The sequence below is a fragment of the Xenia sp. Carnegie-2017 genome, unplaced genomic scaffold, assembly GCF_021976095.1.
Source record: "Xenia sp. Carnegie-2017 unplaced genomic scaffold, XeniaSp_v1 HiC_scaffold_6, whole genome shotgun sequence".
NCBI classification, from domain to species: domain Eukaryota; kingdom Metazoa; phylum Cnidaria; class Anthozoa; order Malacalcyonacea; family Xeniidae; genus Xenia; species Xenia sp. Carnegie-2017.
The window spans coordinates 15,013,847-15,130,558 of NW_025813526.1; the positions used below are offsets into that span (position 1 = coordinate 15,013,847).

General features: G+C 33.3%; 3 protein-coding genes, 1 long non-coding RNA gene and 24 other non-coding genes across 28 annotated transcripts in view; 2 read left to right on the plus strand and 26 right to left on the minus strand.

Moving 5' to 3' along the window:
* Positions 1 to 8,351: 8,351 nt before the first annotated feature.
* LOC124458244 (methyltransferase-like protein 27) lies at positions 8,352 to 14,114 on the minus strand. Its single transcript, XM_047008299.1, has 3 exons — positions 13,921 to 14,114; positions 9,246 to 9,466; positions 8,352 to 8,765 (listed from the first exon to the last, which is right to left on the minus strand). Exons 1-3 carry the CDS (start codon positions 14,029 to 14,031, stop codon positions 8,438 to 8,440), a joined length of 660 nt encoding a protein of 219 aa, XP_046864255.1. The 5' UTR covers positions 14,032 to 14,114; the 3' UTR covers positions 8,352 to 8,437.
* Positions 14,115 to 51,814: 37,700 nt separating this feature from the next.
* Positions 51,815 to 51,887, minus strand: Trnat-ugu. Its single transcript has one exon. It is a non-coding gene; the product is annotated as a tRNA-Thr (tRNA).
* A 662-nt stretch (positions 51,888 to 52,549) lies between these two features.
* Trnat-agu lies at positions 52,550 to 52,622 on the minus strand. Its single transcript has one exon. It is a non-coding gene; the product is annotated as a tRNA-Thr (tRNA).
* Positions 52,623 to 52,896: 274 nt separating this feature from the next.
* On the minus strand, positions 52,897 to 52,969 carry Trnat-agu. Its single transcript has one exon. It is a non-coding gene; the product is annotated as a tRNA-Thr (tRNA).
* A 274-nt stretch (positions 52,970 to 53,243) lies between these two features.
* Trnat-ugu lies at positions 53,244 to 53,316 on the minus strand. The gene has a single exon. It is a non-coding gene; the product is annotated as a tRNA-Thr (tRNA).
* A 1,124-nt stretch (positions 53,317 to 54,440) lies between these two features.
* Positions 54,441 to 54,513, minus strand: Trnat-agu. The gene has a single exon. It is a non-coding gene; the product is annotated as a tRNA-Thr (tRNA).
* A 275-nt stretch (positions 54,514 to 54,788) lies between these two features.
* Positions 54,789 to 54,861, minus strand: Trnat-ugu. Its single transcript has one exon. It is a non-coding gene; the product is annotated as a tRNA-Thr (tRNA).
* Positions 54,862 to 55,522: 661 nt separating this feature from the next.
* Trnat-agu lies at positions 55,523 to 55,595 on the minus strand. Its single transcript has one exon. It is a non-coding gene; the product is annotated as a tRNA-Thr (tRNA).
* Positions 55,596 to 55,870: 275 nt separating this feature from the next.
* On the minus strand, positions 55,871 to 55,943 carry Trnat-ugu. Its single transcript has one exon. It is a non-coding gene; the product is annotated as a tRNA-Thr (tRNA).
* A 659-nt stretch (positions 55,944 to 56,602) lies between these two features.
* On the minus strand, positions 56,603 to 56,675 carry Trnat-agu. Its single transcript has one exon. It is a non-coding gene; the product is annotated as a tRNA-Thr (tRNA).
* Positions 56,676 to 56,948: 273 nt separating this feature from the next.
* Trnat-ugu lies at positions 56,949 to 57,021 on the minus strand. Its single transcript has one exon. It is a non-coding gene; the product is annotated as a tRNA-Thr (tRNA).
* A 661-nt stretch (positions 57,022 to 57,682) lies between these two features.
* Positions 57,683 to 57,755, minus strand: Trnat-ugu. The gene has a single exon. It is a non-coding gene; the product is annotated as a tRNA-Thr (tRNA).
* A 661-nt stretch (positions 57,756 to 58,416) lies between these two features.
* Positions 58,417 to 58,489, minus strand: Trnat-agu. Its single transcript has one exon. It is a non-coding gene; the product is annotated as a tRNA-Thr (tRNA).
* Positions 58,490 to 58,762: 273 nt separating this feature from the next.
* Trnat-ugu lies at positions 58,763 to 58,835 on the minus strand. The gene has a single exon. It is a non-coding gene; the product is annotated as a tRNA-Thr (tRNA).
* A 662-nt stretch (positions 58,836 to 59,497) lies between these two features.
* Trnat-ugu lies at positions 59,498 to 59,570 on the minus strand. Its single transcript has one exon. It is a non-coding gene; the product is annotated as a tRNA-Thr (tRNA).
* Positions 59,571 to 60,232: 662 nt separating this feature from the next.
* Trnat-agu lies at positions 60,233 to 60,305 on the minus strand. The gene has a single exon. It is a non-coding gene; the product is annotated as a tRNA-Thr (tRNA).
* Positions 60,306 to 60,576: 271 nt separating this feature from the next.
* Trnat-ugu lies at positions 60,577 to 60,648 on the minus strand. The gene has a single exon. It is a non-coding gene; the product is annotated as a tRNA-Thr (tRNA).
* A 654-nt stretch (positions 60,649 to 61,302) lies between these two features.
* On the minus strand, positions 61,303 to 61,375 carry Trnat-agu. The gene has a single exon. It is a non-coding gene; the product is annotated as a tRNA-Thr (tRNA).
* Positions 61,376 to 62,383: 1,008 nt separating this feature from the next.
* On the minus strand, positions 62,384 to 62,456 carry Trnat-ugu. The gene has a single exon. It is a non-coding gene; the product is annotated as a tRNA-Thr (tRNA).
* A 664-nt stretch (positions 62,457 to 63,120) lies between these two features.
* Trnat-ugu lies at positions 63,121 to 63,193 on the minus strand. The gene has a single exon. It is a non-coding gene; the product is annotated as a tRNA-Thr (tRNA).
* Positions 63,194 to 63,849: 656 nt separating this feature from the next.
* Positions 63,850 to 63,921, minus strand: Trnat-agu. Its single transcript has one exon. It is a non-coding gene; the product is annotated as a tRNA-Thr (tRNA).
* Positions 63,922 to 64,193: 272 nt separating this feature from the next.
* Positions 64,194 to 64,266, minus strand: Trnat-ugu. Its single transcript has one exon. It is a non-coding gene; the product is annotated as a tRNA-Thr (tRNA).
* Positions 64,267 to 66,010: 1,744 nt separating this feature from the next.
* On the minus strand, positions 66,011 to 66,083 carry Trnat-agu. Its single transcript has one exon. It is a non-coding gene; the product is annotated as a tRNA-Thr (tRNA).
* Positions 66,084 to 70,796: 4,713 nt separating this feature from the next.
* Positions 70,797 to 70,869, minus strand: Trnat-cgu. Its single transcript has one exon. It is a non-coding gene; the product is annotated as a tRNA-Thr (tRNA).
* Positions 70,870 to 72,053: 1,184 nt separating this feature from the next.
* Trnat-cgu lies at positions 72,054 to 72,126 on the minus strand. Its single transcript has one exon. It is a non-coding gene; the product is annotated as a tRNA-Thr (tRNA).
* Positions 72,127 to 84,513: 12,387 nt separating this feature from the next.
* Positions 84,514 to 96,954, plus strand: LOC124457647 (methyltransferase-like protein 27). Its single transcript, XM_047007866.1, has 3 exons — positions 84,514 to 84,683; positions 92,081 to 92,301; positions 96,430 to 96,954. Exons 1-3 carry the CDS (start codon positions 84,573 to 84,575, stop codon positions 96,467 to 96,469), a joined length of 372 nt encoding a protein of 123 aa, XP_046863822.1. The 5' UTR covers positions 84,514 to 84,572; the 3' UTR covers positions 96,470 to 96,954.
* Positions 96,955 to 99,680: 2,726 nt separating this feature from the next.
* On the minus strand, positions 99,681 to 103,665 carry LOC124457648. Its single transcript, XR_006952707.1, has 2 exons — positions 103,623 to 103,665; positions 99,681 to 100,334 (listed from the first exon to the last, which is right to left on the minus strand). It is a non-coding gene; the product is annotated as an uncharacterized LOC124457648 (long non-coding RNA).
* A 10,035-nt stretch (positions 103,666 to 113,700) lies between these two features.
* The window catches only part of LOC124457646 (methyltransferase-like protein 27), a 4,673-nt gene continuing 1,661 nt past the window's right edge, over positions 113,701 to 116,712 (plus strand). Inside the window, exons 1-2 of the mRNA XM_047007865.1 lie at positions 113,701 to 113,957; positions 114,833 to 115,053. Of these exons, the coding sequence (XP_046863821.1) occupies positions 113,847 to 113,957; positions 114,833 to 115,053 (332 nt within the window). The 5' untranslated portion in view covers positions 113,701 to 113,846. The remainder of the gene's footprint in view (positions 113,958 to 114,832; positions 115,054 to 116,712) is intronic.

Genomic DNA, 116,712 nt, shown 5'->3' on the forward strand with positions numbered 1-116,712 from the left:
GATAAGCATTATTTACAAAAAGTTCTAACTTAATTTCCATAACGGAAACTGAACCCGCGCCTTGTGGTGAATACCATAAATCCTATAACACTAGACCATATGGAAGCGGTGATACAGCTAAAAGTTCTATCAAATTTGTTACATAAAAATTATTTGAACAGTTTTACCTTCAGAATGAACGATGAAATTATTTGTTAATTACTAAATCATCTTTAAATCTGATCGATAATATATTTTATCACAAATAATTTTACATTTTAAGGTTTTACATTTTTGTCGCTTTAATATTAAAAGCAAATTGTTTTGTGGGAAAAATTTACTGTAGCTTAAAAGAGGTCTATGAACTCATGGTAGAACAATTTGGTGTAAATGCAAAATATATGTAGCAACTCAAAAAGACAATGCTCTAAGATGATATGGAGTTACCTTAATCGTTTTAGTTTTCATTCGCATGTGGAAAGCAGTGAAATGAATGACCACATCTTCAAATCAAAGTTTGACAGTTAATAGCCTTTTCTAAACAATTACCTAGAATCAAATGGGCGAGCTGGGCTGAAAATTTATATATCTAACTAAAAGTTGCAGTATACATAATGATAATTCGTTATAAATTAATCACACTTGAACAACAAACAATCAAAGGGCAAAACAAGTAAAGCAAAATAATATTTTTGTTGGACTAGATAAGCCAAGCACCTGACGTGGGATTTGAATCCATGACCCTGAGATAAAGAGTCTCACGCTCTACCATAGTTATGTTTAATAAGCTAGATAGCGCATTGCAATACACCGCCCAAACAAAAGTTGATGCCATAGTAATCAGGTGCCTCTATTGTTAACACGCAATTACTTGGTTCCACTCGAGGAGAAAAAACAAACTTTAGTAAACGACAGAGCTTAATGACGACGTATTTTTGTTATTTTGGAACTTAAAGCCATGCCTACACATAGCAGATAAAAAACAACTTTTTGCAGTATAATTACTGCTTGAACAAGCTTATTGCTGTAAAAACACCTTTTTCTGCAAGATGACGAGAAAATTGAGAGCTTTACTAAAAGATATGTATTTAGTAATGATATTACTTTGAACAACAAAAAATATTTCTTCTATTTAGACCAGGTACTCAGCCTTATGTGACAGAAATTAAACCTCTTGACCTCTGGGTTACAAGACCAATGCTCCATCCTCCAAGTGTTATAGGCGGCATTAAATGCATGTAAATAGTTTTGACACACGCGGTAATAAATTTCTTTTAAATCCTTTTTTACACGTTAAATGTTTTCTAGGTATTTTAAAGGTATTTTTATGGAGTCAAAAATTTAGCCATACTAAAGAATTTAACTCTGGATTCTTGTTATTTTAAGTGTTTATGAAACGGAATTTCACCTATAGATATTTTGATATAGATATAGATTTGTACATAACTAAGAAGCCAAACGAATAAATTTACAGTTGTTGTTGCACACTGATTGTCTTTTCTAACTTGTCATGCAAATGCATTCCAAAATCATGGCAACTTAATTATATCAGCTCTAATAGTTATCATGATTTTCATAATTTTAAAGAACGAGGACTTGTAGTATTTAACTAAGTCATAAGGCAGAAAGAACTAGCTATTGTTGGCAAGTGTATAATGAGCAGAGCTGTAACAAAATACTTCTCGAACATATGAAAATGACATTTCAGTTAAATTTCCATCAAATTAGTACATAAAAATTTTTCGAGATCATTAACTTGATATTGAATGATCAAATTATGACTCGATCGTTAAGTGGGGTTAGTTTAAACGATATAGTCTTATCTAGCATGTAGAAGGAAGTGGCGTCAATAACTCCATTCTCTATTCTCAATTAGCCAAATAAAGCCTTTGTAAAAAGAATTACATATATTGACGAGCTAGGATAGCAGAATGTTTAAATTTTTTTTTTTACGAAATAATCAACTTAAACAACGAAATATCGGAAAGCAAAAGAAATAAAGCCAAAATATTATTGCTAGACTAGTAAAACCAAACATCTGACGTGAGATAATCACCCACGATCTTGAGATTAGGAGTCTCTTGCTCTACCAACTAAGCTAGCCATACTCGCAAAACGGTGCCGGAAAAGATTTGGTTAAAAATATTACAGTCTAAAGGAAACAAAAATGATTGCTAAACACATAAAAATCAACTATTTGCATTATACTTATCACGAAAACAAGGTTTTTGCTGTAAAAACAAGGTAGGTATGTGTTTTATTTTTTTTTCACCCTGTAGTTTAAGCAAATGTAAATGATTTCAAAGTAAACCTGCCATGTAAATGGCTTTTGCAATGTACAATACGTTGCATATTAATGTATATATTACATTGTCATTTGTTATTGTAAATTTTATCAACAAAGTTGTACTCTGCATATCTCATAATTACCATATCTCATACTTAAGATAGCGAATGAAAGACTTTAGATATCTATGTTAAAATAATTACGCTTTAGGACTTCCGAAGTGTAAATTTTCACATCACATAAAAAGGAAACATTTTTGCAATTTGATTATTAGAAATTTGTCTAAAGCAATTAGTATATGCATCAAAAATTCTAAATTAGGTTGAAAATGTAAGGATAGAGTGAATTTGACTGAAAAGTACCTGGAGATTATCTTATTTTATAACACATGCAGAAGAGCTTATATGTTGTTTTTGTTGTTGTTGTTCGTCCATCGCAAGCGATGATGACCTTCAAAAGTTAGCTCAAGTGCTAGAAGAAGGGTACGGTGAGTTCTGAGGTGGTTAATAAGCCAAATCTTGGCACGGAATGATCTCAAACACGAAGGGTAAACCAGAGATGCATCTGATGTTGAAGCACTGGCTGCTCTTGATTTCCGCAGATCACGTTTCTGTTTGGCTTAAAAAGTCCACCTTTCTTCTGATGGTTGACAGCCCTTGACGATGAGATCACTCCAGGTTGATCGTTTCTCTGCAAGTTTGTTCCATGTTGCGGTGTTGATATTGAAGGACCTCAGTGAGGTCTTTAACGTGTCCTTGAACCGCTTCTTCTGGCCTCTGACTGATCTTTTGCCGTTGAAGAGCTCACCATAAAGCAGTTGCTTAGGTATCCGCTTATCTGGCATGCGAGCATTGTGGCCTGCCCATCAGATCTTTGCTCTCATCAGCAAGGTGTAGATGGATGGCTGATTGCATCGAGAGAGGACATCTGTGTCTGGCACCTTGTCTTGCCACTTGATTCTCAATATCCGATGGAGACAGGTTGTGCGGAATTGATTCAGCTGTCTCGCATGCCTCTGGTAGACAGTCCAGGATTCACATGCAAACAGGAGAGTTGGTAATACTATGGCAGAGTAGACCTTCAGTTTCGTTGCAGTGGTAATCGCTCTACGCTACCAAACGTTTGTGCGCAACCTGCCAACTGCGGAGCTGGCTTTGGCGATCCGGTTGTCCATCTCTGTATCAATAGTCACAGCTCTGGAAAGAGTTCTCCCTAAATATGTGAATTTGTCAACTGTCTGCAGACGCTGTCCATTCACCAGTAAGGTAGGCTCAGTGTAGTGTGTAAGAGGAGAAGGCTGATGCATTCCAATCCTTCTGGACTGAAGGATTGGAAGCGGTCAGTGAGCTTCTGGATAAATGTGGGACCACCAACTTTATATATCTCGGATGGAAGAGCATCTGCACCAGGGGCTTTGCAACTACAGAGCTTGCTTATTGCCTCTCTGACTTCTGATTCAATAGGTGGAACATCCATGGTCGTGTTAACGTTGACATGGGGCAATCTGTCTATTGCGTCATCATTGATGGAAGAAGGACGGTGGAGGAGAGCTTCAAAATGTTCAGCCCACCTATGCAAGATCTTTTTCCTCTCGGTAATGAGTGTAGTCCCATCTGTGCTCAAGAGAGGGGAATTTCCTGACGATCGAGGTCCATATATGGTGTTGAGACTTTCATAAATCCGCTTTGTATCATTTCTTTCGGCATAGGCTTGAATTTTATTAGCCTTAGCACTGAGCCAGGAATCTCTAATCACCCGCAGCTTACTCTAAACTGTTCTCCGTGAACTGACAAAGGCATTCTTCTTGTAGACTGAAGTTGGATCATCTTGGTAAGCACGATGAAGTCTTTGCTTTTCATCAAGTAAGGCCTGAATCTCCTCATCATTCTCATCAAACAAATCATGCTGATATCGGGTATGGTAGCCCAACACTTGCACTGCAGTTGAGTGAACTGTGCCCCAAAAGTATTCCCAGTCTTCTTCGACGTTACCTCTAGGATTGAAGTTGGCATTTTGGGATTCTAGGTCTGTTGATAGAGCTGCACTTGTTTGACGGTTTTTCAGTTTGGCAACATTTATCCTCTTTTTTGTCATGCATCCCTGTGGACGTCTCTTTGGTATGCTGCAGATATTCATTTTGGAGATGATGAGTCTGTGGTCGGTCCAGCACTCTGCACAACACATGACCTTGGTAATTCTGACATCCTGTCTGTATTTCTTCCTGACAATGAGGTAGTCGATGAGATGCCATTGTTTCGATCGGGGATGCATCCATGATGTTTTGTTCCTGTTGGGCAGCCGGAATATTGTGTTGGTTATAAGGGGACCATACGATGAGCATAACTCCAGCAGGCGCAGGCCATTGCTGTTGCACTTGCCTACCCTACACTTTCCAATGACTCCATCCCAGGCGGCAGAATCACGGCCTACCCTTGAGTTGAAATCCCCAAGTAGGATCAACTTATCAATACTGCACACGGATGAAAGCATAGTATCCAGATCTACGTAGAATGACAAATCCTGAAGATGACTTTCACATCTTCAGGATTTGTCATTGTAGGTGCACAGGCACAGATGGGTGCGGCCCGTTTACCATCATGTAGATGAATCTGCATTGACATGAGACGATCGTTTGTACCTTTAGGGAGATTGGCAAGCTTTTGGACAAGATGGTTCCTGATGGCAAAACCTACCCCAGACTCCCGGCGCTCATCGGCAGAACGGCCACTCCAGAAGAATTTGTAGCCACCTCCATATTCAGTCAGTTGCCTCTCATTACCGAAATGAGTCTCACTCAGTGCTGCAATTTCGATGTTATATCTTGCAAGTTATTTGGCAATTAGGGCAGTTTTCCTCTCTGGTCTTCCTATGCCTAAGGTTATCGGTGTCACCTTAATTTTTTTCTTTCCTTTATTTCGACCGCAGGTGTGGGATTCCCGCCAACCACGGCTTGATGGCCAGGATGTAGGTTGAAGCAGGCTTTTTTAGGAGACCTTTTCTAGTCCCTTCCTCATGTGAGGTGAGCAGTGTATCCCTAAAGAGGGCTGCTCAGACACACAGGTAGACGTCGAGCTCACTGCTGCTTCAGTCTGTACGAAAGCGACCATTAGACCTGGGCCGCCTGTGTGCAGGTTTGCAACTACAGCTCCCAGTGTATCCATACCTGCTGTTTCGTCGCTCGCCAATTAAAACAGGGCTTAAAGCTTAGCTTTTAGGTTAGGTGGTGTTGTCAAGACGTATGCAAGAATTTATTATAGTAAGGAAAAGCTGGCAGACATCAACCTCACTCTTCTCTGAAATCACATGGATCCAGTGGCAAGACAGTGTCGAGACGACTGGTGGTGACCTCAGATGCAGGGAGTATTCGGTTACTGCTAGATGTTATGCAGTTCATCAACGGAGTTTTTTACTTATGAGTTTCAATTAGTAAAGAGCCAGAATTAGAATTCTTAACTTGATTATATAAGATTATATCAAGCCCTTTTGAATCATCCAATTTTCTCCGTGTTTTTTAATATTCCCATTTTGTGCACTCTCCTTTTTACTCTTTTTTATTTTTGTGAACTCCCAATTTTGCATTTGTTTAATATAATTTAAAAATTCGTAATATGAAATGTTTTTCTGCTTTGTAGTTTTTTACTTATAGGCCTTTGTTTGCAAAAAGAATTTTTGACTTAAATGATATAAGATTATAATACGCATTTCAGAGCAATCTATAATTGTCAATGATTTTCTACTACTTACATTTTTATGTGCAATTGCTAGATTTTGAATAAATTTTGGACAATATAATTATGTGTAATGTGAAGAAAATTAAAAAAATCTACCGAGTTGTTTTTTACTTGTCGGATTTTGTTTTCAAAATACATGGATATAGGAAATTAATTATATATATAATATTTTTTCGCATTTTTGAGTCACCCAAGATTCTCTCAATGATTTTCTGCCATTTGTTTCTTTGTGGACAATACGGATTTTAAACATATATTAAACAAGATAAATATGTGTCTTCAGTAGAAGTTTACAATGTCGTTAGAATTATACGGATTTATACAGTGTAGTTCAAGATAAACTAGCAGTTTTTTACTTATAAGCCTTGGTTAGCTAAAGAATCAGAATTCTTAATTATATCACGCATTTCTGAGGCGACCAACTTTGTCGATGATTTTCTATTATTTTTGGGGCACTCTCAAGATTTTGGAAATGTTTTAGACAATACAAATATCTATAATGTGACTAAATTTAAGAAATCGAACCGTGTAATTTTTAAATTCATAGCTGAATAAGATAAATGAAAAGCACAATAAAAATTAAAGCTTAAAGTATTCTTAATTTCGTGACCACTACAATTTTTGTGATGCTTCTCGACAGTAACAAAGTCATAAACAGTTATTTGTGAAATAATGTTTAAAAATATAACATAAACAAATTATTTTTTTGTTGTATTTGATTTTAAACGTGTTTTATAGAGGATTATTTACTTTATAATTTTGAATGATAAATTTTAGCCGAATGTCGTGATGAGTGCTGTGATGAATGTTGTGCTGAGTTTGTGATGACTGGTGTCCTCAGCAGTGGCGTGCGGTCATGCAAGCGTAGGCAAGCGCCGCTTGCCTAAACATTTTACCGAACAAAAATTTTTTGGATCAATCTCTGAGCAAAATCAGTTTAAATTTTCTGTTCTAAACAATGTCAATGTAATCTTTTGTCTAAATTGTCTTTACATTTGAAATGCTTGCTATTTATACGCGATTTACTGTCGTGGTTTTCGGTTTCACTTTGCTACACTTGTAAGATGAGTCAAGTGGATTAAATACACGTTAAAAATTTCTTATTTATTAACCAAGGCAAGCGCGCTTGCCTTCGGAGCTCAATTTGAACATTTGCGCATGCGTTAATCTAGATTTGGAGGCTTCTTATTCGAGGAATATCGAGAAAAGGCAAGCGGCGCTTCTAAGGGCGCCGCTTGATAGCGATTGGTCAAAACACATATCAGCGCACGAATAATATTCGTATATACAACACATTGGACATCCGAATTATTCACGCCATTAATGTTATCGTTTATTAAAAGATGACTGAGAGCGAAAGGTAATGTTCTGATTTCTAATTCAAAGTAGTAGGTGCTTTACTGGTTATTTTATTATTTTCTGCGCACAATGTGCGTAAACAAGCAGGGGCCGCAGTCTGCAGAGATATCGAAATGCACGCAAACGTGTGTTGTGGTAAAGTATGACTAGCATTATGACCAAAACATTATGCTCTTGTCAGTCTTGTGTCGTTGAATTCGTAAATTAATGACTAAAAATAAAAGGTACAAGATACTAAATAATAAACACGACTCTCCGATATTCTGAAACGTACGAGTCAGTGCCAGACACATTTTGAAGAACGGGAGAACACGTTGCCATGACGTCATTATACCAAAATATAAACATTAAACAACGCCATGGCCTCAGTTTGTAACACACCGTGCCAATTTTGTTCGCGAAGCTGGCTGTTCTTAATTGTTATAATCACGACTGCTACAATACATTTCGCGCCTATTGTCTTGCAATTTATTTATGTAGAAGATATTATCTGTAGCATGTAATACAAGATTATGATATTGACAAGAGCTTCCTTTTGCGTAGTAGTTTTGATATTTGTATCCGGTAGATATCATGTAACTGATGTAAGGTATAAATAAGATTGATGTTCCTATAAAATATATAGCATAGGAATTTTCATCCTTTTATGTTCTACTTCTACATTCGGTATTTCCGCGAACCTCACCCCCAGCGCTTGCCTATTAAATTCGGTCACCGCACGCCACTGGTCCTCAGTATGTTTCGCAGTATGGTACCAAATATACAGTAGTGAAATGACTATCCCTTAAAGCTATGACAGCATACAAAATTTCAAATTTAATGCAGAGTTTAAAGCATTGTTGTGTTATGTGACACAATGGTAATCCGTCTCTGAAGGCTCAATTGTGCAATGAATATTAAGACGCCTCGTACCGGAGAACTTAAATATCAAGGAATATTTTATTAATGGGTTGCATTTAAAAGTTTTACGTAATGAAATGATTGAAAACATGAAAAAAATTTCTAAGCTTTATGTAATAGGATAATGTTGTCGTTTGATCAATAAATGAATACATATATTGTTAAAAAGCTAAAGTAAATTTCATTGTTTTTGAAAAATAAAATAAAATGCCCCTTTGTCATTTGCATATCTTGGCTCAAAATATTTAGAAATAGGTTTCCACTTTCCTTGTTTTGTTAGCTCGTCTAGCTTCCGATGAAATCCATAGCCAGGGTCGTCGAGTACAAATTCATTAATTGTAAAGAATATTAGGCCTCCTTGTTTTACAGAATGAATAAAATCATCCATTCCTTTCCCTTTTACATGACCAGGACCAAAAACACCAACACATATAACTGCATCGTACTGGCCAGCGGTAACTCCCAGCTCAACTGATCCATTGGTTCCCATGACTCCCTTTTTTAGCGATCTGTACTTTGAGAAAGTATAAATTATTAAAGAGTGAAATGGATAAATATCTTTAATGATAATCACAAGAATTCGTTAAATATAAAAAACTGACTGATTTTTTATAATTTTTCAAAACTTTGGCATTAAAATAAAGGATCAACTCTAATTTTGGCTTTTGTTGTTAATTGTAGGATCATAGAAGAAAACACAATATCGTTATGCTTACGATTGAAATGAAAGGCATGTAAATTTTATTGAATATTTTTTATAATAAAAACTTAGCGATTAATAATTACTTCATTTTTCCATGCTTGTACTAAAAATTATATAATATTTTATGTGATTCAACCAAACATCCTTTTCATTGATAAATCGCGTATTTTCTTATTTAGCTACCTTATAAAAACTATCAATTATGAACATTTCATGTTAAATGTCGATTTGAATGCTGTTTCTACAAAAAGCCAAAATTCAAGTAATACTTAGATTAAGTTTCAACCTGTAAACTCCTTTTGCTTCAGAAAGCTTCAACATTTCTTCACTAATATCAATACCATCTACATTTTTATATCCCAGCTTGTAAAGATGTTCACCAACGAGTCCTGTGCCACAACCAAGATCCAGAATTTTAATGCCCTGATTGTAGTTGTGTTTAATCAGTGTCTCGTGAAGCTGTTCTGCTGCAACTACTGGTCCTTGATAACTAATATCATCAGCAACCTGAAATAGTATTGTGACTATTTAATCTAGTTTTATTTTTCCAATTATATGCTAAGGTAGTTGCCCATTCTTTACTTTTAAACTGAAAGTTCGTTTTGTTTTATTATTTCATTTCAAATAATAAAAACAGCAATTTCTTGTGATGAACGGTTGTTTAACCTCATTGCAGGAGTTTGCATGCTAAACAAATTTCAACATTCATCATGTCATAGCTGCAGCCAGAGTTTCCTGCAAAAGACTGATCTCTATATAAATCTTTGATAAATGTCGTTTACCAAATTCTTACAAACTTTAATGATTTGAAAGTGAGTAATGCATTTTAAAGTTTACACTATTTTCTTTCTGAAGTACTTATGCTGCTGTTTATCCAAAAAGTAGATACGGAAACCATACATGTGTGTATCCTTTAAAGTACATGATCATCAAATAAAGTAGACAAATAAAAATATTTAAGATAGCATTAAGCATTTAATAAATTTAAATGACAGTTGTTGACATCAGGAAAATGTACTTAGTGCTCCCTATTCAGTCAAAAAAACCTGTACGCTGTGCATAATTTTATTTTTTGCCTAACTTTCAATTTTTGACATGCACCATGCGCTAGCTTACTGTCACTTTATGATCGTGCTACACATTCTATGTAAGAATACGGTAAACCTTTTAGCACAAAGCACGAATAAGCAATGAAAAAGCTAAATATGACCAAAATACAACAGTTTGAATAATTAGACGACTATCAATTTTGATGCAAAGCATTTACTTGTGTTTAAACTAATCATAACCAAAACTTCAGCTTGTTTTTGCCTTCTTCAACTGTTTTGTCTAAATAGTGGTTTATTTTTATTAAAAACCATTTGATATGTTAAAATTATTCTTTTTCTTTGTCTTCTTCGTCTTCTTTGCCTCTAATAACGTCTTGTTTGAGCACTTTTCATCACATAATTTTTTCATCTTTTATATATACCCTCCTGTACTCTTTACAAGAGTTCTAACTTTGCATTTTAAAATCTTTTTCTTTTTTTCTTTTGTCTGCAAAAACCTATTCTTACCTCACCCTTTTGCCTTATTCACTTTTCTAAATTCTCTTTCATTCTTCTAATTTTTAAACTGTCGGCCTTATGTCCAGAAATGACTGTTAAAAGAGCTTTATTCTGTTTTCAGTTATTTTCAACTTTAAACGTTTCTGTCCCTCAGATACCAATCTGTTTTTATTAAGTTAGTCATTGCCATAATTTTCTCAAATTTTTGAAATTTGAAATCGTCTTTTCATTCACTACCGAGAAATAATATGATTTCAGTAGTTTACCCAGAAAATCACATAAATCAATTAAATTAGGGCTAGATCAGACATTTTGCTGCAACAAAAAGTGTAACAAGTTGTTCTGATTGCAATAAAAATAATTTTTATGATAAAGTATTTCGCGCAACTTGAGCATTACCATGAAATTAAAAAAAAATTTGTGAAAAAAGGCATACGCAGCTTATCGAAACATTAATGAATTTCATTGTCTTATATGTTACCTTTGATCTAAATTATATTTTGCGTAGTTTGATTGTTTACGATCAGATTTCTTTGATTTTTGATGTAGTTTCATTGTTTACGATCACGCCAAGATTATACTTTTAGCCACCTTTTATTCTACAATATATAGACGACTATTTTTTGTGTTAACTAGCAAGGACAAATCTAGGGTATGTCAAAAGTGTAATGGGACTCACGTATGTTTTACTGAAAAAATTGTTAGTTCATTATGAATACTAAGGTTAACCAAATAATTAGTAATTACCTATTTTCTTTTTTGCAAAGTGCAAATCTCTGTTGTGCTTTTATCCAAAGTTATAATTTCAAAGCCATTTTGACTTACGGAGGCAACAGTTAAACGCACAAGGGTCGCACCATCTGGTGACTATATCCATTTATTTGATTCGCTAAGGCGTAAGCGTAAAGCTATATCAATATATTTCACTGGCTGAAAAGGTATGTTGAGTGAGTCGTAGAGTTAGTCGAACAACCAGCATTCGAACTTGTTATATAACAAGATAATAAGAGTAGGGATTTGTATAAATGTATCAAAAAAAAGAAAATGCTCAATCCGATGCTACCTCTATTAGTTGCATTATGCCGGAATGTTTCTGTCACTCTATGCATTTACTATAGAAAGCTTAAAAAATTCGATTGCAAACCAAAGCATGCATCTTTTAATAAATTTGATGCCCTTTATAGAGAAAATTTTTAAGATTTATCTTGAGATCTATAATCTGATTATAAAAGTTTTTCGATCTTAAAACAATTATATTTTCCCTCCCTTAAATGATCAGAACAAAATAGCTTTTAATCATGCGTAATTTATGCTTTTTATTCACGTTGTTATTACCCTTTAGAGGTTAGTACATTTTCAGATTATTTGAATATATCTTAAGTTGAAGACGAAACGTAATTATTGAAAAACCTTTTATTTTTTTTTGTTTTATTATTGTGATAGCCTTCTTAAAAGTCGTATGTTGGGCTATTATGTTCATATTGAAAAAACCATGCTATTACTTGTGCAAACTGGTAGCTACTTGCTGCAATGTTTCCGATGAGTAAAAAATGAACGATTTCGTTAATTTTTAAAATTTTACGGTTGATATATTTCATTTCAAAATATGTATTCAATAGTAAGCATCATAATTGACCGAATAAATATCAAACCATCAACTTAAAAGCCAAAATACTTTGCTACGTTTATTGACTTTATCTTTTAAACATAATCAAAAAACACTTTGGTGAAAAAGTGTTTTATCAACAAATCTCGAGTAACGTGTAGCTTCGCACGTGGGATACACGTAGTTTGACCTCCAGACACACGAGATCTTTCAAAAATTATTTAACTTTTTAATACAGGTAGTTGGCCATCTATATAGTTCAGTGACAGAGCCTCGAACACTTTGCTTGCCGAACACTTTACTGTGCAAATGATCTCGTAATATATATGTTTAAATATGCCTTGCTCACAAAAGAATTCGAAGGATAAACGATGGAGTTTTAACTTTGAAGAAATAAATTTGCATTATATGAAATTGAATTTAAAAAAAGAAATTAGTAAAGGAAACAAGCTCTGTCAAAAGGCCGTATTATCTTTTAAACTGAAACCAAATAAGATAAAATCAAAAATTTTTCACTTTTAAAATGTTTACATCAGTTGAACATCTGCTAAAAGAGCTGAGCTGCTGTAGATGCATCAGACGCCCCTATTTTGGCGTCTTAAGCGTGAATATCATAGGATTGACATCATTTCCGCAAGGCAACTTAAAGATCATCATACTAGTATTGAAATTCATGCGCAACAAAACAGTGAAATAAATATGTGCCTAAATTTCCGAGCATCTGATTGTACATACGGCATAGTTTCTTTCTTTAAAGAAAGAACAAAGATATCATTTTATCTTAATAATAGAACAATTTTGCTGTGTTTTTTTTTTGTTTTTATTCATACTCGGACCTGTTGAAAAGGACTGGCGATAGCTAAGTTTATTTGATTTTGAAAATAAACGTCGAAAAAATGCATTTTTGCTGCCATGAGAAATTTTTCCATCGAAAAAACTCATTTTTCTATAGTTTATAGTTAATGACGTCAACAACCCTCGTTTTTATATTGGTTATATTTGTTTTACAGGTAAAGTTAATGCTTTGTACAAAGTTTTAGTCTTTCTAGAAGTAATTTAACTCATAAATGGCTGATAATGATAAATTTTGAGGTCTACAATCGCCAGCTAAAATTAATGCATTGTTCACCTCAAAACCTTCATGGCGGCGATCATAAGTGGCTTCAAAGATGGCTACCAAGTTATCGTTCCAGTGTGTCATTGTGATAACAATTCACTTGTGTTATTAAATTTTTTATGCAAATAAAATGATTGTTTTGAGGCATTTGAATAAAACGCTTCATAACGAATTTCTTTTTAGATAGTAAACAGATTACTTCATACTTAATTCGTTTGTACTTTGTAGGATCTTTATTCCGAATTGGTTTAGAAAGATCGAAAACAAGTCACTCGCTTCCCTCACTGGTTTGTTTTCAATCCTTCTTGTGCATAAGAGATGTGTGCACACACTAAACACACCAATTCCGTCTTCTCTTTTAGGCACTGTTGATAAAAGAAGCGCTTTACACTGATAAATTTTAAGCAGAGCACAATCTCAAACTCTCTGTACAAAAATACGTTATAACATTTGCTATTGGTTTATTTTCATTGATATTCTTATCATAGTATTTCATTCAACCTAAAATTTCTTTTTGTTTTCATAGTACTCGATGAGTCAGCCAAGTAGCTACGATAGTCGTTTTTTGATGGAACGCTACACCAAAGCATTAAAAGTATAGTTTCATAAGTCTAATTTATGCAAGCTTAGCTTTGTACGTAACCATTAAAATACTTTTTTTATATATTTTGCAAAACATTCCAGGCATTACCTTTTCATAAGTGGCAGCCCATTTTGAGTAAAGATTAACCACATCTTGTTGGGGTGTGTTTGAAGTAAATTGTTTCAGACGTGTGTAGCATTCATCTTCATTTGGATCCATTAAAATACGGTTATTAACAATTTCTGCAAATGTGTAGGAGTGCTACGAGTGTAGTTTATGTAATATGCTATATGTCAACACTTCCTTACGAATACATGAACAATGCGACCTTTTTGTACCTGCAAGCACGTGTACAGGGCAATCGTGTGAATAAATTCAAAACACAAAATAATTATGTTTCTATTGCAATTTAATTAATGTTTTCATTTGCATGCATGACAATTGTTGCAATGTATTAAATTAAAATTGCAGCTGCGTTGTCATTTATTAAATCACAAAGGGTTCCAGAAAGAGTTAGCGGTGCTGCTTACTGTCGTCATGAGGCAGTATTTTTGCCATGAGTACGAGGCATTGTTTTTCTCGCAAGACCTTTTTTCTAAGACTTTGCCATCCGTTCGCCTACTAATAAAAAATAATCCAAAAAAATATATTACCAGTTGCGCTATAGAACGTTAAAGTATTCAGAATAACGAATCATATGACACAAAGGTTGCAAAATATTGAGTAATTATGTTGAAGCAATAAATAAAAATTTGAAGCAATAACCGCATATGTGATGTGGCTTCATATGATTGAGCTACTTGTAATGTTTTGGAACTGTCCAATCGTGCGTTAATTGCATATTAATTTGTGCTCTCATTGCCTGAAAATCGTTAATCTGTTATATTGTCACCAAAATTTCCTTAGTCCAAATAAATTTCAATTCATTTATAGCGGACAAATTGTTTTAACTTATCTTCCATGCTTGAAAACTTCAAACATGAAAATATATTGAACTTGTTTACTTTTGAAACAAATTTCTTCTGACAACTAGGGTCGAAGCTAGAATGCTTATTGTGGGTGGAGGGGTGTATATTCATATATTCCGCTTGACCAACTAAATTCGTGTCAAATTAATATCGCTTTAAAAAGAAATCAGTCAGGCAATGCTGAATATATGAATAATCACCCCTCCAACTAGCGTTCTAGCTTCGCCCCTGCTGAAAACACAGCATATTTCAACTTATGTTGACGTTTTGTAATCAAAAACTTATCCTTACTAGATAATTGAAAAGATACAACTGGACAACTTAGTCAGGATGTATATTGTCCAACAATATTTTTCATTACAAAAAATAAATGGAAGCTAGAACGTCGTTCAACGTCAAATTGAATTGTATAAATTGCCACCCAGCTTCGTCATACACTATGCTCATCCGATAAACGGAATTGGTTTAATCTCAGTTTAACAGCCTAATTTTATTGAACTAAACAGAATAAACACGTAATTATATTTAGGGCTCCAGTCACAATGAATAACATGTTGCCATAAGGACCAGCTATATTTAAGAAAAATCCATAATATTTTGAATTGTTCTTGTAGATGGTTTTTCTTATCTGCGCTCCTAGAAACAGCTAAATTAATTAAAGAAATTTGTAAGAGAGTATAAAGTTAGAAACACAGAACAATAATGTGTAAAAAATTCTTGTGCCTTATATACCAAAACGACGATTTATTATTTCATTAAAATACCTGATATCTCTGTCTTCTATAGCTATAAAGGGCACAGTGATCATCTCCTTCAATTTTTGTAAGCATTGCTTTGGCTGTATCGAGTTGCATACTTAGTTTTTGATGTTTTATGGCTTACACTGGCAAATTATAGCTTTACGGAATAAAGTGATCATAAACCAGGACAAGCAGACAATTTCAAGTAATACAAAATAAAATAAATACCGAAAAGGGACATCTCGTCTTATGATGTCTTTGGAATAAAGACGAAATATTACACCAACTTATGTTTCAAACTCTTGTATTATCTTGAATATATAGAAAACGAGATGTCCCTTGTCTGAATTTTTTTTATTTTGTACTAAGTGATCAGAATGTCAAAGAATTCCATAATTTGTGCAATTTGTTTTGAGTAAATGTGTCATGCATCATAGCGATAAAAACCACATGCAGCCTTGACATCATTAAAGTTATGAAAACTTTTATATTTTTTTGACTACGTCTATAAAATATTGTGTGACTCTGAACAGATGAACACAAAAAAATATTTTTTGATTGTGAATACATGTGTCAACCTTTTTTCAGTTTGTCAGTTTGCATAAGATCACACGGACGGATCTAGTGTATGTCAAAAAAATCATGCGACTTAGGTATAGTTTCCTAAAAAAATAATTATTCTATTTTAAACAATGAGGTCACCAAAATAGTAAGTAATTACGTATTTTCTTTTTTACAAAGTGCGAGTTGCAGTGTAGTTTTTATTTAAAGTAATAATTTGAATAGCATTTTTTACAAATGCGGCACTCATGGGCGTAGGAGGATCGATCATGGGGGGGCTCATTTTCATATGCTCATGACATAATGACTTCAGTTCTTTCAAAATTTGTTGTTTTCAAAAGATTATAACATGAATATATGAATATGAGCCCCCCTCCCCAATTATCAATCTTCCTACGCCTTTGCCAGCACTTAAGTGCTCAAATTTCGCACCATCTTGTGACTATTGAGCAATTATTGGATGAGGTTGAGCATGATATCAAGAATTATTCAGACCGATGTCAACGTTATCTGCAGAAGCGAAGCTGAGAGGGTTCGTCCAATTGAGGCCAGTTTCAAACGTCAAACTTTAAATGCACCGAACGCAATAAAGACAAAAGAAAACAAATAGAGCTTCCTCATTATCTTTTATTTTAAATGCGTTTGGTTCATGTAAACTTCGATATTTAAACTAGGCCTAAGGGCCTCTTCATATGAGCCAAGTAGCCGAGATTCAGCGAAGCGTTTAATCATTTTAGACAATGGAAAAGATTAATTCCTTCACAACAAAAAAGTTATTTAAGCTATTTCGCTACGTTCTAAACTTGCAAATTCACAAAACCTTTAAAATGAAAACAAATAATTTGGCCAGATTTGAAAATTACAACTAAAATGACTCATGACTTATAAGAAAGATTGTAAGTTTTGCGTTTAAAGTTTTTACTGCTTTCAATATCTCAAAATCACTTCACGCCTCGCTGAATCCCGGTTAGCTGGGCTCATGTGAACAGGCCCTAAGAGTCATTCTGTTACATGATAGCAACTACCATCATGTAGTATCATTTATAAAGTATTATTACATCATACTATAATTTTATATTTTTATATTTTAACTTTAATATCCATTTTGAAATTTCATTACTAATTAGGAAATAATCTAGAAGCTGGCCTGCATGCGCTAGAAGCTTGCTTACAGGCGTAAACACATATTTTGGAACCACAACAACAATTGTTGTTATGGCGGTTAACTAAATCTTGCTGTAACCTACTGTATTACGCATGCGATGTAGGTCGCTAAACCACAATACTTAACACTATATATTATATACATATATATGAGTACTTTACACAATTGAGCACAACCTACGAGCACATCCTACGAAGAGACAAACCTAGGAGGCATAGCGTAACGAGGTTGGTTCCAATCTATAATCTACTCAACGACTATCTTGGCTTTTGTGCCATTACTATCTTTGGCTTCTATGCCTTTAATTTATTTGGAAAACTATTGTCGTGAGTCATTGTTGGACTCACGAACGCTCAACAATAAAGATTCGCGGTTGTACTCGGACATAGTAATAATAAAAGTTTTATTCATACTTGTTAATATTATAATTAACATACTTATCTACTTTAATAATTAATCGTTGATAAATAAATTGTTTTAGAAATATAACTGGTTCACACTATCTTTGTTTCGTGTGGAAATAGAACCAAAATTAACAGTTGTTCTTTCAAGACCACGCACGTAACACATACATATTGTATTTTATTAGAAAATATTTGTTTGGGGTTCAGTGGACTATAATTTTGTACAACAGTCGCACTGTTCTACAAATGATATTCTTGAAAGCATTAAAAGGGAAATTTTGGAATGAAAACAGAGTTATACTGCGAATATTAAAATCGTCTTTGCGTAAATGGTATATTCAGTGAGTCGTTAAGTTAGTCAAATGAGAACGTTGTCGATTCTTTGTTATATAACCAGAAAAACATTAAGTAAAGATTTGTCTGCTGATGTATAAATACCCTTGAATGATTAACAAGCTTTAGCAAAGACTAAGAGTCAGTGAAAGACAGTCGTGATTGAATTTTTGCTGGAGATTTTTCGAATGTGTGTAACTGATTTAATGTACTTGCTCATTAGATCTTTCGGGGAATCACCCTAATAGCTCTCTGTCACTAATATACAATGTTGATAACTGTCTGCTAAACATACTGAAATACTGGAGCGGCTAACTTCTTTAGAGTTATTTGAAACTGTTCAACTGTTCGTAAAAACCATATTGAAAATTTAAATCACAGTGTTTTTAATCTTTGTCTAAATCCATATTAAAGGAGTGCTTATATTCAGGTTTCACTAGATAGAAATAGTAATAGTTTCAAGACAAGAAGTAGTAATAATTTCTTGGAATTTTAGGTTTGTCTTCTGCCATTAAAAGATAAATTCACTCATGCTATCTTAACCAGGAGAAGCTCAGATTATAATGCATTCTTTGAGCCCCTTAATCTACCCAAAAACGCACTGATCATGTGCGCATCTTATACAGTTATAAAGGATACACCTAAAAGAAGTCTAACATTTCAACATAACCATTTTTCATCTCTAATTGTTTTGTTATTAGCGTAAGAGAAAATATTCAAATTGTAGAATCTTACCTCACACATTTCTCTCAGACAAAAAATTTCAAATGAGTTAGGTACTATTCACAATATTTTTTGAAGGAAGAAACAAAGGTTATGACTTCTACAAAAGCAGCATCCAGAGTCTAGAGAGGTAAATACGCTTGAATAAAGCATTCTGATTTGCTATAAAGCTGTAGTTCTCGTGCTGTTGGACTTAAGTATATTTGAGGAATTTGCAGTACACTACGTTGAGCATTTCATTGCATGGCACAGTGCTTAAGCTGCCTTTTAGCATCAAGAGACTAGTCAGCACAGAGACCGCAGATCATCTGTAACTGCGGGCGGCTTCATATATGTATAACATGCTGTGTCAGGCTCCTTTGAAATTCATTGTTTTCACAAATTGTAGCATGCATTTATGATTATGAGCTCCCCATCCAAATTGTCATTCTTCGCAGTCTCTGAAGCATCCCACTCACACGAAAGTATTTAAAGACTTTTGACTTTCGACATACATTATAATAGTAACGTTTGAAGAGGCGTTATTTTTTAAAAAGTTGTTAACTAATAACAATAATAAAACTCTGTTGAAAAATTGATAAAAAATATACCTAATTTTCAACACTCTTGGAAAAGCGTTTACTTCTGCACAGCATGAATATCATAAGTGACAAACGTTGCAAAGTGAATAAAAACATACAAGTTGTTACACTTTTATCTTCTCATAAAACAATTTCACGAATGAACAAATACTTTAAATTGAAGAAATGTAGAATTACTGAAAAAAAATCTAATTCTTTATTTTTATTATAAAAAAGGCTATTGAAAAAAGTATTTGTACTTATATACGCATTTTAAACGTGGAAATTCACTGGTATGAATCAACTAAATTACTAAACTAATTTCTATCTTTAGCTAATCATATTGTTGTTGCTTTTAGATTGTATGAAGCACCGTCTACTGCATGGAATTAAAAAAAAAAGCTTTACTGCACTTTTCATCGTTTTTGAAAAATATAGTATTAAGCACTTCTCTTTTTGAGTATTTTGGCTAAAATATTTCCAAATGAGCTTCCACTTTTTTATGTTAATTCTTCTAATTTTTCATGAAAATTATAGTTAGGATCATCAGGTGCAACTTCATTTAGAGTAAACAATATCATGCTTCCTTGCTTGACTACATGAATAAAATCATCCATTATTTTCCCATTTAGATGAAGGGGGAAAAAATCCCCAACACATATCACTGCATCGTAATAGCCAGCGGTAGCTCCTAGCTCAGCAGATACATCTGATCCCATGATTCCCTTTTTATGTGGTTAAAGTCAGGTTGAAATAGAAATAATAATAATAAGGAATATATAGAAAGAAAAGCTTTTTTAAGTGATAATAAATATCCTTAGTGTAGAAATCATTGATTATTGAAAACATTCGGAGAAACGATTGATTAAGATTTTGGCTTTTTATATATTGTAACACATAAAAACACAAAAAAATGCTGTCATCATCAAAATTGCCTCATACCAATACTGGCATTTGGGTGGTACCTATCAAGTTTCAGTAATAAGCTCCCTAAATAAATTGATTGCCCCTCAATGAAAAATTTTAGCTCCCCACACACTTTTCATGTTAAAATATTCATTAAATATTCAATATTTATCAAAGTTAAACAAAGCTTTGATCATCAATGTTTATAAAAACAACGAGAGATTTTTCTTGGAATAACTGTTTCTTCTGGTAATGACTTTTTATCATGGCGTGTTTTTTATACATTTTGTTATGTTTCGTGTTTCGACACACTTTAGTCACATGCAAAATCCCTCACTTTTTTAAAGACTTACTGATCAAATAGCAATAAATTACTAAAATGTTCGAGTTTAAATGGTTTAAAAGAAAGAAGCCGAATTACTAATAGATTCTATTGAACATGTGTCATAAGACATTTTGTCTCTTGATTACAACTTTGAAATTTAATTACAGCATTATGAAGTGGAAAATAATATTAAAAAACACAACAGTTGATGAATGCCTTTTTCCCTAAACGACGATTTAAAATTTACGAGAAAACAATATGAGACAGTGTCGTAGGAAGATGTTAAATGTCATTGGGGCCTCAACAATGATTGTTAAAGTGTCAAGTCTTTGAAAATTAACTCTACATTACTTTTTGTAATTCTTAGTATGATTAGCTCTTTGATTTACACTATCTTACAAATCTTTTTATTGTTAATTCGTACTTTGTGAGTTGACATCTTTATTTCAAACACTTCATTAGATCGAGAATCATTATTTTATGAATCTTGATCCGATTATTTACACGCACATGATAAACATGTAACTTGAGCGAAATTCAACCTCGCACCTTCGGAAAGTAGTACACCGTTCTAACTGTTTAGCCACTAAGCCCACGGGGACCGGGGAGAGTTAAATCTATTTTCAACTGCGTACGGACAAGAATATTTTAAATTTGGTTAGCAGTCTTTATTAAAAAAAAACGTCAATAGCTTGATTGTGTTCCCGATGTATGAAAATATTGCCATTAAACAAGGCGGAATTGCTTCATACTTTTGCACATTTAGCATGATTTAAATAGTTTTATTATTAGTTTTACTTGGAATTAGGACGAAAATAGCGGCTCTACCGTCGCCTCAGGCATGTTGGGAGAACTCTTAACATTTATGTCTCTGTGTAAGGTGTATTTGTGATTACAGCGCATGCAATTAAAGACTCTTCTGTTAATTTTTTGGGTGCCTCATTTCTCAGCTTTTAAAAGTTATAGAGGCTCGAGCCCTCCTGCCCCGTGTTTCTTACGCTTATGTGATATAAGATGCAATTTGAAGAGATATGCAATAATTACTCAAATATGCGTGTAACTCAAACTGTTATTTGGCTATTTGAACGTAAAACTCCGAATATTGTTATTGGACAACAAGGAGAATCGAAATATTCCGTTTTAATGTAGAAATGTATTCCGATGTGTATGTATCATATATGCCACCTGGGAGGTCCGTACGGAAAAAATGATTCTCACGAGGTGTCAAAAGCAGCCCTGGGCCGTACGCCAAGAAGTCGAAGTCAGGTTTGACAGCAAGAAAATAATGTCTAGCAGTGCCATAATAACATTAAAATTTGTACAAAATTCTTAAAATGTTCTAACCAGATTGACGGGAAAAACAGCAATATCTTCAAGGAAAATGTGTGACCAAGGCCTGTTTCAAAATTGACGTAAAATCGAATTAACGAGAATGAAGGTATAAAGATCTTCAAAGTAGTTTACTTCTTTATTCAAAACAAAGGCTCAAAATCAAAAGCCACATATTTCCATCATATGTCTATAGGGATCATTTGGCAATCCCTATAATGAGGGGAAATTATCATTATTTTTCAATTTATATTTTTAGTATTTTAGCTCCTTTATGAAACGACTTTCCTCTTCACTCAGTTCTCCGCGTAATTTTTTTATGACAACCTTCCTGTCTTCGTTACTAAAAACATAATTCGCGTGAAATAAAATCTAGCAAAAGTTTCACCAGCCAGATGTAGAAGATTATTGATATCTTGCCATTTAAATGTAGGTAAATCATGCGCGAGTTTTCTCTTCTTTACAAGATTAAAAGTAGGTTCTTTGAAGCTTTTTGAAATACCCGACATGGTGTTTATTTTCAAAAATTGCCAAAGAATTCTAAAGATATTGATAAAAAGTATCAACATATCTTTCTTTATAACATAACGACATGAAGTATATATTAGTCGCACGCTATTTTATCTGCATAATGCATATATTATGCACTGTACGTCTACGACATATTGAGTTTCTTGTTCTTTATTTTTCCTATAGGCATGCAAATATTATATATTTTTTAATCACTAACTACTTCCAGCAACAAAATATTTGTGTGCATTAAGTGGAAATTATAGTCATTATATCCGATTTCAAACTTTAACCTCTCTAAAATTTCAGTTACGCATTTAAACGAACAAAAACCCAATCATCACATTCGTATTTAACATAGCAATATAAAATATAATCAAATAAAAAGAAATACTTTATTTTGGCTTTAAAAATAAGACTATAATTGAATTTTATATCAAGCAAAAAACAACTGATCTATACTAGTATAGACCAGTAAAAGCAGACATTCTTAATGTATGTTATTTTCTAAATTGCAAATGAAAACCGTTTTGTTTTAGATAAGAGATGTTTCCCCGATAAAATAATGAAAGCGAATAAAAGATTGTTGTTGAACTGCAACCAATTCTTTAGGTCATTTTGTGAGGTCATTTTGTCCCTTCTGGTTTAGGCTACGCTTTACTAGCAACCTCCTCAACGTCTTCAGGACAACTAACGTCTACTGAACTGGTGTCACAATGCTCAAAATGACAATGACCAACCACTAGCCATACCTAACATGTTACCACCACAAATCATTCTTGGGTACATGAAGGTTTTAGGAACTTTAAACAAGGATTGTGTTGAACTGAGACCTAAAAAGCAACAAATATGGATAGATGACGTAGTGGAGAACAAGAAGAGAGGTTATAGAAGACACACTACGTATGGCCATTGGTGTTTCACAGGGGTATTCATTGCAGGATAACTATGGATCCCACTAGTCTAAACAACTAGATACATTTAAGCAATCCATCTTTCCGATGGTAAACACACGTGTCAAAAAAACGTCACCAAATTACAAAATTCGTGAAATCAAATAGTCGGACATAGTATTGTATTTGTAGAAGAGAGCCAATAAAATAAAAAGATTCTCTTGGGGCATTTGTAAATATTATTTTAGAAATACAGATCTACTAATTGTAGAGGCAGAAGGTGTAAGAGTGAATAAAAACCATTGTCCGTCAAATCTAAGGAAAGCTTGGATATGATATTCAATACGCAGGCAGAAAGTTATAGAGAAAAATGAAAAACATTTTTAACGTTGTCACGGATATTACGAGTGCCGTAACAAAGTGTTGATGAGTTTCATATGCATTTGTCAGAACAAGCTTAAGAAGACAAAGAGCATGCCAAAAATATATGATTGAAAACTTGCTCAGCGCATCTACAAGCACCAACTTCAGAGCTCGCTCTGTCACAAATTAATTGGGAATCTGAGCATGCGTTGTCTACTCCACAAACTCTCCAAGCTACCTGGAGATTATCTTATTTTATAACACATGCAGAAGAGCTTATATGTTGTTTTTGTTGTTGTTGTTCGTCCATCGCAAGCGATGATGACCTTGAAAAGTTAGCTCAAGTACTAGAAGAAGGGTACGGTGAGTTCTGAGGTGGTTAATAAGCCCAATCTTGGCACGGAATGTTCTTGAACACGAAGAGCAAACCAGAGATGCATCTGATGTTGAAGCACTCTGTCTTCTTGGTACTGATGGTTAGACCAAAGTTGTCACAGGCTGCGGAAAACTTATTCATGCTGATCTGCAACTCCGATTCTGAAGACGCGTTGAGGGCGCAGTCATCAGCAAACAGGAAGTCACGAATGATGCTCGCCTTAACCTTGGTGATAGCTTGCAGTCTACGTAGGTTGAATACGCTCCCATCCATTCTATATTTGATGCTGATACCATCTACACCATCGTGATAAGCATGAGTTAGCATGGCAGTGAAAACCATGCTGAACAATGTTGGAGACAATAGGCAGCCCTGTTTGACACCATTTGTGACAGGAAAGGGTTCGGAGTATTCACCATCAGCTAGTACTCTGGCCAACATGCCAACGTGAAATTGACGAACCATCAAGATGAATTTCATCTTGATGGTTCATCTTGAAGCTCATGGTAACGACCAACTGTATGTACTAGTACCGATTTTGGAGTAATTAGCTTGCTTAGTCACAAGTTTTAAGACAAATCATCAGCGCATGCGTAGTCTGATTGAGCATGTGCAGTCAACTTTACCAGCTACCCAAGTTCATGGTGATGGCAACGACCAACTACATCTACTAGCACCAATTTTGAAGTAAATAGCATGCTTAACAATTTAATAGAGAAATCGTCTGCGCATGCGCGAGCATGCGCAGTCCACTCGAGTAATTGTTCATAGTCATGACAACGACCAACTATATGTACTTGCACTACATTTGTGTCAATTAACTCACTTAGTAGCAAATTATCAAAGAAATCAACTGGGCATGCGAAGTAACGATAACAATCATCCCACAACTTTTGTACGCCTTTATATTTTTGTATATATATATAAAGCTAAAACTTCATATAGTAAATGTCAACTAGAAGTGGAAGCTGTGTGCGATATAGTATGCAGTGGCTTAGGGGCCCACACTTCGGTGGCGATCGCACTCTTCCTGCGTACTCTGAGCAAAGCCTATCGCAGGTGATCTCAAGGTCTGATGGGCGGAAATCTCCTCCCGAAACGTTAACATGCGGCGTTCTAGTGCCTTACATATAAGAAGGTATCGGGAAACATGGCCCGATATAAAAACATAGTTTATCCATAAAATTATAGCAAAGTTACGATGGACAGATGAGAGTTATTAAAGCTATGAAACTTAAATTCAATATATCGTATAAAGTAACTCAAATCTCGAGGATTTCTCGTATGGAAAGTATTCTAAAGTAAAGAGGAAAATTAAAATGAGAAATTTTGAAGAAATGAAACTAGAGAATTTTTCAACAAAAAGAGTGTTGAAAATACCTGTGCTTCCAAAAGATTTTCAATGTCTATACTCTAAAATAATAGTCATAAAAACGACAATTTCACAAAACATAAAAGAACCAAGTATTTGAAACATTGGTGAAACATACAGGATGAACATGAAACCTTCTCAGAAGACGATGGAACGAGACCATAACCATTTGATGTGAACTTCTTGCTAACAGCGTTTGCGTAATCCGTTAGCATACCATGAAAACTAACTTCTGGTTTAGGCGACGCTTTACTAGCAACCTCCTTAACGTCTTCAGGACAATAAACGTCTACTGAACTGGTGTCACAAGGCTTAAATGACGATGACCAACCATTAGCCAAACCTAACATGTTACCACCAGTTATCATTCTTGGATAGATCAAGGTTTTAGGAACTTCAAAGAAGGGTTGTGTTGAGCTGAGACCTAAAAAGCAACAAATATGGATCGATGATGTAGTGGAGAACAAGAAGAGAGGTTATAGAAGACACACTACGTATGGTCATTGGTGTTTCACAGGGGTATTCATTGCAGGATAACTATGGATCCCACTAGTCTAAACAACTAAGTACATTTAAGCAATCCATCTTTCCGATGGTAAACACACGTGTCAAAAAAACGTCATCAAATTACAAAATTCGTGAAATCAAATAGTCGGACATAGTATTGTATTTGTAGAAGAGAGCCAATAAAATAAAAAGATTCTCTTGGGGCATTTGTAAATATTATTTTAGAAATACAGATCGACTAATTATAAAGGCAGAAGGTGTAAGAGTGAATAAAAACCATTGTCCGTCAAATCAAAGGAAAGCTTGGATATGATAATGTTTTAAGTATACTATATGGACGTCCAAAAATTCACAAACCAACCGTTCCCTTACGACCCATTCTGTCTTCTATAAATCACTACTCATATAAACTAGCTAAATTTTCATTCCGCTGTTCACACCCATCTCCACAAACACTTTCATGATAAACGACTCATTCTCCTTTGTACAAGAAATACTTAACACCAACATCAACTCTAACAAAGTTGTTATGGCTAGTTTTGACGTAACTTCTCTTTTCTCCAACATTCCCCTACATGAAACAAACAATATCAACTGTGAACTTCTTTTTACTAACCATAAACAATTTCATGGACTCACCTCACAGAATTCAGTAATCTACTAACGCTATCTGTTAAAAATTGCCATTTTATGTTTAACGACCGCTTATACCACTAAATTGATTGTGTTGCTATGGCTAGTCCGCTTGGCCCCTTTTTGCCAACATATTCATGTCTTTCCACAAAACTGGCTGAAAAACTGTCCCCAGAAATTCAAACCTGTTCTCTATAGACGTTATGACGATGATTGCTTCTTCCTTTTTAAATCACTTGATCATGTTCCTCTCTTTTTAGCTACATTAACCATCAACACCCCAACATCACATTTACCTCTGAGACGGAAAATAATGGACGACTACCGTTTTTAGACATTGGCATTTACCGCTCAAACGACAAACTCACCACCTCTGTATATCATAAACCCATATTCACCGGTCTTTTTGCAAACTTTCACAGTTTCATCCCACTTTCTTACAAACGCAACTTAATCTCTGGCCTATTACACCGCTTTTTCAAACTCTGCTCTAGTTATGAGACTTTTCATGCCCAAATTGAAACCACCAGAAAACTACTCAAACTCAATTGCTATCCAACTAATATGTTCGATCGCATTGTCCGTCGTTTTCTTGACACAAAATTCGAACAGAAACCACCTGTCCTTAGTGTCCCAAAGAGAATAGTGTACTTCTGTCTCCCATTCACCGGCTGTCACTCCTTACAAATCCGCACACAAATCAATCGTCTCTACAACGCTGCTTTCCCTCATCTCAATGTCAGATTCGTCTTCCTTATCCTCACACGAATCTCTTCCTTTTTTCCCGTTAAGGACAAAATTCCCAAGTCTCTGAGATCTGGTGTTGTTTATTTATACACGTGTCAATGCTGTTCCGCGTCGTATGGTGGTCAAACCACACGCAACTAACACACTGGACTCTCAGAGCACTGGAGATCTCTCCTTTGACCGGAAAACGCTATACGAACCATTAATATCAAGTATTCTTTCTCATAGTAACTCCTCCAACCACCCTGCTTCGCCAGACGATTTTAAATTCATCTCATCCTGCTCCGACCTATTTGACCTCATGATCCACGAAAGCCTCCTCATCTCCAAACTAAAGCCTTCACTTAACACCCAAGGCAGCTCCATTCTTAAGCTTTTCTAGTCTCAACACCTCACCCTAACAATACATCGCACCTACATCACCCTAACATCACACTTACATCACACTTACATCACAAAATACATCACATCACACCTACACATTCACAGTAACCTGATACCTCAAACTATTTAAATAGCTCTCTATATATCTATATTCTTGTTAACCTCCTAACTAGTCTCAAGATGTCTTGAGTGAAGACGAAACGTCACTCTTTCAATAAATTTCATAAAACCAAATTGTTTATGACTATGTTTAAAATTATTTGTTGGGCTCTAATATTTATATTGAGAGCAAGATATCATTTGAACAATAAATGGCGGATCTAAGATGTTAAAGTGTCTGCTATATACATAATATACAAATTAAAGCTACAAGCATCAGAATAGTTAACTATTATGATACTTTTAAAACAAATCACGTGTAAGCCTCTTTTATGAGGGAAAAGTCATGTTTAAAGACTTGTGAAACATGGCTATTTCTTGTTCCTTTATAGCAAAGTAATAAACAGCTGTTCCGACACTGAAAAATATCTAATATATTATAAGCATGAGAATAACCATGGATACAAATTGTTTATGCTAACCTTAAGGACAAAGGTAGAGTATCTGGCTATTATATCTATCATCCAATGGTTGAACAAAAAAGTAAAGGCAACGATTCAATAATGGACCGATTTCTTTGTCGATGAAATTTAATCTGTGGACACAAAAAGTTCCATTTTTTATGCAACCTATACAGAGTTTTGTATTTGAAATAACAGCACAATCATTATTAACTAAATATTAAATATTGTTAACTAAATGATCGCCATTACACCAGTTATTTTTATCATTTTGATAGATTTTCTTTATGTAAGCAGTCAAATTGTGTTTTATTTGTTGTCCAGCAATAGTTGAATTTGTTGAAAAAATGGCAGAAAATAAGAAAAATGTCACGAACTTTTAATCCCAGAAAAAATTTTTATAAACTAGAATCCATACAAAAATATAACAAATTCCAAAAATACAAATCTCGTTTTCTAGACAGTCAAAATTAGATAATTAAAAATCGTTTGACCAATTACAACGGAACAAGTATTATTCTCTAATTATTAGAGAGCAAAAATAGCATCGTGTCTCTAACGGATCATTAAATATAAATTGAGTTACCTTGTACCTGAAGTAGCATATTTTAATTGTGACGTAAGCTGTGAACATTTTAAAGATTTACTGGTTTTTTATTGTGATTTTTCAATCGCTCAAGTGGATTGCACGCTTAAATGTTTAAGCAATACAGTCATCGCTTTCATGACAGTTATAGTATTTAAAGAAGTCTTCAAAAGTGAAACTTAATTTTTCATTTGAAAAATATATTTGAGTGAGAAAAAATGATCTTAACGAGGACATTGTTTTATGTATTGTTGTTTCACACACATTCGACTTTTTGTCAATCTTTTTTACCAGAAGAAACTTTGGTTAGCAAAAGAAACGATGTTTTTGTTCAAAAGATGACAACGGTAGCCAACAAAATTTGGGATAAGATTGGGGAAGTAGGAAAGCCACAAGTTGGTTTCCTCTATTTTCATCGCTATATACGTAGTATAGAGCCCGATTTCAGAAACAAAACCTTTGGCAACCTTTCTGCTCAGGAGCTTCGTAAAAAGGTTTTAGATCAGACACCAACGGAACTTGGAGCTCCATGTTATCCGCCTGACCCTGAAAGTACAAATCTATTGGTCGCTTTGCCTAGATATTCGGAAGATAATAAAAAAAATAATTTTGGAGATAGCGAGTACAAACTTCTTCAAAAAATTTATTCCCTCTTAAATGGCTTTAAAGATCATTATAAAACATGTCCGGAAGCTATAATTCTTGGTACTTATTATGATCCGTGTTTATGGAGTACAGCAAGACCGCACAGTTGTGCTGAAGATTATATACAAGCAAGGGAAAGATTGGTTAATCCGAGTGGAGGATGTCCAAATGCAAAGTTCTTTGTATACATTGCTAGAAAACCAATATTTCATGGTACAAACATCCACGTTTTATTTGGCTGCGAAAATTAAAAATAATAAAATACAGTGAGCCATTTGACATTGAACTAATATTTTTGTTGATAAAAATAAAACTAAGTTGAGAAAATTTTCCCGTGTTAAAATAACCTGTTGTGTCTCAGAGTTGAAATAACTAAACAGTCATATGAAATAGATCTTTATATGACTTAGCCAGTCATAAGGTTTCATTAAATGTTACAATAAATATATCATGCATATTTGTGTCTATATTGTAATAAGACAAATCAGTTCTCCAGGAGTTATATTGATCTACTAAATTGCACCATTGTGTTGGAATATGTAGAATAACAATTTTTACGTTCCTTAAATTTTTTATGCAGAGAACTTTCTCATTTTACAGTGTAATCTCTTTTGATCGCTCATTATCACCATCTTGTGTAAGAATTGGACGGCTATGCAACATAGAATCAGTTTTTTTAACACCTTATTATAGCTACTAGTGTTGTGCTGATACAACAAACTGCTAAAATGTGGTCCATTCATGCAAGAGAAATTTCTCCAAAAAGTGTTTTGTTTTATTGATAACATTTTCAAATAAAGAACCCATCGTTATATTAGTTGTATTAATTGTTTCAAATAATTTTTTTCTTGTAAAGCAGTAAACATGAATTTTATTCGTCGTTTGACAATAGTTGATTTCATGAATGAGAAGGATCACACAAATGTCTGAGAATTGAAATTCATCCAAACGGACATTTATTCAAAATAAAACGAATTTCAAAATGCACATGTCGATCGTTTTTCTTGAATCTCAAAACAATATTTATCAAAAATCGTCCGATCAATTACATTTAAAGCAATGATTATTTTCTAACTCTTAGAATTCAAAAATAGAATTCCATTTGTATCGGACTATTAAATGTGAATTGATGAGAGTTAACTGGTACCTGAAGTGGCTATTTTTAATTTTGATGTAAATTGTCAACATTTTTAATATTTGCGGGTTTTTTTTATCGTAATTCTTGAAACGCTCAAATGGTTTGTACGCTCGGATGATTATGATAAAATCAAGCATCATCCGCAGTTCAAATACCTTTTTACTAATATACACAATAGCAAAAAGAATTTTGGAAACTTTATTTACGAAATAGCACAAATATACGAAGGAAAGGTTTCGTTATCAGAATTGAGGAAGTTTGAAAAGCTTCAAACTAAACAAAGGAAAGCAGAATTAGATATTACGTTTCTCAAAGATTGCCTTTCACTCGGCGCTTATCCAAAGTTTCTCTGCTTTCCACTACCAAATGTCAAAACCAAGATAGCTTTGCGATACGCAAACAATTATTACGCAGTGCAATCAAAAAGCGAACAAAGAAAGTATGGAAGTTGTCGAATGAAGTAACGAAAATATCAGAAAGTTTAAAGAATAATCTATCCTCTTTCGACTGGAATATTTTAAACAAATCTCTGGAAAAAACATAACAAAATATCTACAAAAGACAATTACCACACATTTAAAAAAACTAAGTAATCTCACGAGGAACAGAATTCTACCATTCACACACAATTAGACGATAACCAACCTATCATCACACCAATTAAAAGACGAAGAACTAGAACTCCTGAAAAATTGCCTTGGGTTCTGAATTAAACAACTATGACTCAACTCAATCGACATTCTGGCAACATTCGAAAAAATCCACCAAATTAAAAAACACAACATTCGCAATCAAGAAGACTACACGCATCTCAAAACAGAGCAGGCAGACATCGCTCACTCGAACATCTCATCTTATCACCCGACACCAGCTGACTTCAAAAAACATCATATCCTTAAAAACATTCGCATCAATCCAAACATTATCATTCTCAAACCGGACAAAAGCAACGGCGTTGTAATAACGGATCGTCAAATATATCGTAAATCCTGCCTTAAAATCATTAACAATACAGCAAAGTTTACCCAACTCAAAGAAGACGTCACACTATTATGTGAAAACGTACTGCAACGACTGTTAAGGAAACTTTTAAAGAAAGACTCGATTAACAACAAAGTTTTTAATGAAATCTTCCCTAGAAGCTCTCAACCCTCACGCTTCTATGGCTTACCGAAACTCCACAAGAAACGAGAACCAGAACAATCGCCTCCACTGCGACCGATAGTTTCATCAATTAACTCGTACAATTATAATTTAGCTAAGTATCTCTGCTAACACCACTCATACCAGATGACCACTCCACTAAATATTCTTTTACTTTCCTCGACGACTTCTCATCTTTCAATTCATCAACTTTTTGTCACAAATTCTTCATCTCCTACGACGTTGAAAGCCTATTAACACTAACATACCACTTACTGAAACCATCAACCTAGCACTTTACCTATTATTCACTCACAACCCCAGGTTCAGCATAAATATAACAACCTCACACAACTGTTTTCCATAGCAACAGCACAGACGCATTTTTTATTTAATGGAAATATTTATGACCAGACGGACGGTGTTGCGATGAGCTCTCCTTTAGCATCATACTTGCTAACATTTTCATGGGCTCACAAAAACGAAACTGGCAAGACAACTACAAAGACACTAAGCCACTATTTTACCGCAGATACGTTGACGAGATTTTTTGTGTATTTACTAACGAAACCTAGGCCATGAAGTTTTATAATTTTATTAACACACAGCACGCAAACATTAGATTTTTATTTAAAACTGAACAACAAGATCAACTGCCATTTCTTGACATTTTACTAACAAAATCCCATGACAGTTTTAAAACATCTACATATCACAAACCAACATACGCAGGACTTCTGATGAGCTATTTTAGTTTCACACCACTTTCATACAAAACTGGACATATACGCACATTAATCGACAGAGCATACAAACATAGCAATACCAACAATGGCTTTCGACGAGACAAAAAAACGTCACATCCACTCTTTTACGAAACTCTTTCCTACTACACTTTATCAACAGAACCGCAAAACGATATATCGACAACAAACAAAACAACAACATCAAACTAGACACCGAAACTCCTGAAACGATGATCACGACTAACACAAATGAAAATTCTAAAATAGCTCTATACGTCAAACTCCCATAAATCGAACATAACTCACGACACACACAACGCAGACTTACAAACGACTTGTTTCTCATCTTAAAAAAGAGATTATCTATGTATTTTCTTGGCCCATCTATTAGGTATGCAGATGTTACATTTTACCAAAAATGTAATTGACATTTTAAAAAAAATGACTTTGAGATGCAGAAGGAAGTAGAAATGCACCTTTTCCATTTTTATGAGTCATTCGACATCTTTTGATTTTTTCTAAACCCTTTACTAGCTCCTCAACAAAAAAGCGTTATTGACATAACAAAAAAGACTTTAAGAAGTGGATTCTAAAAATGATGAAACGTTTTCCATCTTTTGTTTCCATCAGTTAATTTTCGACTTGAAATCTTATAAATTTTTCTACACCTTTTAGAACAGCCTTAAATCTTTGGATGGTTTCAAAATCACGTTTATCTAAAAAAAGACATCTACTGGCCGAAAATGTTAGTCAGCTCAATGTATTCAAATCCACTGTACTAACATAACTTATAATAGAATAGCTACTGATGTCTTTGTCTGCAATTAGTAACGTCATAATAGCACGTTCATGATTTTAAAAAATTTAGGTTGGACATAAAAACGACTCATCCTTATCATAAATCTTTTATTACAATTCTCTTTGCATAACATGAGCTCTGGTTTGTGCACTCCTTTAAGTATTTGACCTCAGAAAAATGTATATTTGAAGCGTTATTACAAATGCTTGTATCTTTAACACCCAATAAGCGTCTATCCTTAACAGCCGTCGTTTCCAGAAAAATATAATTGAATTATTGCTTGCGTTAAGCGAGATGTTTGTTGAGTACTAAGAATGGAGAACTGTGTACATGAATGAGCTTTTTATTTGAATAAAATATAAGCAAAGAACAAGCCTAGGAAAATAAAAAAGATAAAAACTATAACCAACAAAGGCACAAGGTCTTGCTGATTTTGACTCTTGAATAAAACGTGTTTCCCTCCTTTTTGTAATGTGCCATTGTGACTCTTTCTGCAAACTGCTGTAAAACCTTTTCGAACAGCAATGAATATCCTAATGTATGATAGAGTATTGAGGATAACACTAACGCACATAACAAAAATCATTCCAAAGTAACATGCAATCGTTGATATTGTTGCTATAGGAACGCCAGGGTAAAGCACAATGGTAGAAACAGCCATGTAAATAAGAATTTTGATCTTTGTAAGACGGTTTTGACGTGCTACTGGATGTAAAACAGCAATATATCTTTCAAACGTCTGGGTACAAAGAGGCGCTAGAGATAAACCACCAGTAATCAATCCAGTTGAACTAAGTATAAATATCTCAGTATAACTAACTTGGCCAACCACTTCAGCGTAAAACAGATATGTGAATAAGGGTATCCATATTGTAACTACACATAATTCAAACAACGATTGAAGCATAATCAAAAAGAAGCAAAATTTTCTTTTCAAGAATGAACTCTTACAAATTGTAACAATGCACACAACGTGTAAAAGGATTCCTGTAAAAATCAAAGCGCAGTTTACGAGACATACCACAAATTGATTAGAAACGTATTTCTGTGATGGAAACTGCGTTACGATGAACGATGGACTGTCAAATGTTGAACAAGGTTTGAAGCTGAGCGACTTGAGTTAATAATCAAGTTAAAGAAAAAGCGGAGGCATTTGTTCAAATATTTTATTTTTTTGTCCTGATTGAAATCTGAGTGTATAAATAACATACGTCTTTTGCGAAGAGTTGGTGTTAATTATAACTAGAAAGTCGACTGATGAAAAATTAGTAATCACAAATATATTTTAGTAATCTACACAATAGCAAATAAAAAAATGTTTAAGAGCGTCTGTAATTTTCAACTTTTTTGCGTTATTCTTGTCATGTATAATCGAGTTTCCTTACTTCGTGTTACGAAATTGAATGATTCGCTAACCTATTCTGCTGTTTATCAAATGTACATGAAATATGTAAAACAAATGACAGACAGTTTGTATTTTATTGTACTCATTTCATTGTCATTATATATACATTTCAAGTCACTATTGACATGTAAAGAAATGCTTTTTTGATGTAATTTTTTGGCAACTCAAATACAACAAGTTTTTTTATGTAATTTGTAAAGATTTTAAGGAATTCGGAGAACATTTTGGCGATAAGAAACTTACAGTACTTCTTGGACTCTTACATTAAACTTTTATCTATTCCAAATTCAAATTTTTTATTCGACATTCAACTTTTCCCATTTCGCGATATCTGGCCTAATCCAACATTGAAGTTGCAGCGCAAGCGTATGTACGAAGGAGTTTGTCTTTTACCCAAAGGAGGCAATTGTCCAATACAATTCTTGCTTGCAATAAAACGATGTTTAACTCTATCGTGAATAGTGCAAACTCTTTAGTGCTGTATCAAATTCGATTGATGCTGTCATAATGTACTTCTTGAAGCATTATGTAAACCTTTCCAATCAGTTTAATAATGGTATCAACCATGTCCAAACTAACTATCATTCTTTATGTCAAATTCCAAAATTTTTGATGTTGATCAGATGAGATCGTTTTCACATAAATTTAAATTTCAAATATATTATATCTTATAGGCGATTTCATTGGTAAAACTGCATTCTTCAGAAATTCCGAACCAATAATGTTGTTCTAAAGGTATTTTGAGTGTAACATCGAAGAGATGTATAACTTATTTTAACAAGCGCTTGATACGTTGCTGCTAGAAGCCTCAGAATTTTCATAAATGTGAAAATCAAAGGATTTATGTAATGCACACTATTGACATTTATGAAACTGAATGATTAACTTATAAATATCATAAAGCAAGATATCATTTGAGCAATAAACGGCGGATCTAAGATGTTAAAGTGTCTGATGTATACCTAATATACAAATTATAGCTACAAGCATCAGATTAGTTAACTATTATGGATACTTTTTAAAACAAATCGCGTTTAAGCCTCTTTTATAAGGGCAAAATCATGTTTAAAGACTTGTGAGAACATGGCAATTTCTTGCTCCTTTATATCAAGGTAATAAACAGCTGTTCCAACATGGAAAAATATCTAATATATTATAAGCATGAGAATAACCATGGATACAAATTGTTAAAGCTAACCTTAAGGACAAAGGCAGAGTATCTGGCCATTATATCTATCATCCATTGGTTGAATAAAAAAGTAAAGGCAACGATTCAATAATGGACCGATTTCTTTGTCGGTGAAATTTAATCTGTGGACACAAAAAGTTCCATTTTATAAACAACCTATACAGAGTTTTGGAGTTGAAATAACAGCACAATCATTATTAACTGAATATCATATATTGTTAACTAAATGACCGCCATTACACCAGTTATTTTTATCATTTTGATAGATTTTCTTTATGTGAGCAGTCAAAATGAGTTTTATTTGTCGTCCGACAATAGTTGAATTTGTTGAAAAAATGGCAGAAAATATTAAAAAAACGTTACGGACTTTTAATCCCAAAAAAATTATCCAAACTAAAATCCATACAAAAACATAACAAATTCCAAAAATACAAATCTCGTTTTCTGGATAGTCAAAATTAGATAATTGAAAATCGTTTGACAAATTACATTGAAACAAATATTATTCTCTAATTATTAGAGAGCAAAAATAGCATCGTGTCTCAAACGGATCATTAAATATAAATTGAGTTACCTTGTACCTGAAGTAGCTTTTTTTAATTGTGACGTAAACTGTAAACATTTTAAAGATTTACTGGTTTTTTATTGTGATTTTTCAATCGCTCAAGTGGATTGCACGCTTAAATGTTTAAGCAATGCAGTCATCGCTTTCATGACAGTTATAGTATTTAAAGAAGTCTGCAAAAGTGAAACTTAATTTTTCATTTGAAAATATATTTGAGTGAGAAAAAAATGATCTTAACAAGGACATTGTTTTATGTTTTGTTGTTTCACACACATTCGACTTTTTGTCAATCTTTTTTACCAGAAGAAACTTTGGTTAGCAAAAGAAACGATGTTTTTGTTCAAAACATGAATACGGTAGCCAAAAAATTTGGAAAAAGATTAAGGATGTAAGAAATAATAAAGCTGATGTTGGTTTCCTCTATTTTCATCGTTATATAAATAGTAAAGAGCCCGTTTTCAGAAACCAAGACCTTGACCGCATCCTTAACAGGAAGTTTGGTGCTCAGCAACTTCGTTATATGATTTTAAATCAGACACAAACGGAACCTGGAGCTCCATGTTATCCGCCTTACCCTGAAAGTACGAATCTATTAGTCGCGTTGCCTAGATATTCGAGGGAATATGAAAATAATAGTTTTGGACATCCCGAGCACAAACTTCTTCAAAAAATTGATTCCCTCTTAAATGGCTTTACAGATCTTTATAAAACATGTCCGGAAGCTATAATTCTTGGTACTTATAATCATCCGTGTTTATGGAGTACAAGAAGACCATACAGTTGTGCTAACGAATATATACAAACAAAGGAACGATTGGTTAATCCGAGTGGAGAATGTCCAAATGCAAAGTTCTTTGTCTACATTGCTAAAAACCAATATTTCAAGATACACCAATCCGCGTTTTATTTGGCAACCAAAATTAAAAATAATAAAATACAGTGAACCATTTGACATTGAACAAATATTTTTGTTGATGAAATAAAACTTAGTAGAGAAAAATTTTCCCGTGTTAAAATAACCTGTTGTGTCTCAGAGTTGAAATAACTAAACAGTCATATGAAATAGATCTTTATATGACTTAGCCAGTCACAAGGTTTCATTAAATGTTACAATAAATATATCATGCATATTTGTGTCTATATTGTAATAAGACAAATCAGTTCGCCAGGAGATATATTGATCTACTAAATTGCACCATAGTGTTGGAATATGTAGAATAACAATTTTCTACGTTCCTTAAAATTTTTATGCAGAGAACTTTCTCATTTTACAGTGTAATCTCTTTTGATCGCTCATTATCACCATCTTGTGTAAGAATTGGACGGCTATGCAACATAGAATCAGTTTTTTTAACACCTTATTATAGCTACTAGTGTTGTGTCGATATAACAAACTGCTAAAATGTGGTCCATTTATGCAACAGAAAATTCTCCAAAAAGTGTTTTGTTTTGTTGATAAAATTGTCAAATAAATAACCCATCATTATACTAGTTGTATTAATTGTTTCAAATAATTTTCTTCTTGTAAAGCAGTAAACATGAATTTTATTCGTCGTTTGCCAATAGTTGATTTCAGGAATGAGAAAGATCACACAAATATCTGAGAATTGAAATTCATCCAAACGGACATTTATTCAAAATGAAACGAATTTCAAAATGCACATCTCGATCGTTTTTCTTGAATCTCAAAACTATATTTATCAAAAATCGTCCGATCAATTACATTTAAAGCAATTGTTATTTTCTAACTCTTAGATGTCAAAAAGAGAATTCCATTTGTATCGGACTATTAAATGTGAATTGATAAGAGTTACCTGGCACCTGAAGTGGCTATTTTTAATTTTGATGTAAATTGTCAACAATTTTGATATTTGCGGGCCTTTTTTATCGTAATTCTTGAAACGCTCAAATGGTTTGTACGCTTGGATGATTATGATAAAATCAAACATCATTTGCGTTTTCAAATACCTTTTTACTAATATACACAATAGCAAAAAAATTTGGAAACAATATTTACGACATAGCACAAGAATACGAAGGAAAGGTTTCATTATCAGAATTGCGGAAGTTTGAAAAGCTTCAAACCAAACAAAGGAAAGCAGAACTAGATGTTACGTTTCTCAAAGATTGCCTTTCCCTGGGCGCTTATCCAAAGTTTCTCTGCTTTCCACTGCCAAATGTCAAAAACCAAGATAGCTTTATGATACGCAAATGATTATTACGCAGTGCAATCAAAAAGCGAACAAAGGAAGAACGGAAGTTGTCGAATTAAGTAACGACAATATCAGAAATTTTAAAGATTAATCTATCCTCTCTCGACTGGAATATTTTAAACAAATTTCTAGAAAAAACATAACCAAATACCTACAATATATAATTACCACACATTTAAAAAAACTAAGTAATCTCACGAGGAGCAGAATTCTACTATTCACACACAATGAGACGATAACCAGCCTATCGTCACACCAATTAAAAGACGAAAAATTAGAACTTCTGAAAAATTGCCTTGGGTTCTAAACCACCTTGACTCAACTCAATCGACATTCTGGCAACATTCGAAAAAATCCACCAAATTATAAAACACAACATTCGCAATCAAGAAGACTACACACATCTCAAAACAAAGCTGGCACATATCGCTCAATCGTACATCTCATCTTATCACCCGACAACAACTGACTTCAAAAAACATCACATCCTTAAAAACATTCGCAACAATCCAAACGCTATCATTCTCAAACCGGACAAAGGCAACGGCGTTGTAATCATGGATCGTCAAATGTACCGTAACTCCTGCCTTTAAATCATTAACAATATAGCAAAGTTTACCCCACTCATAGAAGACGTCACACTACCAAGTGAAGCCAAACTACAACGACTGATAAGGAAGCTTCTAAAGAAAGACCCCATTAACAACAAAGTTTATAATGATATCTTCCCAAGAGGTTCTCAACCTTCACGCTTCTATGGCTTACCGAAACTCCACAAGAAACGAGAACCAGAATAATCGCCTCCACAACGACCGATAGTTTCATCAATTAACTCGTACAATTATAATTTAGCTAAGTATCTTAGTTCTCTACTAACACCACTCATACCAGATGACCACTCCACTAAAATTCTTTTACTTTCCTCGACGACTTCTTATCTTTCAACCCATCAACTTCTTGTCAGAAATTCTTCATCTCCTACGACGTTGAAAGCCTATTTACTAACATACCACTTACTGAAACCATCAACCCAGCACTTTACCTATTATTCACTCACAACCCCAAGTTCAGCATAAATATAACAGACCTCACACAACTGTTTTCCATAGCAACAGCACAGACGCATTTTTTATTTAATGGAAAATTTTATGACCAGACAGACGGTGTTACGATGAGCTCTCCTTTAGCATCATACTTGCTAACATTTTCATGGGCTCGCATAAACGAAACTGGCAAGACAACTACAAAGACACTAAGCCACTATTTTACAGCAGATACGTGGACGATATTTTTTGTGTATTTACTAACGAAACCTAGGCCATGAAGTTTTATAATTTTATTAACTCACAGCACGCAAAATTACATTTTTATTTAAAACTGAACAACAAGATTAACTGCCATTTCTTAACATTTTACTAACAAAATCCCATGACAGCTTTACAACATCTACATATCACAAACCAACATACACAGGACTTCTGATGAACTATTTTAGTTTCGCAACACTTTCATAAAAAACCTGACTTATGCGCACATTAATCGACAGAGCATACAAACTTAACAATGCGAACAATGGCTTTCAACGAGACATAAAAAACGTCACATCCACTCTTTTACGAAACTCTTTCCCACTACACTTTATTAACAGAACAGTAAAACGATATCGCGACAACAAACAAAGCAACAACCTCAAACTAGACACCGAAACTCTTGACATGACGATCACGACCAACACAAATGAAAATTCTAAAATAACAACCCTATACTTCAAACTACCATACATCGAACATTACTCACGACAAACACAACGCAGACTTACAACATTATGAAACGCTTCTGTACAGATATCGGCATTCGACTAGTTTTCACATCATTCAAAATCAAAAACCTTTTCTCATTCAAAGACCAATTCCTGATTCAATTAAATCTATGGTGGTATATGAATTCAATTCGGCGGGATGTAATTTCCGATACATTGGCAAAACTTCTCACCATTTATCCACCAGAATCAGGGAACATATCACAACAGACAAAAACTTTCCTATCTAAAGACACCTTCTTAAAGCTCACTCATTTAAAACCAACTATCCACACTCTTGCTTCAAAATCATTGACTCTGCCGACACCTTATTCTCCCTTAAAATCAAAGAAGCACTCCACATTAACAAAACTAACCCTGACCTCAATATTCCAGTTTTTAAATTCAATACAATATTTTGTTTATAATACGCTCGGACGCTCCCCATTAATTTATCTTATTTTCTGATTATTGTTGTAATTTATGTATCATATTACTTTTATATAAACTTTGTGTCATTTATTATTTTACTTACACTGAAGATGGCATCATGAGATGTCGAAACATGTCTATTTTAAAAAAACTTGTCGTGTAATATACGAAATTATAAAAAAAAATTAATAAAAAATATCTAAAAACGTATGTATATTCTAACTTTTTTGAGTTTATCTAATCCTGTATACTCAAGCTTTTCTTACTTCTTCGTGCGAGTATGAATAATTAGCTAACCTGTTCTGCTGTTTATCAAATTTATATCAAATATAGAAAAAAAGTACAGGCAGTTTGTATTTTATTGTACAAATTTTATACATCCTGTGCTGAAAGACTTTTTCTTTTTGTGCTGGGCTAATTAATTTTTTCTAACAAATCCAATCAGGGACAGATTTATAGGATTTTTCAAACATCAGTCATGGAAAGCAAGAGAAATTCCCCTCGAAAGGTGTCCGAGGGCATGCTCCCTTAAAATTTAGAGTTTTGATTCCTCGAAAATGCAATTTTGTAGGCAACGCTTTTTGCGTAAAAACAACTCACTTAGCTGACAGTTTTTTCTAAACTCTAAATGTTAAGATTTTTTACCATGTTAAGTACAGCTATAAGATATGTCACGTTTTAAACAGTAATAGTGTTAAGTGTCATCTTCCTTTGTTGATAAATGGATACACTATCTTGCTATGCACCATGTGTTCGCGATATCTTTCTATGAACCATATATAACTATATAACAACCAGAAGAATTTGAGCAATTTCATTGGTCGAGAACTATGATCTATAAGAGGACAGACGCAGTAAAATAATACGCAGTTTTAGATGCTTATTGTCCACGCGACCTCACGTCGGTTGTTATTTCAACTTGTTGATTCTAATCATCAAAATTAAATCACTTCAATTTTTAATAATGAATTCAAAAATATTTTCTCCTAAGAAATAGCTTTGGATAGTTGAATGTTGGGAACAAGTCAAAACACTAATCAACTTGGTGGAATAATGGCGTCCGCTATGGGTGTCACGACATGCGCAAGGACAAAAACATCAAAGTTTCCGACACGAGTGATCATTCTGTATATTCTTATTCTGTGCCTATGTAATCCAATAGTTTTTCAACTTCGTTATTTTGCGCGCAAGCGATTTCAAAAGCCCATCTATATAACATAATTCTCCCTTGAAAAATGCTTATTATTTGCGAAAATGATTCAGTTGGATGAAGCAATGGAGTCCAACTACGTATAAATCGACAAAGTGAGATGTATCAAACTTAATTACTAAACCTCATTCTGTACTAATTGACATAGTTTGTTAAGCAGTTTGATTTCATGATACAGTGACGTAAAAAATGATATTGGAGTACACGTTAGTTACATGCTAAAATGCGTTGTGTCGTTTACTTCTCAAACAATTTTAGAATAACCCAAATTATATTATTATTATTAACCACACAACATTCTTTTTATGGTAACATTTACATTGTCTCGAAGCACTGCAATGTCTCTGTTACGAAAAAACTACAGTCAATGGCAAACCCAGCTCGCCATTTAGGAGGCATAGTAATCATTATAAGCATGTTGCTTACAATCCATAAAAAACGCCTGCTTTTAAGCAAAATGAAAAATTACATGAAATCGTATGGTTTTTGCTTTCCTAGCTATGCCTTAGAAATTTTGTACAATATTTTTCTCTTTAAGATACGATGGAAGGAGTTTTTTGTATAAATGTTTCAGTAATTTCGTAAAAGCACTATTGCTAACGTGCATTTAATGCAAACAACGAGTTTTTTAAAAATAGATATATTTTCATTAAATGCGAAATTTTTAACTGTAGAAAAGCTTAGTGTTTTAAAGTAAATTTGAAGCTACATACAAATGAGCAAATTAATTATGATATTTAAAAATTTGATTATGTGTTTATCGTATTCTTTTTTTGTAACAACCAATACGAAATTTTTTTTTTAAAAAGTTTGATAGCCAACGTCATCTATAATCATCTATAAGAACCAGAAATATAGAGAGTAAACATTTTTTATGCCGAAATACAAAACAGCTGACTTCAAGAAAGCATATTTATAACTAAATTTTTATCTTTTTAGCTTTTACGCCTTTTTAGTTGTTATCGTCCTTTTGATCAATTTTGGCCTTGGTGTGATGTCAGGTATGTGTAGATTATGTGTTGTTACAACAGTTACAAAAGAGAAGTTTCATGCAGCTTATTTACTTTTTTGCAATATCCATCTAAAACTTAGATGTGCAATATTACTTAGATACATTGTCATTTTAACCAGTAGGCAAGCTGGCCTATTTAACGAAGAGCTCAAATAGAGATAATGAAAATGCAGATTAAGAGCACCTTAGTTTTGATTATAAGTATCATTTATACGACAAGATTTTCGTCAAAATCAAAAAATACATAACTTCAAACTATATTTACAAATACTTAAAAAAGTCTGTTTGATGGATTTTAGAAGTTTTTAATTTGTTTCTTATTCATTGACAGAGATATGTAAACCCAAATTATTAATCTGTCGTGTAGCAAATGTTATTAAAAAGTTTTTTCTTTCCTCGTTTTACTTTTTTAGGGCCATTTTTGTGTACTACAGTCGACATTTATAAATATTAAATCTTAATATGTTATGACCCAAAAACTGCTTGATTCTTCTTTATACTGTATGTTCAATTTTCTTGGGATTGTTGCTTCTAGTCAACTTTACGTACTAAAAGGTCTTTTTGAATTGATTTCATTCAATTAATTATCTTGAGGACTTTTTTAGATACATTACTTAATTTTTACTCTATTTTTCCTGGCCTTTGTTAACATCACTTGCATCTAACTACGTGGTTAGTAACTTTTATCAAAGCATTGTTGCTTGTTGACCTTTTTTCTCTGTCACTTACCATCTTTAAAGTGCTCAAAAGGTCAAAAAATTTTTCGCGAAGTGTGATTAAGGCATAATTTCTAGTATTTTTGCGAAAACAGAAATTAATTTGGTCAAATCGCCCAGCTTTTATCGCTTTTTATATTTAGTATTTTGTGACCTACGGACGTCATATTTTGTAACGGCAAATAGACTGGCTCCAGTTTGTTTTGACGTCAAGCAAGGGAGCCGGTTGGTCAATGTTTTAAGGTTATTTGCGGTAGACGAAGTGTGATTAAATTTGACGGCTGATTCGTAATTTTTTTAGATGTTCTAAGAGAATTTTGTGGTAGTTCTATTCCTTATAAGTAATACAAAGTTATTGCAAAGTTCTAAGAGCGATGACTCAAACATTAACTTCATTTCGGAAAATGATTTAACAGGCTGAAGACAACCACTACAGACAATGGCAACAAAAACAATGGTCTAGCAGCATATGCGAGATGGAGCTTTCGCTAATAAAACTTGTTAGCAGGCTACAACTCTAACACGCGTTAAAAATGATATAAATTCGACGAATTGGTGCGGTGAACGTACGCAAGTGCTTGTAGTAATGTCCGTCAAACAACAAGGGCATCTGAATACAGAGGCGTAGCTAGAGGGGGCGACGGGGTACATATATCCCCGGGCGCGAAGGTACAGGGGCGCCAAAGTACAGGGGCGCCAAAATGAGGCTTACAAAATTTTTGCAACAAGGGTAAAAAACCGGTCAAAAGCAAGATCACAGCAGCGGCTGTGGCAGACGCAACGAACTCAACATTTATATAACTGGAACGATAACTGAAGCCAAAAAAATACTTGTCATCATCATTCGTCATCACACGTCAGGCTCTAGTCTCTCGCGTGCTCATTTTAATTTTTTTAAGTCATTTGTCCCTTGGTAATGGTAGAGTTCGGATCTTGATCAGAGCGTAAAAAAAACGAAATTTTTGGAATGAAAAGGTTCACGGAAAGTGAATCAAAGTGATAAATCGAGAAGCAAGGTGATGTGAACTTGGTCGATCTGCTCTTACGCTTTGATTTTTCTTTAATACATATCAAAGTCTTTAAGGATATTCAATTATTGATATCGAGATGACAACCACTTAGTGTTTCAAACACTATCAAAATCGATGAAAAACACGATTGCTCTGTAAAAAGTAAAAATGCGAGTTATAGACTCAATATTTTTGATGAAACTGGATATTTAAGTTTCTTTTTTTTTCTGAAAAACAGACTTTTAAATTCACTGAAATGACAAAAAAAGATAAACACTGTCTGACACCGTTTGAAAATTTACCTTGCGATGTAAGAAAAATTTTTGCTTGAATATTTCTCGTCATATTTTCTTATTGTATTGCCTTTTTAGCATACAGTGTAATTTTCAGCTGGCTTTTCCTCGTTACAAGTTTTAAGTTGCAACCAACTCCCTGTACTAAAATTTCAGCTGTAAAAAATAACCTTTTGTGAAGAGTTGGCCTCGTGTGTTGTTTGTCGTGATGTTGTTTATATGTTTATGCTTTTGCAATTTCTATTCAAATTTATATTGGCCGTGTATATTTAGCACACAGGGGAATAAAACTGACGTACAAACCGCGTGAATATTCGACTTTGAAGGACTGGAATTGACGTACAAACCACGCAAGAGACTAGGACTTTGGCTTCAATTTCATATCTATAACATGTATTGTCGTTATCATTCCAGACATATATATATATGTATATATATGGAGTTCACTGGGCAGACGTCATCTGATACGCTTGCCCAATGAGTACTATAGATATAAACACATACATAAACAGAGTGGGGTACATTTCTATAGTTATATGTCTTGTACTTTCATTTGGTCAAGTTCTACCAATGGTATAACATTAGAAAGTTGTATTTCACTGCACTCAGTGATGTATTAAAATATTTTTTTTTATTTTTTTAGTCATGTCAGCAAGAAAAAGAAGTGGAGCTGAAGGTCGCAAAAGAAGAAAGGAAGCCGAAATAGCATCCAAAAAAGCCAAGAAACCTGTTTCAGAGCATGTCGATGCTAATGATGAAAACATTTATGACTTGGAGAAAAAAACGATTCAACCAGATATTACTACAAGCACTGGAAAAAAACCGAAAATACTGAAGACCAAGAGGTCTAGCATAATGACGAGCTTCTTGATAGTAACGTCGAAGATGAGGCAGAACAATTTTGTGATAGAGAATTGCAAATACAAATACCCAATATGATGTGGTTTCTGCTGTACTAAAATTTCATGACGTTGGTTACTTAGAACTTGACGAAATGACAAAGCTTCCGCGAGTATCACAAAATTTCTTCACAATAAAAATAATTACTCTCGGATCCTTACATTTTTGGCATACAGACAATTTATCATCAGTATAAGGAAAACGTTCCATTACATCAGCATTGTTTAAACGTCAACTGATGAATGAAGAGGAAGTAAATGGGCAATGGCTGTTATATTCACCAACCAATAAAGCTGCCTACAGTTTCTGTTGTCTACTATTTCCATCATCGACTTCAAATTCGCGAGCTGCGTTTGAGTTAAAAAACGGTTTCAACAAGTGGAGTAAGCCAGAAAAACTAAAATGGCATGAAAACAATCCTAGTCATCGCATGGCTTTTACTAAATGGAAGGAAGCTGAACGACAGCTAGTTGGTGGTACAGGAATTATCGCGGTCGTTCAAGCGCAGACTCATTTGGAAAAACAAAGCTGGTGGGATATATTATAAAGAATACTTAGCTGTATTAAATTTCTGGTTTCACAAAATTTGGCACTACGTGGTCATGACGTAAACTTGAATGCCCAAAATAATAAAAATATTGGAAGCTTTCTCGCGCGGATCAAAGTCATTGCTCAGTATGACCCACTATTGGCAAAACACGTCCAACACGCAGAACAAAATCCGGATCAGTTTCCTATTTGCCATTCGAAATTCAGAATGAATTTATTCATATACTTGCATCAACTGTAAAGAGCAAATTGTTATGTGATATCAGGAAAAACAAATACTACGCAATCTTACTTGACTCAACTCCTGATTTAGGACATCGTGAGCAACTTTCTCTATTCATAAGATTTGTGGATGAGGATTTTCAAACTAAAAAAGTAACTATCAAAGAGTCGTTTTTCGGATATATGACGATACATTCAAAAGACGCAGCAAGCCTAGAGAAAGTCGTGGTCGAGAGATTGAAATCTGATGAGATACCTCTAGCCGACTGTTGAGAACAATGTTACGACAATGCAGCTGTGATGACTGGGCATATATCTGGCCTTCAACAACGAATATATGACAGAAAATACAGAGCACTGCTTGTGAACTGTGATAACCACAGCTTAAACATAGCAAGAATACACTCAGCTAAGCAAGTTCCAGTTGTCGTCTCATTTTTGCGACACTTATAGTATATATTCATTCTTCTCTCATTCAACAATTCGTTGGGAAGAGTTAAAAAGAGCTTTTCCGATAACAGTAAAACGAGAGTCTGAAACACGCTGGAGTGCACGATCACAAGCTGTTAAAGCTATCTACGAAGGACTGGATGAACTAGTAAGATTGCTAAAAAAATTATGGGAGGTCTCTACTACGACCCCTGAAACTAGAAGTGGTGCACAGCAGTTACATGCCCGCGTATTGAATTTTAGTTCCATAGTTTTATTACAATTCTGGAATGCAGTTTTTAGAAAAATTGATCGAGTACAGAAGCGCCTACAGGATCCTACAATGAATTTCAAGGAAGCTGCATTTGATATTGAATCTTCGGAGCAAGAATTTGCCACGCTTGGTGATGGTTTGAGCCAAGCTGCTGTAGAAAACGCCAAAGCAAGATGCTCGACCTGGGGGACTGAGGTGGACAGAAGAATCAAGCATGTAATGAGAATGCCTGGAGAACTGGCAAGAGATGCAGAACTTTCATCAGAAGAAGAAATTGTGCGCGTTATGAATAATGTATTTGATTGGCTTCAACATGAGATGTCAACACGTTTTTCACGAATAAAAGACCTGAACAATAAATTTGAATTTTTGCAGAACGTTAAGACTCTTCTATCTGGCACAGATGAGGATGCAATTCGTCAAAATTGTGCAGATTTTGCAAATTTCTACAACACGGACGTCAATGGCTACTAACTTTTCATTGAAATTGGTGATTGCAGAATGCTGCTCCATAACCAAACTGAAGCTCTACCAGAAACTCCCTTGGATCTTCTTGGTTTTATTGCGTTTTATGGAGATGGAGTATTTCCGAATTTGGGAATTTCACAACAAATTTTGCTAAAAATAGCAGTTTCAATTGCAAGTTGTGAGCGGTCGTTTAGCAAATTGAAACTGAATTTGTCGTATCTGCGTGCATTAATGGGACAGGATCGTCTCATTGATCTTGCTCTTCTTAGCGTTGAAAGAGAAATATTGGAAAAACAGATTTCAATAACGTGATTGGCCAGGTTGCGATAGTGAAATCAGGAAAAATAAATGTATTGTAGACTATGTGAATTATCTTTGACAATGTCTGGGTGAGTCATATGCAATAAATTGTATAATATTGCTTCTTCTTTAAAAACAATTGTCCATTGAAATGTGAACTGTTTTTCCGTATACAGTAAGGAATACAATGTTATTGTAAGAAAAATGCGATTAAACACGCAGGAAGGGGTGCCAATTATATAGTTTGCCCCCGAGTGCAAAATACCTTGGCTACGCCTCTGTCTGAATAATAAACAATGTCGCATTTTCTCTAAGTATTTTGATAGAGTGACGTTAACGATCCCTTTATTTTAAACAGCCTGCATACGATTTACTTTCTTTTCATCAGGCAACATTGAAAAACGGTGCTTGTAATGTTTAGCTTTTCAAATGGTTAAAAGACGCGTTTTTTTGCCTTTATATCATATTCAACTGATATTTCTCGTCGTCTCTTTGCCTTGTCGTTTAGGCACTCCATTTAGCAGCTACACAACTATTTGTGCACATTGCTTCATGGCCTGTAAAATGTTTTTTCTCATGTTACCATCGTTTTCCATATTCTTCGTCAGTTAAATTCAGAGAATAAACTTTAGATTTCAAATGGCATATAGGTACATGTGCAAAAATTTTTAATGTGAAACAAACAAAATATGTAGTTACAACAACCTGTAAACACTATAAAAACTTGTTTACAATTATAAATACCTTTCAACTGTAGACAACGCAAATCGTTTTGAATTTTTGTATTTGCGTTACCCCCAGCCAATAAACAAGCCATTAGAAAAGACTTTATATGCAACCAATCAGCTGTGAACTTGTTTGGTCTCATCTTATCATTATTATTTTAAGACTGGCAAGGTAATGGCATCATACTAACACATTTAAGGTATATTTTCATAAACTTTTTACAACAAAAATCTATCCATGGCATGAAAATGGGCTTTGTATAATTTATAGAGTAAGTGCCAAAGTGGAAAATTATAATTATAATTATAGATAATTATATTGATATAATATATATTAATCCTAACACGGTTTTAATATGCACATGAAAAACATGTGACTTAAAAACGGCGGACTAGTATCCCGAAAGTGCGAGTTCAAATCTCGTCCAAGTCACATGTTTTTCATGTGCATACTTTCTATGTGCATTCTCTGTGGACCTGTAGCTAAAAAATTAGAACGATGAAATAGAATCTTGAAGTTGTGAGTTCAAATCTCGTCCAAGTCTCATGTTTTTCATGTGCATATTTTCCATGTGCATTCTCTGTGGACCTGTAGCTCAAAAGTTAGAACGGTGGAGTAGAATCTTGAAGGTGTGAGTTCAAATCTCGTCCAAGTCTCATGTTTTTTGATGTTCGTATTACAGCCGTGTTAGGATTAATATATTATATATATTCTCTGATGATTACCTAGCCCCATCTTTAATATTCATTTTATGCCACCCTAAGCTTTCGTTTACTAAAATTATCAGAATAATGATTTAAACCATTGTGAGCAACCAACTTTATAAAAAAATGAAAATCTTTATTACAACTCAAGCATGTTGCTTCTTTATTTCAATAAGAGTTCACTAGATGAGAAACAAATTCTTACTTTTTTAATAGAATAGTTATGGCTCTTTTTTATACTATTTGAGATTGATGAGATGGTATGTTTTAAATTTGTTTGCTTTTTCCGAGATTAAGATTACGACTCCACAAAACAGACAAATACTGACGCCAACTTAAAACTCGCATGATTAGTTTAAAATAGGTAATGTACAATTATACCTGTACATTTCATTATACGTGTTTGTGTTTCATAGTTCATGCCTTAAATTTTGCATGAAGCTTCGAGTGGCTTGTTTTCATCTGTTTTATATGCCAGCATCAAATAAGATAATTAGATGCAGCTAAAAAAAAGAAAACCACTGTTTTATATTAAAAGCATATTGCTCAATAAGATAAATAGAAATTCTTAATTATGTTTACAAATATTGAAATTTCAGATTTTTGCCACACATGAAGCTGCGTAAGTTTGCAAAACAATGCTATAATTTGATTCCCAAACATGATTCAAAAAATGTCGTCAGAAAAATGACTTATTTTTAAATTTCTGAATATCTTAATAAACTAAAACAATAATCATTAAAACACGTTAATTATTATGAGATTGTGTTTTATATAAGCCTATTCTCTAAGAAAAGAGTTTAAGGTCGGGCAAAACAAGTTGAAACAATTATTGGTCACTAAGTTTTATTCTAAAAGTGCTTATAATACGAATTTTAGCCCCCTTTTTTATGAGCTTAGTTGAAATTTTGGATTATTTGAAGAACTGTGAAATGTCGTCGGACTTAAACAGATAAATATAAGTTCCTTAATTTTGCCTCCAAAGTCGGGTACTATTTGCGAATTTTTTACGACGCCATATTGATACATGTGACGTAGATAGTTGAACACTTCTGTTTCCGTCAATATAATATTATATTATAGGAGGTGATTTTGTTGTCGTTTTTCTTGTCTTAAAAACAAATGATGATAGTATTTTCAATAAAATATTAAGAAACAAGTTTTCCGGAAAGTATGGCCTCAAATCAGTGCTCAGATAATTCAAATTCGATGTCTGAATGCGTATCTGATTCGAGCTCGGAATCCGTGGGTTATGTTGAGCATTTAAACGACTTCGCATATGACGATGAACCCCTCGCAGGAGATGGTGATGAAACACATACTCCAGATGATCCCGATGGAATTCTCCCTGCGATATTAGAACAACGAAGTGATGGCGTAATTCCACTCGGTATATGGTAAGTTGCTGTTTTCTCCTGTTTGTAATATATATAAAGTTACTTTATAAACCACAATGCTCCCACGTTTCAGATGTAATTGTCAATGCTGTCATAACGATTTGTTAGAAGTCAAATTAGAGTTCAGATGCTGAAAGGAAATAGGACCAGCTTTGCAGAAAATGACATTCGGTGGCAGCATTGAGAAAATATCGTACATAACACAGCAATACGTTTATTAACATACCAGATATCATTAAAGTGCTTTGTTTCTTTTTTTCGTTTCGGATCAACTTTGCAATCCCTTTGTGCCTGTCACTGATAAAAACATCCATGGTAACCGCAGATTTCTCAAGAGACTGAAAAGATCTTTTTGCTCCCTCCAGTTCCATGTCATTACTGCTACCAACTTCACTGGCCTGCTTAAAAATCAAAATGCTTCCATCATTGAAAGTAAAAACACTACAAACAATGATTTCTATCATTCGATAATACCTGAAGCAATTCAAAATGAACCAGCTTTGATGTTGTGTTGCTCTGAATTGTGTACACTCCATATTTCACACTGTGCACAAATGTAGTTAAAAAACCATACAAATGCAATTTTTAGGTATTCAATCAAATGTTGAAAATACATTTCTTGTGATGATAAAAAGCACACTGTATAATAATTTCCAGAAATTTATTAACTTTTATTAATAACGTTATGTAATTTAAAAAATGGACTTTAAAAATTAATCCAAACTTTGTAGTTATAATACTATAAATTTAAAAATATGTTGAAATAGTTAGACCAGCCCTATCAGAGAATTGAACACTGGACCCCTGGTTTACAAGACCAGTGCTCTAACCACTGAGCTAATATGACTCTTACAAAACTGCACAAATATTACAGTGTTTAACTATAACTCTCTAGATAAATGTATTTAAAAAAACAATCAAATGGAATTGTTAACCATGCAACCAGATTTTAAAGATTTATTTTTCGTTGTGATGAATAAAAGAAAATACTGGATAGTTTAGAGGAGAACGTTTTTGACATTTATGAATAACGTTATCTAATTTTTAAGTTTAACTTTAAAATTCAATCCTAATTTGGTGGTTGTAATGCTTTAACTTCGGAAAATTGTTTATCCTTGGTAGACTAGACTTGTCAATGAATCGAAGTCTGTATCCCTTATTATAAGGCGAGTGCTCATTTATCTAAGCTAATTAGGCTGTTAAAGCCTGTAAAATTCCTTCTTCTTTAGTCATAACTCTTCAAAAAATTTAGTTATTTAACAATTCAAAGCAACTTTTAAGCATGCCACCATATATTAAAATTATTTATATTGTGTTAATTCATAACCTAAGAATACCGTCATGAAATCCGTTATAAAATCTTAAAAGAAGTCGAGAATAGTTTATACAAGATAATTTTGGTCTTCTTTTTTAACGTTAAGTAATATGAATGATTCCCTTTAAAGCATAAACTTAATTTGGTAGTTTAATGGTCTTACATGTGAGAAAAATTTTCAAGCTTGCTACACTAGCCTTATCAGAGAATTGAACTCTGTACCCCTGGTTTACTTGACCAGTGCTCTAACCGCTGAGCTAATAAGGCTACTACATAATGCATTAGATTAAGTTTGTTTATATACAACTGACTGGAAAAATGTAGTTAAAAAAGAATAAAAATGCAAATTTTAAGCATGCAATCAAATGTCGAAAATACATTTCTTGTGATGAGAAAAAGAAGCACACTGTATAATAATTTCCAGAAATTTATAAACTTTTATTAATAACGTTATGTAATTTAAAAAATAGACTTTAAAAATTAATCCAAACTTTGTAGTTATAATACTATAAATTTCAAAATATGTTGAAATAGTTAGACCAGCCCTATCAGAGAATTGAACTCTGTACCCCTGGTTTACTAGACCAGTGCTCTAATCGCTGAGCTAATAAGGCTGTTACGTAAAGCACAATTTTTAGCTTCTTCATATACAATTCTCTGGAAAAATGTAGTTAACAAACCATACAAATGCAACTTTTAGGCATGCAATCAAATGTTGAAAATACATTTCTTGTGATGATAAAAAGAAGCACACTGTATTATAATTTCCTGAAATTTATTAACTTTTATTAATAAAGTTATGTAATTTAAAAAATGGACTTTAAAAATTAATCCAAACTTTGTAGTTATAATAATATAAATTTCAAAATATGTTGAAATAGTTACATTAGCCCTATCAGAGAATTTCACTCTGGACCCCTGGTTTACAAGACCAGTGCTCCAACCACTGAGCTAACAAGGCTCTTACAAAACTGCACAAATATTACAGTGTTTAATTATAACTCTCTAGCTAAATGTATTTAAAAAATCAATCAAATGCAATTGTTATTCATGCAACCAGATTTTTAAGCTTTATTTTTCGTTGTGATGAATAAAAGAAAATACTGGATAGATTAGAGGAGAAAGTTTTTGACATTTATGAATAACGTTATCTAATTTTAAAGTTTAACATTTAAATTCAATCCTAATTTGGTAGTTGTAATACTTTAACTTGGACAAAATTGTTTATCCTTGGTAGACCAGACTTATCAATGGATCGAAGTCTGTATCCCTTATTATAAGGCCAGTGCTTAGTTATCTAAGCTAATTAGGCTGTTGAAACCTATTAAATTCCTTCTTCTTTAGTCATAACTCTTCAAAAAATTCAGTTATTTAACAATTCAAAGCAACGTTTAAGGATGCAACCAGATATTAAAATTATTTATATTGTGTTGATTCATAACCTAAGAATACCGTCATGAAATCCGTTATAAAATCTTAAGAGAAGTCGAGAATAGTTTATATAAGATAATTTTTGGTCTCCTTTTTTAACGTTAAGTAATATGAATGATTCACTTTAAAGCATAAACCTAATTTGGTAGTTTAACTGTCTTAAATTGGAGAAAAATTTTTAAGCTTGCTAAACTAGCCTTATCAGCGAATTGAACTCTGGACACCGGGTTTACAAACCAGTTCTGTAACCACTGAGCTAATAGGGCTACTATGTAATGCATTAATTTTAGTTTTTTTATAAGCAACTCTCCAAAGAAATGTAGTTAAAAACCATGCAAATGCAATTTTTAGGTATACAATCCAATGTTGAAAACACATTTATTGTGATGATAAAAAGAAGCACACTGTATAATAATTTCCAGAAATTTATTAACTTTTATTAATAACGTTATAAAATTTATAATATTATAACCTAAGAATACCGTCATGAAATCTGTTATAAAATCTTAAGATAAGTCGAGAATAGTTTATACAAGGTAATTTTGGTCTTCTTTTTTGACGTTATGTATTATGAATGATTCACTTCAAAACATAAATTTAATTTCGCAGATTAATTGTCTTAAGTTTGAGTAAAATTTTTAAGCATGTTAGACCAGCCTTATCAGAGAATTGAACTCTGGACCCCTGGTTTACTAGACCAGTGCTGTTACCACTGAGCTAATAAGGCTATTACGTAATTCATTAGATTTAGTTTGTTTATATACAACTGTCTGGAAAAAGGTAGTTAAAAAACAATACAAATGCAAATTTTAGGTATGCAATCCAATGTTGAAAACACATTTCTTGTGATGATAAAAAGAAGCACACTGTATAATAATTTCCAGAAATTTATTAACTTTTATTAATAACGTTATGTAATTTAAAAAATGGACTTTAAAAATTAATCCAAACTTTGTGGTTATAATACTATAAATTTCAAAAATATGCTGATCTAGTTAGACCAGCCTTATCAGAGAATTGAACTCTGGACCCCTGGTTTACAAGACCAGTGCTCTAACCGCTGAGCTAATAAGGCTGTTATAAAACTGCATAAATATTACATTGTTTAACTATAACTCTCTAGCTAAATGTATTTAAGAAATCAATCAAATAAAATTGTTAACCTTGCAACCAGATTTTAAAGCTTTATTTTTAGAGGTTATGAATAAACGAAGATACTGGATAGTTTAGAGGAGAAAGTTTTTGTCATTTATGAATAAGGTTATCTAATTTTAAAGTTTAACTTTAAAATTCAATCCTAATTTGGTAGTTGTAATACTTTAACTTTGAAAAAGTTGTTTATCCTTGGTAGACCAGACTTGTCAAAGAGTCGAAACTGTATATCTTATTATAAGGCCAGTGCTCAGTTATCTTAGCTCATTAGGCTGTTAAAACCTGTAAAATTCCTTCTTCTTTAGTCATAACTCTTCAAAAAATTTAGTTATTTAACAATTCAAAGCAACTTTTAAGCATGCAACCAGATATTAAAATTATTTGTATTATGTTAATTCATAACCTAAGAATACCGTCATGAAATCTGTTATAAAATATTAAGAGAAATCGAGAATAGTTTATACAAGATAATTTGGTCTTCTTTTTTAACGTTAAGTATTATGAATGATTCACTTCAAAGCATAAATTTAATTTGGCAGTTTAATTGTCTTAAGTTTGAGTAAAATTTTTAAGCTTGTTAGACCAGCCTTATCAGAGAATTGAACTCTGGACCCCTGGTTTACTAGACCAGTGCTCTTACCACTGAGCTAATAAGGCTATTACGTAAAGAATAAGATTTAGTTTGTTTATACACAACTCTCTGAAAAAATGTAGTTAACAAACCATACAAATGCAGTTTTTAGGTATGCAATCGAATGTTGAAAACACATTTCTTGTGATGATAAAAAGAAGCACACTGTATAATAATTTCCAGAAATTTATTAACTTTTATTAATAACGTTATGTAATTTAAAAAATGGACTTTAAAAATTAATTCACACTTTGTGGTTATAATACTATAAATTTCAAAAATATGCTGATCTAGTTAGACCAGCCTTACCAGAGAATTGAACTCTGGACCCCTGGTTTACAAGACCAGTGCTCTAACCGCTGTGCTAATAAGGCTGTTATAAAACTGCATAAATATTACATTGTTTAACTATAACTCTCTAGCTAAATGTATTTAAAAATCAATCAAATAAAATTGTTAACCATGCAACCAGATTTTAAAGGTTTATTTTTAGAGATTATGAATAAACGAAGATACTGGATAGTTTAGAGGAGAAAGTTTTGACATTTATGAATAAGGTTATCTAATTTTAAAGTTTAACTTTAAAGTTCAATCCTAATTTGGTAGTTGTAATACTTTAACTTTGAAAAAGTTGTTTATCCTTGGTGGACCAGACTTGTCAAAGAATCGAAACTGTATACCTTATTATAAGGCCAGTGCTCAGTTATCTTAGCTCATTAGGCTGTTAAAACCTGTAAAATTCCTTCTTCTTTAGTCATAACTCTTCAAAAAATTTAGTTATTTAACAATTCAAAGCAACTTTTAAGCATGCAACCAGATATTAAAATTATTTGTATTATGTTAATTCATAACCTAAGAATACCGTCATGAAATCTGTTATAAAATATTAAGAGAAATCGAGAATAGTTTATACAAGATAATTTGGTCTTCTTTTTTAACGTTAAGTATTATGAATGATTCACTTCAAAGCATAAATTTAATTTGGCAGTTTAATTGTCTTAAGTTTGAGTAAAATTTTTAAGCTTGTTAGACCAGCCTTATCAGAGAATTGAACTCTGGACCCCTGGTTTACTAGACCAGTGCTCTTACCACTGAGCTAATAAGGCTATTACGTAATGCATTAGATTTAGTTTGTTTATAGACAACTCTCTGGAAAATGTAGTTAACAAACCATACAAATGCAACTTTTAGGTATGCAATCCAATGTTGAAAACACATTTCTTGTGATGATAAAAGAAGCACACTGTATAATAATTTCCAGAAATTTATTAACTTTTATTAATAACGTTATGTAATTTAAAAAATGGACTTTAAAAATTAATCCAAACTTTGTGGTTATAATACTATAAATTTCAAAAATATGCTGATCTAGTTAGATCAGCCTTATCAGAGAATTAAACTCTGGACCACTGGTTTACAAGACCAGTGCTCTAACCACTGAGCTAATAACGCTGTTATAACACTGCATAAATATTACATTGTTTAACTATAACTCTCTAGCTAAATGTATTTAAGAAATCAATCAAATAAAATTGTTAACCATGCAACCAGATTTTATAGGTTTATTTTTAGAGATTATGAATAATAGAAAATACTGGATAGATTAGAGGAGAAAGTTTTTGACATTTATGAATAACGTTATCTAATTTTAAAGTTTAACATTAAAATTCAATCCTAATTTGATAGTTGTAATACTTTAACTTTGAAAAAGTTGTTTATCCTTGGTAGACCAGACTTGTCAAAGAATCGAAACCGTATACCTTATTATAAGGCCAGTGCTCAGTTATCTTAGCTCATTAGGCTGTTAAAACCTATAAAATTCCTTCTTCTTTAGTCATAACTCTTCAAAAAATTTAGTTATTTAACAATTCAAAGCAACTTTTAAGCATGCAACCAGATATTAAAATTATTTGTATTATGTTAATTCATAACCTAAGAATACCGTCATGAAATCTGTTATAAAATATTAAGAGAAATCGAGAATAGTTTATACAAGATAATTTGGTCTTCTTTTTTAACGTTAAGTATTATGAATGATTCACTTCAAAGCATAAATTTAATTTGGCAGTTTAATTGTCTTAAGTTTGAGTGAAATTTATAAGCTTGTTAGACTAGCCTTATCAGAGAATTGAACTCTGGACCCCTGGTTTACAAGACCAGTGCTCTAACCGCTGAGCTAATAAGGCTGTTACAAACCTGAATAAATAGTACATTGTTTAACTATAACTCTCTAGCTAAAAGTACTTAAAAAATCAATCAAATAAAATTGTTAACCATGCAACCAGATTTTAAAGGTTTATTTTTCGTGGTTATGAATAAAAGACGATACTGGATAGTTTAGAGGAGAAAGATTTGACATTTATGAATAAGGTTATATAATTTTAAAGTTTAACTTTAAAATTCAATCCTAATTTGGTAGTTGTAATATTTTAACTTTGAAAAAGTTGTTTATCCTTGGTGGACCAGACTTGTCAAAGAATCGAAATCTGTATACCTTATTATAAGGCCAGTGCTCAGTTATCTTAGCTCATTAGGCTGTTAAAATCTGTAAAATTCCTTCTTCTTTAGTCATAACTCTTCAATAAATTTAGTTATTTAACAATTCAAAGCAACTTTTAAGCATGCAAACAGATATTAAAATTATTTGTATCATGTTAATTCATAACCTAAGGATACTGTCATGAAATCTGTTATAAAATCTTAAGAGAAGTCGAGAATAGTTTATACAAGATAATTTGGTCTTCTTTTTTAACGTTAAGTATTATGAATGATTCACTTCAAAGCATAAATTTAATTTGGCAGTTTAATTGTCTTAAGTTTGAGTAAAATTTTTAAGCTTGTTAGACCAGCCTTATCAGAGAATTGAAATCTGGACCCCTGGTTTACTAGACCAGTGCTCTTACCACTGATCTAATAAGGCTACTATGTAATGCATTAATTTTAGTTTTTTTATAAGAAACTCTCCAGAGAAATGTAGTTAAAAAACCATACAAATGCAACTTTTAGGTACGCAATCCAATGTTGAAAACACATTTCTTGTGATGATAAAAAAAGCACACTGTATAATAATTTCCAGAAATTTATTAACTTTTATTAATAACATTATGTAATTTAAAAAATGGACTTTAAAAATTAATCCAAACTTTTCAGTTATTATACTATAAACTTCAAAATATGTTGAAATAGTTAGACCAGCCCAATCAGAGAATTGAACTCTAGACCTCTGGTTTACAAGACCAGTGGTCTAACCACTGAGCTAACAAGGCTCTTACAAAACTGCACAAATATTACAGTGTTTAACTATAACTCTCTATCTAAAAGTACTTAAAAAATCAATCAAATAAAATTGTTAACCATGCAACCAGATTTTAAAGGTTTATTTTTCGTGGTTATGAATAAAAGAAGATACTGAATAGTTTAGAGGAGAAAGTTTTTGACACTTATGAATAAGGTTATATAATTTTAAAGTTTAACTTTAAAATTCAATCCTAATTTGGTAGTTGTAGTATTTTAACTTTGAAAAAGTTGTTTATCCTTGGTGGACCAGACTTGTCAAAGAATCGAAATCTGTATACCTTATTATAAGGCCAGTGCTCAGTTATCTTAGCTCATTAGGCTGTTAAAATCTGTAAAATTCCTTCTTCTTTAGTCATAACTCTTCAAAAAATTTAGTTATTTAACAATTCAAAGCAACTTTTAAGCATGCAACCAGATATTAAAATTATTTGTATTATGTTAATTCATAACCTAAGAATACCGTCATGAAATCTGTTATAAAATATTAAGAGAAATCGAGAATAGTTTATACAAGATAATTTGGTCTTCTTTTTTAACGTTAAGTATTATGAATGATTCACTTCAAAGCATAAATTTAATTTGGCAGTTTAATTGTCTTAAGTTTGAGTAAAATTTTTAAGCATGTTAGACTAGCCTTATCAGAGAATTGAACTCTGGACCCCTGGTTTACAAGACCAGTGCTCTAACCGCTGAGCTAATAAGGCTGTTACAAACCTGAATAAATAGTACATTGTTTAACTATAACTCTCTAGCTAAAAGTACTTAAAAAATCAATCAAATAAAATTGTTAACCATGCAACCAGATTTTAAAGGTTTATTTTTCGTGGTTATGAATAAAAGAAGATACTGAATAGTTTAGAGGAGAAAGTTTTTGACACTTATGAATAAGGTTATATAATTTTAAAGTTTAACTTTAAAATTCAATCCTAATTTGGTAGTTGTAATACTTTAACTTTGAAAAAGTTGTTTATCCTTGGTAGACCAGACTTGTCATAGAATCGAAATCTGTATACCTTATTATAAGGCCAGTGCTCAGTTATCTTAGCTCATTAGGCTGTTAAAATCTGTAAAATTCCTTCTTCTTTAGTCATAACTCTTCAAAAAATTTAGTTATTTAACAATTCAAAGCAACTTTTAAGCATGCAACCAGATATTAAAATTATTTGTATTATGTTAATTCATAACCTAAGGATACCGTCATGAAATCTGTTATAAAATCTTAAGAGAAGTCGAGAATAGTTTATACAAGATAATTTGGTCTTCTTTTTTAACGTTAAGTATTATGAATGATTCACTTCAAAGCATAAATTTAATTTGGCAGTTTAATTGTCTTAAGTTTGAGTAAAATTTTTAAGCTTGTTAGACCAGCCTTATCAGAGAATTGAACTCTGGACCCCTGGTTTACTAGACCAGTGCTCTTACCACTGAGCTAATAAGGCTATTACGTAATGCATTAGATTTAGTTTGTTTATATACAACTCTCTGAAAAATGTAGTTAACAAACCATACAAATGCAACTTTTAGGCATGCAATCAAATGTTGAAAATACATTTCTTGTGATGATGAAAAGAAGCACACTGTATAATAATTTCCAGAAATTTATTAACTTTTATTAATAACGTTATGTAATTTAAAAATGGACTTTAAAATTAATCCAAACTTTGTAGTTATAATACTATAAATTTCAAAATATGTTGAACTAGTTAGACCAGCCTTATCAGAGAATTGAACTCTGGACCCTGGTTTACAAGACCAGTGCTCTAACCGCTGAGCTAATAAGGCTGTTACAAAACTGCATAAATATTACATTGTTTAACTATAACTCTCTAGCTAAATGTATTTAAAAATCAATCAAATAAAATTGTTAACCATGCAACCAGATTTTAAAGGTTTATTTTTGGTTATGAATAAAGAAAATACTGGATAGATTAGAGGAGAAAGTTTTGACATTTATGAATAAGGTTATCTAATTTTAAAGTTTAACTTTAAAATTCAATCCTAATTTGGTAGTTGTAATACTTTAACTTTGAAAAGTTGTTTATCCTTGATAGACCAGCCTTGTCAAAGAATCGAAATCTGTATACCTTATTATAAGGCCAGTGCTCAGTTATCTTAGCTCATTAGGCTGTTAAAACCTGTAAAATTCCTTCTTCTTTAGTCATAACTCTTCAAAAATTTAGTTATTTAACAATTCAAAGCAACTTTTAAGCATGCAACCAGATATTAAAATTATTTGTATTATGTTAATTCATAACCTAAGGATACCGTCATGAAATCTGTTATAAAATCTTAAGAGAAGTCGAGAATAGTTTATACAAGATAATTTGGTCTTCTTTTTTAACGTTAAGTATTATGAATGATTCACTTCAAAGCATAAATTTAATTTGGCAGTTTAATTGTCTTAAGTTTGAGTAAAATTTTTAAGCTTGTTAGACCAGCCTTATCAGAGAATTGAACTCTGGACCCCTGGTTTACTAGACCAGTGCTCTTACCACTGAGCTAATAAGGCTATTACGTAATGCATTAGATTTAGTTTGTTTATATACAACTCTCTGGAAAAATGTAGTTAACAAACCATACAAATGCAACTTTTAGGCATGCAATCAAATGTTGAAAATACATTTATTGTGATGATGAAAAGAAGCACACTGTATAATAATTTCCAGAAATTTATTAACTTTTATTAATAACGTTATGTAATTTAAAAAATGGACTTTAAAAATTAATCCAAACTTTGTAGTTATTATACTATAAAGTTCAAAATATGTTGAACTAGTTAGACCAGCCTTATCAGAGCATTAAACTCTGGACCGCTGGTTACCAGACCTGTGCTCTAACCACTGAGCTAACAAGTCTCTTACAAAACTGCACAAATATTACAGTGTTTAACTATAACTCTCTATCAAAAAGTACTTAAAAAATCAATCAAATAAAATTGTTAACCATGCAACCAGATTTTAAAGGTTTATTTTTCTTGGTTATGAATAAAAGAAAATACTGGATAGATTAGAGGAGAAAGTTTTTGACATTTATGAATAACGTTATCTAATTTTAAAGTTTAACATTAAAATTCAATCCTAATTTGATAGTTGTATATACTTTAACTTGGAAAAAATTGTTTATCCTTGGTACACCTGACTTGTCAATGAATCGAAATCTGTATCCCTTATTATAAGGCCAGTGCTTAGTTATCTAAGCTAATTAGGCTGTTAAAACCTATTAAATTCTTCTTCTTTAGTCATAACTCTTCAAAAAATTCAGTTATTTAACAATTCAAAGCATCCTTTAAGCATGCAAACAGATATTAAAATTATTTATATTGTGTTAGTTCATAACCTAGGAATACCGTCTTGCAATCCGTTATAAAATCTTAAGAGAAGTCGACAATAGTTTATACAAGATAATTCTGGTCTTCGTTTTAACGTTAAGTAATATGAATTATTCACTTGAAAGCATAAACTTAATTTGGTAGTTTAATTGTCTTAAATTGGAGAAAAACTTTTAAGCTTGCTAGACTAGCCTTATCAGAGAATTGAACTCTGGACCCCTGGTTTACAAGACCAGTGCTCTAACCGCTGAGCTAATAAGGCTGTTACAAACATGAATAAATAGTATATTGTTTAACTATAACTCTCTAGCTAAAAGTACTTAAAAAATCAATCAAATAAAATTGTTAACCATGCAACCAGATTTTAAAGGTTTATTTTTAGAGATTATGAATAAACGAAGATACTGGATAGTTTAGAGGAGAAAGTTTTTTTAACATTTATGAATAAGGTTATCTAATTTTAAAGTTTAACTTTAAAGTTCAATCCTAATTTGGTAGTTGTAATACTTTAACTTTGAAAAAGTTGTTTATCCTTGGTAGACCAGACTTGTCATAGAGTCGAAATCTGTATACCTTATTATAAGGCCAGTGCTCAGTTATCTTAGCTCATTAGGCTGTTAAAATCTGTAAAATTCCTTCTTCTTTAGTCATAACTCTTCAAAAAATTCAGTTATTTAACAATTCAATGCAACTTTTAAGCATGCAACCAGATAAAAAAATTATTTGTATTATGTTAATTCATAACCTAAGAATACCGTCATGAAATCTGTTATAAAATCTTAAGAGAAGTCGAGAATAGTTTATACAAGATAATTTGGTCTTCTTTTTTAACGTTAAGTAATATGAATGATTCACTTTAAAGCATAAACTTAATTTGGCAGTTTAATTGTCCTAAGTTTGAGTAAAATTTTTAAGCATGTTAGACTAGCCTTATCAGAGAATTGAACTCTGGACCCCTGGTTTACAAGACCAGTGCTCTAACCGCTGAGCTAATAAGGCTGTTAAAAAACTGAATAAATAGTACATTGTTTAACTATAACTCTCTAGCTAAAAGTACTTGAAAAATCAATCAAATAAAATTGTTAACCATGCAACCAGATTTTAAAGGTTTATTTTTCTTGGTTATGAATAAAAGAAAATACTGGATAGATTAGAGGAGAAAGTTTTGACATTTATGAATAACGTTATCTAATTTTAAAGTTTAACTTTAAAATTCAATCCTAATTTGGTAGTTGTAATACTTTAACTTTGAAAAATTGTTTATCCTTGGTAGACCAGACTTGTCAATGAATCGAAATCTGTATCCTTATTATAAGGCCAGTGCTTAGTTATCTAAGCTAATTAGGCTGTTAAACCTATTAAATTCTTTCTTCTTTAGTCATAACTCTTCAAAAAATTCAGTTAGTTAACAATTCACAGCAACTTTTAAGCATGCAACCAGATATTAAAATTATTTGTATTATGTTAATTCATAACCTAAGGATACCGTCATGAAATCTGTTATAAAATCTTAAGAGAAGTCGAGAATAGTTTATACAATATAATTTGGTCTTCTTTTTTAACGTTAAGTATTATGAATGATTCACTTCAAAGCATAAATTTAATTTGGCAGTTTAATTGTCTTAAGTTTGAGAAAATTTTAAGCTTGTTAGACCAGCCTTATCAGAGAATTGAACTCTGGACCCTGGTTTACTAGACCAGTGCTCTAACCACTGAGCTAATAAGGCTACTACAATGCATTAGATTTAGTTTGTTTATAGACAACTCTCTGGAAAAATGTAGTTAAAAACCATACAAATGCAATTTTTAGGTATGCAATCCAATGTTGAAAACACATTTCTTGTGATGATAAAAAGAAGCACACTGTATAATAATTTCCAGAAATTTATTAACTTTTATTAATAACGTTATGTAATTTAAAAAATGGACTTTAAAAATTAATCCAAACTTTGTGGTTATAATACTATAAATTTCAAAAATATGTTGATCTAGTTAGACCAGCCTTATCAGAGAATTGAACTCTGGACCCCTGGTTTACAAGACCAGTGCTCTAACCGCTGAGCTAATAAGGCTGTTACAAAACTGAATAAATAGTACATTGTTTAACTATAACTCTCTAGCTAAAAGTACTTAAAAAATCAATCAAATAAAATTGTTAACCATGCAACCAGATTTTAAAGGTTTATTTTTCTTGGTTATGAATAAAAGAAAATACTGGATAGATTAGAGGAGAAAGTTTTTGACATTTATGAATAAGGTTATATAATTTTAAAGTTTAACTTTAAAATTCAATCCTAATTTGGTAGTTGTAATACTTTAACTTTGAAATAGTTGTTTATCCTTGGTAGACCAGACTTGTCAAAGAATCGAAATCTGTATACCTTATTATAAGGCCAGTGCTCAGTTATCTTTGCTCATTAGGCTGTTAAAACCTGTAAAATTCCTTCTTCTTTAGTCATAACTCTTCAAAAAATTTAGTTATTTAATAATTCAAAGCAACTTTTAAGCATGCAACCAGATATTAAATTTATTTGTATTATGTTAATTCATAACCTAAGAATACTGTCATGAAATCTGTTATAAAATCTTAAGAGAAGTCGAGAATAGTTTATACAAGATAATTTGGTCTTCTTTTTTAACGTTAAGTATTATGAATGATTCACTTCAAAGCATAAATTTAATTTGGCAGTTTAATTGTCTTAAGTTTGAGTAAAATTTTTAAGCTTGTTAGACCAGCCTTATCAGAGAATTTAACTCTGGACCCCTGGTTTACTAGATTAGTGCTCTTACCACTGAGCTAGTAAGGCTATTACGTAATGCATTAGATTTAGTTTGTTTATAGACAACTCTCTGGAAAAATGTAGTTAACAAACCATACAAATGCAACTTTTAGGCATGCAATCAAATGTTGAAAATACATTTCTTGTGATGATGAAAAGAAGCACACTGTATAATAATTTCCAGAAATTTATTAACTTTTATTAATAACGTTATGTAATTTAAAAAATGGACTTTAAAAATTAATCCAAAATTTGTAGTTATAATACTATAAATTTCAAAAATATGTTGAACTAGTTAGACCAGCCTTATCAGAGCATTGAACTCTGGACCGCTGGTTACCAGACCAGTGCTCTAACCGCTGAGCTAATAAAGCTGTTACAAAACTGAATAAATAGTACATTGTTTAACTATAACTTTCTAGCTAAATGTATTTAAAAAATCAATCAAATAAAATTGTTAACCATTAAACCAGATTTTAAAGGTTTATTTTCCGTGGTTATGAATAAAAGAAAATACTGGATAGATTAGAGGAGAAAGTTTTTGACATTTATGAATAAGGTTATATAATTTTAAAGTTTAACTTTAAAATTCAATCCTAATTTGGTAGTTGTAATACTTTAACTTTGAAATAGTTGTTTATCCTTGGTAGACCAGACTTGTCATAGAATCGAAATCTGTATACCTTATTATAAGGCCAGTGCTCAGTTATCTTAGCTCATTAGGCTGTTAAAACCTGTAAAATTCCTTCTTCTTTAGTCATAACTCTTCAAAAAATTTAGTTATTTAACAATTCAAAGCAACTTTTAAGCATGCAACCAGATATAAAAATTATTTGTATTATGTTAATTCATAACCTAAGAATACTGTCATGAAATCTGTTATAAAATCTTAAGAGAAGTCGAGAATAGTTTATACAAGATAATTTGGTCTTCTTTTTTAACGTTAAGTATAATGAATGATTCACTTCAAAGCATAAATTTAATTTGGCAGTTTAATTGTCTTAAGTTTGAGTAAAATTTTTAAGCATGTTAGACTAGCCTTATCAGAGAATTGAACTCTGGACCCCTGGTTTACTAGACCAGTGCTCTTACCACTGAGCTAATAAGGCTATTACGTAATGCATTAGATTTAGTTTGTTTATATACAACTCTCTGGAAAAATGTAGTTAACAAACCATACAAATGCAACTTTTAGGCATGCAATCAAATGTTGAAAATACATTTATTGTGATGATGAAAAGAAGCACACTGTATAATAATTTCCAGAAATTTATTAACTTTTATTAATAACGTTATGTAATTTAAAAAATGGACTTTAAAAATTAATCCAAATTTTGTAGTTATAATATTATAAATTAAAAAATATGTTGAACTAGTTAGACCAACCTTATCAGAGAATTGAACTCTGGACCCCTGTTTTACCAGTTCTCTAACCACCAAATTGCAAAGGTATTACATTGTTTTACTATAACTCTCTAGATAAATGTATTTAAAAAACCAATCAAATGCAATTGTTTACCATGCAACCAGATTTTAAAGATTTATTTTCCGTGGTGATGAATAAAAGAAAAACTGGAGAGTTTAGAGGAGAAAATTTTTGATATTTATAAATAACGTTATCTGATTTTAAAGTTTACTTTAAAGTTCACTCCTAATTTACTAATTGTAATACTTTAACTTAAAAAATTGTTTATCCTTGGTAGAGCAGACTTGTCAATGAATCGAAATCTGTATCTCTTGTTATATAACCAGTACTCTGTTATCCAAGGTAATAAGGGTACCTTACCATCATGCAATCAAATGTTGAAAATAAATTTCTTGTGATGATAAAAAGAAGCACACTGTATAATAAATTCTAAGAATTTATTAAATTTTATCAATAACGTTATGTAATTTAAAAAAAGGACTTTAAATATTAATCTAAAATTTGTAGTTATAATACTATAAATTTCAAAAATATTGTAATGGTAAATCTCGTCAAACTGAGAGTTTAGGTCTTGTGCAAAGTCTTGCTGTTGGGAACGGGGATATTCCTGGTGGGACATGGATAGTCAACTCAGGGGCTACCAGTCACATGTGCAATAACAACCATCTATTAGAAGACTTTCAAAGTATAGAAGATCATGTGCATGTAATGATTGGAAATGGAAAAGTCCTAAGTGGAATCGGAATTGTTACTGTAACCTTAAACACAAATCTTCAAAATGGAAAGGTACAAGAATGTAAATTGCATAATGTACTGTATGTACCACAACTCACCTACAACTTGATAAGTGTTGAAAAAGTCACTGATGCGGGAAATGCTATCAATTTTGATCATACGACATGTACAATTTTTTGCAAAGATGGAACAATGATTGGTATTGCAAAGAAGCAGGATGTTTGTTTGTATTGGATTGCAAGTGCAAGTTTGAACACGTAAAAGTCATGAAAGAAGAAATTGGAACATTGAATAAGATGCTGTGGCATCGACGTCTTGCTCATCTTGGAGGTCACAGATTGAGACAAATGGTGAATGAAAATTTACTGAAAGGACTAAATTTTGACATCAAGAAGAATCTAGAATTCTGTGATGAATATGCAAAAGGAAAGCTTCATCGTAATTCATTTTCTCGAGGTAAAGCAAACAGATCACTACAGAAATTAAATATAAAATCCTATGGCGGTGCAGAATATTTCTTGACGTTTACTGATGATAAAACTCGATGTGTTTGGATTTATCCTTTGAAATAGAAAAGTGAAGTATTCAGCAAGTTTCAGGAATGGAACGCTTCTGTCGAAAAAGCAAGTGGGTTTAAACTTAAAACCTTAAAAAGCGACAACGGCGGCGAATTCACGTCGAATGAATTCAAGAGCTACCTAAAATCAGAAGGAATCAAGCAAGAGCTCACCATACCAAAAACTCCAGAGCAAAATGGTGTAGCTGAACGTCATAACCGAACGCTGATGGAGTCTGTTCGTACCATGTTGATACAAGCAAAGCTGCCGCAAAGATTTTTCGTTGAAGCACTTACTACAGCCGTGTATCTAAATAATAGAAGCCCCACGAAAAGTCTATTGAAGATGACACCATTTTAAGCTTGGGCTGGTGTGAAACCAGACGTCAGTCATTTAAGAACATTTGGTTGTGTTGCCTATGTACATGTACAGAAGGACGAGAGAAGAAAGCTGGATTCAAAAGCTAAGACGTGTGTTCTGCTGGGATATGGTGCAGAAACTAAAGGTTATCGTTTGTTTGATCCAGATTGTTCTAGAGTCATTTTTAGTCGTGACGTCAAATTTAATGAAAAGCAGTATGGATTTGAGAAGAAGACAGAAACAAACGAGAGTGTACCTCGACGTATGATCTTACAGCTTTCTGATGATGACGAGAACAATGACGATGGTGAAAACAACGTACTTAATGACGTACCACTGGTTCTCCCGGTAAGACAACGACGCCCACCTGACCGTTACGGAGAATGGGTTACCATTGTCGACGAAAATAATGCAGAACCAAAAAACTTTGGTGATGCACTTGCTGATCTACTATATCTGCTCTAATATTTAAGACACAAGATTGGTATAATGCAACAGATAATTCTCAACTAAGATAAAAAGGGAGTTCACTTATTAATTATAGATTTTCGAAAGGTTTTGACATAGAGAATCACAACATAATAAACAAAATTAGCATCTAGGAAATTGATATATCTTTCTGTCAAAGGATTCGAAGTTTTTGACAGGAATATCGCAACAAGTCAGCCTAATAACGTTATGTAATTTAAAATATTGACTTTAAAATTTAATCCAAATTTAGTAGTTATAATACTTTAAATTCCAAAAATAATTTAAACTAGGTAGACCAGCCTTATCACAGAATTGAGATCTGGACCACTGGTTTACAAGACCAGTGTTCTAACCGTTGAAGTAATAAAGCTATTACATGCTGCATAAGTTTTAGTTTGTTTATATGTCACTCTCTAGAGCAATCTAGATAAATAACCATTTAAATGCAACTTTCAGGCATGCAATCAGATGATAAAGTTTCATTTCTCGTTATGATGAATATACAGAGATTACGGGATGATCTGCTCCAGAAAAAATTTATTTTCATTAATGACGTTATGTAATTTAAAACATTAACTTTGAAATTAAATGCTAATTTAGTAGTTTAAATTACAAAAAAGTACTTTAAATTACACAAAAAATAGTTATGCTTGGTAGCCCACCCTTATCAGAGAGTTGAACTCTGGACCCCTTGTTTACAAGACTAGTGCTCTAACCGCTGAGCTAATAATGCTGATACAAACTGAATAAATTTTAGTTTGCTTAATTACAACCCTCGAGAAAAATGTAGTTAAATAACCATTCAAATGCAATTTTTAAGCAAGAAATCAGATGTTAAATTTACATTTCTAGTAGTGATAAGTAAACAAAGAATACTGGACAATTAATTCCAAAAATTTTTTATTTTCATTAATAGCGTCATGTAATTTAAAAAATGAACTTTGAAATTTAATCCAAACCTGGTAGTTATAATAATTTATATCACCAAAAAATACATTATGTTTCGTAGACCAACCTTATCAGAGAATTGAACTGTTGACCCCTGGTTTAAAAGACCAGTGCTCTAACCGCTGAGCTAATAAGGCTCTCACATGCTGTGTTAGTTTTAGTTTGTTTAATTATAACCCTATGGAGAAATAAAGTTAAGTAACAATTCAAATGCAATTTTTGAGCATGCAATCAGACGTTGGTGTTGCATTTCTAGTGGTGATAATTAAATAAAGAATACTGGACAATTAATTCCAAAAAGATTTTATTGTCATTAATAACATTATATAATTTAAAAAATTAACTTTAAAATTTAATCCAAACCTGGTAGTTATAATAATTTATATCACCAAAAAACATTATGTTTCGTAAACCAGCCTTATCAGAGAATAGAACTCAGGACCCCTGGTTTACAAGACCATCACTTTAACCGCTGACCTAATAAGGCTGGTACAAACGGAATAAATTTTAGTTAGCTTAATTATAACCCTCGAGAAAAATGTAGTTAAATACCATTCAAATGCAATTTTTAAGCATGCAATCGGATGTTAAAGTTACATTTCTAGTAGTGATAAATAAACAAAGAATACTGGAGAAATAATTCCACACATTTTTTATTTTCATTAATAACGTCATCTAATATAAAAAATGGACTTTAAAATTTAATCCAAACCTGGTAGTTAAAATAATTTATATCACCAAAAATACAGTCTGTTTCGTAGACCAGCCTTATCAGAGAATTGAACTGTGAACACCTGATTTACAACACCAGTGCTCTAACCTCTGAGCTAATACGGCTGCTACAAACTGGACAATTTTTAGTTTGCTTAATTATAACCCTATAGAGAAATAAAGTAAGTAACAATTCAAATGCAATTTTTAAGCATGATTGGTAGACCAGCCTTAACATGAATTGAATTCTAGATCCCTGCTTGCAAGAACAGTGTTATGTTCTTTGAGTTAATAAAGCTGTTGAAAAAGTGCAAAATTTATTTTTTCTTTAGTCATAACACTTCATAGAAATTTAGTTATTTAATGATTCAAACCAATTTTTTAGCATGTTATCAGATATTAAAATTTTATATCTTGTGGGAATCAATGAACTAAGAATATTGTCATGAAATCCGTTAGAAAATGGAAAGAGAAATCATGAATAATTTAAAAAAGAAAATATTTGGTCGTTATTTTTAACGTTAAATAATGTGAAATGTTGAATTTAAAGCTTAGTCCTAGTTTGGTAGTTTTATTAGTTTAAGTTATATAAAAATAATTAAGCTTGCTAGACCAGCCTCATCAGAGAATTGAACTCTGGACCCCTGGTTTACGAGACCAGTGCTCTAACCTCTGAGCTAATAAGGCTGCTACAAGCTGGATAATTTTTAGTTGGTTTAAATATAACCCTACAGAGAAATAAAATTAAGTAACAATTCAAATGCAATTTTTGAGCATGCAATCAGATGTTAAAGTCGCATTTCTAGTGGTGATAAGTAAATAAAGAATACAGGATAATTAATTTTAAAAAGATTATATTTTCATTAATAACATTATATAAATTAAAAAATTAACTTTAAAATTTAATCCAAATTTGGTAGTTTTAATATGTAAATTAAAAATAAGTATGCTTGGTAATAGAGCCTTATCATAGAATTGGTTTCTGAATCCCTGGCTTACAGGATCAGTGCCCTAACCAACGAACTAACGAGGCTATTACATACTACGCATGTTTTAGTTTGTTTATATATAACTCTTTAGAGAAATGTAGTTAAATACCATTCAAATGCAATTTTTAAGCATGCAATCGGATGTTAAAGTTACATTTCTAGTAGTGATAAATAAACAAAGAATACTGGAGAAATAATTCCAAAAATTTTTTATTTTCATTAATAACGTCATCTAATATAAAAAATGGACTTTAAAATTTAATCCAAACCTGGTAGTTAAAATAATTTATATCACCAAAAAATACAGTCTGTTTCGTAGACCAGCCTTATCAGAGAATTGAACTGTGGACACCTGATTTACAACACCAGTGCTCTAACCTCTAAGCTAATACGGCTGCTATAAACTGGACAATTTTTAGTTTGTTGCATTATAACCCTATAGAGAAATAAAGTTAAGTAACAATTCAAATGCAATTTTTAAGCATGATTGGTAGACCAGCCTTAACATGAATTGAATTCTAGTTTTCTGCTTGCAAGAACAGTGCTCTTTTCTTTGAGTTAATAAAGCTGTTGAAAAAGTGCAAAATTTATTGTTTCTTTAGTCATAACACTTCATAGAAATGTAGTTATTTAATGATTCAAACCAATTTTTTAGCATGTTATCAGATATTAAAATTTTATGTCTTGTGGGAATCAATGAACTAAGAATACGTCATGAAATCCGTTAGAAAATGGCAAGAGAAATCGAGAATAATTTAAAAAGAAAATATTTGGTCGTTATTTTTAACGTTAAATAATGTGAAAGGTTCAATTTAATGCTTTGTCCTAATTTGGTAGTTTTATTAGTTTAAGTTATGTAAAAATAATTAAGCTTGCTAGACCAGCCTCATCAGAGAATTGAACTCTGGACCCCTGGTTTACGAGACCAGTGCTCTAACCTCTGAGCTAATAAGGCTGCTACAAGTTGGACAATTTTGAGTTGGTTTACATATAACCCTACAGAGAAATAAAGTTAAGTAACAATTCAAATGCAATTTTTGAGCATGCAGTCAGATGTTAAAGTTGCATTTCTAGTGGTGATAAGTAAATAAAGAACACAGGATAATTAATTTAAAAAAGATTATATTTTCATTAATAACATTATATAAATTAAAAAATTAACTTTAAAATTTAATCCAAATTTGGTAGTTTTAATATGTAAATTGAAAAATAAGTATGCTTGGTAATAGAGCCTTATCATAGAATTGGTTTCTGAATCCCTGGCTTACAGGTTCAGTGCCCTAACCGACGAGCTAACGAGGCTATTATATACTACGCATGTTTTAGTTTGTTTATATATAACTCTTTAGAGAAATGTAGTTAAATAACCATTCAAATGCAATTTTTAAGCATGAATCAGATGTTAAAGTTTCAGCTCTCGTGTTGTTAGATATTCAAAGATTACCGAATAATTACTCCAGAAAATTCTTAATTTTATTAATGACTTTGTGTAATTTAAAAAATTAACTTTGAAATTTAATCCTAATTTAGTAGTTATAATACTTTAAATTACAAAAAATGATTCATGCTTGGTAGACCAGCCTTAACATGAATTGAATTCTAGATCCCTGCTTGCAAGAACAGTGCTCTGTTCCCTGAGTTAATAAAGCTGTTAAAAAAGTGCAAAATTTATTGCATCTTAACTCACAACAGTTCATACAAATGTAGTTGTTTATTGATTCAAAGCAATTTTTAAGCATGCAATGAGAAATTAAAGTTTTATGTCTAGTGAGAATCATTAAACTAAGAATACCGTCATGAAATCCGTTATAAAATGCTAAGAGAGTTGAGAATAATTTATGTAAAAAAATTTCTGCTCTTTATTTTTAACGTTAAGTAATGTGAATGGTTCAATTTAAAGCTTAGTCAGAGTTTGGTAGTTTTAATACTTTAAGTTAGATATAAATTTTGAAGCTTGCTAGACTAGTCTCATCAGAAAATTGAAATCTGGACCCTGATTTACGAGACCAGGGCTCTAACCTCTGAGCTAACAAGGCTGGTACACACTGAACAAATTTTAGTTTGTTTAATTATATCTCTCTAGAGAAATGTAGTCAAATAACTATTCAAATGCAATTTTTAAGCATGCAATCAGATGCTAAAGTTTTATTTCTCGTAGTGTTGAATATACAAAGATTGCTGGATAATTTACTCCAGAAATTTTTTATTTTCATTAATGACGCTATGAAATTTAAAAAATTAACATTAAAATTTCATCTTAATTTAATAGTTATAATACTTTAAATTACAAAAAATTATTTATGCTTGGTAGATCAGCCTTATCAGAATATCGAACTCCTGACCCTTGGTTTACAAGACCAGTGCTCAAACTGTAGAATTTATAATTTCTTTACATAAAATACTTTACAGAAATGTAATTATTTACCCAGTCAAAGTAATTTTTAAGGATGATTGTTTATTGTAGTTTTAAATCTTGTGGTGATAATAAACAAAGAATACTGTCGAGAAATCGATTATCAAATGCTAAAAAATTCGAGAATAATTTATACAATAAAATTTACGGTCTTTATTTTTAACGTTATGTAAAATGAATGGGTCACTTTAAAGCTCAACCCAGTTTGGTAGTTACAGTACTTTAAAATATAAAAAATTTAAAAATAATATTTATGCGTCATAGACCTGCTTTATCGGAGACTTGCGTTATTGTAAAATTCCGGGTGTGGGTTGTATGCCCGCAAAATCCACTCCTGAATGTAGATACATCAAAGACACACAAAATGTAGGAGAATTTATATGATATATGGCTTCTAACCCTTATTGAACTCACATTGTTATTTGGTATAAGTTCGACACTATTTTCACTGAAACTTGTTAAGTGAATTATCACGATGCTATGGGGTAATATGTTGTTAAATTTTGACTTAGATAACCAGTGAATTACAATTTGTAAGCATGCAATCAGATGTTAATTATTTATATCTCGGGGTGATCAGTAAACAAATAATACTGGATAATTTATACCAGAAAATTTTCCTATTCATTATTAACGTTATATAATTCAAAACTTTGACTTTAAAACTTAATCCTAATTTGATAGTTAGAGTACTTTGAATTATAAAAATATACAAAAATATTTAATCTTGCTACACCAGATTTATTGAACTCTGGACTCCTGGCTTACCAGTGCTCTAACATCTGAGCTACTACGGCTGTTGCAAACTGTGGGATTTTTAGTTTATTTGCTGTCTAGAGTAATGTAGTTTTTCATCCATTTCGTTATATTAACTACCAACCAGAGGGTAGTTTTACAAGCATTGTTAGTGTGAAAGCTACAAGTATGAAAGCTAAAACTTCTCATATGGAAAATTGCAGTGTTAAGTCATCTCAAGTAAAGGAAGCAATAAAATTTTTAAAAGAATAATGTCATAATTTCCATTATATTTTTTTCTTTCTTATTGGAATTTAAAAGTGAATATCGCACTGAGCGCTTTGTTGTAGCATAGCTTTGACTTTTGTACGTATACCTTTTTACTTCTACCACTACTCCTGCCTATTCAGGTCACGATGAAAAAAGTATTTTTAAAAGGTGGACCAAGGACGCAGCCTTATCAGAAAATTGAACTCGGGACCTTTGGTTTACGAGACGAATGCTCTTTCTTCTGAGCTAAAAAGGCAATATATTTAATTACTTTATTCATAACATTCTTCAGAAATGTAGTTATTTGACCATTTTAAGCGTAAATTATAAGCATGCAATCATACGTAAATTTTACACATTTTATGTGTAAAATCATTTTCACAACTTTGCTTTTGTAGAATAATGAATAAAGTTGTTACGTGTGACTATGCTGCACATTAGTGATAGCCTGTATAGGCCGTTTTCTATGGTGGATTATGCAGAAATTTATGACTAAGTAAAAACTGATGTACTAATATGTACTCACTTAATATGAATCTGCCTGTTTTCACCCCGAAAACTTGTAGTTAAGAGAGCTAGAGCCATTAAAAAATCGACATTCATTTTCTATATCCGCCATATTGTTTGGTGTGAAATTCGCTAAATTTGCTGGCTCAAATTTAAAAATCGGTGCTACATAATGATTAAGGATCAATCTTTCTAAGTTAATTGGAAATAAAATGTTTAGCTATTAATCTTGCATTGCTGCTTGATGGGCAAAAAGACTAAAAAATGGAAAAACAATTCTTGAAATTGAATTGCGAAGGAGTCCTTCATCTTTGGTGTATATAATATGATAATAAATTGGCACATGAGATTGCGTAGTCAGAAATCCTTGGTCGCCATCTAGCGCTTCTGCTGTACACACTGCTGAGCAGTGCATTCTCAATAGAACATTTCATTGAAATCGTTTAAGAAGTTGTCATGTGTATCGTCGGCATCATCTTAATCGCTATCATCAAATTAAATACATAGAAATAATCTGTAAACGGAATTAACTCCTTTGTAACTTATTGAACCCAAGAACTGATTATTAACTTTATAACATGTTATGTAATATTAAGTAATATATATAATGACAAGGTTGCTACTGAAGCTCTTGTGTTTATGTTAGTTGGTTTACGAGGACATTGGAAATGTCCTATTGGTTACGTGTTATGTAGTGGAATAAATTCTTCAAATTTGAGTGCACTGGTTAGCAAATCGTTTCGCTTAGCATCTTCACATGGGCTAAATATTTACAGTGTGAATTGTGACGGTACTGCCACCAATTTTTATTGCATGAAAGCCCTTGGTTGTGAGTTTGGATCAAATTTGTCTGACATTAAATACTCTTTTAACTATGAGTCATATGAACACCCACTGTTTTTTGTTCCTAATGCTTGTCACATGCTAAAACTGGCAAGAAATGCCTTGTCCGATCTTAAAGTACTGGTTTCGAGTGAAGGTAGTTTGATCAAATGGGAGCATATTGAAGTGCTGCATTAAGTTCAAGAGGGAGAAGGGTTAAAATTTGCAAATAAGCTGTCCACGGGGCACATTGAGTTCCATAGGCACAAGATGAATGTGAAAGTTGCAGCACAAACATTCAGCAGTTCAGTTGCAGATGCCATTGAATACCTGATGCTTTCTGGTCATCCAGCTCTTAGTGATGCGAGTGCAACAATAGAATTCATAAGGATTGTTGATCAACTTTTTGACATATTAAACATACGAAGTCCATTTGGCAAATGTTTTAAAAAACCACTTTTTTATGTGATCACAACACATGGAAAAAAATTTGGAAAAGTCAATTGAATACCTTTTTTCCCTTAAAACAAACTCTGGTGTTCCTCTGATCAAACATAGAAGAAAAACATTTGTTCTCGGTTTTGTAGTAGCAGCATCGAGCCTTAAAGAGTTGGCTCACATTCTCCTTACAAGGGAACATGATCCTTTCAAATACATTCTGACATACAAAATGTCCCAAGACCACCTTGAGCTGCTGTTTGCATGCATACGTGGTAAGAATGGCTTCAACAATAATCCAGATATTGTACAATTTAAGTCCAGTCTATGAAAAATTCTTTTAAGAAATTCCATCATTGGTTCCAAGCATGCAAACTGTTTGACTTTCGAAAATGAATCTGCTGGTTCTATTTTTTCATTAAAATGGAATAAAAGAAATGCTCCAGCCTTTGAAGTAGAAGAGATGACACCAAAGGACACACAATATGTCAGTAGTTTAGTTTCTGGATTAGAATCATGTTCACTGTCATCATACAAAGAAGCAATACTTGGATATATTGCTGGGTTTGTTGTAAAAAAGATAATCAATAGAATCACCTGTACTGCATGTGCAAGAGCTCTTTTGCTTAAGTCAAAAAAATCATCATCAGTTCATGATCATAATTATTCACACTTCCAAACTACTACATCTTTATCTTTAATCAGTCTGAAGTATCGTGGTGGTCTTGTTCTCCCTTCTAATGGTGTGACCAAAATAATATTGGCATCTGAGAGAGCTTTTCAAGTCCTCATTCATGAAACTCGTTCAAAAAAAACAAAAAATTTCCAGCAGGAGAAACTTGAAGACTATAATGGTTCATCTTATTAACCAAGAGCTTGCAGAAAAGAGCTTGTTTCCTGAACTCAACGAGCATGATGTTGATCACGAAGCAATAACTGAAGATCTACATTCATCACAGCTTATCAAACAGATCATTGAAAAATACATCAATTTACGACTTTCGACCTATGGTAAGCAATATAATAAAGATATCCTCCACAAAAACAAAATTGGTGTTCGTCAGCAATCTACGAAGCTTGTTTTATTTCAAGGAATCTAGTCGACTTCGATGAACATCCACACCGCAACCAAGGAAATGTAAATCCTAAAAAAATAATTAATAGTGGTTTATTGTAAATAGTGAAAATAAGCGCATTTTTACAACGATGCAGTCATATTGTTAATAGATCTAAAATTATGTTGTTCAGGTAAAATAATTCATATAAACCGTAAACGTTGTGTTCAAATCAAAGTTCTGGATAGCTGTTATGCGATTTTGTCGCTTTTTTTTCTGTAAATATGTTTTTGGTTTACGATAAAAAGCATAGAGAACAGCAAAGATGTTAATTAATAAATACTTACGATTAGTAGTTCATACTTATGTAACTCTCAGCCTTTAGTTTATGGTCGCAAAATACACGTTAAGACCGCTCTATCTCAAGTATTTAAAAATTTTACACATTTTAACAATATTAAAGAAATTACTCACCAATTTTAATGCAACTTCAGTAAAACAGCATCATAAAAACGCTCTCAAAGTCGATTTCTCTCAGCACAGACTTAATGTTTTTATATGCCGCCATTGTGCTTTTGCCACCTTTGCAAATGGCGGCCGCGTAGAAATTTGCCTCACTCATTACTATACAAATTTGGCTGAGTCAGGTATCTAGTAGAATGGGTACTAGATCATTGATCGTGCGTGATGACAATATATCATGTATCACACGTCTGAAAGTTATTTTGAAAGACAAGCTGTTGACAATATAGCACTTATACAAAAAAAAATGGTTTTTATTGAAAATTTCAATGAAGATAATTCTAAATATAAATTCGTGTTAAATCATATTTGATCATATTTATTTATTGCAACTTTAACTAGTAAGCTTAAATGAGGTAAGCACGTGAGCTAAGTCGTGTGACATGTAATATATGCAAGTATATCTTCCATACTCATCAATAACTGCCGCATAACAATTGCTGCAAACTAAAGTTGAAATTTGGAGGAAAAAATATTTTTTATGATTAAATTTTCAAAATGACAACCTGTTACGTATTAGTGGTGTAAATATTTGAGAAGGCCAAAAACATGGCGTCAGGTTGAATTGAATGTACATAAGCAATCCATGAAAAGGAGCCTTTGTCCCAACAAGAAATGAGGTGGTGTTTATAAATTTGAGTAACGCACGCCAAAGAGAAAGCCCACAAGAGTGACTCTTTAGGCAAAGACCGCTTCTGCCACATGGTTAAGTTGGAAGAATCAGATTGTGACAAAGACATCTCATGTGCTAACAGTAATAGCTTACTATGACTTCAAATATCCGCACATAGATTAACTATGAAAGCATGTAGATTTATGCTTTTATTGCATGCATTTTTATTTATTGTCGATTTCAGTTAACTTTTCAAATGGCGGTTGTCAAGTTACTTTCTAATGTTGCCAATTACATTTCCAAATATGGAATATTCGATATGAACTTGTCAACTTAAGTTCACAAGTTGTGTACTCGAGTACTGAGGCTGTGAACTAAAGTTGCGAAGTACTAGCAAACGCGAAAGGTCTTTGTACCCTGTAGACATTTGGCAACGAATCCGTTCAGTAAGCAAGGAAAAGCTTTAGCAATTCTAATCCGTTTGACGGCCCTCTAAGAGTGTTATAATGCGATACGCCGTTTACATTATGTAATAAATTTACAGTAAATGTGGCACTAGAAGAGTATCGTTACAGGAGTCCCTTCATACTGTGCCCTCGACGTCAGTTGCCACTCGTAACAACTACAGACGATTCATCAAAGAAATGGATACGGTTGCAATCAATCAATGAAATATTTGCTACGTAAGCTTCTAACTTCTCCATAATGCATGAGTCAATTCCAAGAGTTACCATCCCCCCACCCGGGAATATGGCCGGGCATTTGATTTTTTTCGTTTTAATAGTTCAATTACGCCGCTGCCGGGGAAAGGCAAGGAGGCAAATACTCAGCCCCCGGGCAAGCTGCCAATGGCAAATGCCCCGCTCCAGAACCAATTATTTTTAAACTACGAAAATTAGGAACACTTTTTAATACTTTATTAAACAAGATATATGAGATATCCTTTAAAAAATAAATGTAGTAAAAGAAATTCGTTCCTGAGTTACTTTCCCTTGCTCCGCTATTCTCTTGTTGCTTTTGCTTTTCCCGCACCTCTTTTCCTGTTCACAGAAATTTGCGTCAAGTGTTGAAGCCACAATTTAACATCCTTGGTTGATAGCAAACATTTCTTGGCAAGCATGCTTACGTCAGTATCCTCTACACATCCACGACAGTGATTCTTGTGAAAGTCTGCCAGTATTTCAGACGGCGGCGGGCTCCTTATAGCTTTGCCAACTGCATATAAATTTAGCAGCTCTGACACATCGGTGACATAATGCCTATAGCAAACTCTCGTGCATGTTTCGCAATCCTCCCCTGCCCAAGGTCTCTTTACATCAGCAACTGGGTAAGGAAAAACTACACGATGGTCCGTCTGGATACCAGGAGATGGGAATTGGTACTTAATGTCGCGATTAATAGAAATCAATAGCCGCGACTCGCGTACTCAAATGGTATCAAATCCCCGGGGGTATTATTGCCGGAGTAAATACCCGGCTCCCGAGCATTTCTTTTACGAGCAAATTCCCGACCCCCGAGAAAGGTATCCAGGGCAAACGCCCAGGGGTATCCCGGGGGGGGGATGGTAACGCTTGGAATTGACTCATGCATAACATCCGGCCGTTCTATCTCTCGAGGAATTTGACTTATTATCTTGTAAGTGTAACCAAAATCTTTATTCAAAATACTACTAATAGATGACCTGCTAGGTATGTTTGCTGGAAGACAAACTTTGTTATTTTCTAGGTGCTGCTGAATCTCTTTTGCGTAAATAGATGGTTTATTAATTGTTAGATATTCAGTGTATGCAATAATGTCATCTGTACGCGTGGTTCGAACATCACGTTCGTTTTGACGAGGTGCAATAGAACCAGTGTTTACCCATAGATCTATTATATTTGATATAATGTTATACGGTACGTTTAGTTTTTTCGAAATGTTTGTCTAAAGCTCCTTATTTAACCACATTTCAAGTATTCCATTTCTTACGTCTATTGGTAAAGCTTTTCCTTGCTTGCTGCACGGTTCAATGCCAAATGTCTACAGGGTACAAAGACCTTTCGCGTTTGCCAGTACTTCGCAACTTTAGTTCACAACTTCAGTACTCAGGTACACAACTTTAAACTTAAGTTGACAAGTTCATATCGAATATTCCATATTTGGAAATGTAATTGGCAACGTTAGAAAGTAATTTCGCAACCTCCACTTGAAAAGTTAACTGAAATCGACAATAATACCAATAGTGCACAGTTGACTCTAGCATCGCAGATATGGAGTTGTTAAATTGATACGAAAATAAAAAGTAACGTACGTAAGAAGTTTTTTTTTGATTATATTGATTGTTGAATTAATTATAGTGCAACAAATATTATACCAGTCGTTTATTTCTTACTTTTGTGGTTTACATGTATATAGCTTTGTGAATTAATTTTGAAAAAGTACGAAAAAAATTCTAACATAAGCATTGATATAGCTGAAATAGAAAAAAATTCAGAAATTAACATCATTTGCTCAGTTGACAAAACTTTTAGCTATTATCAAACTGAAATTAGCTTTACGTAATTAGCTGCATTGCTTCCCCACAATAAAATATAGCAACAACGTCACTTGCACCAAATTACGCTGCTTGTCAGCATAGCCTTGACTATGAAAAGGCATAACTTCATGAAAATCTAGAATTTGACACATACAATCATCTCATTACGCTTAAACCGTTGTTGAACGCGCGTAATATTTGGAACAGTTTGCCAGAATGGCTTAAATCGATACAACTTGAACTTACATCAACAGGTTGCCACCACGCACAAGAATACAATTTCCGTAAATTTACCGGCAAAATTTTCTTTATAGTTTTGTAGGCAGCTTAAAATATTGATGATGATCTAATATTCGCATAGATTTTCCAGAGCTTGTTCATATTAAAGAATGTTTTATGCAGTGCGGAGGTTTGAAATTAAATGAAGATATGATCTTCGCACTTTGCTGGACAATTTAAGCCATTGTCTCATGAACCTGAAACATTCAGATGACTCAATGGGATTCAACCTGCTGACTGCGCGGTGCCGATGCAGTGCTCTGACCAACTGGGCTATGAAGTCACACAGTGAGCAGGTCAATTTTGTTGTGCTGATAGGCCGTGATCTGTGCCTCAAAAATATGCTTTAAAAATGAGTTTCGTTGGACACCTCAAGGAAGGTCGCAAAATTTTCAAAATAGATAGAAAGTCACTTGCTGTTTGATATTCTTTTTATTGTCACTTCTAAAAGCAGCAGTTTTTAGTATTTCGCGGTTGAATTTCAAAATTCCTCGCCTCTTCAATTTTGAATGTCGCCATTTTGGTGCGGAACTCTATGATCTAACTGCCGTTGTCATGGTAGGAAATTTATTAACGGGCGCCATCTTGAAAGGTGGCAAAAAGCGATATTCTTAAAAAGTCCAAGTAAAATGTAAGTTTTAAATGAAGAATCACTGTCGTTTTGGGGAGCAAACCTAAACTGTCACCTTTGCACTTATGTATTAACATAGGAGAAGCCTGTTTTAGACCTAAATCTTGTCAGTTTTAAGAACTCATGGTTAAATCGTGCGCAACTTCACTTTTCGAAGGATAGCAACGCATCTTTCCATAAATTTTTCCTTAAACACTAAAGCTTGTAAGAAATTGATCATTACCACTAAAGAATTTTTGTTAATAAGCTTTAAAGAGGCACATCATTATGCATAGGCCTAAGATTAATGTAAAATTGTAGAACAAACATTTAGCAGCTTACAGCTATGTTACAGATTCCATAAAGTACATGCTTTTCTGATTAACCTGCTTTAAGTGATGCAAGAGCAAAAATAAACTTTTAAAAGTATTGCTATCAGGCTATTAGACTCACTAAACACAGAATTACTTTGATTCAATGTTTTGACCACTCTTTCTACAAGGTCACTCCACATAGGATAAGTGAAGTCCATTACATACCAATGTCCCAAAACCATCTTTAGTTGCTGTTTCCATGCATTGATTATATAAAGAATGACTTCAAAAATAATTCAGATATTCTTTATTTTACATCAACATTATAAACTTTTATCAAAGGACACAGAGTAAATTAGTTTGTATAGATCAAAATCATAACTACATTTCTTGTTGAGAAATATATATACAGGATCACTTTTTCAATCAATGTGCCAGAACTCTTTTCTCTTTTCATGGTATGACAAAGACAACTTTTATCTATGAAAGTCCTCGCTAATCAAATTTACAATAAAACAAGTTTCAACCCAAGCAAAAAACCCCAGCTTTCTGGCTTCTGAAATGGCTCACTGAAAAATATTCTTTCTTGAACTGTAAAACATGATCTTGAGCATAAAGCCTTAACTGAAGATTAACAATCATTACAACCTATGAAAGAGATTGCTGAAAAATACAAAGTTTACCACTTCTGACATATTGTAAAACAAATAGTAACTAAGTTTGTTCTAAGAATCATATAATGTTGAGTTCTAGCTTGCTGTTTTGAGATTTTATGCTTCTTAACTGAGATTTTTAACTTCTTTTTGCAAAATACCTCTCAGTTGTATACAGAATGCAATAAGAATGACTTTAGCAATATTTACACTAACTCTTGATTAGCAATGGAAGTTTATGGAACTTACATTTTGTACCAAGCCGCGCTTTGGCCTTCTGTTTACAAACCACAAATGGATATTACTCCTCCGGATGAAAATGGGTGGCAAACGAGTGACGGGAACTGCAAGTCTGAAATCGTATGGATGACCATTCCCCAGCGCCGAACTCCCTACTTGATAACGTTCATTGTGGTTGTAAGACTTGCTGCAACCTGGCTGTAACTCCCAACGTTGTTTATGTAACAAAGCAGGAGTGAAGTACACAGATGTATGGTCGTGTACTGCATGCACGAATGTAAATATTGATGACGACAATGATGTTGAGGAAGGAAGAGGAGTTTTTAGATGATGACATTGACGACGAATTCGAGACAGACCTTTAAAAAAAGCGCGCCTTGTCTTGCACAATACGATTATAACTTTCAAAATATTATCTTCGCAACAATTGCTAAAATCCAACCTAATGCACGAGTGAAATATGTATTTCTTTCAGACATTTTATTTATGTTGCCAGTATTATCGTGCGGAATAGCTCTCTATTAGGTCTGGCACTAGCACACAAAATATAAATAACATGAAGTTTCCTTGGGAAAATGGCGGATTTCGAAATTGTAATGAGCTACAAATTTTAAAATTTTAATGTAATATAGCAATAAAACTGCAGCTTTTTGGAGATGACAAGAAGTAAAACTGCGTTAAGCATGTAAAAGTCGTTCTGTCTTGAATTTTTCACGACCTTCCTTGAGGTGTCCAACGGGAATGAAAGAAAATCGGTCACAGATCACGGCCTATGATGTTTTCTCGTGAAAGAAATGTCATATGAAAGAATGAGTTCTCCCAAACACCGCACTGCATATAACATTCTGCAAAGTGCGAAGATCATATCTTCATTTAATTTGTTCATATTGTTGCTTCACTTGTTTGGTTATATGCTGTTCAACATCATTTATTAAAAACCTCGACTTTCACTTACATTTCCCTCGCAACTAGGGAAATAACCTATTATTGCGAACATTTTACAGTAATGAGTAGAAATACAGCGTCTTGTTTTGACAATACATCACGTCATCGTGCACATGAAATGTTTGCAAATAGTACTTACAAATGTATGCCCATATGGGCAATATCCAAGCTTTCCTTTGATCTGACGGAAAATGGTCATAAATTACTCTTACACCTTCTGCCTTTATAAATAGTCGTTCCGTATAATTAAAATTAGATTTACAAAAGCCCCAACATCATCTTCAATCTACTTTATTGTCACTATTTTATACATATACAATTCTATGTCAAATAATTTGACTGTACGAATTTTGTAATTTGATCTCGTATTGTTGACACTTGTGTTTACCGTCGGAAACGTGGATTGTTTAGTGGCCTGTAACGGAGTAGTGGTACAAACATTTTTCTCATCTTACAGCAAAGCTTGTCTCATGGAGCCTATTTATAAGGAATGTTACAGACGCATGAAGGAGTTTACTTCAAACACATCTGAGGAAGATCTGGTCAATCTCTACGCCAAATGGGCTCCGACATTTGACAAGGTGACGATTGGAAATATGTTGCGAAATATAACGAAAATATTTCACGTAAACATGAACGCAATAAACTTACGTAGAAAAATAGGCATAGTAATGTGCTTTCATTTCAAAGTTTGGCTGATTTTACAAACATTCTTTGAAAACGACACTTTTGAATCATGCACCCCGTTTGTTAAGCAAAGGCCGAGTGCAAAGTTCAGGTCAATATACACCGACGCGTGGTGGCAAATTTTAAAATCAAATTTCTAACTATTGTGTTGTTCATATTACCACATTATTGAATTGACACAAAATAACAATGCAGTAGGGAAAATATCGATTGAAATGCCTTGTTGAGATAAATCAGGCTTTGTTTGCTTATTGAGCCTGTAGGGTATTAAATCTAGCTGTGGGCACAGACCGGACCGATAGCGATTAGCGAACAAATACCGTTAGAGAAAAGACTTGAGCTATTTGGAACATATATTAGGGAAGAAATTATTGATGTTATTTGCTTTCTATTAAAATGATGAGCAACACTACCCAAAAATGGGTAACCAAATATATATTTTATTTCCATCAAAATTTACCACTGTATTTTATAATTGATTGATGTGTGACTCATACGTTATGCAAATATCGTCATGATTATGCCATTGTTTATGCAAATACTATACTATCCGTATCTGATTAGTGTTGCTACTTGATGCGAACACAACAATGAACTTGGAAAAAATTCATTATACTTGAGAGCTGTCATTTAAGTCTAATTGAGTTACTCGTGTATTTTGTTTAGCACGCAGCTTATCATGTGCGCTTGATTTTTAACGAGTTTTTCCTCAAAAGTCGGATATCCAACAAACATGTTTGATATTTTACATGAAAACCTTGATATTTTTTACGTGGAACACGGCGAAAAAACACAGATCCTATTTATGAAATAAAAGATGTTTACTGCGTTTGCAAAGGCTTATGCAAACCGAGGAGACGTTTGGGAGAACTCGAGCAGATCAGTGCAAGCCCGAGACCGAAGGTCGAAACTTGCACCTGCTCGAGCTAGCCCGATGATTTCAAGGGATTGAAAAGAGCCAAAATTTTAAGGTTAAAATTGCAACTGTTTGCAAAGCACCACACATCATTCCGGTTGTAATTCTCAAATTAGGGCAAATTGGTTGTTTCATTTTAAATGTTTTGAGAAGTTATTACATCAGATTATTCCGTTTTATAGGAATTAACTTATAGCGAGAGAAATAGACAAACACATAAAAGCTCGTAACTTTGTATTGAAGTGCTAATGCGACGAAATTTAGCCCTCCTTTTTTATTAGCTAAATTGAAAGACTCAGTGATTGTATTCCTGCAGTTATAATTGAAATTGAATTTGTAGAAGTGATTTCATGAACGTTCAAAGTCACGATTTTCAGCAATTTTTTTGTGAACTTTTTCAACGGTATGTTAATGAAGTTTTGACGTATTCTACAACATGGCGTATTCTACTAGTAATCTTAATAACAAACGCGGAGGAAACGCTGTGTTGCTGGCGGACCTAATCCAAGCTTGTCGCGTTAATGATTCAAAACCAAAAGAATATCGATGCATCTGTTTCTCAATAAAGAAGCAGAGCCGCAAAGACGAAGAAAATTGGTGTGCGTAAGCATCGACCAAGCTTTTGAGGCTTCCTTTACCTCGTGTCTATCTTTGCACATTTTGAGGATTCTTGTTTTGACCTTTAATTTGAGCGTGCAAGTCATACCCAAAAGAAGGTCGAAGATAGATGTTATCCCAACAATTGACGTGGATGGGATTCCTGAACCATCTAAGGAAGAGACGACCAATCGAAAACGAAGACAAGTAAGTTTACGCTTGATGCAGTAATTGCAATTTAATAGCTGCTAATTTTTCTTGTTATATAAATTCCATATAACTCTTGTAGACTATTTGAGAAACCCTCCATAAACCATCACTTAAGGAAACATACTCTCTCGACGTAGAACTACCAACAACCAGGTATGTATACTTTTCAGATTTTAAATAATTATCTTTTTTCAATCATTTAACTAACTTTATTTTATGGCTACTTTTTGTTGTAGTTGGTTGATGGGCATGCTTTTGGTGAAACAGTGCATTCATGTGCAAAGACCTCATATAATAACTTCATGTGGAATGCTATTTTCCATGATTACATTTAAATATGCTGTGATATAGTTTCATATATTTTTTCTTTGTTCTTGAGACTGACATTGAAAAGTTAAAAAGATTTTCTTTCACTTGTTCTTTCAGCTGACCTCTCAGTAGTTGCCTCTTTACTGTAGTAGTAAACTGTACTTCTTATACAGTGCATACATATATCTCCTGCTTTGTCTTTATCTCCACACAGTCAAGCAGACTTTATGATCGCTCCTCTGATGGTATGTATCCTTTGTGTTACCACTTGGATATGCTTTCCAAATAAAGTGGTAAACACAATCAGGTAAAAGCTGACTTTTCACATCTCATATTCCGCAAAACCATGGCATCAACCATCTGTATGCAACAGCTCTCAAGTACCTGAGGTATATAAGGTTATACAAATCATTGTCGATGAAACAATGTTAATGAGAAAATTCTTGAGCAATCTTCTATCTTAACCAAGGTTTTTAAGAACAGTGTCATTTAGTAAAGGCTAAAATTTTGCATGTTGTGTTATGCACAATATTTCTCAATGCTGCCATTGAAAATCATTTTCTGTAAAGCTGGTCTCATTTCGTTACAACACCAGTACTCTAATGCTCCTTCTAACAATTCAATATGACAGCAATGACAATTACACCTAAAATTTCGAGCATTATAAGTTGCAAATTGAGTTTAGGTATCTTATAAATAGGAGAAAACAGGAAGTAATGGAGCATATGTAAAAACAGTAACTCGCCATTCATTGAGTGGAAATATACCGTCACTTCGTTCCTCTAATGTTGAAGGCAGAATTCCATCGGGATCGTCAGGAGTGCGTGCTTCGGCTTCTGCAAGCGGTTCATCATCGTACGCAAAGTTATTTGATTGCTCGACATAACCCACGGATTCCGAGCTCGAGTCAGAAACAAATTCAAACATCGATTGCGAATTTTCTGAGCAACAGTTGGAAGCCATAAGTCATCAGAATACTTTTTCTTGTTAGTTTTGTTGTATTTTATCGAAATTTGTTTATTTATTTGTTTGGAAAACAAGAAAATTGACAATAAAATCACCTACGATAGTATAATATTATATTCACGGAAACAGACGTGTTCAACTATCTACGTCACAAGTGTCAATATGGCGTCGTAAAAAGTTCGCAAATAGTACCCAACTTCAGAGGCAAAAATAATGAACTGATATATATCTGTTTAAGTCCATCGACGTGTCTTAATTCTTCAAATAGTCCAAACTTTCAAGTTAGTTAATAAAAAAGGGGGCTAAAGTTCGTCGCATAGACACTTTCAACGTACAGGCCCCGTATAGTAATCTGCCACTGCTTTCATAGTTATCGTAAACCAACATAATATTTTAGTCATACTGTTACTATATTATTCAGTATTGGTGCGCCATCACAGTTATAAAATATTTCTGAAACTAAATTATATAATTTGATATACATTTTGACCCCGTTCACACAGGGCAGACAGACCAAACGTTTACCTCCCTCAAAGTAGTATTGCCGCACATGCTCGTTTTAGCGCTACAGCAGGTGGTGAAATTTTTCCGATCTTAAATGCAGCGCTTAACTGGGAGCGGCCCAAAAAAGGAGGGAGTCTCAAACATAGATTTCAAAATATATAAGCGTTGAAAAACAATAGAAACTTTAATTCTGACTGCTTTGCTCAATATCAGAGCTCACCAGCATAACTAGGCATCTTACTAGTTATGGCATCAACTAGGCTTTTAAAAAGTAGGCAGACATGGAAATCAACTTCCAGGCAGTTTTTGCCAGGACGGAGCTTTATTTTAAGTATTTGGTTTTCATGTTTGTACATGCTGCTTGCCCCATTCAATAGATCACCACATTTAAGTGTATATTTCCCCAATTATAGAAGAGAAAATTAGTATATGGGGTCACTCACTATATTTAAGCAAATTTCTTTCCAAATATATTAGAGAAAATGACTAAATTTGGACACCAAGTAGAAGATATCCACCCAACTATACTAAACAAATCACTATATGCGGTCACCACATTAAAGTAGTATCTCCTCAATTATAAAAGAGAATATTAAAATGTTATGTCACCACATTGAAGTACATATCACCCCAGCAATAATTAATTATTAATTATTATATGGGGTCACCACATTGAAGTAGATATCGCTACCAGCTCTACTGAATAAATTACTCATTGGGTCACCACTACATCAAAGTGGATATACCGTCAAGTATAAAAGAGAAAATTTCTATATGATTTCAACGCATTGAGGCAGATATCTCCCCAACAAAAAGAAAAAGCGCAATTTTAAGTAGTGAATTATCATATACAGAATGATATGTTTCCTTGAGAAGTTCAATCGTATCTGGTGGTATGAGACATCTGAGAATCAAAGTTAGAGAAGTTCTACCTGCCATAGATAACAAGGTTTCAAAACATTTCAAAATATAACTGTTTGTGCTCAATTATTGTCAATACACAATTTTATGCATTGAGGTATGCAAGGTTCAATGATCTATCTAGTTCAAATACGCCTAACTACTATCGTAGTGTTATAGTACGTACTTATGCATATGTAAATATTGCCATATAAAGTAAAATGTATAATCAATCGATTTTCTTTACGAATACTATAAGTTTTAATTTCATTATGGTTGTTCCATTATTAGATTAGTAAGACTCCATTATCGAACGATTGCACTGCCAAATATTGCCTAATACAAAATTACATACCAGACATTGACAAGTTTAACAATTACTTCGTACAATAAATTTGCCAATAAACAATTACCAAATGCAGAGTAATCTTTCCTTGCGATTTCGTATTTTGTAAGTTAAGGACTATGCTGATTTATTGAATTGCACATTGATTTAAGAATTTTTACATTCGTTAACGCAAGATGTTTCTTGTTGCTTATTGCCTCTTAATTGATCTCTATTCACTTGAAATAAGTGCCAAATCACATAATGATAGTATAATACGAAAGATAAAGAAAACATCTTATTCTGCTCATAATAGTTGATAATACCAATCAAATTATTTCAAAACACAGAAATGGTAGCATCAAGAATTATTAAACAGAGTTCTGCTTAAAGTGCCTCAAAATATTCTAGATGGTACCTTCTCAAAATTTCCTCAAGTCCCTCAGAAACCATGGCAACTGCAATTTTAGCCTATCAGAATGCTCATTCAAGCTCATATACCTCTGTAGCCGCTAACAAGTACCTCAAAAGTTCGCTTTGCTTTTAAAATGGCATATTATAAGAACTGGAATCGGATTTGAGTGAATTTGAATTATTCGTGATCAGATACTACACGCTGATTGCAATTTGTAACTTAACTGGACTAAAACCTATGATCTCAAGTCATTACGTAATTTTAGGAAATTTTATGTACCTCGCGTGTGGGACTTGACATACCCTAAATCCGCCACTGATTGGTAGAGCTTTATAAAAAAATATGAAATCGTAACTTTTTGAAAACGGTATGACTATCCGCAGCAGTTTGAAAACTGTACAAAACTATACAATTTCGGTTACTTGTAAACAACTAACCGTAAGAGTTTCATCACGGTTTTGCGAAACTTTTTCTATGCTAAAAATAACACGATAAAATATTCGAAAAACGTTACCACAGCGATTAATATGGTAAGCAAAAATGAAAAGACTTCAAATGAATATAACTAAAATAAATTGAGAGCCGACATCAATCCGGCAGAGTTTAAACACAACAGCGAAACGGAAGAAAATTCAGGTTTACGGTTGTGAACTGGGCTAAACGCAAACTTCATCAATCAAAATATGGTCATTCATTTTGCTAGCTCCAAGAACAGTGTCTGTTTGCATGATAAGTGAAGAAGTATAGTTGTTATGTTTATTCAAACAAATAACTTACTAAACTTAAGAAAATATTTTTCTAAAAATTCAAAATAGCTACAACGTCGTTACATAAATTGTCTCCTCTAAAAGTGACCTTTATCTTGCAATTAAATGCATTCATTTGATAATTTTGAAAGAAATCAAGGCATTCAGCCATCTCATAACGATTGAATATGGCAATCAAGTTATATGCTCCAAGAACAGACATTTTTTTGCATATGAATGTAAGCCAGTAATAACAAGTATGGCTAATATAGCTATGTGACAAAATAATTTAAGAACATATATTGAAAAAGAGCACCGATAGTATGGCTAAGTGCAGTTGTAGAGTTTTATTAGAGACGAATATAAAGACCAAGAAATAGGTACGAAAGGCGTACATTTAGGTTGCCTCTTTAGGTTAGTTACCTCCATTAGCGGATCTAGGCTACCTCAAAATAAATTATAGCTGCTCAATTTTAAATTCAAAGTATTTTCAGAAAAACGCTATTTGTTTTGAACCTGTAAAGAATATAATTTTACCAATGAGCATGTCTCTTATGTGCTTAGAAATTTAAATATATTACAAACTGCTGCAGTAGTTGATTTTGAAGTACCCTAAATCACCACTGGTTGCCTCTGCGTACTGTTCGGTCGAATAACCAGGTAACTGTATTAACTGAACTGCACTTGCTGAACACCTTTGCTTTATTGCTAGTCACGGGACTGTACTCACTCATTTGTAATTTACCTGAGCTATTTGTTTAGTTTTAATTATTGTCTGTAAAAAAGAGGATTAAATTCCAGACTCGACGATTTTTGTTTTTATTAAAAATTGCATTATTTATGCTATTTTCAGTCCATATAAATCGATACCCTTCAGGTGGATCAAGGATAGATGAAGAAATCAAAGCAAAATTTACATTATTTCTTGAATATCTTGAATTTTGGGTCGTGTTTATCAAAGCCTTCTTTGTACACATTGTTGAAAATTCTTCTCGTAGAATGATTGCCAGGCATTTAGGGATTTTAATGGTTACCTCATGGTAACATATACATTTGCAAGTTAAAGTTTAAAGTCTGTCCTTGTTATATTTACTTCACATGAAATAAAATACGATCGAGTTGTGTGAAAACCCTCGACTAAAAAAGATTTCATTTGATACATTTACTGTGAAAAAACATTATTTACCGTTATACTTTCATGATTTCAGATGTATGTAGAAATATTTTGCTGCATAGACTCTAAAGAGAAATAATTACGTGAAAAAGTAAATAAGTCACTGTTTTAAATTGCAATTAAGTAATAAAATAAAGATATCGTTGTGTTGAAAGGCAAAAAGTGGTAACTGCCTTGAAGCTTTATTGGAATCTGAGAAATAAAGAAGTATTCATATTTACTTTTTCAGCATGCTGATGATACTGGTTATATTGGACCAATAGTTGCAGCAGAACAGCTGCACGAAAAACTTGTTCAATTTAATTACAATCAGGATATTGAAATTCTGGATCTTGGTTGTGGTTCTGGACTGGTGGGTGAACATCTGCTCAACCTGGGATATAAGAATGCAGACGGTATTGACATTAGTGAAGAAATGTTGAAGGTTTCGGAGAGAAAAGGTGTTTACAGGTAAATTTTTCATGTAAATTTATTACTAAGATTTTTATGTGTGTTTTCGTAAAAGCTATGCTTATCGCTACATTTGGCATAGATTGTTCATATATTGTATTGCAACACAAGACAGATTTCTTAAATATTCTGCTCCGGATTTAATGTAAACATTATACACGTATTTCTTATTGTATATCGTAAATATATGAGTATTGGCAACCCACCCAAATTATTACTCTTCCTACGCCCCTGGTTGCAGCACTATTATTAGAGCGGTTATCAAAATTCAGAATTGTCATTTGGTTTTGATTGGAAACAATCCACATCTTTTGCCCCTGCGATATATATATATTTTACATTACTTGAATCCATTTTCTGTTTGTGCCATAATAGTGATAGGTTTTTGGTACACGACATCAAAAGGACTTTTCCAATACAACATTGTTTCGAGCAATGTAATGGGTTGTTTCATATTCGTGGTAGCCCTGCTTTTTTAAATTGCAGGGCTAAACTAATGCTCTTTAGCGCACTGATCTGAAAATACTCTGGATAACGCACGCTATTTTGTGAAGCCAGAGCCGCCATATTAGAAGGTCCCACTTGATACAAAAGTAATTATCGTATTAATCATTATCATATTTCTCAAAATCTGCAATTTTTTTACATGGTTTCAAAAATAATAGAGATACGTCGTTATTAAAGCTCTGTCGTATATTAAAGTTGAGTTTTGCTACTCGAATGGGACGTAGTCGGTAGTAACCGGATAATAACAATGTAAGCACCCGATTATTTTGGCTTCGACTTTTCATTTGTCGTTGTATTGTAACCACTATGTATTATACATAATCTAAGCTGTAGCGTAGCCAGCCTACTGATTTACTCCGCTATGTAAACTTTAAATAATTACCATCATTCATTTTTAGAAATGTTTTTCTCAATGTCAGTAAGCCCAAAATATTGGCATAGCGGCAATAAAAGTAGGGCTGGCTACGCTACTGCTAACGCTTATTAAAAATGCTGAAAATTAACACCGCTAGCATTTTGATCAATAGAAACACAGTATTTTTGTACTAATTAGTATGCACTTACAAGCGTTTAATTTGCTCATTTTAAATTGCAGGAATTAGGCTTATTAAAATGCCATTAACAAGCACGCACCTGTCTTGTTTGAGTTTTTCTGACAGGCAAATTTGTTCGAGACTTGGACAACACTAACAACAATTGTTAACCTCTCTTCAGATTAATTTACCTGTCAGCAGAACGTAAGCAAAGCAAGTCACCTGTTGCTCCTCATTTTTTGCATTACACTCATTAACCCAAGTATTTAAAGTCAGTCACCTTTTCAACAAAATTGCCTTCCAGCTTTATTGACATATCATCTTTGATCATTCCTCATATCACTTTAAAATACCTCGTTTCCTACATTGAATTTTTCTCACGTGCCAGTTGCATATGTGATTGTTTTTTTTTGGCATACTTGTACCTGCCTCACTTTATTCTCACAAAAAGTGCTAATTCAGGGAGATTTTCGTACCCTGTTTTATCAGCTAATGCAAAATCAAAAAATATTTTTTGCAAACAGAACCAAATATTTTCTTTTCAAATCAATTTTATAGCAGTTAAAACTGTCAATTTTTGACAATTCCTTTTCGAATTTTTTGACTGCAGTTTTGCTAAATTCACGTATAACAGAGTACATTTTCATTATGTCAATAGAAATTATTATCAGTATATTTCCATACTACCTATGACGTCAAATGAGCAAACATGGCCGCCAAAACAAGTTTGTGCAGGAGCGTAGACGGATTTTCATATTTTATTTGGGGTGTACTGCAAGTTTTGGGGAGTTGGCTGCTAAGGAAGTGAAATATGACAAAGTGATATGTATAAATTGTAGGTGTTGTCAAGATGTGCGCCATCCGGGAGTAAGAGTTAAAACAAACTAACACATTTTAATAATAATAGTAACTACCAAGTAGTGAGTACACACAAGAAAAATTGATGAAAATTAAGATTATACTTGGGAATGGCCATATGGCTATATAAGATAAGGCAATCTAATTACTTTCACTAAAATCAGTTAAATGTCATCAAGTCCAGTAAAAATGACGTGAAAATATTAAATAGTAACTGTATAGTCATAGTGTAAACACAAAAGTCATTAGAATTGAAGTTTTGAAACTTTTACTTGAATTTGTCAGAAAAAATTAGAGCACAACTGTATAATATCATAATTATCTTCATTAAAAAGAATGACATAAAAACTGTATCATTTTCAGTCTCAACGCAATATTTTCCACCGCTAATCCACCTGTTTGTCTCTTTGCACCACAAGTTAATCAAATTTTCAATGTCTATTTACTTCACCAAGTCTCTATTGAGTGTGATACAGAACAGGTCTCCCAGCCTTGACGGTGTGATTCTTTATCGGATCTTGTTGCAGACTTGCTTCAATGCTGAAAAGATCTCTCATCTAGAGCTGTCAATGTGGTGAAGGTGTTATTTAGTCCAACCTGTTTTATGAGATTTTGGCACCTCTTCTCAGAAATAGATAGCCCAAGTAGTAAATCTTTCTTTGCCCTCACCATCTCCATTTGAGAAAGGATTGGTCAATTCCTAAACAATGAAAATGTTCAGCAAGATACCTGATTGTCTTTTTCATCAACGCATTTTTGACGACATCTACGGCTTCAAAATGTTCATGATTTTAACGTTCTTGGCGTTAAGCCTCACTTTGAATTCTTCTTCTATTTTGTCTTTCATTTACAAGTTTCTTTTAGTGATTCCGCTTTCAAGATTTGGTCTTCATTCCTGTCCAGCCTTTACCCTTTTAGACGGTTGTGTAACAATAGTAAAGCGGATCAAGTTCACATCCATTGATTCACAAATTGACTCATTCATTGATTTATTGCAACCAATGAAGCTCAGGTTTTAGTTAACTCAAGCTGAGCATTAGCCCAATTGACAGTTTCAGTCTGGAGCGCGATCTATCATAACGTTTTGTAAACGTTATTTACAAAACGTTAGTTTAAAGTTAACATAAGTACGAAAGTAAACGTTATAAAGTAAACGTTAGCTTACAAAAACGTTAGTTTACAAAGTTAACATAAGTACAAATAAACGTTATAAAAGTAAACGTTAGTTTACAAATGCGCGATCTATTATAACGTTTACAAAACGACCACCTTCCCACCTTCGTCGCGTTTTGCAGTTTTCTTACTCTCATGGATCAATACTGAAAAAACCCATTTCTACTATCTTTAATTTGATACATAGCGAAGACCTAACACTATGAGCAATGAGTTTTATTATTCCGTTTGTATGGGTATTTTTTGTATAATCCATGGAAGCCCAATTGGAGTTCCTAAAACATCTGGATTGTAACTGGAAGAAGCTGATCCATTTACCAGGGTTCTCAGATTCGTCAGTTTTATTTGCTACCCTTTATTGGTACCTCATTTATTGTAAACTACATGACGTTTTGATTAATTTTCGGACATATTTCCTGTTTTCGTTGGGCACTATATCACGATTAAGGTTTATTCTTCTCCTAATGTCTACTAGCTTCTATTCTTTTTAGGTCAGACCTTTTATCATGAATCTTCTTCTGCATTTCTGATTTTTCCTGTTCGACCTAACCTTTATTATCTTTTGAAAGCGTTTGTCTTACTTATAGGCTCAAATAGCACAATAACAGATATTTAATTAAATATTGCATATCTTTTCAAATTTCATCACATATTATTTGCTTTCAAATTTTGAATCGTCCTTTAACTAATGGAATTTTATACTGGAAACAACAATAAAAATCATTTCATTTGTTTTTGGTTTTACTGATTTGCTTACGTGAAAATTGGAGATGGGGTGGGGGGCTGAATTTTTCGGGGACATTATACATATGCTTTGGGTTGGCACCAATTTCATAACTCTATGAGAGAATTTCTGATGATGGCAAGCCTTTTTTGTTTGTTTTGTGTTACAATAAATGAAAAGCTAAAGTTGCGATGAGTCGTTTTTCCGAATGTTTTGAATAAATAATGTATACCCCACAAATATATTTAATAAGTCATTTTATTTCGTTATTTCTTGAAGAATATTGTTCTGTGTCTTTCTTCTTATTGCTGTTCGTATTTCAACATGATATAGATCACTTAAAAAGGATCATGGGATCAGATGGATCAGCTGAGTTAGAGTAACCGCTGGACATTACGATGCAGTGATGTGTTGGTGTTTTTGTCCTGGTCATGTAAAGGAAAAGGAATGGAGGATTTTATTCATGTGTCAAGCAAGGAGGCGTAATACTTTTACTATTAATGAAGTTGTACTGGACGATCCTGGCTATGAATTTCATGAAAAAATAGAGGAATTAACAAAAAGAAAGTGGAAGCCCATTTCGAAATATTTTGAGCCAAGGTATTTGAAGAGAGAGGTGCAATATATACATATTCCAAAAACAATGAAAAGTATAGCAAGGTTTTTTGCAAGTCCATTCAATTTATGATTCTTTTTACTTTGTAATCTAAAAGCAATAATAATGTGAATATCTAAAGGCATAAAGAGTAGCTAAACTGAACTGTAATTTAGGCGTTTTTTACCAATGAATTCCGTTGTGCCAAATGCTATATACAGGTGTATTTACTACTTTCAATAATAATTTTTTGTAATGAAAAAGAATTAGAATTTTTTTCTGTTGATAAGTTTACATTTCTTCCAGTTTTTTATTATTGTGCAAAGTTCGTTGCTCATAAAGTTCATGCTCTGCAGGAGTAAACGCTTTCCTAAGAGTGTTGAAAATTAGGTTGATCATTTTCTTTTGGAACAGAGTTTGTTTATTGTTTTAATTTAACGACTATCTTTTTTTTCGAGAGCAAAGATATCCTTTTAAAGAAATAACGCGCTCTACAACGTTATATGTTAAAAGTCTATAAATATTTTAGTTTGAGGTACGCTTCAGGGTCATAATCATAATCATACATGTCATAATCTACAGAAAACAATGAATTTCAAAGGAGCTTATTGCGGCATGCTATAAAAATATATGAATATTAGCCGCCTGCTATTGTTTATCTTCTGTGGTGTCTGCTTGCTGTTGTCTCGAGGCTCGTGATGAAGTTTAAAATATGCCAGTGAAATGTTAAGTGTAGTCTAATGCAAATTCCTCAAATAATTCCTCAAGTCCAAGAGAACCATTAAATTTACAATTCTAGCCAATCAAAATGCCTTATTCAAGCTTATACATCTCAGTAGCATCTGATATACATCTGATATATAGCTCAAAAATCGCTTTGCTTCAATTTGATATATATCATGTGCTAATTTGAGTTATATGTCAACAGTCAGATATTGAACACTCAATGCAAAGCGTAAATTAACTGCCCCAAACCTATGACCTCAGTTAATACGCACTGTTTTGATCATATATTGCAAAAACAATTAAAATGGTTTTGCTTCATAATTTTGCACTTCTTTAATTTAAAGAATTTTCTGCATCACAAAAACCATACTGTCAAAAATGCATAGGATGTAAATCTTGCAATTTGTATTTTTTAATATTTTTCAAATGGTTAGCGTTCATGCGGGTCATGCAATGCAAGTTAAATAAATGCATTAATTTTTCTAACAGTGTTTATTTATTGTTACAACTTAATGACTTTTGCTTTTGATCATAATTCATCATTCAAACATATTGAAGTAATGATCAATAATTTATTGGTCGAAACGGCCAATATTATATAATGACTGCACAAAAATAATAATTTTAACCGGTTCGTTTTAAAATGTGCCTTAAACTCTTCCTCAACACCTCAAAATTTTCTCAAGTTTCTGAAGAATCCATGACAACAATAACTATAGCCAATCATAATGCTTAAATTGAAGCTTAAATTGAACTTAGTAGCTGCTCGAAAATTCGCTTAGCTTGAAAATGATGCATGTGACTTAAAAACAGAAGCTGATTTGAGCTATATGTCATCAGACCACTGATCTGATAGTAGACTGGATATAGCTTCTACAGGTAGCAAAAAGTGGCCTAATTATATATGCAAATTCACTTCCGGGTACCACGGCGAGATAAAATTACTATAGAAATGTATGGCGGATAACGTTTACAAACATGGAATTTCGAATTTTTAAGACCTTTCGCGACTCCTTACTGACCTCAAGTATTAGTCATGGATAAAACAGGTTATGCAAATTGATTTGACGTCAAATGATTCCGATAGCTGTAAAATATCGACTTTAGTGTTGATTTAAAAGTTGTACATGCGAGAATATATTTTGTCCTATGGTTGCCAATGCAAGATAGTTCACTGCTCGCTTTCCAATTTCTGAGGCATGATCTAGTACACACGTTTTCAATTTTAGAAATGAGGCGAGTTGTTTTTGTCATTCTTTCTTTACGTTGAGAGATTGTTGACATTTTTTTTGCTTTAACTTCATATTTTTCATGAGCCAAGTACTACTGATGCTTAAAGAAGACAAGTTTATTTAGTTTCTTTCGCACTTTCTCTTTCGTTTCCATTTCTGTAGTTGTTTTTCTTAAAGGGCGTAGTCACACTTTGCGCTTAATTATTTAAAGAAGTGTGATTTTCATTAACATTAAAATCTAACAAATGCGTTCTACACACTTAAGGACACTTTACTATACTGCTTTTGAAACATCAAGGTGATGTAGCCAGCCAGGTATGAATTTGCAGGCCCTTTAAGAGTGCAAAAGCTGGGTGCTTTGTTTAATCTTTCACATTGTCTCGTGCTAATTCCTTTACAGCCATGAATACTGCTTCTCACCAACAGTTTATTGTCTATAGCTGTAAATTGGTCAACTGTTGGATTGTTGAAGTTACACTTTACAAGTGGAATAAAGCTCTTGTCTTTCTTATTAATACAAGACTCAAGACTGATGATTAAACTGTTACTGAAAAGGATTCTAATGTCAACTGCAATTCATATTCATACCATCCCTAACTACATTCATATCTTAAGAATAATTTTAATGTTTTGGGAAAAATATTTAAGGCATAAATATTATATTCATACTAACTTCTGGAGTTTGCTTAGCACTTAGAAGAGGAAAATAAAATTTAGAACAAAAAATGAGATTTTAATTTATATTATTTCTGAGTATAAGAACATTATTTTTGAGATCAGGGTGAAAAAGGTCGCTGAATTATAAACTGGCGCTGTTTTCCTACACGAAGTTACGGCTTTCAACTGCGATTCTGAATTCTTTAAGAAATTAAAAGAAGTAACTGCGATTGATTCAAAAAAAGGGTAGACTAGGGATGCAATGTTGTGCATTCGTCTGCAACAAAAAAAATAAAACAACTGAGTTAAATCGGATTGATAGTGATGGCTCACCTGATGAAAAGACTGCGACAAAAAGGCAACAACCTCGCTCGTTTCACAGGTATAAAGTTATCTCTATAGATTACTAATCCACGTGATTTTCGTAAACTATAGCTGTTACAAGGGGAACAAGAAAAATACAAAAATAGCTACAATTATTTATGACGTCTACGTAAGCGTCCATTGTTCACGTTTTACAAATAAGAACAAAAGAAAATTCCAATTTATTATTGATTGTCCAAATTCCCAGCCGATCCGAGCCAAAAAAAATATGGGTTGAGAAAATCAGAAGAAAAGATTGGTTACCGAGCAGCAACTCTCGCCTTTCTTCGAACCATTTTAGTAAGAGTTGTTTTGACAGAGCTGGAAAAATAATAAAGCTTAAGAAAGATGCATTCCAACACGGTTTAAAAGTTTTCCAACACATATGCTGAAGGTAAATTATCCATCTCCACGTCCAAGCATACGTATTAATGTTACTTTTATAGACAGTTTTTCTTGTTATAATTTACAATACAAAATTTGTGCAAGCGCAACGAACACTTATGGCAAGCAATCATATGATGTTAATGAATTTCAAAATATGCACTAATTGGACGAAACTGTTGTTAGGGGCTTCGGCTTTAGGGTAAGCCCTGATATAAATCAACATATCAGCAACGCCTTGTATAACGAATCAGCACCAAATTGTCATATCTCTTTGAACTCTACAAATACATATTTGAAATAAAATAAATAAACTGGTTAAGTCATAAGAGCGTTAGGTTTTACAACATTTATTATCCATACATATTGTCCAGACTGTCTAACATGTGACATGATTATTAGACTAGCATACACAGTTATTCAACTGCACAGAAGTGCAGTCTATAGTTAGCTCAAATATTTTTTATTTCATAAACAAAGTCGAATTACAACATCAAATAGACTTAAAATGGCATAAATGACAAAACGATCGAAGTTGAAGCATGCACAGATGATGAATGTGTACCAACCCCTGCAAAAAAGATGGCACTTGACACAGAAGTAAATCAATTATATACTAAAACCAAGTATGCAGATGAGATGGAAAAGATGAAAAGGGCTTATCATGAAGAAATTATTTCCCTGAAAAGGAAACTTAAGGCAAGTCAACAAAAAGCAAGACGCGACAACAAAAGAAATGCACCCCTAAAGGACATAGTGAAACAGCTAAAGAAAAAGGATTTAATTTCTTCTGCATGTGAAGAGATGTTAAAGAGAAACTTTTCAGAAGTACGTCTGTTATTATTAAAAAGAATGTCATCAAACTCTGGTAAAGGATGTAAATACTCGCCAGAACTCAAGTCCTTTGCCCTCACTCTTCAATTCTACTTAGAGAAGGCATATGACTTTGTGCGAAAGACATTCAATTGGGCACTTCCTCATCCTGTTCAAGTCAGAAAGTGGTATGCTAAGGTCCCCGCCGATCCAGGGTTTACAGAACCATCATTTCAAGCATTATCACAAAGGGTAAAAGATTATGGAGAAAAATTAATCTGCAGTCTCATGATAGATGAGATGGCCATAAAGAAACATGTATCCTAGGATGGACAGAAATTCGTGGCTACGTTGATCTGGGCAGTGATGTGCAAGATGATGATTCTGCACTAATAGCCAAAGATGCTCTTGTCTTTATGGTTGTAGGAGGTGTGAATAAAAATGGAAAGTTCCTGTTGGATACTTTTTCATTGATGGCCCAGAGGAAAAGAGCGAGCAAATTTAATTAAAATGTATCAAAAGGTTGCATGATGTTGGAATAGATATCATTTCTTTTATTTGCGATGGACCATCATTCAATTTTCAATGCTGCATGAACTTGGGGCTCAATTAAAACTTCCTGACATCAGGCCATACTTCTCATATCCATTGAATAAAGAGAAGAAGAAATACATTTTTCTTGATGTATGTCATATGCTCAAGCTTGTAAGAAATACTTTAAGGGATGGTGGGATGTTATTTGATAAAGACGAAAACAAAGTTTGTTGGGAATATTTAGCTGAGATACAAAAACTACAAACAAAAGAAGGGTTGAGGCTTGGAAATAAGTTGAACCTTTCACGTATTCAGTGATGGCAACAAAAGATGAAAGCTAATCTTGCTGCTCAGACTTTCCCTGCCAGTGTTGCAGATGCAATTGATTACTGTAGGGAAACTCTAAAGCTTCCACAGTTAGAAGGTTCAGAAGCTACAGTGAAGTTCATTAGAACTTTTGACCATTTATTTGACATCCCTAATTCTCGCAATCCATATGCCAAAGGTTTCAAAGCAGCTCTTCAAAAAAGTAACAAGGATAGTTGGGAACCCTTTCTTGATGAAGCCCGTGAATACATTATTGGTCTAAAAAATGCATCAGGTGATCTAATGTACACAACCCATCGCAAAACTGGTTTTGTTGGGTTTCTTGTGGCAATTGATATTATAAAGCAAATTTTTGTTGAGTTGGTTGAAAAGGAAGATGCACCAATGAAAATATTTTGACTTATAAATTTAGCCAAGATCATTTACAGCTTTTGGAGCAATTCGGTCTCAGGAGGCTTTAACAACAATCCAACAGCTGAACAATTTACGGCTGCATACAAGAGACTTTTGATGAGAAGCAGTATCCATGGTTGCAATGGCAACTGCACCAGACAAGATGGAACTAACATGCAAGCAAGCAAGCAACATTTGTATACCGGCCAGTATTAATCCCCGCCAGGGGGGTTGACCGGTCCATGAACTTTGCTACGCCAAACGTCTCTATCTCTCGCCATATTCTCTGTTATACCCATCGCCTTCATTCACTGTTCATGCATCCATCCATCTCCTTCTCGGTCTACCTCATTTGCGGACTCCATCAACATCATGCAACGTTCTACGAATTTCAGCACTTTCTTCCCTCCTTTCCACATGCCCAAACCACCTCAAACGCTGGCGCCTTACCCAATTCTCGATACACTGAATACCAACTCTTTCTAATCTCTTCACGAATCCATCTAACCATCAACGTTCACCATCATCCTAAGCATTCTCCTTTCCGTCGACGCCAATCTTTCACCTCTGCTTTCGGCGCCCAACACTCTGCTCCATATCCCAAAACACTTCTAACACATGCCTTGTACAATTCTCCTTCTGCTTCAACGAATTCGACTTTCCGAACAACATTCCGACAACTCTCGAAACTCACCACGCTGCTTGAACTCTGTTCCTCACCGTTTGCTCGCACTCTCCACCATCGTTTACACATCGCCCAGATATTTAAACCCGATACACCTTCCAAACTCAGGTCACCCAGTTCAAACCGTTCAATCGCGACTCGCCCACCACTTCGACACGTCCCGCACTCAAAATCAGTTACTCTTCAATGTACGGACACCTTCCATGAACCTTCTTTACTGCATTTCCACACATTATCGAATTACCTAACTTTTCACATATTTGGCCATCATTCTACCTTCATCCCTTTTGTTTTATTTCATTTTATTTTGACCTTTGATTTCGGTTTCCATTTTCTACTTTCTCGCCACGAAGATCTTAATATTCTGCATACAACAAACACCAGCACTTTCTTTCACTTTCTGTCAGTACATCCATCACACAAGCAAACAGTAACGGCGACAAGACTGAACCTTGATGAACACCAACTTTTACCTCAAACACCAGACTAAATTATTGTAACCACCGCCTCTACACCTTCATTAGTTCATAACTGCCCGAACCATATTCTCTGTCACACTTATAGCGCGTACTCGATCACCTTTCTGAACTCTATCAAACGCCTTCTCCAAATCACAAACACCATATACAATTTCTGTCCTTCTCCAAAATTTCTCCTGCAGCTGCCTCAACACAAAACACGCATCCGTCGTTCTTCCCCGGTATGAATCCATACTGCTCTTCCCCATCCGAACAATCCCTCAACCTTTTTCAAACACTTCTCTACTATCTTCAACGCATTGCTCCATCAGCTTAATAGTCCTGTAATTCCCACATACCGTCGCTGCTCCTTTTCCTTTGTACAGCGGGACCTGACTCTTTCTCCATGTAATCGGCATCTTTGAGCCCCTTAAACCTCGTTTGCTACAATCACCTTCACGCATAGTTCATTGTCCAGCATTTCGCTACCCACTTCACTGGTCCCGTCGCCTTTCGTTTCTTCATCTTGCGCAGAGCTGCCGCCACCTCATCAACAGTCACTGTTTCCACGGCCTCAAAATTCATCCGCTTCTCCATTCCACTCATTACAAGATATTTGAATTACTTCCAATATGTTAGTTCCATCCATTCCATCACAAGATGGAACTAACATATTGGAAGTAATTGGGGACACCTATAAAATGCCAAACAAAGAATCAAGTATGACAATTGATGATGGTGCTGTCATCCGAAAGTATGATTTGCAAGGGACAAATCACAACAAAGATGAGGATGAAGATTATAGTGATGCACTAAGCTTTTCCACTGTATCTAGATTTAAAAAGGCGGCAATATTGAATATGGCTGGCTATGTTGGCCGGATGGTGCAAAAGAAAATAAACTGTCCTGTTTGTCATGAAGCAGTCGGTTCAAGAAAGTATAAAAATGAGTCGGCTTTCCTGACTTTAAAAGACAGGGGTAATTTTTTTAAGCCAACAGCAAGTGTAATAGTAATATGCAATGAAACAGAGGGATGCTTTCTGAGAATGTTGGAAGCTACAGATGGAAATTTACCGCAAGGGGAAGGAATTCCTTATGCTATTGCTGTGTCTTTATTAAATGGTATAGATTTGAGGACCACATTCAAGGATCTCAATGTACACATGTTGAATACTACTGTTCACGAAAATCATATTTACTCATTAATTAAGACCATATCTAAATGCTACAGCAAGGTGCGACTATACCATTTGGGAAAAACAACTGCAGAATTAGAAACTAAAGATAAAGTGCGAAAGAAACTAAATAAACTTGTCTTGTTTAAGCATCAGTAGTACTTGGCTCACAAAAAATGAAGTTACAGCAAAAATAAAATGTCAGCAATCTCTCAACATAAAGAAGGAATGATAAAAAGGTAACTCACCTCATTTCTAAAGAATTGAAACGTGTACTAGATCATAACTGCCTTAGAAATTGGAAAGCGAGCAGTGAACTATCTTGCATTGGCAACGATGGGATAAAATATATTCTTGCATGTACAACTTTTAAATCAACACTTAAGTCGCTATTTTACAGCTATCGGAATCATTTTTATGTCAAATCGATTCGAATAACCTGTTTTATCCATGAATAATACTTGAGGTTAGTAAGGAGTCGCGAAAGGTTTTAAATATTCGAAAATCCATGTTTGTAAATGTTATCCGCCATACATTTCTATAGTAATTTGTATCTCGCCGTTGTAACCGGAAGTGAATTTTGCATATATAATTAGGCTTCACTTTTGCTACCTGTAGAACATAGATATAATAGGACTAAAGCATTTGTTGCAATGCTATCCTGTTTTTCTGCAAGAATAGGACCATAATATGTATTGCCAGCAAATTTCTTGTTTTTCACATCCCAAATTACTTCTTTTTTTATGGCCATTTCATCTACTATCAGGATACAATCTTTGCAGTTCTCTCCATGACCATTCTGCAAATGTTCAATGGCATTGCTTGAGAAACCAGGCTCACAGTCAATGACAGCTGCCCATGCTCGGATGGTTGATGGACATGGTAAGTGAAGTGCTCGTCTTACAAAGTTGTATGCCCTAGGACTGTAAAAATGCAAGGAGATAGCAAATTGCTTGATGGTATCACTGTATTTTGAATTCTTTGACTTGTTGGCATTTTTTCTTTCATTCTCAAACAAGTTCTTAATCATATGTCCAAAGTTGGAGTTTAGGGTTTGACTTTGCTCCTTTAACAAGTGTTGCGTGCATTCCAGCTTTTTTAATAGTCCTTTTATTGTTTTCTCTTTGCGAAGATTTTTGCTTGTCAGTGCTCTTATCTTTCTTTTTCTTTTTTTAGACAATTTTTCATTTTGGGGATGACTTTTGTTGGGGACATGCTGTATGCATGATCTTGTATATCTGGATGATCAGAGTGCCCGGTTTCTTTAGAGCCACATGTTTTTGTGGACTGGAAGCTTTTCTCTTTCTTGGAGATTTCCTTTGCCCATCTTTGTTTTGGAAATTCAAAGGAAAATTAAAAACAGATGGTACTGCATCTGCCTTCAAATACTTTTTGGTTTGATCAGCACATTCCATTAACTGAATTCCAGGCATTGCATAGTCTTGCAGTTTGAAGTGTTTCTCACACAAAACAGAGTATTGAGATGGCTTCCATTTATCCCGTTTCATTGCAATTAGCCAACTTGTTAATAGACTAGGATTTTTTAAGGGGAATCTAAATAAAAAGCACTTTTTATATTTACGTACCAATAAATTAATAAAATATGACGATAATGGCTTCATTTTTATTTCTTTACAACATATGTACGTGCTAGCATGTCATCGTTTTCAAATCGCACCTTACAAGAGTAAAACTTCTACACTTATTGCAATATACTCACAAAACTTTTAAGTCTGTGGGTGTACTTACTTGTGAAATAACAAGTAAGAATTCTTCCTCGTCTGTTTGTACAATTATAAGCCGCGCACGATTCCGGCATTATCCTTGATTCGAAATAGCCAAATATTATTTCGCTCTCACATTAAGGTAAAAAACAATGTTGAGTTCGAGTTACTCGCCATATCTCTTTCTTAAAGGAGTAGTCAGACCTTAACACAACTTTCACTCATATGAAAGTGTATATTGTTCTTACCTCTCTCGCGAAATCCTAGGTTTCCAATTCAAATTTAACTCGAGAAATAATGCCTTAAATGTGTGTATTTTTGCCTCTTGTTCGATCGCCATTGTGTACATGCAAGCGAAGCTGCAGTCCAGCTGCGGTTTTTCGTCGTTACGTCACTGCGCGGTGATCGTTGTCAACATTGGACAAAATATACTAGCAAAAGTAGAAATTACGCATAAGCATATTCATAGTTGCATTTTATTTTCTAAGTTTTTAAATTATTTTGCGCAATGGATACGGATTACTCAAACGATTCCTCTAGTAATTATTCTGGAAGCAGTGTTTCAAACTACGAAGAAATGATTAACGATCAAAACATGATTCAACCATATGCTTATGAGCCTATTGAAACAGACTCTAGCGACGAGCCTATGGACGACTCCGACGAAATTCAGCTGTTGTAACAATTGATGAAGACTCAGCACATTTGGAGGGAATAGATACTCCGGACTGTCTTACAGATAATCCTGTCTTTCGAAATCTTTGTTTAAATTATTGGGTATTACGACTGGCATGGAGTGAGTACAAACAACACTATGGTTCAAGAGCTGAAGAGGGACCTGAACACAAAAGACAAAGACATGTGGCTTACAGGCAACTGGTTCGATGGTGTTGGAATGTATTGGGCAAGAAAATTAGAGTACCACTACCATCTTGTGCTGTTAGCTGCATTCGAGCACATTTCCAACCACCAGGTCTAGAAGAGGACTTTGTCTTTGAGAGTTTTAAATTCGCTGATGAATAATAATGGTAATTTAAATTATTATAGCCATATTTATAAGTATCGTTAGTGATGAATTACTAATAAATAAAGATATAAATTGGATTTAGTAAATGAACAATAAATACAAATTATAATGGCCAAGCCAAACCAATTCTTTATTTGTGCTATGCAAGGATTTTGGTGTACATAATTGAAAAGTGCCTTTGCTAATGAATTTGCATAGCAAAACAAAAAATTGGGCTACTTTACTATTAGAGATTCTCTTATTATTAATTACAAATATTGATATATACATAACTATTTTTTGGGGACTATTTATCCATTCTTGATTTGTGTGCTTGTATAACACTTTCTTTGTTTGGCTTTTCGATAGATGCAATATTTCTTGGAATGTTTGCTAGTAAAGAAATCTTGTTACGTACATTTTTTACATTAAAACAGCAGACATCTTCCATCATACCTTGCACAAAAGAATATGACTTACTCGCCATAATTGGCTTGGCTACCCAATTTTTTTGCCCTTTTGGGAATTCAATATTATATCGCTTTTCCCATTGCTGCTTTCCACATTGAACTTGTGCTTGTTTTCTGAAAGTGTTTACATTATGGTTTATCACTGCCAACTTGGTTCTTGCAAGCATACCTTTATACGAAAAGCACTTTTAATAAAGTATTTTCCCTCCTTCCACTTGTACTTATTGTGTTCCCAAAAAGGGCAAAAAAAATGGGTAGCCAAGCTAATTATGGCGAGTAAGTCATATTCTTTTGTGCAAGGTATGATGGAAGATGTCTGCTGTTTTAATGTAAAAAATGTACGTAACAAGATTTCTTTACCAGCAAACATTCCAAGAACTATTGCATCTATGGAAAAGCCAAACAAAGAAAGTGTTATACAAGCACACAAATCAACAATGAGTAAATAGTCCCCAAAAAATAGTTATGTATATATCAATATTTATAAATAATAATAAGAGAATCTCTAATAGTAAAGTAGCCCAATTTTTTGTTTTGCTATGCAAATTCATTAGCAAAGGCACTTTTCAATTATGTACACCAAAATCCTTGCATAGCACAAATAAAGAATTGGTTTGGCTTGGCCATTATAATTTGTATTTATTGTTCATTTACTAAATCCAATTTATATCTTTATTTATTAGTAATTCATCACTAACGATACTTATAAATATGGCTATAATAATTTAAATTAACATTATTATTCATCAGCGAATTTAAAACTCTCAAAGACAAAGTCCTCTTCTAGACCTGGTGGTTGGAAATGTGCTCGAATGCAGCTAACAGCACAAGATGGTAGTGGTACTCTAATTTTCTTGCCCAATACATTCCAACACCATCGAACCAGTTGCCTGTAAGCCACATGTCTTTGTCTTTTGTGTTCAGGTCCCTCTTCAGCTCTTGAACCATAGTGTTGTTTGTACTCACTCCATGCCAGTCGTAATACCCAATAATTTAAACAAAGATTTCGAAAGACAGGATTATCTGTAAGACAGTCCGGAGTATCTATTCCCTCCAAATGTGCTGAGTCTTCATCAATTGTTACAACAGCTGAATTTCGTCGGAGTCGTCCATAGGCTCGTCGCTAGAGTCTGTTTCAATAGGCTCATAAGCATATGGTTGAATCATGTTTTGATCGTTAATCATTTCTTCGTAGTTTGAAACACTGCTTCCAGAATAATTACTAGAGGAATCGTTTGAGTAATCCGTATCCATTGCGCAATAAAAAATAGAAAATAAAATGCTATGAATATGCTTATGCGTAATTTCTACTTTGCTAGTATATTTTGTCCATGTTGACAACGATCACCGCGCAGTGACGTAACGACGAAAACCGCAGCTGGACTCGCTTCGCTTTGCATGTACACAATGGCGATCGAACAAGAGGCCACACATTTAAGGCATTATTTCTCGAGTTAAATTTGAATTGGAAACCTAGGATTTCGCGAGAGAGGTAAGAACAATATACACTTTCATATGAGTGAAAGTTGTGGCTTAACTGGTTCGACGGATAATGGAGTCTATGAACGCCAAAAACGCTTATTTTATTGGTCAATGGCCAGATCAGTGGACAGTCTGGAATGGTCTCGACTAATAATAGGGGTGGCCGGACGTATAAGGGAGTCCAATTACTATCTTACAATGGGTTCATTTGAATTTTTGTTTTATTGTGATTGGTTTGACGGATTTCGACTGATAGCCAACTGAACTAACATAGTCAAGCTCACTGTCTGAATTGAATGTTTGATCGTTTCATAGTAATTTATATAAGCATGATAGAAACTAAACTACAATCAGATGGAATTTATGGAAATCTTTTACAAATTGATATATTGACATGAATGCTTCTGTCCAAACTGTGAATTTTTTCAAGAGGGTGAAAAATTTATGGATAAATTGTAAATGCTTGGCAAAGACGATCTCGCGAGCGACATTTCAGTCATTGACGTTCAAAAGAAAGCCAACATTGTTTTGAGATTTATCAGCAGAAATTTACATTCAAAATCGTAAGTAAAGGACAAGTGAAGTGTATGCATGAATGTAATATATCAAAGTCAATTTATGCGAGTGTGCGATGCGATCTATGTCAATATGACGTACGGTAAGCAGATTGATGCTTCTAAAATTGTTGTTGCCGAAAGACTTTTAGCTATGATTTCTTTAGTGCTTGGGGAATCGTGGCCGTTATATGGCAGCGAAATTCTACATTCCTGCAAATATATTTCAATGGACAAAAAATCTGTAGCCATAAGGCGCCATACTACTATTTACTTTATCATAAACAAATCTTTGGGGCTTTTCAGTTTACGATCATTCATCATTCAATCATTGGACAGTTATACTACATATTGTTTAAGATTTGAGAAAACTAACATTGATTACATGAGAAGCTGTTTACTATAACCTGTGATTTTGAGTCTTCTGATCCATGAAGCTCTTTATTTTGACAATTTGACTGGAATGGTATTAAACCTGAGTATTTCACATACATGAAATGTTGTCCCATGTCACATATTGTCCCCTTTTCTAACTGAACACCTCATGTAGAGATGTAAAGGTGTGTTAATCTAGGGCTCATACCAGACTGTTTGCCATAAATTCCAAAGGGCTATTGATGTATGAAAAGCATTTTCTATAAAGTAAAAATGTCTTTCTATGTATGCAGATAAACCTTGAAATTTGGCAAAACAGCAAAGTATTTTTCATGATCACTAAGTAATTTTTCTGATGATCATTATAATTTCTAAACTAAATTATTTCAGATTTACATTTAAACGAGCTTTAATCATATGAAAAGATATTTATCATAACCAGTAAGCATGACACATGAACCAATTTTAACATTCATGTAATTATATAATTAAAGACATGTTGCTTACATTCTGTTTGTATTTACAAATACAATGCTACTAGTGATTGCTAAATAGCACACCTTGCATATATTTACAGAAGATAATAGTCTAGTGAAATGCCTAATAAACATTTATGGCATTAAGCTGTCCTTAACTGCAAATTTTCATTCTGATAATTTTTGCTTAATCCTGGGCAGAAAAAAATTTTGAGTTTTTTCTCAAAAAGTGAATTTGCTGGCACTGATGTGGAGATGGGTAAAGGGTTACAATAAACTTGCATGGTTTGAAGTCTGAGCTTTTCTATATCTATGAACTGTCACTTGTAGTACCAAATTTCTAACTTAACTCATTACATAGAGGTATGAATGGGGTCTCTAGGGGTCTATGCCTGACAACTTGGTAGAAATTTTAAAGACTATATCTGTTTTGAATAGCATTATTGTAAAATAAATTTTACGTTCCTAGACATACTAATGAGCCATATATTTGGCATGATAATGAGCCTAAACATTTGGCAAAACATTCAAGTATTGTTCACTTCATTTTTTTTGAAAAAAACGTAAGCAAAATGTGTTGTTTTTACGCAAAAACGATGCCCACAAAATACATTTTGTATTGCTCTAAAACGCTGAAAATGGCATTTTCAAGGCTCTGAAATACAAAGTTTCTCAGGGGAGAATGCCTCAGACCCGCCCAGGTGCGGAGCGCCTCCGACGTTTTATGACTGATGTTTGAAAAATCCTAGATCCGCCCCTGGGAGTGCTTTCTCGAATAAGTCGATTTTTTGTCAGAAATATTCAGATTGATTCCCCCATCTTTCTGTAAATTATCATTATGACATATTCCGTTGCGCAACAAATCAGTATGGGAGTTAAAGCTAAAAAAATCTGTTTCTCTTAGTGGACAAACGACTTGAGACAACCAAACGACCAATTTACACAATGTTTCGAAAGCGATATTTTCACCCGTATTTCAATTATAACTGTCCAATATGGTTTCAAAACACTTGAAATAAAGATTTGTTTCAATAAAACTTCATCGGAAGAGTTTGAAAACAATGAGAAGAAGTAAATTGCGAAAAATCAATTGCCCTATAGTGACTCTATGTTTTTGCCCGGTTCCCACGCCATCTGGATTTATCATGGATGTCACGCAATATGGCGGCTCGTCAGTAATCTAGACCTACTATATCCAGAGCCCTCTATAGTATAAGAGTTGGGACATCTATTGTTATCCGTTTAGCTTACGTTGATTGGGCAATATTGATCACCTGATCAATTTCCGCCATTTTGGTTCCTAGTTTTGAAATTTTAGCTTGTGTTTATATAGCAATTGCTGCTAGTAATACAGTATTTTGAGATAATATTGCGTTTTTTTATGGATAAGTGTGTAATAACTGATTGCTGAAGGCTACTAAATGTCATTACATATCGCATAAATCGAGGATTACGAAAAAAATGAAAGAAATGCCTTTATGTCGAACTTACGAAATTTGATTGCGTATGGTGATTGTTGTGCTGAACTGCTTTTGATATAAGGTTCAATTAACGGACTCAAGTAGAGAAACATTTTTGGGCCAAATAACATTGCAAAGTTCGTGCTGATGCAGTTTCAATAGTTTTCTTACTCCAAAGCTTGTTTTTTAATCGAAGATGATTTCTCATTATGTTCTGAAATTGGTCAATCTACAAACCTCTCAATTCTCAGCCACTTCCACACTAAAACAACTACACCAAATCACAGAAACTCTTATGATTTTCCATGTTGCATTTTGTATTTTTAGTTCATCATTTAAAAATGAAGTAATTATAATTAGGATATTCAATGAAACAGCTGAGTACAATATATTTTGGTATTGAATTGTACAAATGTACCCTACTTCTGTAGCTCAAAGTAGAACATTACTTCTCTTCTAGACTTGTTGATGATATTTTAATTGTAGGTTTTGGTTTATAAGATCACAGAGGCATATCTCCATAATTTCAGCTATTTGGGCTTTTTAATGTATATTACAACTGTTGCTGCCTTTCTCATATATATTAAAATATTGCGGCTTTCTGATATATATTTAGGTGCTGCTAGCTTTTGATATATATATTTCACTGGCAATACAAGGCATAGAATTTGAACAAACGGGGCTGAGCTCTCTCCAACACACCCCTGTTTGATCATTAAACACATATAGAAGTTTTGTCATTCCTCAACCAATAAATTTAACTCTTTGCTAAATTAAAGATTGGATCAGACTCATGTGCTGTATAAAAGACTACAAACAGTAGCATTTATAGCAAACAGACTGTTCTTCAACAACACAAATGTTTCATATTATAGAAATAATATATTCATTTTAAAGAAATGCTTCACCAAAATTTTCAGCAGAATCCCTTACAAACTTTATTAGAAATAAACTTTAATACTTTATAAAGTGATAAAGGCGAAATAACTTCACATACAGGAATAAAACGTTTAAGGTCAAATGCATCTTGGTCAAATCATTGCTTATTTCAATAACTAAAAAGTAAAAAAGTCTGTCATTTTCTGCTGAGCAAGAAAATTTTGTGATCTTTCAGAATAAAAATATCATGCTTGGATTAAATTTGGGGGCATAAATCACTCACTGCCATTAAATTGTTACAAATCTTGAACACAAATCTCCGGACCAAATCTGCATGATTACTATGATTCAAAGTTTCGAACAAAGTCTTGTCCAAGTATTTGATAACACTGATGCCAGGATAACATTGTCGCTTGCCACCAAGCTTAAAGATCTTGAAAACTTGTTACAGAGTCGGAACATAAGCCGAGAAAACACGTTCACGTACGAAAAATACTTCTTACAATGGGTCACGATCAATTTGAAGCACGAACTAGTAAACCGCAAACGAAGCTCAAACCAATGAAATTAAATCAGGTCTGCCGCAAATCGTTAAAAAAACGCAAAGAGCTTGCTATTATTCCTAATATATTTGATACTACCATGGAATAAGCTTATATTGCTTTCTTCTTTTGCATATAAACCCAATTTCCAATAGTATTATTATAATTTCACTTTGCAAGTAGGAACCAAAATGGCGGCTCCGCGCTCGCCCCAGACCGTTTGTCCCAACTCTTATACTATAGAGGGCTCTGACTATATCTATGCTGTAGAAGCTATATCCAGTCTATTATCAGATCAGTGCATGAGACAGATGCTGAAAGTCGATAGCAATGCATTAATTCATTTTGAAAACATTTCTTTCGCCACACACGAGCGATTTGATGTTCACCAGATCATAATAAAGTGAAACCAGAATTTCTCAGCAACGATATATAGCTTAATGGAGCCAACTGAAAATAAATGCTACACACTTTTGAAGCGATTCAACTCAAATACACCTCAAAAAGATGTGGTCGATCTCTACACCGAATGGGCTTCAACATATGAAAAGGTAAGCACAGTACTATAGCAATGTGTTGAAAAATATCAGAATCTTACAAATGTATAGAATAAAGCAAAGCTTAAAGGCACCGCTCCAAAAGGGGGCTCGGGGGAACTTGAGCTCCCCACTTTCTACCGAAATAAAATTTTCGCTAACATTTTAGCGTAAATTGCGGTAAGTTAAGACCTAGAAAATTTAGTAGATATAAGTCGTGGCCTCAGATTCAATTTCATAGCGCCGTCCCTGAGTTTAAATACAAATCACGTTAATGCTGTCAAACGTTCACTGTTATAATAATAATAATTATTAAACGAGCTGTCTGGCTACAGCCTTGACGGGTTATAAGGCTGTAGTTAGGAAGCTGAAAGCTTGTTTGATAATAAAAATATTATATCAGTGAACTTGTGACCGCATTATGTATAATCCTGATATCGGCCTCGCATTTTTTCCACATTGTTTATATTGATATGCTGTCGAATATTGTCAATATTTCCATAATTTCGTAAAAGCACTATTGACAATGCACATTTAATATAAACGACAGGCTATTTGAAAATAGATATGTTTCGACATCTCATGATGCCATCATCGGTATGAGTGAAATAATTATTTCACTCATACAAGCAGAATGCACTACAAATGTATATATACATGCAGCAACTAGTGAAGAGGAATTGGGGTAGTTGAAATTTGTTGGGCTCATGCTACTGGAACTTTTTTGCTAAATCTGAGATTTGTTGATTGCAGCGTAGTTCATGCATCTGCTCATAAAATCAAGATGAGCAGATCGTTGAGTTAGAAATCGAAATGGCGGCAACTGTATTAGCGTTTCATAGAAATTAAAAAATTGATTGAGACTTTTACTATATCTTACTTTTTCTTAGCATGCCCATGATATTAATTATACTGGACCTATGATTGCTGCTGAACAGTTTCACGAAAAACTGATTGAACAAAATTACACTCAGGACGTTGAAATTCTGGATCTTGGTTGTGGTTCTGGATTTGTAGGTGAACATCTGTACAAGCTGGGATATAAGAATGTAGACGGTATTGATATTAATGAAGAAATGTTGAAGCTTTCTGAAGCAAAAGGAGTTTACAGGTAAAAAAAATTATGTGAATATTAGGTTGAGTTTTACGTTTTATTTAAAACAGTGCTTATACCAATGTAAGATACAAGCACTTTTCTGGCATAGCTATATAGTATGAAAAATACAATTCATGAATTAACAAAATGCATTAACATAAAAAGATAATTTTGTTGAATTATTGAAAGTATCATGAAATTTTACCTTCATTATTGAAGGAACTTCAGCAGTTAGCTTTAAAGTGTCTTTGTTAATTTTAAAAAGTATGTGTTTTCTTGAACGACACTGTTGCACTGTATTTTGTCAAATTCAATGCAATACTGTAATTATATAATTAATCTTAGCCCTTATCAACTGAGCGCGAGGTCTTTACGGCAAAATATCGGACCGACGTTTTTTGTGCCGACCGAGCTCATAACTAGTAGGAAATTTGCAGAAAAAGATGGAAGTCCGATATTTCTTAGTAAACACTGAGAAAGCGGGTTTAATAGGTGGTTTATTATACAGTACTATTTAACCTCAAACGAAGTTTTCTTTCTTTTCTTGTTCTTGATGTTTTTCGAGAACTGGCTACACTTCTCTGGTTTTTGTTGGCAAAAAGTAAATTGCTTCGAGTGTTTTTCCTTTGACTTACATTTTTGGATGGTTTTTTTTCGTTTATTGGTTTTTGCAAAACGTTTGCTGTTTGCTTCATGAGTTTTGTCTACATTTGATTTTTAAATTTTTTCTGAGCCAATCAAACTGTGCCACTTCACTGGAAGTGGCGAATCATATAATAACAACTTTTTAATTATTGAGCCTACAGCAATTTATTCATTTTTCTTTCTTTCATCACGCTATAGTTTGGATTGAGCTTTTATTTGAATATTTTGAACTGCAAAGAATTTTCATATAAACATAATACTCAGGTTAGGTATTTATCTGGAAAAAGGTAACTTAAATACTATGTTCGTCAACTACCAAGTCTTTTTTTTAAATTCACAAATATCATTCTTTGAACCATCAACTGACCCATGTTTCATACCAAATGGTCGTAAAATGAAAGCATGCTGTGCGAAATCGCACATTTCTAACTCTGAGTCTAATTAAAGCAGTGCACATCACATAAAAAAAATTCAGATATATTCAGATAAAAGGAGTCATAGCAAGTGTGAATTTTACTATCAAGACGAAGCGAAGTTTGTAGAAAACAATCCGATATTGCTGTCAACATATTTTTTCCGCAATGTATTTGTTTGCGAAGTGAAAGGCAAATTTTTAAAGTTGATTTAAAAGCGATGTAAATTATTTAACGAGAAAGCAGAGTGTATTTTGATGAAATTTATCATAGCAAGAATAAATTTTACTATTCAGACGAAGCGAAGTTTGAAGGGGACAATGCAATTTTAGTCTCAACATCAAGTTGCATCAAGCCATCGGCCATTTTATAACGCGAATTTCTTCATAATAAAATATAAAATAAAATGCTATTTACCGTATAGGTCGGTGCGTACTTAAAAAATATTTTCACTTGGCCTCAAAAGCGTCCATCGGCCTTCGACCTCGGGCTGTTTTTGAGACTTTGTGAAGATATTTTTTCCGTACAGACCTCCAGGCCGGTAAATAAAATGTATTTATTTTTTATTTTGCGGTCCAAAGCGATAGTTTTTGATTTTCAGTAATTTGATTGGCTG

What these genes read in the sequence shown, in the direction of transcription:
- LOC124458244 (XM_047008299.1), bottom strand. Translation starts at nt 14,031, where the DNA reads ATGGATCCAAATGAAGATGAATGCTACACACGTCTGAAACAATTTACT. An exon ending in GGGCTGCCACTTATGAAAAG is followed by an intron (nt 9,467 to 13,920) that starts GTAATGCCTGGA and finishes ATACTATTTCAG; the next exon opens with GTTGCTGATGATATTAGTTA. An exon ending in GAAGCAAAAGGAGTTTACAG is followed by an intron (nt 8,766 to 9,245) that starts GTTGAAACTTAA and finishes CTCAAAGTACAG; the next exon opens with ATCGCTAAAAAAGGGAGTCA.
- LOC124457647 (XM_047007866.1), top strand. Translation starts at nt 84,573, where the DNA reads ATGGAGCCTATTTATAAGGAATGTTACAGACGCATGAAGGAGTTTACT. An exon ending in GGGCTCCGACATTTGACAAG is followed by an intron (nt 84,684 to 92,080) that starts GTGACGATTGGA and finishes TTACTTTTTCAG; the next exon opens with CATGCTGATGATACTGGTTA. An exon ending in GAGAGAAAAGGTGTTTACAG is followed by an intron (nt 92,302 to 96,429) that starts GTAAATTTTTCA and finishes AACATGATATAG; the next exon opens with ATCACTTAAAAAGGATCATG.